We start from the raw sequence: 137432 nt of genomic DNA, 5'->3' as shown, positions 1-137432 counted from the left end.
TTTCATTTCTCGCCGATGTTCGCCTGCATTATAATAAATTGCTGTGATTTTCCAGCATCGTCCACGATCGATTTAAACCTAATTAACGGAATAGACTAAGGAACTGTGTATAAAAACCACAAAACTGTTGTTATCTATTTTAACAGTAAAGTGAACTGTACTACCCACTCCCCACCATCACACTAATAACACGTGAAAGTGATAGGGAAATCCACACAGGCAAAGGAGCGATGGTGGTAACTGTAAGCGTGCTTCCACACGCCGTGCGCAAAATCGACCATAATCGTATTGCGATCAGTAGCTCGAAAAGCGTGAATCACAACCCAAGTCTTTTCTCCACAACGATGGAGCAATAAGTCCAAACTGTGCACTTCTATTGTTGTTGTTGTTACCAGCAATTTGACGCGCGAAAGCGCAGACGCCCCTTGCAGCGCAAGATTAGAAAGATTACGAGTCATTTTATTGACTCGAAACGTGAGACTAGCTAGATGGTCCCTGCTTCCCGGCAACAGCAAATGATTTGAATTTGGGGTTTTGACTGCGATACTTTCGCAATTGCAACAAAATGTAATGAGAAGTTGGGAAATACTCGCCAAATATAAAACATGTGTTTTAGTTTGGACTCTGTCACCACCAACACTCTCTAAGCTGCACAATGCATCGTTTGTTGAAATTCAATTAGAACATGTAAGTCCTCGAGCTTTTCGTGCCCCCACCATCATATGGAGGGTGTCGGAAAAGTCATTTATTACCACCTATAATTTCGAGGTGCTTGAAGCAGTTTCAAGTGGTGCCCAAATTCTGACCGGTGCCCATGCTGCGACAATGAACCATTGTAGCAACTAGCTGGGCTGCACAAAAGGTCCGCTTCACGGCAAGTTAAGGCCAGAAAGGATGTATATTTGAATAGCGGCCGAGCGAGTTTGCTTCAGAGGGCGCAGCGCTTGTCGACGTTGAAAAGATGACATTAGCATAAGCGGGCTCGTCGCATGGTCTCGAGCATCAACATCTAGCCGTTTATACCATGGCGACTCCGGGAAGCGCACGCCTCGCTTCCTTCGAAAGTTGGAGTACGTAGTTGGTACCTCGGCCTGTTTAACTACCAACGAACGCCAGGTCGAGATTTGTTATGAAACAAAAGTCAAACAAAAGGGATTCCAAACCTTTCACTGTTGGGCTTTAATTTGTTGTTTTAATTTCCGAAAATCATCATTAGTTCTGGTTATTACTTCACCGCTCGATCGAAGAGGACTTTTTGCCGTCCACAAACCACCCATAATTGACCAAGATCAATAATGAGCAATGATATAGGGCGAAAAAACAGCGCGTTTTTGGAAAGTGTGGACTTTAACCTTGAGATCGTCAGAATCCGATCATATCACGCCTTTATGACGCGTCTTGCCGGTGTGAGCCGGTACAGAAAATCGATCAACCCTGAACAAAATGATCAACAAGGTGTGGTGTCTATTCACGGCAACAAAGCTTGTCGCTTTCATTATGTTAAATATTACCTCTTACGGGGACTTTCTCCTGTCCGGAAAATTACAGACTTATTTCGAAACACCTACGAGCTCAACATTCAATAAATTGGGCTATTGGACAACAACACACGTGATCAATCGATAAAGGTGAACGCCTGGTCCCATTGGTGTTACACGAGCGCACACATGATGCTCATGTCGGGTTTGTTTAAATGAACTGATAGGAGGGTAGTATACACGGTTAACAGTGAGCGCGGATTACGGTTTATATAAAATCCCAATTCTGATTTTCCCGAACAGCCACATTTGGAAATCCCAGTTTCTTTCGTAAATGGTCAAATATGTGTAATTGGACAACATTGATAACAACATAGATTTACGAAAGAACATTACCATTATTCAGCCGGGTTGTGTTTAGCTTCGCGAAAGTCGGGGGGAGGGGCGTCACTTTTGTGTTTTGACCTTTCGTGAGGTCTATCTTGTCTTAGATGACCTTTTATAAACTACCGCCCTGGAAGGACGTCTTTGTTATTAATGGCCTTGTAAACAAGTGCAAGAGTATAACAGACTCTTTTCTTCGGCAACAAGCGCAGTCTACACCAATGTCACTTGAAACTTTGATCGTTTCTATAAATGGAAACAGCAAAACGAAATGCCCGTGCGAACTCGTGAGGCCATTATAACGTCCGGAGTCTTTCGCCCTGTTGTAAACAACAGGCGAGCCTGGGCAAGACCGACGGTGGTCATATTGATTTGGATTTGGCAGCGCGGAAGTGGTAACACACCCTGTGCGTCCACCATGCCCTATATAATCCACTTGACAATCTCCGCTTTGATTCCCTCCTATTGTCGTGACAGGCCGAAGTTAGGTGTTGTTTTTGTGTTTGTGGGCGTTCAAGATGTAGGTGTGATGGGATTGAGACGGGTCAGGTGTTCTGTGTTTACTTTGGTAGACGGCGTTAACCGACAACTCGGTTCCTTAAGTTTACTCAGCTCGTTGCTTGGCCCGAAACACCGTCTTTTATTGCACGTTTTTTCGAAATTCACCAACACTGAATGCAATGCAAGGTGCAAAAAAAATGGTTGCAAAACGAGTGCCAACCTATCTTGCTCAGGTTAAGTTAAATTTTATACTGCAAGCTTACGACATGGCAAGGTTTAATAGCTAACACGGTAAGGTGGTACATAACAGAGTGTTTTGCATACACGTTTGGGCCCGTCGCAAGGCAGGTTACATAACCCCGTATATGTCTTTTAAACCCCACGTGCGCCAATACTGATACAATGGCACCGGCGTCATCCCAATATGCTACAGTAGGTACGTTTCCGTTCCCACAGATAGGCAGTAGCCACTCACCTATTGTACAGACTCAGACAAGCAACGTAACAGCCGGTCGACGACGCGACGATACAATCAAAGCGATGTTGCGCGATATCAGGTGTTGCGCCTCATGACAGGGTTCACCCTTTCTCGTGTATTGACGTACAAGCGTGGGAAATTGGCCACTTTCTTTGGGATCTTGTGTGACAAGCCGGTAAGCTAATGGATTACCTGGCCCGAATCAAACACCCCCGTTCCGTCGGAAATCGCGCTGGTGTAAACGATACTTTGGCTAAACGGTCGTCAGTACCTTTGCTTTCACAGCTGAGTCTTTCAAAAAGCGAAATGTGGGACGTCTTTCAATCGATGCTTGGGAATAACACGAAAAATTGTTTTGTGTGCTGTTAAAAGTGCAAAAACGAAACAGAAAATACTTAATGTGTTTACATTTTGCAAATATTTGTGTTGATAAGGATTTTTTCGTGCTGTGTATCCCACATGTTTCACTTTCGTTCTCAACCGCCGGTCCCCAACATTTGGTTTTGTCAACATTTTACAAATTTTCTGAAACTTTGTTTGGCCCGCGTTCCATTTGGTATGCATCAAGAAGACAGCAGCAAGTTTCACATAAAAGGAAATTCTTCTGACTTGAAGTGCATCTTTTTTCCTTAATAAATATTCGCTTTTTTACCTGTTCTACACATTTTCTTAGGGCTGTGAAGTTCTTTTGAATGTTTTCGGCCGGAAAGTGTAAGTAGATTAAAAACTACTAGAGTAACCCGAACCTGATTACTGGTGCGTTTATTTCTCACAGCAAAATAAACACTTGGTCATAACCAAAGTATCTAAAAGGGAGGAGCAGGGTTTTGAGGTGGCACTATCAAAACTTTCGCAAAACATTTATAGAAAATTTAAACACCCAACAATTCATCACTTTCCAAGAAAAGAGAAATGCGAGACCAACTACTGCGTTTAATAGCGTTTAGCTTTATAGAATGCCCTTCAACTTAAAAACTCCACAGGAGAGAAACCGGTTCGAACCGGTTTTGGCCGGTAGCAAGCACGCCACTTCAATGGAAGGTCGGGAGTCCTTGTGTAGCAACAAAGCAGCGGGCTCAGTTCCCGTGTGGCCCGGTTAATAATATATCACGCTGCTTTATAACCCACCCCGTCAGTTTGCCAAACAAGGGGTTTGGTGGAATATTATTAGTAACTCATTGGCGACATAAGCTTCTTGTTTTTTCTTCCCACGCCGGTAAACACTTGACCCTGAGCTAAATCAAGCGTTTTGTTGTGCTTTGGCAAACACCCATTAAAATATTAACTGCAAGGGGGGCGTTAGGTGCTTATGTGACCTTCACGTGCTGATCTTGCAAGTCATAACCGTATATGCACTGATCGTTAAGCTGTATTTACGATAACTCAGCGCGTCGTTTAAAAGTTGCGCAACATACGGGGGTGGCAACCGTTAAATTACGAACATTGTTGGCCATAAATACGTTGACAACAAGCAAAATCACTAAAAAAACAATACTATTGTTTACAAGCAAAACGTTTGCATTGCATATTTATGAAAAGCTGCATGAAAAATGCAATACGTGACACGGTGCAACTACAGGGAAGTTTCCGAGTGCTAAATTTAAACTTTAATTCAAACAAACGCCGCACGAACTTACTGTCGTTGACAGACAAGAACTCAACGTAACAGGATATGAGCAAAGCGACGAACATCATTCAGTGAAAAGAAAAAATTGCAAAAGGTGATCGTGAAAATTGAATGAATTTAAAAGTTTGTGAATGACTGCGGGCGAACAGAAAGTGTTATCAGGGCGTGTGGTCGCACACTCGTGGCGTTGTGTTTCGTTTCTCAACATTTATTGGCGATCCAATAAGCCAGAGTCGCACACGGCGTCAAATGTTAACAAAAGCGGTCGTATTTTTTCGAATCTTCCTGATGTCAAACTCCGGTTGCTTGGCAACGTCGCCCGGTGCGAAACGCAATTACGACAGACGCAATAATCCCAGATTATGTCCATATTCGTGTCGCCGTGCAAACACCACCTTGTTTAATAAAGCAGAATTCGTGTGAAACTCACGATGTCTCGCACCTGATATGACGCGTTTGACGTCATCTCGATTCTTGAAAGTGGCGCAAGTTGGCTTGATTTGATACAGCGAGTGTTCAACGCGCGTTATCTGGGCATATACCCGTGGTAAAAGCGACGGAGGTAATTTATCGCCGGGGGAAGTTTCTCGAAGGATTTTGCGGCGGGGAAATTACGACAATTCGTGGGAAAAGGTGACCTTCACTTTTGTGGTTTCGCAATGCGTTTACACCGTAAACCATTTTCAGATTCCCTCCGGGAAAGATCCCGAGCCGAGAAAATTGTTTATAACAATGAAGTTTTAACAGAAATATTACTGCACTGTGAGAATGCTTTGGTAAAGATAAAAAAAAACTACTACCAATCGAAGCAAAGAACAACATTTACCAAGTTTTCCACCAACGAAAATGTTTGCTGTGCTTAAATTTATCCATATTTTTCATGGGAATCAGTGTCCAACAAGGAGCCACAATTATATTAGGATAAGAGGTGTTTTGTTCACACCCGTGGTAATGTCGCGAACAAATTCGCCAGTCGTGACAAAGCGTTGGGCAATGGAAGCATGTGACTCCACAAAATACGTCAATGCAAACAGAGCACTATGTACTCACGGAAGGCACACTTTCCCAGAAAACGGCTTCGGTGTAAAATTTACGCTTGTCTGGCGTTGGTCCATTTGTTTAGTGACTTGTCCAATAATTTAAGTCCACCGGCTGCATTGGTAAGTCAACATGTTGCACCACGATTTAGAAACACACACATCTTTTTCCTTGTGTGGGGCGATTGCAATTTGACGCCATTTATGGAAAGCAAACGGATGAACTGAGTCTAATTAAAGATACTGTTTGATTTGGACGAACGACGACATCTGAGACCGGAAAATTTGCAGGGTGGAGTGAATCAATATGACAAAAAGCGTTCTTTGTTTAACGCGTGTAGCGCATAGTCATTTGACAGGTTTATTGATTTGATTATTACCGAAACAATATTTGCTCCGATTTTGCGGATTTATATATAGACATTTTTACTGTTTAAAGGTTGCCAGGAAAAACAGAAATACCTGCGATCTTGCGCTTGACTTGGAATAATTTGTGCAAAGTGAAAGCGAAACATTAATGTCGGCGCTTTGGACATCAGTTTCATTGATGAAACAACAGTTTCAGGCCGACGAACCACTGTAAAAGTCGTCATGTGAGGTTAAAAATGCAAAAGTTGCAGATACAAGAATGTCTACGTCCGAACGCGTCTTAACCGTATATACATTGGAAAAGCTATTACAGCAAAGGTCTGAAACAGACAAATATTATGTCAATTATAACCCGGGCGATGTTAACATAACAGAAAGTTCTGTTCAATACACACTAAATAGAGAAAAAATCATTATCGTTTTTCATTACCGAACCCATCTCCAAAATCTTGAAAAATTATGCGGTTACTGGTATAGCATTAGCCAATCGATTGCAGTACGGAGCGCTCGACCGAATGTTTGGATTGTTGCCATCCGATGCCAGTTTACGGCGGATAAGGTAAACCTTTCCGACGATAAAATCGCAGTTCAACAAACACCGAAATGAATCCTTCGATCGCCAAGCGAGCGTTTACGATGCGCCGCCTAAAGGTCACGTCGTAAATTTTGCCAGGCTTTGATGTCGCCGGAATTGCGGTAAACTGTACGACTTTCGCTATTTGGTTTGCGTTTTTACAAAGGATGGTGTTGGCTCAACTCTTGCAGTTGGCCAGGCTAGCTTGCATCGCAAAATTTCTGGTCATCCGCTCGTTAATAAAAGTTCGTTGTTCGCACAAACACGGCTTTTATCCACCCGCTTGTGATTCGATTAGCTTGTGTGCGAGGACAGTTTTTCTACATGAGTTTTTGTTTTCGCTTTTGGGTGACATTTTAAAATTCACCTTGGCATTTTTTTGCATTCACAACAGCGCACATTTTATGAAACATTAAGGGTGTCAACTGATTAGTTTGCCCACAAGAAATCCCTCACTCACCAACTGCATAATATACCTGATCGGTCAATGGTCTGCAGCTTACCGGTCACCACTGGTTCAATTGATTTCACGAAATATTAACAAGATAATAAACTTAAATTTTGTTAAAAACCTTTTTCAACGACTTTTCGCTTAGATTGGTTGACGTTTTTCATTGTGCAATAGTTGCTGCACATATTCTGATAGACTTAACATGGATGTCAAGGAGTTAACAATCTCTCCACGCACTTGGGTGGCAAAACGTCAAAACTTTTCGGTAAAATCATGAACGAAATGTGTTAAAAGCTCAGTTTGTTGCATCAACAGTAAACGACCGAATTCTCTTGCATCTTGGTCTGCCGTGGTGGTCCCAAATCCGTGTTGATTTATCGTCTGGAGGCTGTACTGTAAAAACAAAGCGGGATGGTGGCTTTGCAGGTTTTAGAGAGTACTGCAGTCGAACAGTGCTGATAACACCAAGACTGAGAGTGGGTGAATATCGTAAATGTGGGTTCAAAATTTTTTTCCGTACGTTTTAAATTGTCTGTAGAACACCTCTGTCTTTGTATCACAATTTTTTTCTGCAAGTTTTGGAAAGCATAAGGAGAAAGTATATGACGTCAAGAGTGGTCTCTGACGCAGGTTGCACGTCTATGCCATTAGTTTTACTCCCACACGGATGCTAAGTTAAGCCTCCTGATCTGTTTTACGTTCATTTGCATCAAGTGCAGATAATGTAGATCGAATTTACAGCACCTTGTGTAATCCTTGTTTGTAGTCACGTGACAACCGGAATCATCCAATCACTCTTGAAGTGAAGTCGAAATCTACTCTTGTCGAATTATCGATGCTGCACAAAAAACATACGTTCTAGTTTCTGCGGTGCCCTAATGTCCGAAGTTTGTCTTTTGCAGCTTGTTAATGCTTGTTGCTTGCATTTTGACCTGGTTTGTCAGACTTTACATATTATATATAATGAAATCCTTTAGGAATCCAGAATTATCATCGATGGGAGAAGTGCAACAGCTGATATTGTCGATGTTAAAATTATTTATCGTTGCCATCTCGATCAGAAAATGGCGTATCGCTCGTCGTGGGTTCGTCTCTGAAGAGAGGTCCAAGGGGGTCATCTAACGGAGGCGAGTTCATGTCACAAAGAAGCAGCCACCATTTCGTAACATGATACAATAAAGAATTTTGAATGAGTGTAAACTGTAAGATATGTTTATCACCATTTGATATTCAAAATGTGTGGTTTTCTTTGCACAAGTTTATATGCACAACACCACAAGCGAGTTGCGTCAGAAGAGATTGACTTAAGGTACGTCAATACCATACAGTGACATTACACCCCATGGCAAAACTTATATGTTCTGTAGCTACGTGGAGGAGATACACGTGCCCTTTTTATGCACTTTATTTAACAAGGTAACTGCCAAGCGTATGTGCAAACAACTCGGCTAACCGTAGTGACGTCGGTAACCGTTTTGTTTTGCAGCCACGAAAGTCAATTTTTGCTATGCGAACGCTTTCAAGTAACACGTGACAATCGTTCGCTAATCTGATTATGAGGCAAAGGCAGTGACGTCAGCAGGGGATCTTGTGACGGGCGCGCGCGACGCGCTTTTGTTTACAAGTGATTGCCCTCTGTACAAACATTTCCTGCTATTTTTTGCCTTTTCAACAACAATAACTAAGATTTCCCGTCACTGCAAATAAAGTAGTTTATGTTTTATGACTTGTGTAGCCCCAGAAATTAGTACAGCCAGCCCAAAATTGAGGCCGGGTACAAATCTTTTAAGCGACGTTTTTAGTTTTCATGATCGTCACAAGAAGCAACTAGGCATGTTTAACGGCAAATTATTTTGACAAAGATTGACAAAAAAATTTAACCTGCAAAAGTTTAATTGAGATATTTGCAGGTGAGGTGAGATATTTGAGCAACAGCATTGGCAGCAAGAACTACATCTCAATGCAAAATTTTGTTATGGAAAGAAGATAAAAACGATTGATAACAAATGTTTACATGCTGGCACATCATAATGAGTCCATGTTTCATTCGTTTACTTGTAAAATCCCATAATTTACCAAACAACATGATGGGTTTAAAACGTTTCAAATATTTCTCAAATTATAGCAGAAAAATTTCAGACAAAAAAGGTCTCTTAAGTGCTCTTGATGCCAAGGAGGAAATAAGTTTTATTAAAGATCGCTCGATTGAAACAACTCCCTTCAAACGTTTTACCCCATTTCCCATAGCGTCCAAAGGGGGTCAACAGGTTCCGCCTCCCGATAAATATCCCCTGAGTACTGTTGTGGACCCGCGTGCCCCCCTGGAGACGCAGATAAAACTGATGACGTTAATCCAGATCACTAGAAGAAGCATCAGGCCGATGGACGGAAGGTGTTTTTGTTTGAATGAGAGGTGTTCGAATGCGTTTTGGCCCAATTAGTCCCGAAGCCTGGTGAATCATCGTTCTATTTACCGGCAGAGTAAAGTGTGTGTATTTACGGGGGAATTTGCCAAAAAGGTCCCCAGGCGATCCGGTCGGGGCGGAGGCAAACCGACGTGACGCCTTACCGTTAAATAAACTTGTTGTTTACGTGTAAAGGGAGTCGTGAAACTTGCGACAGTTTAGGGAAAGTTTCGCTGGGGCCACAAACAGGTATTTGTCAGTTGACGCACAATAAAGAACAACATGTTGTGAACAAGTGCTTCAGCTTTAACGGTAACGTGGAATAAGCTGATTGACCACAATAACTGTGACTGAGAACGGTGACAAAGGATATATTCAATAATCGGAAAAGCTCACTTCTCACAAAAGTATACTGTGCATATTATACGGACAACTCTTTAAAAGCATCATATAAAAACAAGCATGATCTGTGCAACTTTAACTAAATTAAACAAATGCACAAGTACGGTTGGCTGAAACAAAACTACACTCATTGGTCAAGAACCTGCTGGAAAATATCAAGCAAATGACATTTCTTGTCGAACAGGTTTTCCTCTGACGCAACAAGCCTGCTTTGCTTCCTTAGCAAAGCCGCAACCTTAGGACTAAGTGACGCGTTGGTAAATAGGAGAAGTTATTTTGCGACAAACTTGGTCATCGCAGCAGCGCATGCGTATGCGGACGTTCGTAATGTCGTCAGGATTAACCCCCAGCGGTTTGCTTCGATTTTGTTACACGTATTTTCCTTCGTTGAAAGGTTGCAAATGACAAACGAGTCACTACATATGTATATTGAAAACAGCGGCCATGCTGTGTCGCTAATACGTTACTCATTCGGCACTAAATATAATACACGAGATAAAACCTGTTATATTAATATATCATATTAGTCATTTAAGCCGCCTTGTTGGGAATGATAACATCTTCTTAAGGGCATGGGAAGTTTTCTTATCTTATGTAAACTGTTGGTTTAGCGATGTCAATATTCAGTGATACAAAAAAAAACAGCTTCGAAAAGCCTTGGTTTAAACGCACGTTGTGTGTTAGTCATTCAACAAACGGTTATAAGTAAAAAAACATAAAATGTCGGAGATTATTTTTCCTCCCAAGGCAATACAAACAAACGTTGTTTTCGACGTCAATTCGACATAACGTTGGCAAATGAATCCGTACAGACCGTCACCGAGTCTAGATTAATGATGAAGGAGTGCGAAAGTTCGTAAAGAGTTTAGGTTTGTTTAAAGATTACACCACCGAGGTCGACTCAACGGCTATAACAGCACGTCGCACGTCTATTTGATTTCTGAGTGTTTTCATTTGAATAATGGCGATGGGGTTTCCAATGGTTATTCTTAGTCTCGCCGATAACAACACGCCTTGAGTGGAGTTTCGTGTGATATCATCAACACGAAGCTTGTCTCCCCGGGAAAAGACATTCGGAACCAACCGATGCTCTGTCCCGTCCGCGGGGGCAATATTTATCAAGGAACATTGGCGCCACCTTGCGTCTTTTGCTACAAATGTTGCTACGGAGTCAGACATATGTATTAGTTTTTTTCGTTGAAATTGACAAATCGGGAATGATTCGCTGTTTTTTTGCTTTTTAAATATTTCTAGATGTTTTGCGTTACCTACACAAACCTAATGGTATGATTTTCCTATTCATAAACAAATCTGAATTTTGAGTGATATAACGAGAGCAGATGAAGTAACACAAACCACGTTCAATTGTTTTAAATTATAAAGAATGGCAGAGGTTTGATATTGTGATAATTTCAGCGCCAACAAGCTCCAGATTTACGAGGTCTGATAAACAATGTATAAGAGCACATAACAAGTACATTTCCCGTAAGTCGTAAAATCACCGAACAAACAACGATCTCACTAACCCGAGCTCTCCGAGGTAAATATTGACGCTGCACAATCCCGACACCCCTGCAAACAGTACCGCCGGGGCAATTGTTTCGTCACAAACGCCCGCTCTGACGCAACCCCCGTGTCCTGGCGAACGAGTATCGGCCGCGAGCTTTCGAATAATCAAACACCCGCCTATCGAAAAGTGATCGAGCGTGTTGTTGACGCCACTTAAACGCGGTCCAGTAATTGTTGGGTAAACTTGAATTTGAATGCCACAGTCGACAAAGTATTTGAAACATCAAAGCGATGTTATGCGCAAGGACGCTTGACAAGAAGCATCAGGAATCAAACGCAAGAGCTTGTTACGTTGTTTGGCAATCGCTTATCGCGCCCCTCTCCATATCTCGTTGAATGGGATCCGTTTTTTATCTCGAAGCAAACATGACGTATATCACTTTGAGGAGGTCTGGATTTAAACCGGTTTCGGACGAACGCTCACGTGATGCGTTGCGTTACCATGGTGAAAGACTTTGTGGGCGACAAAAAGCTTGGCTGTTTTTCAGTTTGGCCGTGGCCACAAAACCCGGACGCCCAGCAAAGCTTTTCATACGATGCTGGTAACAAATCACGTGTGCAGCCATATATGGAAGTATAATGACGCATCAATGTCAGCACACCTGTTGTTGACCAGCATAAAAACTATATTATATATACGTAATATACGTTGTAAACTGAGAGTTTGATTTCTTGGAATCACCTGTATATTCTCTATGGTTGGCAGAGACTCAGTAACGGATAATCACAAAATGGTTATGAATAATCATAAGTCATCTGTCTTTATAATTGTTGTAAACTATTTATATATACATATATATGCGTAATATACGTTGTAAAGTTCAAACAAACAATCGCACTTGGAACGATAATTTAAGAAATCTATTGGAGAAAGTTAATATACGTTTTTTGGAAATTACCAAAGCGCAACCTTATCTTACTTTTTCGTAAACATCTCCAAATTGCGTCACAACATTTGCAGCAAAACATCATTAAAGGCCCTTTTTACGCCGTGGTCTGAGTAAACAAGCCAAAGCCAACCAGATTCGAACAAAGTCAGCGTGATTTAAAAGTCAAACACCGCTCGGATGTTCAGGCTTAGCCGCCCCTGGTTGACCTGAGAAGGTTGTTGAAACCGTTTCACCGGGGTGTTGCGCCATCACCCAAGGCATCACGTGTCTGTATTGCGGTTTAAAACCATAGGACTCAGCAACTTGCGCATTACGTATGAGTTTGTCTAAGACAAGAAGGCTCATGATCAACATAAGGGGAGCGGAGGGCATGAGCTGGCCAAACATGGAGTCCTTCAGCACGTGATAACAACTCAACGACCTCCGCTGCCTACGGTTTTTGTTCAAATTCAAGTTCGCGTTGACTACACAACATTGGGTTGAAGTGGCGTGGACGACTCTTACCAAAAACGCTTGTAAAAGCTTTAGTCGCGTTTGAATCCCAATATAACCGTTATGTAGAAAAGTAGTGATCGCGTGTATTATAGCGTATTAGGTAACTTCCTCATTGAAGGGGCCTGCTTTTATTTTCACTTTGATGTTTTTAAGCAAAATTTTACGTGAAAATATCACCTCCATTTCTCTTCAGTTAGTCCAACGCAAATTTGGTAAAGCTTTTTTTGCCAATCCAATAGACTTTCAAGTTCGTTGATGATAATCTCACAATACGTTGTCACGTTGTGCTTGCAAATATGGCAGCTAAACGGACACGATCCTGGAAAGTGGTTGTGCTTGAAACATGATATCTACTAAAAAACAAAATCGAACTCTAAGTAGCGCACGGTGTGGTCCATTAAAAATAAAATGACCGTATCGTGGTCGGGCGTCACCGCTTTTTTGAGCAGCATTACGCCAAAGCAAAATCCGTCCACGCCGCACAGGTGTACATTTTTAGCGCTCCGTTGAAGCGAGGGTCGCCAACTACCCTCTGTTGGCAAAACAAGGCATGTTCAAAGATTTCTGCGCCCCCTGCGGCTTGGGGTCAGGGGAAAATGCGTCACTGCAGGGATGCGTTAGGCAAATATGGTCCTGCGCATTTGGCGGTTTTGTTTTCTCAAAACGGAATGACCTGCGCTTGGTGTAGCGTGAAACGCACATGGGTTTTACGAGTGACCTTCACCTTGAGTTTAAAGTTAATACATACGTTAGGACCTTGTTTTACTGTAAAGCTGTCGCAATGGTTAATGTTGTTGCTGAAACTAAAGGACAAACAAACTTACTGCGTTATTTAATAAAGTAATATAGCGAAGTAGTCAAATAATTTTCAATCGCATACTTTTAGTTGTAATAGTCCATAATATCACTTAACTGCCATTTTAAAAGGTGACTATCCGTTTGTTGAACTTCCGTTTATAATCGATTATTTCACGCAAAACGTGATGTAACCGCCGCAATTAAACCGTTACAAGTCACCGTTCGTTTACTATCACAAGCTGTAAATAAACCAACGCAGCACTTTCGCAGTTGGCTCAACAATGACCACGCTGTGAGGTTGCGGAAGCAAGGTCAAAATCTCGTCGAGGTTAGAGACACAAACATGGCTGCAAACGCGAGTTTAAACAATGTTATATCTCGACAATCGATCAACTTCCAGCCGACAAGCAGTGTTTTTCCGTTTGCGATTTTATCGTAGCTTACACGAAGGAATCGCTGTCGAGGTAAACGCCGCACGGCCGTCAAGAGATAACATCGAGTTTTAGAGCCATGAGAACCAAGTTGATCGTCCCTTCCAAATCCGATTAGCGACGAACTGCGCTTCGTAACGGCGCCAACGGATTGCTTGTGCACTACTTCGTAATGAGCAGTTTGCAACCGGGCCGCGTGAAGTACCACTTGTCTGCCTATTGTGGCAAAAAGCCATTGGGTATTGGCTGCACACCGCTGCAGGACAAACGATTGCTGATCTGTTGTGTTACCTGATTTGCCATTGAGATCCATCGTCTTATGGATTAAGTTTGCCTTCGCCGGTTTAAGATGCAATACTATTGCTTATAGGGTATTGCTTAGGACCAAATATCTCTCAAAATACAAAGCTCAACAATTTTACAAATTACGCCTGCAGATACGTATGCTGGGCATTCTGTTTTGTTTTACATTGGTGTACTCTGTACGACCCATACAATTGGTCGTGCGATTCTGCGAGAGACATTTTGACGTTTTTCAGTCGTTTCATTAAATTGCTGTCAAATAAATCTCTGAAAATTAGATGAATGTCAACAAAGATTCGCGAGCGAAAAAGATTGGAAAGCCCTTGGGAATGTAAAAAAAAAGATTTTCTGCAGTTGAACGCCTAACATGCTCACATATGATGTAGGCCCTAAACACTAAAATTTATGAAAAGTCTACAAATGTTGATGTATCCTCACTTATTATTTATTTTAAAAACGCTTTCAAGGGTGTTAAGGTTAATGAATAAACACAAAAAATGAATCAACACTGTAAAAGCCTGTGATTAAACCATATCCGTTTTGAAAAGCGGGGAAAAAAGAGTGCCACCAGTGAGGTTTGAACTCACGACCCCTGGTTTACGAGACCAGTGCTCTACCACTGAGCTATAGCGGCAGACGCTCGAAAAGTGCCTTTCTTGATGTATTATAGCAGCCAATGCGTTACTGCGTTGACCAATCACACGTGGCTGGTATGGTTGTAAGCATTAGTTGACCTCCTTTTGTTGTAATACAGTGTCTGAGAACTAAAATCTCTGATAAGGCTTTTAAATGTCATGCGGGTTTCAATATATACGAAGTTTGCGTTGCAACTATGCGTGGAATTATTTTTCAAGGTCATGGCCGGTTTCGCGTTCGTGGAAATCGGATGCCTGTGGGCAAATCCGCACAAATACCTGCAAGTTGCCGAGTTTTTGAGTGTCGGTCAAACACACTTCGCTAATCGGATTTGCCGATCCAGTTCCGGAATATCTCGCTGGGTATGTTTTTGGTTGTATAGCGCTTAGGTTAGACGTAAATCATGATCGACATCGCAAAAACATCCACAGTGGCGACTTTACTCATCACAGAAGGCGACGCAATGCAGCAGCATCAATAACTCTTTGTGCATGTGAAGAATTATACAGTTTTACAGCATTTGCAAAAATTTGTGCCAAAAAAGCGTTTTTGTATGATGGCCTTTGTTATACTGATTGATTGTCACCTGACAACCTAAGAAGGCCGGAAGCATTTGCATTCGCAAGCTCTATCTGTTGCGGGTGGTCTAAAACCCTCGGTGACTTTGATTGATAAATACATGCTCTGTGAAAATTCGTCACTGCACAAGGCTGCATGAAATGTATGAAAGCTTTACCTGGAAAAGAACTCAGCATGGCTAATGTACAAGCACACAACAATGCGTGTATTTATAAATAGCGGGTTTTTGTTTAGTAACAAAGGAAAGGACATAGGAAGGTCACGTCAACTCGAGTTTTTCAAAGCTCGTGTTTATTTTACCACAAAGCGAGGCGAGAAGTGGGAAAATAAAACACAACCAATAGAAGGTGTTTCACATATATGGCGAGGCAAGAGGCAGCGACAGGAAATTGTGGGATGTCGACGACTGTTTATTTTCCCTTTTCTGGCCAGCGGCGCAAACGGGAAGGAAAACAAAACGGCTACCAGTCCGTGCCGTGCCAATTCCAGGCCGACAATGGTTTTCCTCGAAACAACACTGGCAATCGAGCTATGAAAACACATGCGAAAAGGAATTACGCCACGGCGGTCAAACGATACTTTGTTGATACAACAGCAATAAGGTAATCTATATTAGGACCTATAGGAGGTTATTTCGGTTTTGCTGTTGTTTGTTTTTTTGAACTAATCTGTTTACTGAAATGTACTCAAACAGCGTGCGCTCGGATAATTCCTATACAAATCCTATCATTTAATTTATGTCTTGCTGGAGTTCTCGGTCGTGTGAAGTGTTGGTTTTGAGAGGATTGTTTATAATCGCTTAGCGGGATATCGCACCGTTGGATGTCGCCGTGGAGACACTGCATTTGAAATTTTGGTGATCGTGCCTACAGGGAGCACGCACAAAGTCCAATATGTGTTAGTTAATTTAATGCTGACAATTTTTTTTATTAATGCGGTTTGGTGAGCAAAATACTTTCAGTACGATGAGTTTTGAGTCAACCGTAAGAAGATTGCATTGCACAACCACTTGGCCAGCTGCAACGTTTTAAAAAGAAGACACAAGAGTCTTTAATTTGGGAAATTTAAACAACAAAAAAAGTTTGCAGTGTGTTTGCTGAAAGCACTGCTGTGCAAAGGATTAAATGAACAATAAATTCATCCGGTATCCAATGTCGAAAAAGGACTCATTTCACCAAATACAAAAACAGGGAAATTGCGTGATTCAAAACTTCAAGTTTACACACGGGGCGAAAATCAACAAACCGTCAGCTTCAGCATTGGGACTTGAACTTCGTCGAGCGGTCGAGGTTTATTTTCTTTTAAAACTTCGAACCACGTCCCTCATTGTGACGTGGGGCCGCGCGTAAAAACAAACAAAGCAATCGAACGAAAACGCGAAGCGAAGATTCGCGCTTAGCTCTCGGCGCGTGGAAAAAAGGGCTTGCGTAACTGTTTTCCACAGTACGGAGAGCATTGTTGCCCGCGGCTGGCGATAGAAAAAGGCGACAGTTGTGTTCGTTCATAAGCACTGACAGTCGCCGAAGCAAGGCAGACTTCGAGCTAGGACTGGTGTGAATTGGATGGCTGTTAAATGTGTCAATGAAAGTACAACATTCAGAAGTAGTTTGTGTGTACAGTTTAGTACAACTGTTCAGATACAATACTTATTGTAATACTGAAATTGTGAGTGTTATTTATCAGTTGTTTATGTTTTGCCAGATACCGTTTTTGTGCAATTGATTGAAGTATCTGAAACAGCGCCTGTAAGCGCGTGGATTATCAATATCAGAACATACAGCATTCAAAGATGGCACCAGATGCTCCTTCGAGATACGGACATAACGATTTCCTTCCTACCGACGTTGTGCCTACAGAGGAAAAATGCCAGCAGCAGCCAGCAGAGAAGAGGCTAAAATGCGTTCTGGTGGGCGACGGTGCGGTTGGCAAAACTAGCCTTGTTGTCAGCTACACAACAAACGGATACCCCACCGAATATGTGCCTACGGCATTCGACAACTATTCAGGTGGGTCTTTGCCCCCAATACGGTCAATCATTTGTATGTTGTACCAGTCTTTTAAACATAACATTATGTTACAGTTCGCGTCAACGTCGACAACTCAGCAGTCAGACTTCAGATCTGCGATACTGCAGGCCAGGTAAGCATCCATAGGCCATAGAACTATCTATTGAACGTGATTAGTAGTCGCGGCGAGGTGTCAAAGTTTTGCTGCTGGATTAACCTACCTTCTATAAGGTTTGATAAGGCGGCTAGATCTGGTTATGAATTGTCAGCTGAACGCAAACCTTCAACTCGGGCAACAGCAGGGCGGAGAATAACTTGAGGGTCGTGCTGTTAATACGCGTTGCGCTTCTCCGTTGGCCGGCCATGGGTTGCGGATTTTAAGATAAGCCGATATTGAAAACTTCACCGCGGATTCGTCGCACAGTCGAATCAATAACGGATCATCTTGTGGTTCTGTTGCACTTGATCGATTTGCGCGAATGGAAAATCGCGTCCCAAACGCCCGCTGCGATCTGCTTATTGGGGAAATGCGCCTCCCGCTAAGAGCGTTCGAATTTCCGCGGCTGTAAACTGCGCCGACGGCGAGTTTGGTGTGGAATTTTTTAGCTAGTGTTGCGTTTGTTCTGATGATCCTTGATGAGATGTAAACGCGGTAAAACCGGTTAAAGGAGCACAACAAGGATCCAAAAAACTATGTTTGCCTTTCAACACTGTTTTCCGCCGACATGAGCGCAAAGGGTTCCTGTGGTCGAGAAAAGCGTTTGATCTCCACGAACTAACCGCGCCCCTTCGGCGGCTAATCACTCGCGCAAACACCCTTTGCAGAAGCAGTTAAAACGCGTCTTACCGTCGGACCCAACCTGGTGCAAAATTTGACGCGCAAGGCCTACACAATATATTTACTTGGTAAATAAGAACGGTAGTTGAACACTTCCCGCCTGGATCTGAAAATCAAACAAGCGAAACAATGGGCGAGTCAGATCAATGGAAGGCAAGATGCATTGCCGCCGTGTGTCGAGCCTTTGTCGTCTTAAGCACCCTTCGAAGCCAGGGGACTAGATCAACAAACAGGCATCCAACTAAATTTGTCAACTATATGAGTTCGTCAACACGGTGTGAGGCGAGATCGACTTGAGCCTGTGCTGCTGAGAAAACGTGACAAATTTTGTAAGGCGTTTCTTTGCGCCTTTGTCCTAATATATATATATGTGTGTGCACTTCCCGAAATACGAAGCAATGTTTTCTTTTACGGCGGCCTTCGGTTTCATCACAGGAAGGCGCCCGACTTTGTTTGTGATGTTCTAAATCGATTTCGGCCGAATGGCGATCGTTGGTTTATCTAGGGTCCGTTCGCTTTGACTCGTTTCCTATTGTCCTCCTGTGTGACGGTGTTGTTCCCCTCTCCGCTATTGTTGCGCTCGATAGCATCTCGATCTCTTCAGTACCGCCCTATAATCGAGCATCCCGCGTCGGTCGCCATTGTGGGATTTCGCGAAACTCTCGCTTTTGTGTGAGAGACGCGATTTGACCGGTGGACGGTTCAAAGACGGAGGGTGTTATTACGCCTGCAATAGGGGCTTATTAAACGAGCAAATTGTGGCGGGAATAAAAGACTCCAGCGTTTCAGGATATGCGAGGTTATATGTCAGTTAGAAGCGAGGGGTAGGTTAAAGGAAAGGCGGAAATACGTCAACCGCGACCCATAACACCTGTTGTGAGCGGGGATGAAAGCGAACGGACGGAAGTCGCCGCGGAATAAAAACTGAATTGATTCCGAAGAGACTATGACGACAGTCAGTGTCGGCGCGCTTGAACCACATCAAAGTCCCCAGACCGTCGCCCAAACACACACACTTCACCGCCGTATAAGGCTATCGCTTGAAGGGAAAGACAAGATGGGCCATCGCGTTGTAGATTACCAATAAACAAGCCTTTGCTAAACGGTGTTGCATCTGCCTGCCCTGAGCCTCAGGGTGCACAAACCTGTCAGGCATGGTTCCGCAAGTATCCTAGTTTTTGTACGCCGTGTGCCCGAAATACCTCGAGTAATGCTGGAACCAGTCGTTCAATTTAGAAGCTCGAAATCGGAGCCAGAGGAAATGCGCCCTTTTAACAACACAAAAACCACGCGTTTCGGGGGCCCTGCGCGGTCGGTCAAGCGTTTGTCTCGCAACACAACACTTCGCATTCCGCGAAGGCACACATATACATTTCGACCCGACACAAACAGCCTGCACTCAACTATCCAGTCGCGCGTGCGGCGGCATGTGTTTGACGGTCCGCAGGACCACAGATTGCGTTGTTTTAAACACTTAATGACATGTTGGTCGATGGTTAACGTGCGAAGGTCAGAGGGTTGCGTTCATCGTCAGGACCTCAGCAGATCAGGCCGCCTGCATCTTGCTAACGTGCACCAGCAAGCACTTTGCCAACCGCACTACTCGAAAATATGTTGATGTTGGTCGCTTATCGTTAACCCTGATCTCTTTTGCCTTTTTAGGACGAGTTTGACAACATGCGGCCTCTATGCTACCCGGGTACTGACGTCGTCCTCGTCTGCTTCAGCGTCATTAGGCCCACGTCGCTGGGTAATGTACGCGACAAGTGGTTGCCCGAGATAAGAAAACATCTTCCTAAAGTTCCAGTCGTACTGGTCGGAACCAAGACTGATGCACGTTCCAGTGTTGATGTGCTTGTAGATCTTGCTCGCTACAGGTAATTATCAGCTGACGACTTGTACTTTGTGACTCTGTAAACAAACAAATTTACCAAGCATTGGTTTTGATGTGTTTAACAACTACTTACATGGTCGAAATATGCCGGACAGCTGTCCTTGCAAAGAACACGCTACGAAATATGTGAATTGCATCAGTATCTGATCAAAAATGTTTTTTTCTTTAGTGAACGCCCAGTAAGCGAAGAGGAGGCACAACAATTTGCCGAAGAAGTCGGCGCGGTCAAATACGTCGAGTGCTCGTCGCTTACCCAGAAGCATCTCAAAGATGTTTTCGACACCGCCATCTTGGACGCGTTCGAATATCGCGAGCACCTAGAACGCAAATGCAAGCGATCCTGGAGAAAAAAGAGTCTTGCTAAGCGCGAGCAAACGCAATGGAAAGCGTTGGAGATGAAGAGAAAGTCGGTGGTGTGGTGGAAGAAAGCCTTCTGCTTTGCGTGAATCACAAAACACCTGATTACGTCACAAAGGAGTGACGCGTGATCACGTGGTCGAAGGACATTGGGCCAAAGAGCATTGGTGGCGGGTTGGAAGGAAGAGACTATGAGAGAATTGAGGAAGTTCGTCGAAACGTTCCGTGAGGTTCCACATTCGTTTGCGGGGTACTTTGGCGCAAAACAATCACAACCCGAACACGGGCGTCTCTTGTTATTATTGGTTTGTTGACCAAACGTGAGCTCGAAAATTATATCTATCCGAACTGGTTTCGGACTTTCACTGGCAGCACTGTGCTTTTGCCCCGAAGAATATAATATATTACTTAACGCGCATTCAACTACTATTGATGACCGTTGCCTTGAAGGTCCCACTTATTCTTTAAAATCTGTAACAACGTACTATACCCTCCCTTGGATGGTTATGACGCAGATAATCACCGTGCATAATTATCAGTTTCGTTGAATCAGTGAATATTAGTGAAGGCACGAAACGACCACGGTCTGAGTTGTTTTATTGTTCATGCTGTTGGCAATACTTTTTTTCTTTTCTCTGCGCTGCCTCTGTCCGTATTATTGTTGTTCGCCGTTTATCGCGCGTTTGTTGTTGAACCATGCAATAAAGATGGAGAAAGTAATTTCTGAGTGGACACTAGACGGACGACGGGTCATGAATAATTGCTCAGATCGCAGTGACGTTGCCGCGACGTCCAGGTGGCTCAACCGCAGTTGACCCTGAGCGTCATTAACCAGTGTTGGTTTAAGACCGGGCGCAGTTGGTTGAAACAAGCGACGCAGATGAGACGTCAAGGCATCGTAAACGCGTTTAAAGGGTCGCGAAGCTACGGCAGGAGGCTAATTACCCCGGCTGCGCTGCAGGCTGCGTCGTTCGTCAGGCTTTAATGCCACTCCGGGGCGGAGCAGCTTTCTGGGAGGTCCGCGGCGATCTGACACAATGGAACGATATCACGCCAGGCCAACGGCTCGCCATTGTAACAGTGGCCTCGTAAAATAGACGCGATAACAGGCTTATGACGAGTCGTAAATGTGGCAAAGAAAGCAGAGCAATTACGCAAAATAGTCTGTAGCTGCTGCGGGTTTGCTTTGTGATTCGTAGTTACACCTCCTTTTATACTGTAACCGGATTGTAATTACTGCTAGACTGTAAATACACCCACGATTATTGGCCATTCCGCAATAAAACTATATTACTTTGACTCAAAACTATACGGAAACATTTACGCGTTTTGTGATAATAAAACAATTACCTATAGGTAAACAATTTCGAAAACCACGCATTGCACTAGACGTCAAAATCGATAAAACATTTATTGTTAGTGTGTAATGATTATATGTAACGTTAGATTTGGAGAATCACAGTATTGGCAAAGGGGTGGTGCTTTGCAAAGCCGAATTTCCTGTTTGTGTTGGCGCAGCTTGTTGAACCTTTTCGCTGAAGAGTCAACGGAAGTTAGTGGTTGGCCAATCCTTGCAACAACATGGCTTTTCTCAAAACTTTGCATCGCCTACCGATGTGACACCACTTGTGTTGTCAAGCACCCGCGACAACGCTTCACCCTTACAACTGGCGTAAACAGCTTCACCGATAAACATATTTACCACTTACGGCATTTGTCATTCCCAATACACACGAACTGTCGTCAGTCGGTGAACACTATGTATCGAAATTGTATTGACTGATCGTCGATTGACGAACAACGTTGCAGGGGATTCCGCCAACACTACACTGGTCAAAAGGATGGTTCCTTTTCAAGTCGGCTTTTCTCTATGTATTTTCACATCGTATCGAATTGCGTTTGGCGGGTCTAGACTGCCTTGTATCGTGGTAACGCGACAAAGGTTCGACGCCCAGGTCGTTTAATGGTGACGCATTGACCAACCTTCTCCCATCGTCAGATGTGGGTCGCGTTGATGGCTCGCTGTGTCCATTAGGATTCCAATTTTCTTTCACCTTATAACTGTGTTTAGGCACCTTGTTAAAGCCTCTTTTCAGACTTCCCGTGGTATTCAACGGAAAATAGACTACAGTCAGTATTGTATTAGTGGGAAACATTCACTTTCAAACTCACTTGTGATCACCACGAACCACGAATAAACCTCAGTAGTTTTCCAAGAATAACACACACGAGGTTCCCCAAATTTGTTATTATCGAGGCGTTGGAACGACCACAGTGTTTTTATTCCTTGTATCGCACAGAATTTACCCCACAGAAGCAAATGACCCGTGATGATCAGTGAGCTGTAGACAATGCACACTGTTTCGACCTATAAGGTCTCATTAATGCAGTTGGTGGCATTTTTGGAAATAACCTGCATTTACCCACCCTGTTTCGCATGATTCGAGGCTATTTTGGAAAGAACTATTTCTGTTTGGATATCTGTTCAAAACACGTTGACTGCCCCATTTCCCCGTTCCCAATTGTGGTAAAAATCATCGCTGCGGCGAGGCTACAAAAGGAAACCTGATTGACGAACCAGAAAACAGACCAATGCTGTTGTCTGATCTGACCTTACACATTTACACATAAAATGGCAGGACCCCAGACACACAAAATAGCCCTTATTTACACAAAGCAATGGCGCGCTAGTCACAGTCACGTGATATGAAACAACACCACAGGGAAACCATACATGGAGTGACAAACCGACGTCTTGATTTCACTTATCTGACCAGTCACATACGCAATGTTAACAGTGTCAACGACCTGGGACGCTCGTCCTCCCAGGACGTTGGGTAGTAACCTCAGGCCGAGGAGAAATTGAGTCCAAAACCCTTTCCCCTTTGTTCGGTGGATGGACAAGTCATAGATCAGCGCGTCACGTCCGATATTGGCTGTCAATCGAGGGATCGGCAAAAGAAATTTGATTCGTTTTATTGCGCGTGGGAACAGGGTCAACTGAAGCGAGAGGCGACTAAGGTACACAAGCACGCGGTATAAACAGCTATTGTGCAGTTTAACTGTAATGGCGGATGGTAAACACTACAGTTTTCACAACAACAGTAAAGCGTTTAATGGAAATTTATTGGTGCTTGTTTCCTCGTGCTGTCTATGTACACTGTAATAACGATGACATGTGCCCAGTCGCACGTAATAAACTTTTCGGCCCTTTCAAATGCGAGTACTTGAAAAACACACTCGTTGATTTCAATCTTTTTTTGAGAGAGAAAAAGAGTTATTCCTTATTTGTTATGACAAGACGACGCCGCAATCACAAATGAACAACAATTGATGTTGAACCACCATCTACGTTGTGGCATCTAAGACAGGAAAATTCACTTCGCGAGTTACATGAAAATGTGATAAGCTCCAAATTTATTGACGTTGCCCGCTAGAGTAACGCGTTTATAATTGGCGCGATAAGATGGCTGCGATTCCGTTGCGCGTCAGCGGTCGACCGAATCACACAAGCTATCTCTTCCGCTCGCAAGCCGAGATTTGCGATTTACAAGCGTTGTAGACACCCCCCTAGCGCGTGTAGCCGTTAGGAAATAAAAACATGCGACCCGTGGCCCTTGCGGAGGTCGCCTGCAAACCCACAACAGACAAACCCCGGAGGCTGGGCGGAGATCAAAACACAAATGTCAGTGCAACGCCTTGCGATAAGTGACCAATCGTGGTGGCTGCGAAACAACCAGTAGAAAGTGACATGACGTCAGTCCATTTGATCACGCGATCTTTTTCGGAGGGCACTGGTAAGTGGTAACTGTTGCAATCGGCGACAACCGACTAAAAGCGATCTCGGCCTAGAGGTGGAATGTCATTCACACAAAGACTTCAGTCTCATGAAATCACCGAATTCCAAATTAGGGTCGCGCCCGGCTGAGTACAAACGAGGACGTTGGTTTCGTTTTCGGATCGGGAATGCTTCCTAAATGACGTCTTTTCAATGCCAGTTTGCATATCTAAAGAAAATTTCAAGCAAGATTTCTATACAGTCCAACAATATACAAGTACGATTTAAGTACCGACGATAGGTCATGGACGAAGGACTGCCGAACAACCTTCCGCCAAAAAAGAAACAGCAACAGCACCATAACAAATTGTGACTTTTATATATAACATTTATCTTTCATTGTAACACTGGTGCATGTGACAGGTCATGTAGTCTACGCCGTACGAGCTCGACTGTTATGTCACTACGTCACATGGGGATCAAGTTTCGCCGATGACTCCATGCACCGAAGACAGTGGCGACGTTTCGGTTGTAATTTTGTCCCACTCACCAACTTATTTTGGTAGAGCCGCATGGATGGACGACTATGACGATATTTGTATTGATCATACGCACGTTACGTCATAATAGTTGACAGGGAAGGCTGCTATTAAAGGTTATTTTGTTGCTTTGAAGTCCTAATGGACGAAAAACAATATGATGGACTGCTAAAATTGCTGTAAGTATATTTAGCTTTCTTATGCCTGTAGCCTTTGTTAAAAAATAGTTTTGAAAACAGACAGAACCGAAACCGACGCAAACCGCGTGACGTTTTTAAGCGACACACTGCAGCAGGAACAACCTTCTATTGTCATGTTGTCCTCACAGATCGGTCAGAAAAAAAATGCCCGAAATCGGTCATTCATGAGGATGAAATTTGGATCTGTAATATAGGAAGTCGATAACATCGCCTACGCAGGCGTTTAACAAACTTAACGCAAGTACAAAATAATAATAACCCTGCGCCGAAAGGTACCGAACATGTAATTGTCGGTGTACCTGTTAGCAAGGGCACGCGCATCCAATTTACCATAGAGTTAATCGCCGAAATTGGTCGCAATTGCCATCCCCTGCTTCGACCTTACGACGTCATGAAGGCTGATAGGACTCTGCCTTTTTGGTTTCAAAGTCATGTGGGTTTGGCTTTGTCGGTACTGATAACTTAGGGGATGCTTGCGGGGGCGGTTACGTCAACAGAACTGATACCCGAGTTTTCTGTAGGCGATGACTGGGTCAGCGGTTACTTCTGTTTTTGGTTGTTCAATTACTACCGCTTGTTTGGACTGAGTAACCGTTGGTGATGACGTCAAAATGTTACAATATTCATTACCGTAGGCGTACGATCAACAGCTGCAAATATCGCGACCGTTATGAGTTCAATCATTGACCTTCAGAAAATGGTCCCATTCGGATATATTTGCCTCTTGCCCGACAAATAAACAAAGTCTCAAAACCTCGGGCACTAATTTGACAAATCAAAATTAGGGGGGCGGAGGGTAATTATGGCTTTTTTTATAAAAGCAAAGCATTTGGAATTGGGAAATTTAAAACGTTATATAAAAATATAACTACTTAAAGAGTCACAGACTGCCACAGCCGCCCACTGTTTCCCAATTTACGGTACATATAATTCATATATTGGATAGTCAGAAAATCGTTGACTAAATTGGTGCAGTCGCCGAGGGACCACGCAACATCAAACACAAAATGCGCATCCTAAAAGAGAACCGCCTACATTAGATTGACAGATGTATGTAAAGAAACTTGAAGAGCCCAAACCTAATTTTGGACCTTCGACAGGTCGTTCACTATCAAGTTACGATGAGACAACCTTGAGGAGAAATGACATTACGTGAGCCACAAAGGGGCGTTTTTTCCATTTCAAGAGGTAAAAACCCTTTGTGAATAAAACATTTTTTGATAATAGAATGTAGCTATTGTTCAAGAACAAGACCAGCTTTGGGTAAAATTCCAAACTATTCAAAACATTTTTCAAGCGTGTAAAAATGACTTTAGGGGACCCTCATCAAGGACAAGACATAAATAAAAAAGACAAAGCTAGAATGGTGTTCATCATAATGCTGGTAAACGTTTCGAACTCATACAGGGTTCATCGTCAGTACTCAAATCGGGAAGGGAAACTTCTGTCATTTGTTTCCCTCTCCACCTTGACGCTTTTTGTAAGCTGCTCATTTGAGTACTGGTGATGAACCCTGTATGAGTTCGAAACATTTACCAGCATTATGATGAACAGCATTCTAGCTTTGGCTTTTTTATTTAGACTACTTAACTCCAGATACTTTGCACCCAAGGACAATTTTCACGAAATTTTCCATACTAATGAGCATATCAGTATTTCCCATTTCATTTCATATCACATATATCCTCCGTAGTACGAGCAACCAAGGTTTCGTCATTGTCGCCCGACCGCCCTATTTCCCATTACAGAATTTCTGCAGCTTTTCAAGCCACCACTTACAGTTGTCACCATGCTTTCTATCTTATCTCGAACAAACGAGTTTTGTATTGGATGACTTCATGACGCGATCGTTTGCACACAGTGGATACGACACTCACGATGATGCACAACAGTGTTCAGCTATCTGAGTTGCTTTGCCCCAATTAACCTGCTTCTATGTTCCACAATAAAAACACACCGCCTCTGATGTTGTCGGTGTTATTTAAATTCGCTGCAGATGAAATTTCGTGCAAACATGCCACGTTGTATTGTAGAGATCTTTTCGCGTTTCTGGTCGTATAAGCAGCAGCAATTTGTTGGTTACAGTTTGGCGTGTTCGGAGGCTGCGATTTTGAATCTTTAGCCTAAAGAAAGTATTATGATGCGCAATTTTAGCAGTCCATCATATTGTCTGTTTTGTCAAAGCCTCACGATGGAAGTCCTTCCGTCTGTGTGGGCCTGAAAAGAATTGTTTGAGGCGCGGCTTCCAGGTATTAACGATCTGATCACGTTTTAGTAAGACCCTTGTATAAAAACAAGCAATCACCTCAGGTCAACCGGTTTGTATCGAATGCTCGCTCGAGCGGTCAAGCAAAACAAGCCCCCTCTTTGTCCATAACGTCAACAAAAGCAATACGGCAGGAAATCCATTCACGGTAGGTGGACACCAAGGTAGAGGAATGACGGGCATTGGCATTGTACGCTTTGACCCACCACCTGGGATTTAGCGCCGGTCCATTGGTCCCGCCCGTAACTGATGGTTGGGCGTGAATAATGCAACCGGCAATTTTGTTGTTGGATCTTTTGTGTAGGAAGAAAGCAAGACGTCAAAAGCAACGTCCAATGACAGGTTACGTTTTTTGTTTAGTTTAACCGTATGATGGCGACTGTATCTTTACGGGACGCAATGATTTGGGAATGTGGAAATTGTAATAAAGAGACTTCATTGAGAAAAAAAAGCGTAGAAACGGAAACGACGAACCTACATTTAGAAAAAAACTCCACAGATAAAAGGCTATGCACGAAGCACTGCGAATGCAAACTCCTCCATGCCAATACAAGCAGTTTGAAACCCATTACTCTCATCTTGTTGTTTTCACGTGAACACCACACAAAAACGCACGTAACCAAACTAAAACAATAAGTCACAGAATCAAAGATCAAAGTGGTGCGAAATCTACCAGGATCGTGAGAATTGGGTAAATTGACGGTAATTTAACAGGTGGTGGCGTTGGATGGCAGTTGGTTGCGCCACTAAACAAACATCGCCAACGCACAATTTTCTTCACTTGTGTGAGTCGAGTAAATCTTCGCAATCGAAATTGCCCCGCATGGAAAATGGAAAGACGATCTTGAACGTCACGCTCGAGTAGGTTTGTGGTCACGCTCCGTGATTACATATGATTTACAGACGTGGAAATTGCGATAAGAAAAGTGAATGATAATGCCGATACATAAGTGGAAAGAGCGTTATAAGGATGACGGTTGCGCCACACAATGGATAATACTTCAATTCCTTTGGTCGTAGATAACTGAAACAATGGAAAACACACAGGACAACGGAAAAGTTCGGCGCATCGTCAGCATATAAAGTTTGTATAAAGTGAGTGCACTCGAGAACCCCGCTTGTTTATTTATCCCCTTGCCGGCCTTTAATAAATTACCATTCACTGCCTGGGAGGTTGCTTTATCATTGTTGTGATAAGCCGACGCTTTGTCTCAGCGGTATACATTGTATATGCGCGCACCGGAGGCCCGCTAAAATGTTTCCACTTGACTCATTTTTCGATCAGACGCAAAGTCTTTATTTGTGCGACTCCCGTGTTTTAATTTCAGTTTCAAGTGGCGATACAGGTCTTAAGTTGACATCGATTGGCGATCAATAAACGTTTTCTTGCAATCAGTCACCTGCGCGTGAGGGAAAGCACGGGTTTTGTGAACATTGTCCTCAATTTAATTTGAAACTTTTCCACGAGCTTGTTGTGATGTCAGATGAGTCCACAGCGCAATAAGGTATGGTTGTTCTACTACACATTTGCTTCATGTAAAACCATACATTAGCAATAAACGTATAGCAAATGCTGCAGTACCGACAAAGGCCATTTTCCGCGCAAGAGCGCAGACACAATGAAACGGTAGGGCAGGCTGTTGGACGACCTCTGCAGTGACCTTGTGAATGAAGGGAAGCCACGTGTTGTCCTCATCTCACTTCCTTTAAATCACGCAAAGCCTCGCCTTCCTCACAGGAGAGGCACGGGGTAAAGATGCCACATGTCACAGATCTGGCCGCAAAAAATCGCGTGTCCGACGTTGGGTTAAGTGGGCAAGGAAGGGCTGGTTCCGTAATGCAAAGGCATGCAAACTGACAGTAGCCAATTTACGCCACTGCGGGTCCCAATTACACAGTATTTAACTCCCGTATGGTCTGTGCGAGTTTCTTGGGTGTGTGCGACTGTATACAACACTTAGGCCACGGCTAAATTTGTCCAGACGTTTGATTAGTGGCCGAAATGTGCTAATTGGCGGCGACGTTGTGATCCCAGCGTGTGACCCGACGTAGAAGAAGGCTGACAATTCCGGTTGCTGTGTTGTCCAAATGCGATGAGTTGTTTTCCTTTAGTTAAAGTGATTAAAGGGCCACGGATCGTGACCGATTTTGCTTCAGTTGACAACGCATTACCCCTTCACAGGGAGTGCGGTCATGAGTCTCTCAAGGGCCGTGAGGTTACCAGCAATCACTTCGATAACATGACCTTGGAACTGGCAATTTGCCACTCCATGGCGAACTCTTCAATCAATCACTTCAGGTTGTTGCGGAGAAAAAGGATAAGAAGCAACACTGGTCTTTAGTGGAAGTGGAGGAGCGCTGCATCATCGGACAGGATGTGGTCGGCCTGATGTCGCTTGCTCAGCAATTACAAGTCTTCGCCTGGTTATTAATTGAAGGAAATGACTGGATTTTAAGTGCGTGGAAAAGACGCGGTTCGTGATGCGGCCCAGCCGATGGCTGTACGCGCAATAGTTGCTCTTTTTAAGCGCGATTTTATTTAATCTATGTGAAATTGGCCATGGTTTGAACACCACACCCTTGGAAGGTGAAAAATGTGATACACGTTCCCACAAGCGCACTCACATCAACTTAAAGTCAAATTGGATACAATACATGGTTGACAAAAACAAAGGCCGCGCATTGTAGAAAACCCATATATAATCTTCATGTTTCTTACAATGAGCATAAAAATTATTTTTGTGCGAAAACCGCGATTCCGACGTCACATATGGTTTGTTACCGATTGCTGTTGCCTATTTCGGGCAGTGATGCGACCGGCGTGCGTATGAAGGCGCGGCTTAATCTACCAGTTTGTGTGTTCCACCGAGCGTAAAGCGTTACTGCCTGTTTTTGGTGTCAACAGGACAACAAATCCGCGTAGCTTGCACATCTTGTGTGGTCCGTGATATATAAGTCTACCCGTTTGGTAAAAGTTGCCGCCATGAGGTCGGCAATTTACTGCCCTCGTTGACCTTGTAGCAGTGGAAGGATATTTATTTCTTAGAATATTGAAATACGTTGCATTTTAATTTTGCATTTGGTCTACTGAATTTATTATTCGACTTGACCAACTTTTACCACCAATACAATTTATTTTATAATAGACTTTGTTAACGGTAATAGCTTTTCATTTATCCCTTCTTTGACACGAAATTAAATTGAACTTTATTGGCCTAGAAGTTTCTTCTCCGAATGCTCTTTGATGCTGAGAGATTTGGAAAGACAGGGAGTAACCCGAAAATACAAATATGGAACTCTTGCATGAATGGAAGCCATTTTTCTACATAAAAAATAAGCAATCTTCTCGAAATTAGCTCCAGAGGTAATATATATAAACCTAGATATATTTTCCCAAAAACATCCACTTCAAAGGTTTATCACGTGGAGTAAAATTGGTGTTGTGATTTATTGACGTTCCGTTATAACTACGTTTTTGTATAAACAAGCTCGTTGGCTATTTTAAGTTCCTTTCTCCGAGCCTTGTCCTTTGTCCTCACTCGCGACAATGGCTTTGAACCAGCCCCAGACGTTACCATTTTTAGGCCCATCGTCAACTTTCAAGGCATCAAAAGTACCTTGTGTTTTTTTGCTGGGGTAATTGAGGAGGTGCGACGGCGGCAAAGATCACAAATGTGAAAAATATGGGCGCCCAATTAGGCTGCGCGCGTTCTCCATGTACCTACTCACTCTCTAGCACCAATTAAAGCATTTTAGGCTGTGAGCAGCGAAAAAACACCGACCGACGGTGAAGCAAACAGTTTCGCAAGATTTAATTTTGTTTTTCCTTTTATTTAGAAAGCAAAAAAATCTATTCTGACAAAACATAGGCGGAGAACTTAACTTTGGTCACGATATATGATTAATATGACTGGCCATTTGCCGCCCAACTTTCTTTTTACTGTTCGTTGTTTAAAACCACGCAAAAAAGGCATTTGATGGATGTTCATTGCAGTTCATGGGGCTCTTTGCCGCTTCGTCGTACACCATAAAGTCTATAAACATCGTAAAGACAAATGAGTAAATGCAGTTTCTCCCATGGTCGGCACTTAACTTAATAGCGAACAGCGTCGCTGATTTGTTACCAAAGTCACCGTGAGATAATTGTTGTTATTACAAGACATTCACTTGCGGTGACGTCGGTCGGTTATTGTGTTTTGGTTCAATTTCGGTTGTACAAAGTTGTGTGGGGAAAAAACAAACAAGGCCGATGAACTGGTTTTCGACGCACACAACCAGACAGATCGTCTGATGTTTTAGTTCAAAGCGGTTGAAGGACTTTCCCAACCGGACAATTACATCCAGATGGGTCCTCATCTAACGATTGCGCGCCGCGGGAAACATTTTGGTTCGCAGAATTACGAGCCAGCCCACGTTACACAAACGCTATTTTAAGACTGTACCAACTATTGTGGTTGTTTTTCGGACGACATATGGGCAATCCCAGTCCTGACTCCTGCCTAAGCCTCCATAATCCGCCATGGCAGGGAGCTATTTGCAATCTTCCGTATATAGGGTTAAACGGGTACTGATGGATCAGAAGGGCTTATCATATATGTCCGGGATTGACTTCTTCGCTACAATTCGATCCCGTGCAGTCACGGGAATATGAAATTGTACTGTAAACAAACAGTGTAATATTGTGCATTGGTACAGATAGATTTGCTTCGAGAAAAAGAAGAAAAAAAAATACAAAATTGGTTGAAATAACATGCTACTGCATTGATATCGTATAGTTTGCGACTACAACATTTTGGGAAAATGGTAGTTCTTCCGTGCATGCACAAGTAGTGCATAGAATTATATAAAAGAAGAAAAAATTGGAAGCAAATGATGTGGAACATAGATCGATTGCAGCAGCTGTGTTTGTGCGCATAAGTAGTGCATAATTTACGACATCCGATGAGCGTCAGCTGCACGCGGTGCTGAGGCGTTCTACCTGAACCCGTTTAAACTCGGGGATGTTGACACACCACAACGATTGGTGCTGATCAAGTCGTACGGTTGGCCTAACTTTTATCGAGCATTAAGCATTAAACCTTTAAAACAAATGTGAAACAAGTCATTCGCATGTGGCAACATGTTCTGAAGTGTGTAAATGTTATCGGTTGCGCTATATATTTGTGGGGGAGGCGCAACACAAGTTGATAATACAGAAACTTCTTGAGCCTCCGGAAAACTTCTTGTGCCGCCCGGAGACGTTTTTAGATCCAGGTATATAAAGAAAACGCTGGGGAGGCGGTGAATCTTGCACCACGAAGACGCCGCTGGATTGCCATGTGGGTGGGTCCGCGGTGGCGTGTATCTTTTGTCCATGGCACAAAGGCTAGCTGGCCTCACCGGCCGAAACACGTGCCTCACTCAGCGTAGGCCTTGTCTTTTTTCATCCAACAGAGCAAGAGCAAAATCTCCTGTTATAGGTATGATTTCTATGTTGGCGACCTGCCGCAACGTGGTGTGGATTTCTATGCGGCCATTGTGTGCGGTTTTCGGAATGCTTGGATTATGGCGAAACAAGGGGTGATTATGTAACGCGGCACGCGCGCGCAACATTGTGTTCTATTGTTTCTTCGGCGTCGATGGAGTTGTGGCAACTGCACAGGATTTGTCATACGTCTGTTCGTGAAGGGTGGTCAAGACATATCGGTGACTGGATGCCAGGCACTACCACGGTTTGTTTTTCTATGCTTGGCAACAGACGATTGGAGCGATGCTGAATAAGGCACGCTCTGTCATTTCCACGTGAGCATGTTTGGCAACATGTGTTTACCTGACAACTATTTTCTGCTGTTAAATACAATTTTTAATTCGACCCTTGGGTATGCGGTTTCTCCATGTGGACTAAAACCCAAAGTTGTAAGACATGCCAAACAACTCGAGTTAGTGTTAAAGAACCAACGACAGCTACACAAAGGTACTTTCAACTTTGGGCAAATGTGAGCCCAATAACATATTTTTTATAAAATCCTGACAAATTGCCACTGGATATCACCACTTTTCTGTAAGCGTATTTGCTGAAGCGAAAATATCTTTGGATGAAAAACCCTTGGATGGAATGGATTAGCAAAACAAACCAGGGGTTCTCTGGTGGTTAACTTTGGAAACACCTTATGTATTTCTCCAGGGCCAGCGAAGGATGAGATCCAGGAAGCAAGGGTGAAAGTGGGGGCAGAAATAATTAAACTATACACACGCATAAGGGATGAAATTGATCTCCGTAAAAAAGATGTTTATGCACTTCATGTCAAGTAATACGAGCACATAATGTTTGTCATGTGACCTATGCCAAAATTCTTCAAAAAAATAAACTTCGAAAGATTTTTCCAATTATTACAACCAGTAATGTGTTGAGGCCTTATGTACAAGCACGACGACCACACCACTCTAATCAGTTCCAACCATTTTATTTAAAACTGGTTAATTTTCACGTCAACATTACAGCGCATTTTGGCCACACCCCCTTCCCTCAGTGTCGTGGAAAGCAACAACAATGACGTAACAATAAACTGGCGGGTCGCGACCCCTCGTCATCAGTCGCGCGTGAATAATTGATCCCCCGCTGACATCACTAGCTTGGACTTGCTCTCGTCGGTAGCAGCACACAGAGGCCGATTGTTACGTAAACAAGGCGGCACAATGGAGGTGACGGAGCTCTCGAACGCTCTCATTGTTGTTCTTGGGGTTGGCACTTGCTTCTTGTTTTGGGTGCTTTCTTGTGTGAAAATTCCTAACTTTGTGACAAACAATTCGAAAAATGTTGCCATTAAAAACAATACCACGAGGCTGCGGTAGCTGGAAAATGACTATTTTATTTAGAGCTGACACGTCATTTGCTAAATAAATTATTAACAGAGAATTCTAAAATTTGTTAAACAATATCGCATAGGTAACAAATCAAAAGCTGTTTTCTTACAGTAATCAATTTTGATTATCACCTATATAGTTTGTTCAAACACGACTTAAGGGCGTCGATTTTTTATCGTGTGTCAAACATCTTGAGAAAAATAGTCGTGCGTGTCGAATAGTAAAAATGTCGTATCTGGAAACTATAACGCATGAGAACGACCAGGGTTATTTCGATTACAGGATTCTTGTACTTGCATAAGTTCAGAATACACGATGAAATAACGACAAAACAATTAAAAACCTTGCATTTTGTAGGCAACTATGTCTCTTTTAGTTCCAATTTGAACGAAAATGCCACATGTTTGGTAACAATGCCACGTGTTTGGTAACAATGCTCCATGTTTGGAAACAATGGTTAGTTTTAAGCATAATGTGTTCATTGGCTGACCGTGCTGGCAGGTTTTTGTATGGATTTTGTCCAAAAATTTATTGCGGTTGCGTTTATTTAGACACCTAAACAGACAAACTTATTTTGGGCGGGGATTCCCAACGATGATGCCATTAAGTTTTCAACACTACGTAACCGTTCAGTCAAATGCTGTTGTTTGATAGTGACTCGAAATACAAATTTCTCCCCAAATAATTGTTTGCGGTTTGAAATTAAACGACTTATACTGGCACCAACGTCTTCGAACCACTTTTGCCACCAGCATCTACGGCAAAAAATTGACAACTACTTGTTAATCGGAAAATCGTTGGCGTTCAATCTCCGAAAAAAGAAAACTATAAGATCGATGTGAATGTTGCAAGATTGGCGTGACCGATAACCTGTTATATAAAAGCATAACCTAATATAGATTGTAACACGATGCGTGTTCGCACCGCAGCAGGCTCATTTAATTAGCTTTCTATTGCGCATCAGCGGAATACTGGCGCTTTACCCTTCCGCAAAGAGGTAAGATTGGAGAGCAAGAGCACAACAGGAAGTGGCGAGGGGCGAACCGGAAAAAAGCAACTCTTCAATGGCGCGGGGAAGTTTACAGTAGCAACGCGTTCGAGTGTGTTGTGGCCGTCACACCGACGGGACCCGAGACCCTGTGACGTCAGAGACGTGTGCCGCCAATAGTCGTCCTACGTCAGTCACAACTTAAAAGAGACAATTGACGGGTTTGTGAGCAAACAAGACCCAACCATGCGTGACGGAGTAAGAAATTTACAGTGCCATGCGAGAAGTCACAGCTATTGCAATTCAAATGTCGTCCAAAAAGTTATTCTTAGTTGGTGGATTTCGGAAGTCCTTCCCCATAAAAGTGCATTGGCCGCGATGATTTTCACCTATGTATTATTTATGGAAACGTTTATTTCCAGGCTTTCTTACAAGACACGTTTATTACCAACAGATTCAACAGCCGCACAATACAGCACATACTTCAAATAACACAACAGCTAACAACAAATCGCTTGCATTGCCACAAATAATAATTTTGTGTATATTGGTGGTTGTATTGTTTCTGTAGAAAACAGTTAATTGGTTGTTGTTTGAAAAAGAAATATTGCGTTGTTTTTTGACACAAAATCCCTTGCCCAACGTTTGAAGACAATTCTTTGACACAAAAGAGATCTGCGTTTTGTTTTGCTTAAACATGTCAACCCCGTCACGTAATAACCGGAAGAGCGTGACGTTGCACCACCGGCAACCAATCAGCGCCTTCAGAGGAACGAGCGGGGGCGAAAACGGAAAAACAACATTCCGACCGTCATCTGACCGGGATAAGAAGGAGCAACGGACAATGAAGGTTCCCCTTACCGTTCGGGGTCGCCGGATTTGATCCGCCCTCCTAATTGATCCACTCGTGCGTTAAGCGTGGCGACGGATCGGCAAAACAAGGTATTGTGGAGCGGATATTTACGCTAACGGGTTGTATCCAGTCAGGTCAGGTGTATTGGTGTGCTTTTCTTTCTGTTCGGGCTATTTTGGGTGTTGAAAAGCAGGCTTGATCGATTGACAAGCAGTGGAGGGTAGGTAGGAATGATCGTACAATCGACAGGGGTTGCCCTTTCTCTTTGGAGCTAAGTGCCGGATACAATCATATACATTAAAACGAACACAATATCCTCATACAATATCTGCTTCAGCAAGAAATAAAACCGCACAATATGTTCGAAGTATCGGAAATTGATGTGAAAGTGAGTGTTTTTCATTTGTCCGAAACATCATGCTGAATTTTTTTTTAAATCGCAACACCATGAAATTTTCTTCAAATAAATCGACGTCAAATAGAGAAACTTTTTAAGAACCAATTATTTACAACATTACTTTGATTTTCATCTTCAGTGTTTTGACGTAAGTTATTAAAAAGTACTGGTCTGCTTTCTTCCAATAAATTGACATCACATTGTTCGCAAACAACTTTACAAAACAACACCTACATTTGGGTTTCGAAAGAATTTTGCAACCGATTCTAGAACTAGCTGAATTCAGCTGACTTCAATTTTTAACGGAAATTAAGCATGTCGCCGTGCCTTGCGGTGCAAAAAAACGAAATTTCGGCTAAAAACAGCTCGCGACGACACTCGAAGCTTCACGGGCGACGAAAAATAGCATCTCGAATTCGAAGGGCATCAGGTGCTTGATGCTTAACGGAATCGTCCATGGGCACAGCTTCAAGCCTCTAGGGTCTGTGGTAGTCACATTGAGGCGGATGCGATTGATATTCAGTTACACGCTGAAGGAAATCGAAGCCACGTGGCAAGTGCCCACTTGTCACTCTGCCCTGCAGTGGCATGTGTCAAGCTGTCCCGCCAAGCGCCCCCAAGTTTACCATGGTAACTCGAGAAGGGCGAGGAATTAAATTAAACGCACGGTGAGTGTTTTGTGGATGCGCGGAATGTGAGTTCGGCGAGTGGCTTTGCGCTGGCCTGCTGGGTGCAACTCATTTGACATATTTTGGTTGGAGGCAACAATCCCACGGTACAGAAATGTATTCCAGATTTTCGGATTTCGCCACTTCTCAACGATGGGAGTTTCATTTGCCCAGACAAAACCTATTTGATTCCTCCATTAGAGGGCAGCATATCACAGTCAACCGGTTGTAAAAACAGAATATCCAAGTCCCGGTGTGGAAAAAAAAATGCCGAATTTAGAGGGGTGATTGACAGCATTGGTCAAGCGCCCAACCCATATACCAAGAAGAAAACCTGATCGGGATTCGTGGCCAGGATATCCTGGGTTCAAATCCTGGTGTGGTCAAAAAAAGACTGCCCAATTTAGGCGACTGTTGTCTCAAATCTTTAGAAAACAAACTACCCGTACGTGATTGGATTTGCGGTCATGTAAAAATGTTCTTTATCGTCGGGTGGGGCAGGGACCACACCATGGCGCAAAAAAAACTTTGCGATCAATTCCAATAATAAAGCGTTCCAATCACTGAACATCACGTCAACATCGTCAAGACAAAAATGTGGATATCGGTGACGACCCATGGTGTCTCCTTGGTTTGCTTCCGTTCGCCATTGTTCCCATATAGTGTTCCCAGAGCACTAACTGTTAGCCTTTCAGGCGCGAGAGCCCGAAGCCGAGGCCGCCCGAGTCCTGACTATAGAAAGGCACAGGGGCGTGAAATTGGGTGGAAGGATGAATAAGGGTGAATAGAAAGGTGTCGACGACTTTAGGGGCGCCGAATACATGGCAAAAGGGCGGTTGCGCCAACGAGAAAGTGTAATGAGCTCACTTCAAAGGACGAAGTTATTCCAGGCCTGGTGAACAGCAATTGATTACACTGGCTCTATTGTGCATCTGGCTTTCTTTCGCGCCACGTTTATAACGTTGCTATGGCGATGTTTAATTATATCGTGAAACCGAGGGCTGAGTCTTTGTCCTAAATGTGAAAGATTTAATTAATATGAATGTCATAGAGAATGTGGTGAATTGTTTTTCCCCGAGTACGGTTTCCTGCCAATATTCTCATGGTGATGAGGCCTTAGTCAAAATACAGGTCATGGTCTTTCACTGATTTAAAAAAACGCTTCGGCGTTTTTGCTGTAACTTCTTACAGTAAATCTCATGTCAGAAAGAAACAAGGTTACAAAAAACCATAACCGAAATGCAGTGTCCATATATGGTGGAAACAGCATAATTTGGCAACAAAGAGTCATAATTTATTATTTCAATGACAACCGAACAGGTAAGCAAAAGAAAGCACACCATGCAAAAACGACAAACTGCACACTGTTTTTCATTCCGCTGCGGTAACTAATCTTGACTGGAAGGGAAACACAAGGTAGTTCACGGGGTTGTGAGACATATAGAGGCCTTGGGTTTATATATAGACCTCGGGGAAGTGCCCCTAATTACGAGTTGCGGGTGACGGAAGGCGCTCCCCGGCAAAGATCGCTTTCATCTCTACCCTAATACTTCCGGGGCTCGGAGCAGTTCAGTTGCATAAAGGGAGCGAAAATCATTAGTAAGGGCAATTTTTCAATCTTTTCGCTGGGATGGGGGAAATACTTTCACCGCGGAATGATGTTGAATAGGGACCCTCCCCTTATCTGTTTCCACAGCACTCTTTGACTGCAAGCGAAGCGGCGTTGCCTCGAATCTCGGCGCTTTATGATCCGATCGTGCGTCCATCGTCACTTCCATTACCTGCCAGCGATTAACCAGGAATTACTCGAATTAGAAACCCACGGAAACCAACGGCTTTGATTCTGCTTACATCTGTGAAGCAGATGGTCTTTTTTAGGAAATTTTGAAAAAAGATGTGTGTTTGAAATGCGCTTTTTCCAGACACACTTTAAGTTTTTTTGAAAACGTTGTTTAACTATTTTGGGCGTGCGAAAGATCTTTGATGCCGCACAGTGGTAAGTTTTTTGCAAATGAGAGAATGTTGTGGAAAAATAAATTGTGGTTTCACCCAATCGAGGCTTGAAATATGCAAAATAAATCAAAAGTGTTAGGAATTTTTGTGTTCAGTTTACATTTGGGTAGCTTTTGTAAAGTAGGATCATGCATGGTGTCTTCCCAATGACGCACAGTGTTTGAAGACACATGTGACAAAAACAAAACGTCACAAACAGTCTCGACCTTTGCCTCAAAAAAGAAAGTAACGCGAATCACCAAAACAACTCTCCGAAAGTTCCCTTCTGAATCACAGTCAATAAAACTCCGTTCTTTCCAAAACACTCCCCTTAATAAGTCAAAGTCTGGATAGTTTCACCCGTTCATCTGCACCAGCGGTCGCGAGCGCCCTGTGCCGCCCGCCGCAATAAAATTAGATCAAAGTGACGCGCGCGTGCCATGATTCGATTATTGCACCAGGCACCGTTGCCTTGAGTCACGTCCCGTTTCTTCGATAGTTTTTCTCCTAGAACTTGCCCCACCCTTCATGCCCGTGACACGTCCGCAAAGTCCGTGCCGTCCCACCCCCTCCAAAAGCAGTTCAGTATAAAACGTTTTTGGGTCAACGGAAAACATGTTACAGCATAAGAAAACGGGGAAATTTGATCCGTGCAATGTGCGCAATAATATACATGCTCACGTACACTTGATTTTGACACAAAGATTAACGACAGAAACTTGAAAGGCCATCAAACAGCAGCGATAGTGGCAATGAAAGATGAGTTTTACGGCAAACGCAGATTGGGCTTCGTTCCATGGGACACGACTTCTTCTAAAGCTAGCGAGTATCTAGCTCCAACTAGCGACTGTATTCAATATTAGCCCAAGAAGGGCGTAAACAAAAAAGGACTCCTATAAAACAGTTTCACTAGTTGTTTGGGACTTTAAATATACATTTATACTAGATTAGGTAATAAAAGCTTTCCTTCAAAAACAAGTCAGTAAAACAGCTTGGCATCCAAAAAAGTGCTTTGCTATGGTAAACGCAAATGGGTTTCAGACAAATAATGAAAATACCAAAAGATAATAATCATGAAGCAAAAGAGAGGTAAAGATAATGTGCATATAGTAAGTAAAGTTTACTGAGATTGATTGTCACAATCATCATGTGCATCAGTGGACAATTTCGACAAAATATCGTGATTAACAAGGGCCAGTAGTTCAGTTCTGGTTAGGGCCTGCTGCTCAGGATGAAGTTTCCTTTTGAACTCACCAGCAAAACCATCACTACCTGCATCCAATTTCACATCAGGATCATCAAATTCATCTTTCAAAAAACAAGATTAAAACAGTTAACAAGGTGTGTTGTAGCAATAAGAATTGATATTAGTTACATACAGTTCAAAAACGATGCAAAAACAAGAGCAAAACAAAGAAGCAACAACCAATTTTTATAGTCTTTAATGATTGTTGCAGCAAGTCTTACTTGTTGAAAATCCTTATCTAACATTCATCTAAAAATGTCTTTGCCTGTGAAACCATCAAAAACTGTTCATAAACCTTCACCGCCAAAAACCTTAGTAGTTTGGGACTAATACACACCACCTCTTTATACTTAAAAGCATATGTAATATGTGGAGTAAGTAGGTGGCTGTATACACTATACTGCTGACACAGCATTTTTCACCAAAAAGCTTAGCTGGAGACTCCAAACTGTGGATTGACACATACCTTGTCCAATCAAACTGGCATCAATATCATTTGTGTATATAGTGCACCATGTTCGAAATACGATGCTCCTGTAACTTTTGCATAATTGTACATATCTTCCATAGATTTGCCTCAAGAGACTAGACCAAAAACACTTTCTGAATAACTTACTTCTCACATCAGCATTGGGATTTCTTTCTGCAACCACTGCTGTTTTGAGGGTCTAAATCTAACAACAATACCTTAACATTGTCAACCAAAAGCACTGAAACAAAATTAAGGGTATGCACAACCCGGAATTTAAGTGGCCAAAACAGCTTGGTTAAGAGGGTAAAAGTTTTCCACAGTTTACCTGTTTCAGTTTGTTGAGGAACATTATCTGAAAGTGCTTGTTCAAAAAAAATGTTTTTTCTGGATTGTAGACTTGTGATCATTGTTTGAGCATTGACTTTGTTTTGATTTTTCTGTTGAAGTTTCTGTAATCTGAGTTCTAAACAGCCAAAGTATTTTTGACAAGATTTCAAACATCTAACCAAAAACTCACCAAGTTTTGACAAGTAATTATCAGTGTCACTTGATTGCTTCGCGTCAACGTAGGGTATGTTGGGAATGCTTTGTGGTTCTTCACCAAGACGGGTGTTCATGTCTGGTCTACAAAAAGTGTCATCAAAGTGATACACAGTTTTTTCTGCAGACAAATTTTCCGTTGTCCCCCATGGATCCATCTTGTACTTAGATTTCTACTTAAACAGCTTTATTTTTGGCAAAATAGCGTACAGTGCTGTAACCAAAACAGACGTGTACTTGCTTGAACTCTTGAACCTTACGCAAATCAATATGAAAACACACCAAAATACTACACACGACCTAACAGTGTTTCAAAAAGAAAATTGACCCCTAAGTAAATAAAATCACCGATCGGGAAAAAAACTAACTTTTGACAAACAGTCTTTATGATAGCAATTATATACGCCCCACGTGTATTTTGATTAATTCGTATCTTGTGTCATGTCATAAAAAACAATATTCCAGTTATGTGCGTATTGTATTTTAACACATTATTTATTTAGCGCATATCACAAATTAAAACTGTTTCTATATGGTTTGTCCAACCAGAGAGTACTACTTAGCAGTCTCTGGTCTAACGTTGCTTTTAATGTAATTAGATGCGACACTCAAGAAATTCTCTTGGTTAACCTATTACATTGAAAATCTTTCCAAAATGTAAAGCATTCATGCGTATTATTTACATCTAAGATTTTCTTTTCAAAACAACATTGCACGTGAGTTCAGTTTGCGAAATCGTCATGTTGGAAGGAGACGTACCTTTTGCGTGAGAAGGAATTTATCTGTATTATTTGCATTTGCAGTTTGAAGTTGTTGGCAAAGATGATTTCAGACCCAAAAAACAAGTCTGAAAATGCTGCTCGAAATGTGGAAAACTTGTACAGAAAATTAGTTGAAAACTACAACCCCACGTCAGTACAGGAAGAAACTGGCAGTGATGAGGATGTAGAATATTGCATAATATCCATGCCTCCAGATCTTCCACTTGCATCTTTGAACAAGTTGTCCTTCAAATGTGGCACAAGGAAAAAAGAATTGGAACTAAATGGAAAAAGAACAAGTTTTTTGGTTACTGGTGAAACAGAAAACCAATCAAACCAACAGGTGGTAAAGGTTACTGCAGACCGCATGATTGTAAAGCATGCCTGCCACAAATTGGACATTAGAACAGTTGTTGAATCATCTAAACCAAACCTTGACAATTATTTGCCAAGAGCTCTGCCGCCCCCAGTTCCTGGTGAAGTAAAAATCAGATTTAAACCTTTCGGCTGCCAGGAACCTCCAGAAATCAAGCCGAAAGTAAAAAAATCACTTTGCAAATCCCCTAAGAAAAAGCATAAGCGATCATTAGGTGCAAAATTTGAAGTACAGGATAATAACAGAACAACAATAACAGAAAACAGCGATCAAGATGAACCTGTGAAACAAATAAAGAAAGATGACCAAGGGAAATCTGATCAAACCAAGCCTAGTAATTCGGATTCTTTGGATACCAACAATAATGACACTGTAAACAATGACGGAATTTGTTCCACTCCAATTGCTTCACAAAAACATAAGAAGAAGAAAAGCAAAAAGAAGAAAGAAATAAAAAAAGAGCAAGGTGTTGCAGGTCTGTTGGTGGAAGGGAAGTTGGAATCAAATGCAACATGTGAAATCAAAGATGAGAACTTAGGCACGAGGAAAAGGAAAAAGGACAAGAAAATTAAAAAGGAGAAAGACCAAAACATTTTTTCTGAGGGCGACACAAAACCAGTGAAGAAAAAGAAGAAACACAAAACGATTGATGCATGAACACAACTAAAGACGCTTAACTTCATCTTTTATCCTTTTGTTTGCAATTTGGTGTATATGAAATACAACAATGGTGCGAATTGTTTGCCGCAAACTTTGCATTGATCAGGAAGCATTGCTAAACATACTCCTACCTTGAGTATAAATAGACTGGCCCATATTGCTATTAACACTGTCATGTTAAAGACGTTTCGACAAAAACTTTTGTCATCATCAGTTTGACCTTCGTCGTGTAAAACATATTTGAAGACCGCATGTGGGAGGTAAAGATCTAACTACCCGGGTAATATTGTAGTGGGATCCGTAAGCTCGATGTCAAAAACGTGTAATCTAACTTTGAATAAGATTAACAAAGGCAGAATAGTGGGATAATACCGATATAGCTTCTCCTATACCCCTATCCGTGAAGTTGAAAGTAAAATTTCAAAACTTGACTGTATTTCCTAAAATCTGTTTACATCCGATTAAGAAACAGTCAAACAAAAATTTTCAAGATCATGAAACTGTACCAGGTCCATTCATTGTTGTCTGTTGGTGTACGAACAAGTATCGTCAGGCTCATGAACTCAAGTCTTGAATAGGTAACTCGTCTTGTAAGACTTATCTTACTTCAAATGCCGACCTTGCATCTAGCGCAATTACAAGATACGCCACTCAGCTTTCTAAGAACAACAAAACTTTTCAGAGATTTTTTGTACACTCACAATTTTATCAGTTTGGAGATATAAAATATGTTTCAATATATCTCGCCTCATGATAATAGCCTTTAGCAGAGTTACCATTTTTATTGCACAGTATTTAGAAGTCAAGCTCCACCCAAATTGCGGAAATATAATTGCGAGTTATTATAAAAAAGGCCAATAGACAAAATACGTTGGAGAACGAATGTGCGCTGTCTTTTTGGTAGTGTCCCTGTTTATCGGTATGTTTTGAAACTATCTATCAGGTCGTAAATACAGACAGGTAACTGACGTTGCATTGACGTCAAAACTTTTGAGTGTGGCAGTTTTTCAAAAACAAGGCGCAAAGTCACCGTTCAGCAACGCAATCCAAACAACACAATTAAACTAAAATTTAATTCAGGTTTCACAAGACGTAAGTTCATTCAAGTGCTGATGGGACAGTCTCTTCCATTTCCGTTCATAAATCACAAATATATGCATAATCCACCTTAACTTGAAACTTGCCGCGGGTTATATGCACCACAAGATCTGGTTTTCTAAAATATAGAGCATATAGTTTGATCCAATTAAATTTAATTACCTTACAGTATTACAAACAAACTTGACCCATTGAATGATCTTAGTGGTAATATTTCATTGGTAATTTAGAATAAATTTTATTAGGAACCCCTTTATCTTTTACATATACAGTATCAAATACTACCTTCTTACAAGACCATAAATATCATCATCACAGATTTGGTGGCAAAATGACAAGTCTAAAAACTTGAGTTTGGGAAGATGTAAATCAAGACTCTTTAACCACTTTCCTTCCAGCATTGTAACACCGTACAAATTCATTTGCCTAAGATTTCTAGAAGCAAAATTTTGTTGTGCTGTAGTGATGTGTGTAGGTCACTTCTGTAAATGGATAGATACCGAGGGGATCTTGTTCAACAAGCTAATTGCCTGACCTAAAACTTACGATTCGGTAATACCTGTAATTCATGCAACCGCAAAATAACAGTTTTGTCCAAGCATATCCACCACAACTTACCCACAAGACATCACCATTTTCTCAATTGCTGTGTCTGTAACTTTGCAAGATTGCAAAGTTAGGTCTTCCAAATCTGGACAACTAAATGATAATGTATGCATGAATTAAAACTTAAGCAATTATTCAGTGTCTGTCTTTTTTTACCTTGTTGCTATGGAAATCACAGTGCTGTCTTCAATGCATGGACAATCTGCCAAGGTCAGCTGCTTTAAACTTTCAACACACTCATGTGAAAAAAAAGTTGTAAGCATGTCATTGCTGATTTTCTCTGATTTGAGTTGTTTAAAACACAACCGATGCAACCTGTATAAGACCAGTGGGGTTGCACATGATGACGTTGCATAGCAAAACAGCACATAGTGACATTACCTGGGTTTGCCCAGTGATAGGCTTCCAAAACTTTTATCAGTTAGGTGTTTGGGATATGAAATTTGAAATTTTTTTAGGTGAGGTAAGCTGTGAGCAATAGCTTTAACTGACTGATCTGTTAGTTCTTCACCATCTAGTATTAGAGTCTCAAGCATGTTTTGCCCCGACAAAAGTGATGCAATTCCACTGAAAGTACAAATGCATATGCTGGAAACAAATTGTTTGATAAAGCTTTGCCAGTAGGCTATTTAAGGTGGTCTGATAAGGCCATACTTTAATTAATTATACTTTATGTAAGTAACTACACAATGATCAATTGAAAAAGATTTTATCAAACATAATCATATATATACTTGTCTGAAAGCTTGTGGACACCATCACAGATAAGCTGTTTTAGTTTAAATGGCATTTGGGAAATATAAAAAAATCCCTGATCTGTTATCCATACACAGCATGAAATATTCAGGGTTTTGAGGTTTTGCAGAGCTTCTAAAACCCTTAGTTCATCGTCTTCAATTTGCCTGTTGATAAAGATTATGTTTAAACACTGCACGGAAAACAAAATCTTTAACACAGAAACCTACTGACAGTGTTCCAATATTAAAACCTCCAATTTGAAACAATGTCTACAAATCTCTAGTAGGACTGAAGAAGTTATGTACTTGCAGAAAGATACATCAAGATATTGTAAATTAACAAGGGAGTATAGTGTCTTTTTTTCATTTACACCCAACACGAAATCATCATAATCCCAACTGATTGTTAGTTTAAGCACAGCAGTACTCATGCAATCAAAAAGAGAACAGAAAATTTGTGCACTTGTCAGTTGGCCATCTGTTAATAGCTTTGCTGTCATTGTGTCGATTACACCATCGCCATGGATTTCAGAATTATCATCAAAATGCAGAAACTTTGTAGTCATCTGCTCTTTCATTGTACACAAATTCACGTCATGCCACAAATCTGGATCCAGTGATAGCATTCGAAAGAATTTGCAAACATTTCCAATCGTAAAAAGGATGGTTGGTTTTGGAAGGAAATTAAATATTCTCAACCATATTTCAATTGGCAACTGTGACATTGGTGCATCACTGGCTGAGTTTAGAGCAGAACTGCATTCATCCATGAAAACAAGTTACCAACCCATTAAATAAAATGGCTAGGCTACTGATGTTGCTAGAACGGCAAGGTAAATGATAGTGAGGAGGGTAAGTCAGCACTTACCCTCAAAAAGTAAAAAAAATATAATGTAACTGCTTTGGAATGCGCATTGTATCAAAGAAATACATATTGCGACTTGGTCAGCAAAAAGCGCCTATATTTTCTGTTAACAACACGCCCAAAAGATCCCAATTTAAATAAACTTTCAGACTGAACAGAGGCGCACTGGTCAGTTTTCATATCTGTGTTTTTATCAAAGTTTTGCCGATGGGGAAACCCCTCCTATAGTCTATGTCACAATGGTTAAAATACGTCACAAAACAATTGATCATGCATGAGGGTTAATGTTACGCTTGAATACGCAAAATATGCTTGATTGCATTTTAGTATTTATATTTGGATTGTTTCGTCATAAACTTGAATTACTTCACAATGCGTACTTCAGATCAACGGAGGAAAATATTCTTGATATTTATAGTTGTTGCAGGTTTCAGGTAAGGATGGAGGCGTTGCAAGCGCGAATCACAGCGAGCAGGCTGAAGATAGCAAGGAAGACGCCTGTGTTTATCAATTTACAAACCCCAGGCTATCCAACAGGGAAATGGGGCATAGTAGACCCCAACACAGAGATGATAAACTCGCCGATGCTAGACAAAGAAGCTTTGCGAGATATTTATATTTTCCCAACGAAGTCTGTGTACGGGGCAGCGGTTACCGGAGTGAAACTTTCCACATACAGACAGGCCTGCAACATACCTAAAGTAGTTGGAAAGCGAATGGTGGTGCGGCCCAGGAAAGCCAAGTGCTGTCCGACCATTCAGAGAGACCCATATGGGCCATTTAGTCGGGTTGAAAATTACGCTCTCGGCGACAGAATGCATCATGTGAAAGCATCGCCGACAAAACTAAAGCCAGCGTTTTATTGGTGTGACCAAGAAATGGATGAGAGCGCAAAATTTTGTCCTCCACAACGTGGCCCAGTGCTTTGTTCACAGTGCGCCGATGCCAAAATTGCTCAATGTGAAAGACGAGAAGAACGGAGTTCGATTCAAAACGAATCCTCGAATTTGTCTTTGGAGGAGTTAGCTGGAGGCCTGGTTTGGCATAAATGCATGTCTGTTAAACCCGAAACCACCGTTAAAAACCTGGTTAAACTTTGTCGCTTTCCGGCAATAAAATAGCCTAAAGTTTGGTGTAATTGCACAGATTTTGTTGATATTTTACGTGAAAGGGCGTGCCAGTAAAGCTTACAAGGTCGCTAATACACATGTTAACCATTTAACTAACAAAGAAAACAACGGAGATACCGTTGGTCCATGTTTTTCAGTTAAATTATGTGCAGCACCAGGTCTCCTACAAGTCGGAAAATTACAGACAAATGAGCCAAACGAGAGAATTATACCTGCATTGGAGCCTCAACGTCACCAAGCTCAATAATTTCCGCTGAAAAAACTCTCCTTGTAGCATTAAAATTATTTAAAATTTAAAAGAATTATTTAAACTATTACCATATTTTAAAAGAAGTTACTTTATGCAAGCACCACCCGATTTTATACAAAACCACAATAGACAAAATGCATGAGACACAACAGTGATACCATGGAGGGAAGAACATGCACTGATCAAAAGCAAATGAAATATAATTTTTGTTAGTCTTCATCTGAACTATCTTCTGAGTCACTTTCATATATTTCTGGAGGTCGATTGGAGTTGACTGGAATGTCAGAAAAATCATCATCGTCGTCCGTGTCATCCTCTTCGCCAGCACTACTTATAGTGTCAATGCATGTGTTTTTATTGCCCAAGTTCATTTCACCCAGTTTGTCAGATATACTCTCAGAAATATCATGTTTCCTTTTTTCAAATTGCTTTGGCCTGAAGTATATCAATCAGGTAATTTTATGTAAAATTAAAAAAAAAACATTCTCCTACCACATGTTTTCTTGCTTAATGATTTTTATGTGCTGTGGGTAAAGGATTCTCACAATTTCTCCTTTTACTTTGTTACCTTCCACAATTGGTTCAGTTAGAACAAAGTCTCCTCGCTTAATCCAAATATTTTTTCTGAATTTTGTCGGTAAGCTTGCCAGATATTTTTCACCAGATTCAGTGCATACTTCGTGCAAGTTGGAACCACAAGTACCCTGGACCTGAAAATTGAGAAAATAACAGAAACATTCAAGCTAACATTTACTTTTTCACATGTAACATATAATAAAATATAATAAACATTTCAGTAACTTAACGCAATGCAGCAGTGGCCATAACAAATCAAAGACAACATTTTTTAAACCTTTTAATTAAATTTATCCTTTTAATTTTTATTAAAACTTATACCTGTAGTACATAATTAATATGTAACGAAAAACAGCATTAGTATTTTAAGGAAAAAAAAACATATTATAAATCAAAATGAAATACCTGAACAATTGTCTGATGTGGTTCAGGTAAGTCAAAGTTCTCTAGCATTTCTTTTACAACATGTTTTCGTTTTGTAGCAGCTGACATCTTCAATGTAGGAATCAAGAAAGAAAGAATAAATAATCACCGTGTCCTCTGCTGGTTCTGCCACAGCAGAGATCGCGCAACAGACTTTCCTTACAAAGCCATAATGGGAAGTAAATCCACGTTTATAATTTAAAGGTTGTTGAGAAAATGAAGGTTTGGTTGATGTTGGATATTTTATAAAACATCATGTATCTTTTCCTGAAAATTACAGAAGTAATATTTCATGTGAAATTGCAACACAAATATATATATATGTCATGCGTAAAATGGTTTACAAAAACATAATTGTTTCAGCATAACACCCACTGTGTTTGAGTTATTACCAGTGAATAACGTTTAAAACAACAGCACTCAAAAACGTTCATCCCTGACAATGGGCTTCTTGAATTTTTACGCATGGCGGTGATATGGCAAGTTATGTTACGTCAGACGGGCCAAAAAAATGCCCTAAAACTTACAATATATCAATTAATTTGAATTCAGCCACGCTAAAACGCAGTAGTATAAAGCAACAGCACGTTTACAGAACATGTTGCAACACAGCGATGCACAAGAAGTTAAATAAACATGTGACGCATCACCTTTTTTCTCTACTATTACCATAGAAATCGCTTTATCGGTTTCCATATGTATCGTCATAAAAAACTTTTTATTTAAAAAAAAGTACCTCTAGTAACACATGACCTACTTTTTTACGAACTTTGCGTATTTGTCTGAGATAAAACACAAGGAACAATATCATTTTGTTTACTATTGTGTAAAATAGAATTTTAAGGTAACGATAGGAGCTCGGCGAAACTAAGGTTTTCCTTCCCGCCTTTTGTTAAGCTGGTATGATCTCGATGAGAGAAAGAAGAGGCGCTTGTTTCAGAGTTTTTGTTAAGAGTAACCATAATTTCCGCTATTACAATTATAGACAACGAGCCCTGGACGCTGTGGATGCGGAAGTAAAAGTTAATGGCGTCACTAAAAAATGCGTAACTGTGCTCTTTACAAGCAATGAAAGATAGCCAAACTTAATTTATCTTTGCAACAGCAGATTTTTACACGTAGCACGCTTTATTCAAACAATTGTATCATGTCTTCGACCTCACAAAAGCACAGAGATTTTGTGGCGGAGCCTATGGGAAATAAGGAAGTTACCTGCGTTTCTGGTATTGGTGAAGTTCTTGGAGGGCGTTTGAAAGACAAGGGGTTTGACTTTGTAAGATTTTTGTTTGGAGCATATTTTTTATTACTTATAAGCGTGGTATTTTGTATGGTCGACATTCATTTGAATTGGTAGTGGACGTGTGTTTTTTTCAAGACAACTGAGGTATATGTTGGTATACAACATTACCTATTGATACTATACTATGTTGTTTTTATTTAGTTGTATATATTTTTGCAAATCCTATTTTGATGAAGCTTTGTTGGTATTAGTGTCAAATTGTTACAGGCTTATGTACTACTTGGCCAATTTCTTCTACTACACAAGGATGAAGAACTCTTTGTGGATTGGATAAAGGAAGAGATTAAAGCTAACAAAAAGCAGGCCAACGACTCTTACGTGTGCCTCAGAGATTGGTGTGACGCCTTTTTGTAAAAATTTTAATTAGGTTAACTTTCTTTGCTGCATAAAGTGGGTTTTTATTCGTGGCACATCACACCTTTTACCATCCAAGACTTTCACCCGACTCTTCAGTGCCGCTCAGCATATTTGTTACAACTTGTAATTATGTTATAGTTTGGTGTTTGACAATTGCTGTTTGAAAAAAATCTTTTGGGGGATAAACGTAGTAATTTTTGAATTCTTTCTAAATAAAAAGCAGGCCATGTTTTTGTTTGAAATATTCTTTACTAAAATCAATTAAAAAGAAATTGGTATATAATGGCTATGCACCTTCTTTGAATGGCAATTATACTTTTTACTCCATTTCTGTATTTGTTCTTAAATCCAGTAAATCAATATTGCCATCAAATACTTACAAAGTTATCTCTTCAACAAACAAACAAAATTTTCTATGACTCATGACAAATTCAGTACAAATACAGGTTTGGATAGAGAACAAATACAAAATCTCACAGCAGTAAATATTCGTTTTTGTATATGGCCAAAGTTGATTGCAGTCAAAATTTCAGTTGGCAAGAATCTGAAAAGGCAAATTACAATTAAACAACCTACAATAAAGCTATGTCAAGTTTTGCATTAAACTATTCTTTTACGTATATTTATTCTTAAGCATTTATTGTCAGGCAAGTTTTCATATTTTATTCTCCGGCATTTATCATTGGTTTCCAGTAACAGTTAATTAAATGCCAAATTGTGTATAATTCGGTTCAATTCTGAATCAAATTGGGTCATAGGCATCTCCAAAAACTTCAAAAGGGAGGTGGCCAGTATTTTGGAGGAAACCCCATACTTTTCCAGACATTTTATACACATCTTGAATGAGTTATAGACCATTGTTTCTCAACCAAAGAGCTGAGGACTATGGTATAGTGTTAATATGTTTGTCACCAAAACAATGGACACACTAACAAGAAGCCACAAATTTTTTAACAAGGGAAATCTGGTCAACTTAAAAAAAGGTTGAGAAACACATTAGGTCCATTTAAATAAAATCTGTTGCTACACAACAGATAAATTTATGTAAAAAGAAATTTCTGAAGCTTTTTTAATTGAAATACGAAAAAAAGGTCCTTTCGTATTTCAATTAAAAAAGCTTCAGAAATTTCTTTTTACATAAATTTATCTGTTGTGTAGCAACAGATTTTATTTGTCTATTATCATTTCATAATTTTGAGCAGACAATCACAAAAATTAATGTTATATACGCAAAGAAAAAAAAGCTTTCAAATAATAATTGTAGGACAAATCCACTTACGGTGAATGGAATAATGTCTTTTTTCCCTGTGTGTTGGGGCTTCAATCTTCCATTGGCAACGAGGTTCTGCAATCATGTTTCTATTTGGACTGAATACAGTGCTTTCGAAATTCTCCTAATTACAAAAAAAAATAAGTCCCATATTTGTGTTGGGCACAATAGAAATCGTTCACTTTACTTTGGTAACCATAATGTTATACATATGTTTTTGTCATGATATGCACGGCTAACATAAATAAATCAACACGCTGCATGTCAAGTTTTAGGTGCACAAATAGATCAAATGCATATTTTAAAAACCTAGTTGAATTATTATTAGGCTACATCCTATGATATTGTAGTTTTCTCTTCTACACATTGTATCTCCAGCATAAAAAGACATTTTTAAAAAAAATTAGCAAAATGTGAAAATGCCATTGTTTGGAATATTTTTAGTACATTTTACTTTAAATACACTTAACACCTAACACATGTTTTCGCTGGCCATTAGTGAAATTAAATGGACCTAATGCTATTCAATTTACTATAAAAATCAAAACTTTTATTGTACCATAAAATGTTTGCGTTCCGTTCTGCACCAAGACTGCGACTTGCATAGTTCCACAGTGCACCAGGACTCCCTTGCGTTTCCCACGTCCTCCAATGTAGTAGTCATGACCTTTTCTTTCTTCGCGTTTTTAGGTCAAACGCTCCCTTATGGACGCTAGAATCGCAAACTTAACCGATTACCGACCAACTAGCAAAATTGGGAATCCGTTGCTAAGTAACAGGGTTCTCCTTATTTTTTGGGCGACACAAGTCACCCGCTACTTTTTACAAACAATTTTTGCTAATTTTAAAATATGTGATTGTATCATGCAAATACACAACAAATTTTGTGATTTTTTTGCCTGCTCGTGATAATAAGCACTCTTTTCTTGGATAGACTTGTAATTTTTAAATAAAACAACATTAGCGTACTCTAGTAAAGATAACAAGATATTTAAATGCAAAGGAATTGTTGGTTGCGAAAAGTTTCATGTACCAATAATTTTGAAGTTGCGTTTGTAAGGAATTGTCAAAATAAACCATGCTTATTTTGTTGTCAAACAGGTGATTTCCCCGTGTGCATTTCCCGCGTTGTTGGTAGTTCCATTGTTTCGCCATAATAGTATTGATTGTTTTGCAATAACAAATCCCACGTGGTGAATGCAAATATGTTGCGGCGGCCTAGAGGAAAGAAAAGAAAGATGTTGAGCAGAGGTCAATTTTCTGGCGGATTTTCGCATGCGGGATTGCCACAATGGAGTGGGGACGTTGACGAGAACACTGTTCCTGACACCAGACACACTTTCACGCAAATCTCCAGAGTGGTAATTTCACAAATGCTTTTTATAGTGTTACCCAAGTGCCTCTGTTCGTGGAACACTACAAGATTAGTTAAGTTGACAAGGAACCATCAAAACGTGAAATTGTGTTTTTTTGTTTTAATTCTCATGCGTTTGTTGTTCTCATGAACTAGTGCATAAATTTTTGCTAAAGTTAATTAAAAAATTAGTAACTCCGGCAACCTTATTTATTTTGTGATGAAATGTACCTGGAACCTACTTTGGGAATCGCTGCTTTAGGATAACCATATAAGTGCCCAAACACATGTATTGTGACAGTGGTTTTTAACTTTTTTTGTTTTATTTACCCCTTTAGCCGACATTCAAAGCTCTTGACCCCTCACCAAAAAGTCAGTTTGCAAATGCTATGCGAAAATAAGATGAGAAACTACACTCTAACCTTTGTTTAGAAATGTTTTAAACTTTTATGAAGATGTGCAATTACATTTTGAACAAAATCCCCCCAACAATGGCTGCAGCCCGCATAACATTTTTTAGCTCTTTCTTTTACTTAATTGTATTTTAGGTGCCGACTCAGAATTCTGTGGATGACATTAATTCAAGCACTCTGTTAGGTGGTGAGTGTTTTGGGTTTCTGAACACATCAATCGTCGGTGTTCGTTATTACTCAGGCATGGTAAGTTTTAATTCATAAGTTAAAAAGGAATACCTAAGACTTCACATTGTAAAATTAAATTACTTTGTTAGGTCAGCAATCGTGAATTGGTCAGTTTGCAAAGAGAACCAAACAATGTGTATGATTGCAACGCGGTCCGTGTAAACAATGCCCTGGGTCAACAGGTCGGACATATCAAGAAAGAGCTTGCAAAAGCCATGGCTCCTTTAATGGACAATGCACTTACTAGAGTAGAAGGGTAGGATCATTTACACAAATTCTATGATATCATTAACAAAAATATTGCTTTGTACATAAGATTCATATCATGAATATAAATTTGTACCACACCTTATTAAAATTTACATTACCGTATTTTACGGCACAATTTAAATCCTTTTTTTTCTTCATAAATGCGCCTAATGTAAGCAAGTCACCATAGTACAATGAGCAAAAGAAAAAATGAGCCTAGTGAATATCACAGTTGCTAGTTGCTTTTACCGTAGTTTATGGTGCGCCTAATGTATGGATCAAGTAGTGCTTTATTGCCTACACTCAAAACTAGTACCGATACTATTATTATATAAATAAACCACCGTCTTACACAATAAACTACGGTAAAAGCAACTAGCAACTGTGATATTCACTAGGCTCATTTTTTCTTTTGCTCATTGTACTATGGTGACTTGCTTACACTTATTATGTAACAAGTAAACTTTTATTTCTCTTGCTCCTCATAATTGTATTATGCGAATACTGCTTATATATACAGCTTTATACGGTAACCCATACTCCTTAAAATACGTTGCGTTCTATAGCCCGGTGCGCCTTATGTATGAACAAAAAACTAATCAAAGCAATTTATTGACAGTGCGCCTTATAATCGGGTGCGCTTTATGGTCCGTAAAATACAGTATTCAAAATAAACCATCCAATTGCTTTCATTTTGTTTTGCTTTTGCACTTTAGGATATTTCATATTATGGATATAAATTGGCATCTTTTGATATAAATTTGTGCCACACCTTTTTAAAAAATTTATATTTTCAAGACACTGAATTCCAATTATTTTGAGATTTTGTGCTAGGTTGGTTCCAAGAGGCTCCAATAATGTTTACACTATTCCAATCATTCTGTCATTCTGGGGCGAAATAGAAAATCAAGACTCTGTTCGCCAAGCCATAAAAAAGCAAGGATTCAATTTAAATGTAGAGTTGCCTACAGGAAAAGGTTTACCATTCATATCTTTTGAATAAGTTCCATTTCTCTCAACATATAAATGTTAATGTTAACTTCCTTTTAATTATTTTTAAAGGTTACGGAACTGGTTTCAATTCTAGTTTTTACCCACAACCACTCAGTCGCTCGTCTGTGTTGACATCATCGCAGGTTGGAATATATAAAAAATAGTTTGATTTTTGTTAATTTTTGTGTTACTGAAGGTTAAAAGTGAGTTGGATAATTTGTTTGAAAATCTCAAAGAAATTGACCAAACTACAGAGGTGGACCAAAACAAGGTATGATTTCTATGCATATCAACAAGCAAAAAGTATGTGGATTGGCAAATCTATTCCTAAATTTTGTTCTGTCGCCAGGCTGTAACAACACCACTCTTCAGACATCAACGCCAAGCATTATGTTGGATGATACGTAGAGAGCTTGGCAGTGATTTGCCCCCATTTTGGGAACAAGTCACCTTACCAGGTGGGTTGTGATGTGTTTGTCAATTTTTTTAAATTAGTCTGTAGCAGGTGTTTCTAATCAATCACAAATCACTTCAATCAATCAAAATTTCATTTACCAGTAGCCTTCATTCACATATTAGTATGTATATATGTTTATATACATTGTTCACTAGTGTCATTGACTCTGGCAAGTTGTTGTAGCAAGTTTTTGTCATTTTTAGTTGTGAAGAATGGTTACTTATTTTTCTGCTACAACCATAAAACCTTAAGATATATTTATATGGCGTTCTATTGTGATAATAAACCACATAATGTTAGAAGTGTGATTCAAACCCATCACACTAATCAGGCGACATAACCCAATGTGGCAATATTCCTTGCAGATGGAAAACGTGCATTTAAAAACACCGTGACCAATTTCCACACAGTCGTGGAACCAGGAAAATTAAAGGGAGGAATACTGGCTGATGACATGGGTTTGGTATGGTTGCTATGTTAACACTTTGGCCAGGCATACTCAAACATGTGTTTTTAGGGAAAGACCCTTGTGGTGATTTCATTGATAGTAGGAAATTGCTCTGGAAATAAACCTATGTTTCAACCTGTTGATGAGGATGATTGTCAAATGGATTTCCACAGGTATGATTGTTGTTTCAAAACTTTCATGCAATTTTATATCTGAAAAAAACTATCTAGATGTGTTTATATCCTTACTTATGCCACACCCTTCACTTTTCTGGAAAACAATTTGAACCAATAAATTATTTTTGTGTGCTATAGTTCAGAAGTGAAGGCCACCAATAATTTGTCTCTTCCACAAAAAGTTGGGATTGGTGACAATGGAATTCCTGTTATTGATCTCACTGAAGGTACTTTGCACTCCAGAAATTGTAATTGTTATTTATTAGTTAAAAGGATAACTTGTTTTACATATTGTGTGATTTGTAAGCAAAACAAGCTGTGTTACACATCTAGATGAACCTCTAACAAATGCAAATGGACAAAAGAACAGATCTAAACGTCATAGAAATGTGCAAGATCGCCCAAAAAGGTTTGTAAAAAAAAAAGAATTGTAACAAAGAGCGAACACAAGAGCAGTGGCGGATCTAGGGGGGGTGTTTAGGTGACAGAACACCCCCCTCAGCATTTTGGCACATTGTTTTGTGGGGTGTGAAAGTGCGATTAATTTCATGACACGAGATAGATATATTGTCTGATGCTGATCAAATTTCAGGTCAAGTAGAAGATTTAACTGTAATATTTTAATGTCATTCAGTACTATGATTTGTTAGTGAGTTTATAGCACAAAGCAACTTCCTAACAGCCCAATAAATATAGTGTTTATTTTCAACCATTTTTCTTATTAGGGCAACAAAGAGGCCTTCAAGATATATCAATGAAGTGGTTGATTACGAAATTCCAGAGAACACACAACTGAAAAAAGGTGCAATTTTTACCATTTAATCTTTGTGTGGCTCTTTATATTCTGCTTCAACCATTTTCATGTTTTAGAATTTCCGCCGAAAAGAAACTTGCTTCACTTCCAAAAAAGTGAGTAGGAAATATTACTTTCTGTAATAAGCTCTATTCTTAATTGCAACTCCAAATATTTTTAGTTTCCGAAGAGAAGAAACCTACATTGATCATATGTCCCTTGTCTGTCATTTCAAACTGGGAGGTGCAGTTTGTGTTGTTTTAAATTTAAACCGCATGTTACAGATAGGCTAATGTTTCTCAGACTTTTCCTAAATTACTTAAGAGCTTGTGAAAAATTATAACCAATTTATTTTGCAGTTCTTTAGACTTCAGTGTAAAGAACTTCTGTATTGTAGGGTCAAATTAAAGAACACCTTCATGATTCAGTAAACATCAGTGTTCTGGTGTATCACTGCATGTCGAAATTATCAAAGACCAAGCAGAAGCTGCTTGACCAAGATGTGGTCATCACTACGTACCAGACCCTGGCCCAAGAATTCAAGGTTAGCATCGTTTGTATTTTACCTATTTATTCTTGTTGTGAATTGCAGTTTTTTAGTTTTTCCTGAGTTTAATTTCTGTGCCGAGCAATTAAGGAATATCCAGAGGGGTATGTTTATGTACATCCTAAACTCCAATTCGTTTGTGTGCAGAAAAGCAGCAGCCGAGGAAGGTTGCTCGCCACCGATTGGCTGAGAATTGTGCTCGACGAAGGTCACGTGATCCGCAACCCGTCGGCCTTGCAAACCAAAGCTTGTCGCAGTTTGAAGGCGGAAAGAAAGTGGGTGCTTTCAGGTATGGCCATATGTCGTCCTCGTGGCGAAGAAATAGTAAGCAATATGTCGTCGCCCTTGCCATGGAAAGTAGTTTGCTTTTAGTTAAGGTTGGTGTCGTTGTTGTTGTAGGAACTCCAATACAAAACTCAATCAAGGATTTGTGGACCATCGTATCGTTCCTCGGTTTGGAACCATTCACTGAGAGATCTTGGTGGCAAAGGACGATTGAGCGGCCCCTGAGAAACGGAGAAGCAGATGCGATCAAGTATGTGTTGTTGTTTGTCAATGCAGAGAATCTATGCGAAGCGAAGCTCTCACAGATTCGTCGTTCTCCTCGCATACGTCCCTGGACGCGAGTCCCAATGAGAGCGGACGCCTTTTCTTGGCGTCAAACAACGGCGAAAGCCCACAGCAAATAAAAATGTGCAAGTCCAAACCACTGTTGACTTCAAGCATTAGCAATGGATCTATTTAAAAAAAACTAAATATGAGAAAGTTCGGACACAATATCCGCAAGTCATCTATAATTATTATTTTATGTAGTGTTACGTTACGGTTGTTTTCTGCTTTTTTCCATACCTTGTGAAAGTTTCAACGTTTTTTTTGTGTACAGGCGAGTGCAAGGTCTCCTGGGCGCCATTTGCATGCGCCGCACAAAACACCAAAAGTTAAATGGAAAACCGATTGTGGACCTCCCCACCAAGGAAGTAGTGCTGACGAAGTTGGAAATGTCCCTGGAAGAGAGAGTGATCTACAACAAGATGGACGCCGAAACCAAAAAGGCGATAAAAAAGTAACAAACAAACTATTAAGCATGTGGAACAATAATATCGGATTTAGTTACAATAATAACGATCCAGAGCGCTGGCAACAAATATGTTGGCCTACAGAAGTTCATGTTTGGACATGGCAAATCGCCCCAGTTGGCCTGTAACTGTTTTTAATCCTTTTAGCAGAAATTTTTGCCATCTGTATACGAAAAGTAAAATGCCGTTGTAATTCAAATGCTTCTGGAATTTTTAATATTCGATAAATCTCATAACGTAGAAATACAACTCTTAGGTCATTTTCCTGTTATAACTTCTAGTATACGTTTCAATATAGCATGATAGACGATGGGAGTGTGATGACGCGTTACGCTGAGGTGCTGGTGGTTTTGTTGAGGTTGCGGCAGATCTGCTGCCATTTGAGTCTGGCAAAGGACGCCATCGATCAACTAAACACTGGTGAGAAACACGACTTTGCTTCAAAAACACACATGTTGAAAACGAGAGTAGTTTTTGCTGTTGGTGGTATTTTGGAAGACAACGACAAATTTGAATAGAAATGTTGGATGAATAACTGTGTCCGAAATTGCCGACAAAGAGTGATTGACGATCAGCGTCACTGTGATCTTTTATTTTCAAATCCCGCAAAAAGATTAATTTTGCAATAATGGCATCGTAGGTCTAATTTTCAAGAAAGAATGAAAACAAGCAAAAGTACAGATAAATGGATAAATGTACAGATATAGGTTGCTATCAAACAGGCCGTTTACATGCACACTTCGCACAGCAGGTTCCGCGGTGCCGGTTACGGAAGCAAAGGAACTCATCTCCAAACTGATCATGCTCCTTGGATCCGGATCAGTAGAAGAATGCTGCGTTTGTCTCGATTCGCTCTCTTCTCCCGTTATCACGAGATGTGCCCACATCTTTTGCAAGCCCTGCATCTTCGAAGTTATCCATAATTCAGAGGTAGTTACCTATAATGTTACTGCCTATTTTAACGGTGGGTAAGCTCAATTATTCCATGAACTGGTCTGAAAACTAACGATGCTTTCTAACCAGCATGCAACCATATCAAAACAAGGTCAATTTTGTAAGGTCAATTACATTCAAAAAAACATTTTATTTTAAATATTTTTTTTGAAAATATGCTAATTTAGTGGCTATTTTTTGTGTGCTTCCGTTAAAAGTACGGTACCGTTACCCCTCGTACATTTGCACTGAATACGATGACAGCAGTTTTTTTTCCTTTTGTGTGAACAAATTTGCAGGACTCGGCGAAGTGTCCGCTCTGTCGGGGGGACGTAAAGGAAAATGAGCTGATGGAAGTGCCACCAGAAACCAACGAGGACGCTGGGGTCAAAGGTGATGAAGCGACGGTGCCGAGTTCAAAGGTCGGGCAATCGTTTGACTTCCTTCAAATTTTAATTCCCAACGCATATTTATTCGTGCAGATTCGGGCTTTGATGAGCGAACTTGTGTTTCTCAAAGAGAAGGAACCGGGAGTCCGAAGTCTTGTCGTTTCCCAGTTCACTTCATTCCTCCAGATCATCGCAAAGCATTTAAGGTTGGCATTTACGTCGCTTCAAAACTTCCCTCAGTTTAGTGTTTGACGGCACATTTGTACAAAGTATCAAATTAAATGCCAATTTATCAAAATATCAGCTCCGTGTACTTATATGGCAGGAGTTTAAAACCTCTTTCAGCTTTTTGTGTGATGGCACTCGGTATTAAATTTGTACAAAATATCAAATTTATTACCATTGTATCAAAATAACGCAATGGTTTCATGTAATTTACGGAGCGGAGTAACAAGAGTCATGAGTTCAATCCTTCGCGGGAGCAGGACTTCTAGTATATCTTGCTCTGACTTGTCATGGGTTAAAGTGGGTTTGATGTATGAAAGAATAATATATATACATTCAAATAACCCAGTAAGCGACAAAACAGCAGTTTTTTATTAAACTTACTATTGGGCTAGTTTTTGGTATCAATGGAAAACAGATTTAGTTACGAAGTACTCGTTAATCCCAACCCCAAACAACTGGAAACCTCGCAATCTAACACAAACTTCTGGAAACGGATTTCTTCCCATATATTTTATCACTCTTATTTTTGGATTGCGTTAATCCGGATATCCGGCTAAACTGCTGGCATTACGTGACGAAACTATTCAGTGCGAATCAATGAGATCTGACTGTATGTGTGTTCAGGGCTAAAGGTTTGACGTACGTGTACTTCCACGGTGGACTGACAAGCTCCCAAAGACAAGAGGCGCTCGAAACGTTTCAACGAGGAGCCGTTTCGATCATGCTTCTTTCTTTAAAGGTAGCACATTTTTTGCCAACTCTTTGTTGGTTTGGCAACATGTAGAGCAGACCAGGAAACTTTTCATTATTTCAGTCCAGTTACTTTATCCTGCAAGACACAAATATGACGCGGTAATTTGTATAATGTTTCAGTGAAAAGTTACCAAAAGTCAATAAATTGCAAGAACCATTTATTATTGTGTAGCATTCGTTAATACAGCATTAAAATAACATGTTCTATCCAGTCTGGTGGAGTTGGATTAAACCTGACTGCGGCCTCCCGTGTGTTCCTGATGGAGCCAGCGTGGAACCCTGCAGCGGAGGAACAATGCTTTGATCGTGTCCACCGACTGGGTCAGACCAAACAGGTACGTTTTAGGAAATCTAACTGCATGCTTTGTCTTTGCTTTGCAATGAACGTCTGTTGATATTATCCCGCCCCGACTGCACATTACAGTAATCTTTTACGCACAGAAACATGTTTAAACATTACTTTAGCACTTAAAATATTGCGCAGTCCAAATCAAAGTCATAATAATGCTTGACCCAAGGAAAAAATTTGCGAAATCAATATTAGTAAACACTATTTAAGGTTAGTTTTTTTAAGGCGAAATATATTCTTTTGATAACATCTTTAGAGCTGTCTGCCTCATTGGTTTCTACAGTTTTACTCAGTAACTGTCAGTAAACACGTATGAAAAATGTGCGGGGTTGTTGCGTGCGTTCCTGCCAAAATCTGCTTGTGTTGAACTAATATAACGTTTATGTTATTTATATGAGTGCAGGTGAAAGGATATTGTAATATAATGTGTTGGATAAAATGTTTACACCAAATACGTCACGAATATCTGAGAATATTTCGACGAGAACTGGCCCGTTTATGTTGGTTGAAAACCTGATAATGCGTTAAACTAAAAAAACGATTATGACCAGTGAAGTTACTTTTGTTGATGCTAATTAGGTTAAAATCGTGAAGTATGTGTGTGCGAATTCGGTGGAAGAGCGCATCACCAATACACAGAGTGCAAAGCGAAACCTTGCTGAAAAGTCCTTGTTGAGATTGACCAAGCACGAAGAGAGGCAACAGAAAAGAATGGAAGATCTTCGAATGCTAATGAACATTTAACCTACCTGCCTTTTTTACATTTTTCGTTCTGGTAGAAGTGGTACAACTGCCGTGGCTTTTATTTCGTTCTTCTTGCAAATTGCCTTCTTGCTGCCAATTGATGTGTTTCAAAAGTGGTTTTCGTTTTCAGAGAATGTGGATTTTCATTCTTTACCTCAGCACAATGCGTGGCCATTCCTATTCAATAATACAATGTTTCTTTCATGGAAAAGTATTCATTTAAAGTAGCCAGAAAGTGTGCTTTAAAAGAAGCGACACGCTCCAAAGCCGATATTCAGTGGTAAATGGCTACTTGATGCCAAATACAGTGGTAAGAAATATAAAATACATAATGTACACTACATGAATGATTGCAGCCACACATGTAAATTGCAGGTGCAGTTTCGGCGGATACAACGCCCAGTCAATCCGTGGTGATAAACTATTCCTGCTTGCATAGGCCGAATATTGTTTTAGAGGGTCCGTAATGTATGATTTTGACTATCGTCCATCACCAAACACCCGACCTCAAAAAATGAAAGGACGCTGACTGTTTGGCATAAGGTTTGATGTGCTTGCACACTCGCAAACCCCACATCAAGCAAAAACAAGCAAGTTTCAGTCTGACGCCTAGCTGGCTGTCGATCCCGGCATCATTGGTCAGTTCTTGGACCCAAGTTCGGTCCGAAATCAAAATGTAGATACATTTGTAAGACCAAAAGTTATGTTAATTTGTGGAAAGAGTCGCAAATATATGTAAGGGCGACATCAAACACGAGACAGAAACAATAAGTTAATTGCTGGGATTACGCGACAAAGGAGACTAAAAAGAAGCAGCGCAAGTTGAACGACATGACGCAAGCGAGATAAAGCGAATGCGTGACGGGTGTTAATGCAAGAGTAAAAGGCGATTACGAAAGAGTAACTTTAAACAAAATATTACAAGATTTAGAGTTATAACAAGACGAATTTTCAACAAGATCTTGGATGTTTTTTCGTTTAGGCATTTTGTATTTTCAAAAAACTACCCTAAACAATTATTTAATGCGTAAATTTATTTGGGCATTTAAACGTTTGTGACGTAACACTATAGACACGCTTGGTTGGACACGATGTTTTGAAACGGGAAATTTAAACACTTGACCGTTCAACAGAAAATGCTTTTGGTTGCTATGTTAGTTTGAAGAAGTCACAAACGCCATTTACGTTTGTAACAGTAGCGTTGATGTGTGACAAAATACAGGTGGCAGTGAGACTTGCACCGATTTTATTTGAGGAAAGTGTTTGGGGTGGAATTGTAAAGCAGATAAGATAACGCTTGCATTTGATTTGCTTAACTACATTCTGAATGAAAAGTATTTAACAGTTGCAGTTTGTCGACCTGGAAAATGTACGCATTAGAAGTGGTTTATTAAGCCTTTTGGGAAACTATGCACGACAATGCAAACTTACCTAACAAATGCATAAAAAAGGTTTTTATTTTGCAGACTAACCCATTGTTTGTAAAATGCCGTCAAAACTCAGTGACTATGATATTCTGTATCAAATTGGTTCAGGTTCCTACGGCAAATGTCTTAAAGTGCGACGACGCAGTGACAGCAAGGTGTTGGTGTGGAAAGATATGGACTATGGCTCCATGACGGAACCAGAAAAGCAGCAGCTTGTCTCCGAAGTTAATTTGCTTCGAGAACTAAAGCACCGCTTTATAGTTCGCTATCATGACCGTATCATCGACAGATCAAAAAGCAGGCTCTACCTGATCATGGAATACTGCGCTGGTGGTGACTTGGCCAGTCTTATAACCAAGTTTCGAAAGGAAAGACGGTTTATGGAAGAGGAATTTATTATCAAAGTAAGAAGCTAAAATACTCTCAATATTTATAATAAGATATGTATACGATCAAAAAACAAAAATTTTGGCATTATAAAGACAAATGAATGTGATCAAAACTCTGAATTTGCTTGCAGGCATTTTTGTTATACCCTGTTTACTAAGTCATGAGAACCTCTATTTCTAAAATTGACCCTATTTTATTTAGATATTTGTTCAACTCATCATAGCATTGCAAGCATGTCATGGTCAGCGACAAAAAAGTGGCAACCAAGGAAAGGTTTTGCACAGGGACTTGAAACCAGCCAATGTGTTTCTTGATGAGAATCACAGTGTTAAGCTTGGTGACTTCGGTCTTGCTCGTGTGCTTCACCACGACACAAGTTTTGCAAAAACTTTTGTTGGCACACCTTACTATATGTCACCAGAGCAAATGAGCAAGGCTCACTACAATGAAAAGTCAGACCTGTGGTCTCTTGGTTGCTTGGTGTACGAGCTGTGTGCACTTGTCCCTCCATTCACTGCACCCAATCAGAGGTTGCTTGCTGTGAAAATCAAGGAAGGGAGGTTTAGAAGAATTCCTTCAAAGTACTCGGATGAGTTGCATGTGAGTACTTGTAATTTTCTACTTGTTTGCACTGAATCAGGTTTGATTTATCACACCATATCATAAAAATAGTAAAATTACAATTGGACACCAAAAATATGATGCTACCATTTGAATTTGCAGCCAAAAAGTTTAGTCGGCTGTGGGTATGTATTTTATATTGGAGTGTTGTTTTTGTAGAACTGCATAGCATCGATGTTAAGACTGACATCAACTGCTCGGCCATCTCTAGAAGAATTGCTTCAGCTTCCTTTACTGAAAACCACTGCAGCTGAATACAGCGACTATTCAACACCCCACCTTCCTGTTGCAAAACCAGTAACACCACCTGCTGAACCACAAGATAGGGTTCTGCAAGCAGTAGGTTTGTACAAACCCCTGTGATTTTGAAGCTAAAATATACAGTCTTTAATATTTTTCCTTTTTATATTGCAGAAATGAAGCTTGCTGAAAGAAGAATTTCCTCCAGTTCCACATCTAGTGGAGAAATAAGGTGTGTAGAAATATTGTTATGTTTTTGAATATTAAGATCACATTGCCATGCAATGTCTCATGGGGTAATTGGAACCTCTTTAATGTCAGACGAAGTGTGTAATTGTCCCTGTGGTGTAAATCGAAGCAAAATTCTTGTATGTTAACTGCTCAGAATGCGTTCATTTCAGTTATTATGTTTTAAAAATAGTTTGTGTTAATTGCTACCATAAAAGACATCCATGCATGACAACAAGACCAGAAAATAAAGGAACTAATAAACTCATATTTGCAGGATGTCTCCCGATGCTGCATTGAAAGCAAGGGAAGTCGTCCTTGATGATAAGAGCAGAGAACTGGAGAGACGAGAACGCGATTTGAAACGCAAAGAGCGACTTCTTGATGATAGAGAAAAGGCAGCTGAGGAGAAAATGAAGACAGCCGAATCGCTCATCCGACAGTACAGAGAACTGAGATCTGACCAAAAGCTCATCTCTGGAGCTGTAAAACACACGTAAGACACAGAAGTTTTTTTTGTCGTTTGAAAAAAAGGGAATAGCCAAAGGTTTTAATTTTTTGTTTGAGAAAAAATCTGACCAGTTTACAAACGTTTCTGTTGACACCGTGGTCATTAGAAGCGCACGTTTTCGTTTTTAAAACGAGTTATTATGCAAAAAAAACTTGACATTACGGTATGTACCTTGCAGATATGGTCATGATGTGTTGGGTCAGAAAAAGCAAGTCCACTTCTCAGGCGAATTGAAGGAAAACGATCCGGCGTACTTCGGGCTTGACAACTATCGTTACCCTCTCGCCAAAAAAGACAATTACGTGGGAAAGAACGTGGATTACCGAAAAAAGCTCAGGGACCTCAAATTGAACGAAGAGCAAAATAAAAAGTATGGCAGGGTTCCAAAATTCGATTCTGACGTCAAAGTTCGCCACATTTTGGGTATGAGGTGAAATGTCTGAAGGGTCAAAGCCGAAGCACCTCCTTCCCTCGAGCACTGTTTTGAATTACTGAGATTTACGCACAGATAGGCATTCGGTTACAGGCTTGTACATAACTTTTTCTTGGTCTGTTGTGATTCTTGCACACTTGTACAAAACTTTTGTTGTACTTTTGCCTTGCGGCGATTTTTTTTGTATTATGTCGGGAAACTTATCAAAATATGTTGATAGTAGTTGAACATTTTTCTAGCACTGTGCAGGTGCTGACAATGCGTGTTAACGTTTAAGCAATGTACATTACTACGGTAGATTATGCTACATGTATTATTAGCACACTCTCTTTACATGCTTCTAAATACTATTGGCCTTACGCCGCGTTTTGTAAGCGGCAAGCTTAAAAAAATGCTGTAGAATTTTTACTCCTAACTAACTTTTACCAACTGCAGTATTCCCAGTGACGCCTCAAGTGCAACGACGGCCTGATGCTGGTGTAGACACGTTATATTACAGTAGCTTTTTCTTCACATAAATTATTTCAAGCCCGTTTTTTCGCATTTCACCCTTGTCTTTTAATTTGAACTTGTACATTGTGAAGTTTGTTGAATAAATGCCTGTAGGCATACGGTAAGGAGTGCGGTTTCTGTGCGAGAAAGGACTGGACACTGCACACAAATTCAAGGTGTCCTCGCATGTCTGCAATGCAACTACAACTGGCCACAGGATGTTTACTTCTCTTGACCAAACGCCGTCTGTCATGGCAAAAACAACTGTAATGTATAATTTTTTAGGGAAACGCTCAGAACAGATTGGCGGGACTCGGAGAAGGGGAAATCCCACTGTACAGGAGAATTTTGTACAGAAATGAAACTCGACGCGTCGACGAGACAGAATGGCACTAAAATGGAACAAATAAAAAGGTGCTGTACATATCTGGGCTCCACGCGTTCACTTCTAGAAGAGAGTTTTAAATCGACTCGAGTCGATTGTTTTGAAAGTACCGTAACCAAATTATACAACGCGCCAGAAGTCGAGATTTTGAAAATCAGGTCTTGGAGAGGCGCGTTGTTCCGTTGAGTTGCTTGTGCGATCCAAGGTACGAAACAGTGTTCAAGTGGAGTCGAAATACAACATAACATAAGTGCACTAAAACGTCACTACTACTGTAAGTCTTATGTGTGGATGGCAGACGTTACTCGTGTTCGGCCGAATTAATCGCGTGTATAAAAAGCAATGCGTTAAAAGTTCAACACCTTGGCTGCACGCGCTTTGCCTTGAAGAAGGGCGTGAAAACGGAAACATGATGTAAGGACTTTGTTTGTTTTGAGGACACAATTAATAACCACCAAAGCCGTTATGTAGATTTTCGGTATAGCAACGTATTGGCCGGGTTGGTGCAGTGCTGAATGCGTCGCCGTAAGGCAGAGACGGTCAAAAAAACTCGGAACATGACAGGGAGAAAAGGCTAAAACGCGGCGGTTGTACACAAAAGCAAACGCAGGAACACTGGAACTTGAGAAAGGGAGTAAAGGAAGCAGTGCAGCTCATACGAGGGTGTGTTACTTATCGTGTCTTCAAGGGAAACTTGGTTCGGGAATAATAAAAACAAACAAAGGAAAAATGCGAGAAAAACTGGAACTTTACACAGAGGGTGTCTGAAGGCACGGAGAACTTGATTCGCGGTTGATTCACGAGACGGTGATCACGCTATGGGCGCCACAGTAACACGTGGCCTTGTACTAACGGTTTCTTGAAGGTCGTCGTATCCCGCCAGACAATTGCACCTATCCGACCATTAGTCCGTACCATTTGTTCGCCTTCCTTATCCATGCAACGTTCAGTTCACATTGAAATGTGCGGGCTTCGGATCATGCTGTGGAGAAGCTGATTTCCGGGTACTGAAGGCACGATGAAGTTCGGGCGCTGAATGCTGACGTGGGGCATCTGCATTTGCCGGGACGATTCTTCGCGTCTGCGGGCGGCTTCCTCTTCACGTTGTCGCCTCTTTTCCTGTGCTTGCTTCCCGTGGGTCTTCATATGAGCGTTGCGACTTTTCACCTGAACGAGGTTACGAAAATATTACTCAAAGTAGCGTTTTTTTTAATTTGTTACGACTAAATATTAGCACGTACAACAAAACTTGGATTAATCGGGATTCGATCCGTCTGGATTAGGCGAATTTCCGGACGGATTGACCGAGTTCTACTGTATTTCTACTGCGTTTCTCGCATTCTGTGTGCCATTAGATTTAAAGATAATTGTTTCCAGCAAACAAGACAATTTTTTCCGACGAATCGAAACCCGATTAACCAAATCCTGCTTTACTTAAATTTTACACCATTCGGCTGAAAACCACATAATTAGTAATCTATACATAGAGTAAATTGTACCTTGCCAAATGATTTGCCGCAGACGGGACAAGTGAACACTTGGGTGGGTTGATCGTCGGCAGATGTGGTGGAAGCTGGAGATCCAGCAGGTGAGGGTGTCCCGATACCGAGATGATGCTGAACTCGCGCTGGTTTAAACAGTAGGTAAAGTTAATTAGGCGAATATTGGATGCTTGGGACACAAATGGAGCTAAGTTGGCCAGAATACCTAAAACTACTACTTTTTTTTATTTAAAATTATTTTGTCACTACTATTAAAAAGCCCATTCTTGTGACCGTAATTTTACAGACGAAGACGTTTCGGCGATTTTCAAATGTAACAGCTCAGAAAAAAAATGGTCATTTTTGTGTGTTGGGGATTAACAAAACAACAACAGAGCAAAGCAAATACCTTTGTGCGTTTTCAGCGGTTTCGGAATCGGTTGGTGAGGGTTTGAATGTTGTTGAGGAAGTGGTTCGAGTGGGAGGTGTGACGTCAGCTGATGCGGTTGGTTTTCGACACGTTGACGTTGGGTGGAGGACACACCGGATGGGTGGTACAGTTCATTCTGCGGCGAATCATTTTGTTTTAAACAGAAATACGTGTTATGTTTGGAAAACATGGAAACTACGGGTATTTCCACGCGACATTCCCCGTATTTTAGCAGAACTGACTTGATGTTTCGAAAGAATAGTTTTCAGCAAAAAGTCCGTGGCACTCGACTTCCAAATCAACAAAAAACTATTACGTACAACGCTCAGCAGATTTTATCACATGTTTGAATACCATTTAAACGTCACCAGTCCCAGATTACATACAGCAGACAAAGCACGTATTTTTGTTTGACTGCATGAGTGAGCCTGCAGATCTTTTACTTTAAACGGTTCCTGCAGCTTGACATATGCTGAGGGTAAATGAATTTCGTCTCCAAAGTTTGTACAAAAGTCGTTTCCGAGCACCGAATAATAGGCAACGTGATTTATTTGCTCGCGCGCAGGGCCCTTGAGAGAAAAAAAGGGCCGGTGCAAGACCCTTTTTCGAGATCACGTGAGATTATTAGGGGGCTCCTGTGAGGAGAAATTAGTTTCAAAACATACAATGATATTCATTCATGGGGCTCCAAGCTTCGTATGGGCGCCACACAGTCTGTACCCCCCTCTCTTGTGGCGCCTGCCCACGCCAACAAAAATAGTGAAAACAAAATTCTCCAAGAAAACCACATTCTAAAGTCGGTGTCGGCAACTTATTGCCCGCAAATCTTCACAAATTGCAGTGGCTGAATGTCTCACCAAGTGTTGTTATATTTTAGTACAAAAAAGTCAATCCGAATAAAATGCTTCTTATTGAAAAGGTTTAACAACATTATAAACAATAAAGTGAACGATCCTGACGGTGAAAAATATAGTTCGGCCAGCTGATGCAAGGCCGAGTTTGGAATCGGTCCGCGGCCAGGGTGCGCTCGCCGACCCATGAATTAAAGGTTTCAAAAAAAGCACCTGTTTATTTAAAGCATCCTCATCTGATGATGACGACGTTCCCGACTCAACCTTCATCGCTTTTCGAACATCCAGTGGGTTTCCAGCCAATAAGGACATCACATCTTCTCCGTTGTCGGCATGGAAACGTTTAGGACGCTGAATTCGCCTACGGTGTCGCTTGGTGATGTGGTAATACCGCTCCACACATTCCGAAGCACTTCGGGTTTTTACCTGGTAAGTTTACATTAACTGCTTAGTGGGGATTTCGAGGTTTCACCAATAGATAGTAAATAAAGTAACGCATCTTAACCAGAAAGCACAGACCAGGTTACAGTTTACTGTAAACCCCAAGTTTTTTGTTTAGTCAAGAAATATTTTTTAGAGCAAAGGATGAATATTTTCGTCACATTTGTAGTATACAATACAAGTGTTTGAAATAAAAAGTTACCTTTAGTTCAAATAATACCATTAAACGCCCTTTACATTTGAACAGCATCGTTAAAACAAAAGTAGCAGCGTTACTTGGGTATTTCGACCTCAGGGTATTAAGACGAGTGTGAAGGAAGCACCAAAATACACATATGGTAACATTTTAACGCACAAAGAAGTTTGCACCGCAAACGACTGTTTTGGACACGAACCTTCTTGGATATGATGAAGAAATCCTTCCTGTGTTCCAACATTCCGGCCTCGAATAATTTGACCTCTTGTGGCGTCCAAGATTTTCCCGAGCCAAGGTAGACTCGTGTGGCGTCTGCATAGTTGGGTTCCACCGGTTTGCGGAAAACCAGCTGACGAACAGCAGTCTGAAATGGGAAGATTTGGATTTCGTAACTTGCTTGCAGGCATCTTTACACGCAAATAGTGATAACTTCGCTGCTATGAGCATATACAACAGCACGAGAACAGAAGAGATTGGTTTAAAACCCATAAACTAGACAAATATTGCCCTGCGTTGCAGCCACGCATTCAAATTTTGAAAAAAAAGGTTATGGGGCAGCTATTCAACCATGTAAAATTGGTGCGCCATAACCCTGATGAAGTCTGGCTAATAACAGACGAAAGGTTGGTAAAATGCAATCCACACTATTTTGTGCCAGAGGGGCAGTCTTTTTTTCTGGAAAAGGAGGACGAAGTTTAACTTACTAGAATGTTGCCCTTGCTTCTTGCAAGGCAGTCCAGGGCATATTCCTTATTGGAGCCACCATAGGGTACAGCAGCAGAGCATGAAAGCTCCATGAATTTCTCCACTGGAATAGGAAATTGCAACATTGCACGAAAAATATAACTCAACACTTAGCAACAAAATCTAGTTGGCCTAAAATTGGCAAAAGTCCAGTGGTTTAGAATTGGCAGTTGTCTGCTTCTCTCACATGGCTTAAAAATGAAAATTTACACCTAGGTGGCATAGGGTATTACTTTTCATAGTATTGCTAATGTTCAAGAGAAACTAAAGTGGAAAAACCAACATACTAAGGTCTGTTGCTTTCTCATTGGAAGCAGAGGCAGGTGACACGTGCCACACAAGATCTGCCTGGTGCCTTTCACGAATTGCATATTTTCTTGGGCCTGGAATAAACATTTCCATTAAATTTATGTAACTGCACAGAAACAGATACAATGTACTTACGAACATCAGGAATTTCAGCTTGAAACCTTGATCCAATATTAATTTTTCTGCAAATTAACAGGAGTTGAATTATGTCAGCATACAAAACCAAACTTTATGGGCCAAGAATTATGTCTATATTCTGCTCAGGAATATATTATGCCATTTAGACAAATCAAAAATTTTCACAGGCAAATACACTTGGTATTGGACAATAAACATGGTAACTTGTTAAACAACCAGTTTGTGTTGCTTGCAGCAATTTATTTTATGGTGCCTTTTGAAAGAACAAACAATAGAATTCTAATCAGTATAAAAAACTTCAAGCAGACAATACAGTTAGCTACCAGTTTAATTACATAACAAACAACCCACATTGCAACAGCCAACCAAAGGCATAGACAGTACTACTTACGGATCACTCGATCTCACAAGCTCCTCATCCTCAACAACATCCTGGTTTTCATCCACCTCGATGATGGTTGGAATATTCTGACTGTCACTGCTGACTGAAAATCAGAAAACACATAATATGAGGCAAGTGCAAGTCTTAGCAGTCGGTACAAAGAGTCCTAAAAAGTGCCTAAACGAATCTTAGTCGGTAAAATGAAGTCTTTGTCTTAGAACATATTATAATATAAGGCAGTCCCAGGGGAAAAGGGCCTCGATTTAAGGGATAGGCTGAATATTGGTTCACATTATGCACAATTTTCTGTACATCATTACTGAATGTAAAATTCTTCTTACTTTGTCGGAAAAGTTTAGCAGATGGTGTGTTTGGAGTAGTGCAATACAATCCAGATCCCGCTCGGAGTGGACTGATCATGGGTGGCGGGGTGTAGGGGGGAATCTTGTCCACCACTCCATTGTAACTGGAGTTGCTGTCACCACTGGGTCTGAAATAAAACAAAGCACATAAGATTCATGTTCCGTTTCTCAGTAATTTGAAGATGTACATCACATCCATACCCCAACCCCCTACCTATTTTCCTTTAGTTTTAATACCCACATTCCTATTCTTTGACATTCAAAGCGTTTTGAAGTTGTAAAACATGCAAACATCATAAATTTAAAGTAAGTCGCGTTGTTACGTCCGCAGCCTTTCACCATTGTGGAGAAAGCATTAAAACACACTTTACAACAGCGAGTGCTCAATGCAATTGCACTTTTCCACGAAACGTCTTTTAGTCATCGATAGGAACATATCGAGACAAGAAAGAAAGATGGAACGTTGTCATTGGTTCGTTTATGCGATGCGTTTTTAATAAATTTTGCAGGTGGTCGTAAAATTACAAAGTCTGTATTTTCGCTTTGGCGAAATGAATCTATTCCTATGCCGTTATTCGTCCGCTAGTGTTTGCTTCGTACAATAACTTCTAGCATCAATCCCAACGACTATGCGCGATCCTCAACATCGTTCCTTAACTTTCGAGTTTAACACAATAAAAGTTAGATTTCTCGGTCAATATTTGAATTCGGTGCGATCAGTTTTACCACTTGCTATGATATGCGTTTTTCCCAATGGGTCTAAATATACAAACGCATGATAATGAGCGTAATTGTTTCGCAACCTAACCAATAGCATTTCGGACACTTGGATTGTATTTACGTCACGATATCTTACCTCCGTCTGTGGTGAAGATGGCTGTGGTAAGAATACGTCGGTGGGTGTGGAACGTAGGCGTTAACACTTGATGGTATCACCAAAGGTGGCGGCTTGCGACGCACCCTGACATCCGACCTCAGAAGATTATTCGGCTTCTTTGCACTATTATTCGCATGCCTCAGTAGGTCGTGCTTGTTGTGTCCGTAACCAGGTACATTTCCACCTTTCAACAGCCTACAGTCCGCTGAATGGCGTCTTCTTCGTATCCTGCGCTGCACCGGCTTCGGCTCGGCCCAAACTTCTGGCGCCGCAGACGTTTTGGTGCCCGTCTCCTTTTTCTGGGGAGCCGGCGCGATCGGAGCCGGCAAGTTTTCGGAACCTAGAGGTTTGACTCCACTTACGTCAATGGTGTGATCAACTGGTTGTAAGTTGTTGCCAGTCTTGCTCGGTCTGAGCTTGACCGCTGGAACAGAACTATGGAGCATCTGTTTCAAAATGCTGTTGTCGGCTGATTTTACCAGATGTGAGCCTTCGCTGTGGTGCCTCTGGCGGAACGGGCGCCCGCTGGAACTCGAAAACATGGAACCGCACGACGGCGTGCCACCCATCATTGAGTTGGGCAGAATTTTACTGGGGTTGGCAACGTTTACAGCTTCACGCATGATTGGATCGTGGTCATCGTAAGAGGTCATAAGGATGTTTTCATGCCATGTAACTGTAGGTTCTTGGTTCAACGAAGGCCTCTGGTTAATAGGGTTGGATTCATATTCGCCATACCGACTTTGCAAGCGTCGATGAGCTGTGGTGACGGGCAGAATGAAAGGATCGTGCCCTGTTCGTATCGGCGAAGTCTTCGTTTCCGAGTACATGGAGTTCTGTTGTGCAATAGCGGGGTCACCAGAACGGACGGAGGAGTTAGACCAGTCTAGATCCGAGCCAACAACAGGGTCGCCACTCTGGTTGTGCATTTCCGCCGGCGGGTGGAAAGCCTGTTGGGCAAAACTGGAATCTATTGACAAGTCCGGCAGTTGGTCCCGATTGGCGGCGGCAACGGCAATTGAAGCTAACTGTGAGAGCGAGTTGTTCTCTATGTGATGTTGCTCGTAGTTTACCGGGTAACTTTCCTCCTGTATTGGCGGATACTGCATCGGTTTCTCCACCACCTGCTGCTCGGGTGTGTACGCCTGGGGGTTGACAGGTAGGTCCTGTTGCATGCTGGCCGGATCCTGGCTGCCGACATAGGACATATCATGCGGCAGAAGCGGCGGCATTTGTTGGATTGTGTTTTGCATTGATATCGGAAAAGGCGCTTGCATTTGTGCCGCGTACAACTGTGGATAATTCAACGCCTGTTGTTCCATCTTGCCTTTAATCATTGCATCACTGCCCGCTTGTGCGAAATTTGCAGCCACCATTTGGGACGGTTGGATCACCATACTCGGCCCCACAACGTATGGCGGTTGCACCTGAGGCTGGTATAGATAGTCCGAATGTGGAGGTTCGGTTTTCAAGTATGAAGCAGCCGATGCCATGGTTAACAACCCGTTGTGAGCGCGACCCGCCATTTGTTGGTTTATAGTGGGCTGGCCGTACTGTTGGGACAGCAAAGGAGCCATGCCCTCTAGTGCAGAATGGCTACTGCCCACAGGTAACAACGTTGGTGGGTTACGCACCATGTCCGTGAACTCCGTAGGATTTGTATGGGGAACTTGGTGGGTCTGAAGGGCGGGGACTTTGCTGGAGTCAGTCGAGGGTGTCTTGGCATGTCGATCTTCTTTATTCTAAATATTTGAACAATAAAATTTATTTGAAAATTACACAGTTCCATATTGTACATTTAGTGAGAGAGATAGCTGAGCCACTGTGTGGTATGCAACGGTAGGGTTGGCTGGTTACACTATGTAAATGGGGAGGACCAAGACATTTCATAGTTTTCATTATAATATACAAAAATCAAAGGAGTTTTACGACATTTGTACTGTTTACAGTTTAAAACTTTGGTAAAAATTCCACATTAAAACATAACCATAAACACTCTCTCCAGTAGCTGTAATTAGGCACACAGTAGTAGTTTATTCAAAAATTGTTTGGACACCTTTAGCTTTGAAGGGTGTATATGTACCTTTTTATCTGAGGAGCTATGAACCCTCATGTGACCATTCAATGCTGGAGTGCTTCTAAATGAATGACCACATAAACCACATGTCAAGCTGCCGTCTGAATTTCTTCTTCCACTGCTACTGCTCCCACTACTGCTTTTCCTATCCCGTGAAGAAGGCACCTGAGTGTGAAATAAAGAATAAAATTCCACCTCATGTATTATTTTTAAAATCTGCAACAAACATTTTTCAATCTTTGTTCTGAAAAAAAGGACCCAAGAGGTACAAACAATGCAAAATAAAACACAAACCTTCGCTGGTGTAACTGCTTTCGATCTAGTTGGCTCAACTGGTACTATGCCACTGCTTGGTGGCACATAGAAGTTGTTTGTTGCATTCACTGAGTTGGGAACCACAGCGTATGATAAGTCCCCTGCTGCTAGTGACACAACAGGACTCCCTTGCCTGCAAAGATATCATGTACAAATTGAGAAATGAAAAAGGTTTTTGAGCAATACTATTTTTACTGTTTACTAGACAAATGGTTCACTAATTTTGTAGGGTCACAGCACACTTGGATTATCTTGGATTCATTTACCAAACACCATTTTTTAAGTCAGTTTCAAATACAGCTACAATCAAACAAGACTACAACAATACTACATCTTTAATGTGCACTAGCATTTAATGCGAAATGTGGACTTGTTTACATGAATACATAAGGTAATGCTACACTGATTGTTCAGCAATAAAACCCCCCTCATTCGCATCTTTCAGTCCAAACAAAGTATGTAATTGGTTTTGAGAAGGAATATGCCCATAAAAGTAATAACTGCAGTGCTGGTGGTAACATAAACGCACAGGTATGCAATACACTCATATTCATGATTTTACATACCTTTCATTTGATAATTGTCAACAATTACAATAAGTAAGTAGTTCAGCATAGAAAATAGTGTGTTTATGATAGTTACTGTTTGAAATCATACAGGACACCAGCTAACTATAATACAAAGTCTAATAATATACACACTTAATACCTTCCAAGAGCTGCGTGCTGACCATGCAGTGGATAAATCAACAATCCTTGTGAGTTTACAGCACCAGGGGCAAAGGGCAAAACCATACCTTGTCCGGGCAATGTTACTCCTGCAGGCACATAATTCTGCAATGGCTGTGCCACAGATGCACTAGGACTTTGTGGTTCTGGCTTAATGCCCATGTTTCCAACCATTGTCTCAGTTGTGACATCTGTTGGCAGCCGCACATCTTGGCCAATTTGCGAAAAGTGCTGTTGGACTGGAATGGTAGGCCTGAGGAGGTGTTGAAAAGACTGTGGGCTGTTGTATGGCTGGTCATATGCAGGAGGTGGGGTGTTACGGATCACATACTGCTCATGGATTAGACGAGGAATAGCAGAACACACAGCTGGTGAGGCACGATGGACTTTTACTATGTTCTCCATTAATTTTGAACTACTTTCAGAGGACTTTTCACTTTGCTCGAGTAGCTCTCGAAGAGCCAGAGCTGCTTCTTTATCACGCTCATTTAAAGGAGCCTCATCATCAGCTTGCTCATTAGTCTGATCAGCAGCTACGGCCTCCCCAGAAAAGAATCTAGCACGCTGCTGATGACCTAGATGTTCTGGATGGTCAAGGGGACTCTTTAGCTCTGGCTCTGGAGGTGCTCTACCCTTGGCCACAGGAATAGAGAAAGTTGCCTTTTTGATTTCGTTAAGTTTTGGCGTATTTCTTGGTGAATCAGAGGTGGGGAAAGGAGGGATAGGACTTCCATGGGATGCAAAGGCAATATCACTGTTCATGTTGTTAGGCATTTTGTGCGACGACTGCACATGAACAAGATCTGGCATAGCACGATCTGTGACAGCCCAACCACCTGATGTTGCAGAGACGTTAACATTCGTGGGTAACTTCCTTGAATGAACCTGTGCCAAGGTACCCGAAGGGCCAGCTATCAGCGCTGGAGGCACAATCATCGGTTTTACTTCAGGTTTAGGAAAGTAATTGCCCTTGCCTTGGTGCCTTGCACTTTGAGACTCTTCGTCTTGCCGCATCTTCGCTTTTAGTGCAAGCTGTTGCAGGGCATCGCTGCTGCTGCCCTGCCTATATCCCTCGCCTTGCATTCTTTGCTGTTCCTCGAGCAACTGCTCCTGTTGCTGTTGAGCGCTATATGCGAGTAACTGCATGTTGTAATGGTCAGCTGGGGGTGATATGAGCTGTGGAGGGGTTGATTTTGCCTTTCTAGCAGCGTCAATCTACATAGACAATGGGTTGGTTACACAAAGCCACACACCAACACATACAACAACTAGGTAAAAACAGTATTTCTCTGAAAGAATGGAGAAAGAGCACACTTCAGTGATGATTTAGCACTAAACATATGTGTGTTGATGTAGTGTGTTTTTATTTCCTACTACTTTCCCTTTCACATTTTTTATCAGGGATTTTGTTGAATTTAACAAAATAAAATGTTTCACAAAATACATTTCTATGTAGATACACAATCTTACCTCCAACTTTGGTACAGTGCTGCAAAAACAAAAAAATCCAGTTTGAATTCTGTAATATCATAACCAGTACCCATTGGTAATTTCACTAATGCATACTGCTGCATTGACGAAGCATATTTGTATAGACAAGACATGCAGATACATGGAAATGTAAAGCTTAACAACATACTTTGGCCGTCGATCAGATGCACTGCCACCATTCCACACAGGATTTGAATTGAGGCCTTGAGTTTTGTTAGGATCTGTCTGGGCTTTGTTGTGTGTCATCAGCGTAAGGTGTGACGGAGGTTTGGGGGAATTCCTCGCCCCGTGACCACTAAAGCAATAAATAAAAAGTTTTTGCACTTGGAATAAAATGAAACAAAGATATAGAAGGAAGTTGTACTAATGCTGCCACTTGTATTAAGTCTGCTATTTTAAATGTAAGTTAATCATGGGAGTAAGATTTAGACACATTTCAAATGAATGTGTGATTTGTGACGAGTATGTATTGAATAACTTAATAATCTGTTCTTCTGGCAAAGATAAAACGTAACTTTATTCACCGACGTTTCGCCTGTTATTCAACAAGGCTTCCTCAAGGTAATTGTTATGCAATATGCCTGGCAGCAACAAAAACATTATATTAAGTATGTATTGAGCGTTAACTGAAAAGTTGTTTATTGTCCAATGTAAACTTTTACCTAGAAGCTATGGGAGCCTATGCCTTGAGACAGGTCAACTGAAATTGTTAAGAACGCATAAAGTATAATTACACCATGTTGCATTTCAAGAGCCGCCTAATTTTCACATTAAGTATTGCAAATTGTTCTGTTGCTTTTGTTTTTTTCTAGAAATAAGACTCTAATAACACAAAATTTTAATTAACAAAATAACAACAAACTTCGCAATTTATCTACTCATCATGTATAGTGTTCAAACTCCTGCCATGTGCCACTAAAACTGAAACTGATGGTGCCGCACCCCGGTTAGTATTTCAGGGGGTATGGCACACTCTCTCACTTGATGCCCATGTACATAACTATGTTTTTATGGCTACATGCTGCACCCATTTCCAACAGCTATCAAACCCCTTTAAACTAAAGAAACAAATTCAGAAATTCTGACCAGCTTGGTGAAAAATGATTATGAGAAATATGCATCCACATGGCATAAAAGCATGACAAAGACATCATTTTTTAGTAATGAAAAATGCAGCAATCACCACTCTTAATAGGTTACAATTTAAATTGCCTCAAGGCAAATGCTTGACCAAAATGGGCTTTATGCAAAAATGAACCCATTTACTCCAACAGTACATCATAATTTTCTCCGAACTTGTTTACAGTATGACATTTGTGCTGGGCATATTTAAAATCAAATTTGCATTAATAAGTGGCTTGCAGGTTGACAAAAAGTCAAATAATTTGCCGAGGAAATTGGGTGCTACTAAATTCTGCACAATTGCAATTGACTTACGTTAGTCTGCCCTCCACCCATTCTGTTTTCACAAGATGTGCTGGCACTAAAAAAGACAAATATTAACAATTAGACCGGCAATATGCAAAAGATTAATTGTTTTAAGTGCAGAAATCAACAAAGTAATGCAGAAAATCAATGCAACGAGCTGGTTTGATGTCATCAGGAAGTGATTAAAAAGTTACATGGCACTTATCAGACAACTTGGGAGGAATTACACGGTGTCAACAAAGAAGTACATGTGGACTACACTTTATGCAGGCTATCAGTTGTCTACCATGCCACATTGAATACAGCAATTATCACAAAAATGCAGCTTACTAGTTCTTGGCTTGCTGCCATCTGCTTTATTGTTGTTGTTAAAAGAATTCTGTTTGCTACCATCTAGCATGATGTGTGAAGGATCTGGCGAAAGTTCTGTGGAGATTAGGATACATACAATTAATTTGATTTATTGCCAATGCGGGAAATTATTTTTCTTGTAGACTTATCGCACTGCAAATAAAGGGTAATTTACACAGTGAAAGTATAAAACATTCAACTATACACTACCAAACATTAACCGTTGCTAAATTTTATGATTGCATATGTATACACCAAACAACTAAACTAGCAAGAATGCTTGTTGGTGGTAAATGATTTTATTTCCAAAATTGGAAAGTTTGCATTTATAATTTAATGAAGTTTTTATGATATACAATGCTTGGTTTTCTTGCGTAGAAAGTGTCCAAGGTAAATACATTAATTTAAACATACAAGTTTGTAAAAATTTAAAATGGCACATTTGCAGCATCATGCACAATTTGCATTTTTCACCCCCACTGCTTGCCATATATTTCGTATATAATTTATATACAATGCAAACAAAATTTCCTTTCAAGAGTAACAAAATGACTATCTCATACACAAATATAAGTTTCATTTAAATATCGATTTAGCTTGATAAATGGTCAAAAACACTAACTGCATCAAACCAACAAGCTGCAATACAAAGAGTCAAAAAAAAATCTCAAATTTACCCGGCATGTAAGAGTCACTGTGTCCTTCAAACAGTTGGTAGTTATCTTGGTCACCAGCATCTTCAGGAAACCCCCCGTCCACTTCCATTGTAGACTGATTTAATCCATCTGGGGTGACACTGTTTGGTGTGTTAGGTCCTGCACCGTCTAAAATGATAGAGAGCATAACACTTGATAAATGCCATATGTAAAGCCAAGCATTGCTACTTTTACTTTACTTGCTATATTACTTTGCAACATAATCCAATAAATTAAAACATGTTTTGTGATATATTTTCGCACTGCAAACGCAAGGACATTGAGCATTATTAATCATAATCATTGAAATGCATTTACTATTGCATTGTTTTTCTGCTACAATGAAGGCAAACAATTACATATCCTGTATAACAGCTGTACAACGGTGATGACATCTTAATATTGCAACATATCACACAAACAAAATAAAGATAATATCGAAAAGTGGGTTTTGAATACTAGTATATTACAAAACAGATTTTTACAAACACACTGACCAAATAAATGAGACAAACTTGGGTCCTTGTTGGACAAAAGCGGATTCTTTTTCTCACGCTTAATCACATCCATATTCTCCCTTGGGTATTCCTCCATGGTTAACAGTTGTCCCTAAGAGACGGGGGCTTCTTTTGTATTTCCCACAGTTCAAAATTACATTCCAAGTTGATCTAAAGCATTCAACCCCAGCTTGAGTGTGATTTCAGTGAGCAATTGAACAAAGAAAGGCATTTTTCACGCCCTGATCTATGCAAATGATGCAACAGTTAGGATATGCAAATTTCAACAACAAAACATATACATTATAAACTCCTTGGACAGATATATCAGTACTTAACCGATTTTTTTTCCTGTTGCAATGGTAAGTCAGATAGGCCGACAACAAGTGCAATAACAGTACATGCATACACTCTCTACAGCAGCTTAGATGCAGCTTGTCCTTGAACACAGCTAAATGCTAACCTGATAGCTATACATATTTTATTTATCTATGCATTTTCCTTTTGTAATATAGCTTGAACTAAACCGAAGATACCAATATTTATATTTGTTTGGATACATTTTCAATGATGTTCCATATACTCATATACACTGCCACAACGACTACAACTTAATGCCTGACAGCCATAGTGATTTTTAAACGATTGTAAACTGAACACAACAGATCAACCAAAAAAGTTGTTTAAGCGACAATTTACTTGAAAACCTAAACAATATATTTTCTTAACTACACTGCAAGACTTCCCTTAAGAATTTGTTGCTAAAAAGGCTCAAGCTAGTGCATCGAAATCATCACACGGAACCACACCGCACGGCATCGCCGTCAGCTCAGTCGAGCGACCATTTGCAAATCACGACCTGCTTGTCTGCTCCTAAGTTGGTAACTTTGCTTATGCAATCATCTATTAAGCCTCGTTTGTCTGCAACCTGAAAATTACCAGCTGCCACGTGAAGGCAAAATGGTTCCGTTGGACAAAAAAATCTCCACCCATCGAATTAAACCGTGACGTTGCCTCACAAAGCGCTAATTCTCCCCATGCTGTTTGTTGTGCAGAGCTGCGCTCGCATAACCCGAAAATTGACGTCATTTGACTGTGATGTCACATAACTACGGGTGCCCGAAGAGGTTGTCAACGCACCACGTGCTTATTAATGCAGTGATTCCCCCAAATTTGGCATTGTTTATTCCCCGACATCATCTAATAATTTACTTGTAAATATTTAAGGATTTTTTGGCTCATTTGATTGCTGATATGTTAAGTTTTGAAGAAAATTTGATCTTGCTTTGTCGACATTGCAGACCACGGGAAAGGCGTTTGCATACATGCTGCAAAGTTGTCCCAAATATGTCGGAAATAGAAGATATTTTTGCGTTTTGTATTTTTACTGTTATTATAACCACTGGAGGTTATTTTTACCTGTGAAAAAGCATATTTATTTCCAAAAGCGTTTGTATGTTAAACATCACGTAGGCCTATTTGTGTGGTACCAGGTATAAGCTATGCTGGAAAAAGTATAGGTTCATCAGAGACGCAACATAAAACTAAAGCGACTTCTCGATTAATTCTATTGCAGTAGACTACTGCAACTAACAATATGCATTATATTTAAATGTATCTTACACCAACCGCGAATACCTTATTACTGGATAACTGGTATCCTGCAATCGCGGATGTATTATTTCCTCGTTTTAATTGATTCTCGTTAACGAACTGTGTATGTGGTCGTATCGAGAAAACAGACCACGTGACCTTCCTGAAAGGCGAGATTTGTGGGTTTCGGGCAAAACAGCGGATCATCCCCCAAAAATTCGAACATAAAAATTACCAAACCTTGCGAAAACATTATTCCTCTGCTCGGGGTATTTAGACCAGTAACCGAAACTGAATGCGGTGGCCAATTCATTTTATATACGTGGGCATAACCAGGATACACTACAGCACAAGATTGACATGCTTCGAACCAACTAACTTACAACAGGCTGAAAAAATTAAGACCACATTATGATTGAAACCTAATCTGTTGCTAAGCAACATGCAAATTTGACACCATCAGTATTTATTCAATGAAATGGCGGCGACCCCCAAACATAATCCATCATCATTTCCTTCTCCTGGGCTTAGAGTCATTGCGTCGGGGTTTCCCTTTTGCGCCTCTATGATTCTTTTTCGTCCCAAACTTCTGTCGCTTCCTGGAAATTGCCTCCTTCATTTCCTGCTTTCGTTCCCAGTCGAGTTGCTTGAAGCTTGCCCGGTCTTTGTTGCTCACGGCCGAGCTTGAAATGGTGTCGAACCTGCATATGGGCATGCTGTTATGATGTTGTATCCACGGTTTTAAATGTAACACTCGAAAACTTTTAGAAAACACATCTTGCAGTTGTTAAGTGCCAAATATGCGCATTTTAAGTTTTATATATCAGCGATTTTCAAACTCTTTTCTTTAAAATCACCAATCAGTCCTGGTATAAATGCAATGAAGTATTTAAATTACCAAACCTGATTATCTGCCATCCACGCAACGACAAGAGCAACCCTAATTAAGAATCCCTGTATGCACGATTTAAGCAGTTACGTGATATGCCGTACGGAACGGCTTTTTACTAGTGATGTTCCCAGTTCCAAATTATCCGACCCGGCCGGATCCGGACAGTTATCAATCAAATCCGGCCGGATAATTTGGATCCGGCAGTTTGTTAACACCGATTCGTGTATTTTATCGGTATGGCAAAAATGTTTGATTGCCAAACAGAATGCTATGTTAAGGTTAGCTTATCATGAGTGGAACAAATAAACGTGGGCGTTTATTGATATGGTACATCACGTCACGAAAAACCTTAAAAACAAACATCCGAATAATCGAAAGTCGGCGAGTATCACAGACTGGGTCCCAAAAACGAGTAATTAGCGAAATGTTTGTCCGTTTTTAGGACAAAAATGCTTTCGCAACTATCCGGTAAAATTAAGTGTATTATCCGGCCGGGTCCGGGTATTGAAAATTGGTCAATATCCGGCCGGGTCCGGGTACCCGGAACCGGCGCAAGACATCACACTAAGTCCAAGCAGAGAAAACCGGTACAGTCTGTACTGCATCTATTTAAATCTTCAGACAATTTAGTGTTAAGGTGGACATTTAAGGCCGTATGACCAGGGTTGTCAGATTTTTTTCACAAAAACAGCCAAATGTTTCGTTTCAACAAAAGCGCCAATTTTTGCGAAAACAACTCGCCTAAACGCAAGGTCCCACAAAAAAGCACAACACCCAAGTCAACGCGCCCAATTGGGCGGAAAATGCGCCAACTGACAACACTGCCGTAGACTTACTTGTTTCGAGAATGTTCTTCCAACATCATGCTGAACTCGTCAGCATCCGCCTCCTCTTTCTTCGACGAAGGTTGTTTGCTCATCTTTGTCGTTTTTCTTTGCGAGTCTGCAGATTATTTTAAGGCTGTAGCGGTAATTGTGTGTAGTTGTGGCAACATTGACGTATATTATTTTATGTGTGATATTAGTAATTTCTACAATCTGCGCAACTACCCCGACCCAGGGTCCTTGAGGGCAAAAAAATCCCGTTGCCTGGACCTTTTTTTTAGATCACATAAAACTATAGGTAGCCAGCCTTAACGATAGAAAGTCCGTTAGTTTTGAAGACCCTTGCTTTCATGGCCCCCTAGACTGGCGTGGGCCCCGGTGCGCCGCAATAACTGTACCCCCCTCTCGTGGGGCCTGCCCCGACCCTGTATTGCGTCATCACACCCCCATCAATACAAAAAACGTCACAACTTTCTTTGTACCGTTTTCGAATTCAAATGAGTCTTCTCCCAACAAATCCTCTTCATCTTCCTCCAATTGGAAACCGTAATCTTCCTCTTCCATGTCAAACTCCTCGTCATCTGTTGAAACAGAGGAAAGCCCCATATCGACACAAAGCATGATGCGAATATTTTAGACATATAAAATTCACAAAATTTTGGTGCAATTTTGGTTTTGCAATTCTTACGTGGCAACATTTATTACTGGTGGTTTTGGAAAAACGTTTCTCACACTTTTAGGAGTTTTTAAAGGATTTCTTTCAAAAGAATAAAAAGTAGGATTTTACCAAGACCGTCTTCGTTTAAGTCACTTTCGTCACTTTCGAGTCCGGCATCGTCGGCTGACCGCTTGCCTCCCGCCCTGAAACAAAGAAAATATTTAAGTGAAATTATGGTCGCCTGGACGGTCAGAAGTGAAATAATAAAACCAAAACCCATAAAAATCCTATTTTGTTTACAGACACTGACGATGCTTTTAAGCGAAATATATTAGTCAAGAGAAGTTACCCTCGGAAGCATATCTATCCATAAAAAAACAAAAAAATATAATGTTCCATAACAAGCCACGTCATAACCGAAAATTGTCATGAACACCGACAAAACCAAGAAGATTGTCGGGTCACGTGACAAAAGAAGCACACAAATCGTTACTTGTTTTTGTAAACGTGATCGGCGAAGTTGAGTTGAGCGTCGAGTTGCTTTTGACCTTCAGTGCTGTTCATAAACCGTTCGAATTCGTCGTCGCTCACACTTTCAACATCGTCTACGTCATCCACGTCGTTAGATTTCGATGTTTCGTAATTTCGCGGTCGCAAACCAGCTTGACTCGAGAAGTATCTGGGGTATGAGGAACATTGTAATGGGATAGAAATCATACGAAGTTACTGTAGGATAAGTTCAGTATATTGGATGGGGCACAATCCCAGGCCAATTTATGTCAGTCACCCAGACCAATTTTTAGAGCCCAAATTTTTACGGTGTCTCGTTGATGACCCTTTTACACGCATATGTGTGTACTGTTTCGACCATACAAATATAATATAGGTGTAGACAAAGCTGGGTTTTTTTTGTGTCAATTTTTTTAGAAATGTCACAAAAAATAAAAGCCATTTCGGACACAATGTCCCAAAGGAAATTGGCTGGTAGATTATTCAAGTTGCTTACATTTTTGCGAACAAAAGTATTATACCGTAAATGACCAAAATAAATTGAATATGTCCTAAATTTTTGCTGGCATTTCAGTCATTTGACAGAAATATTTTAGTGAAAAAAAAACCCCAGAGACAAAGCCCCTTTTTCGGCTCTCTGTTACTTGACACATATTTTAGTATGAACTTACTTATGGAAAAATACTTCCTCTGGCGCGGGATTTTGTTTCCGCAGAAACTCGATGCTGTTGACTGGTGCGGACGTGTTGAAAGTTGCGTGACGTTTTCGTCTGTGAATGGAAAGCATCTTGACTGGCTGACCACTCTTCGATCGCTTCACCTCTTTAGCCTTCGGGTTGCGGTACACGAACCTGTCTAAAAACCTAAAATCAAGAAACACTAAAATGAGTAAAATACAACAATTCGATCATCGTTTGCAATCACAAACCAATCGTTAAAAAATAAATTAGGACAACAGAATGTTAAAACCAATGTTTTTTTAGAAATGAGGGCTATCATAAGAATAAGAATCTCTAAATTCTACTCTTACACAACAAATTTATGTTTACGTCAAACAATTATTGACCGAAATGACATTGAAATTATACATTTGGACCCGGCTTGGCAAAATTGTGATGGGTCTTAAGAACGTTCAGCCTAATGTATCTGGTGCCATAAACGTTGGCATAGCAACATGAAAAATTACTTAATAAGAGTGTAGTCATCGAGGGGGTCTCCAGTTTGTTGTGTGGCATTCGACGTTTGTTCCAATAAATCCTTTGAAAATAGCGAAACTGTAGGATGAAAATGCCGCAGAAATGGGTGGATTTCCCATAAAGAAGTCTTTTCGGCTGCTGCGAACTGTGGGTTGCGATGCAGGGGGTCGTAGATACCCTCACCAAAACGCATCCCTTCGCGATGTTTGTGAGTCCACGAAACAGCTTTACTAGATTTGTCATTTCCCATTTCAGCGTTGCTGGAAATCACACCAAAATTATGTTTTCAAACAGAAGAAATGCAAACAAATAAAAAGTAGGAAATAATCGTTGATTATGGTCTGGGAAAATGTTGGGTGACAAAAAGCTTACTAAAAATTTGACAAAATACAAGTTCAAATCCACATGACAATTGTACTCTAACAATTGTACTCTAAGGTCAGAAACCAATTATGTCGTGCTTTGTTGCAAGCAAAGCTGTTGGTGCTACTAGATCACATGACACTAGAACTATTTTTTGTGTATAAAAATACGTCTAAAGTTCAATTCTTACATCATAGTTAATTAAGATTATTTTTTGTGGATCATGTCAGTTTAACATAGCAAGTTGCGAATCCAATGTGTGAGTCAGGCCAGCCTTTGTTTTAGTGGATTCTTACCTCTCCTCTGCATCAGAGTCAGCCTTCACATCAGTAAAGTGTTCCTCCTCATCATCATCACTCTTCTCATCCTCCTTTACAGCATCAGACACCTCTGGATTCATTTCTGCATCAGAGGCGGAAGTCTTCCCAAAGATGCAAAATGCCAATGAAGGTTTTGATGTGGAAATCTCACGAATTAGCACAAGAACAGCGGCAGTAAATGATGATTTTTGCAAAGTACAGATTTGGAATAATCGCTTGATGAATGCCTGCACCCTAGGCTCACATGGATCTGCTTTCAAGGATCTGTACAAAGTAGGTGTTTTGATTAGATGCATCATTTTTGCATCACTGAAAAGGTTCATTCAAAATACACAAAATTGGGAATTAAGGTCTCTGAAATACTGTTTTTTTTTTATTTTTTTGTGTAATGAACCAATCAGTTAACCTTTCATTGACTTGCAGGCTAATTAATAAAATATTGCAGAAACAACATCGTGTCAGAAAGCACTGATGGACCCAAAAACAATTATTTATAATCCCAATCACCTGTACAGAAGGTTGAGGTACATTGGATGGCGGTGGGTGCTGACTGTTAACTCGGGATGAAAGAGACTCCCATATAGAGCATTGTAATATCGATCTGAAACTTCATTCCGTGAACTAAACACCTTAAAATTGAAGAAAGCCCTGTTTTATTTTTATTTCTTGCCTTTCTATTTTAAGGTAAAATTATTTCACATAAGCAACAGAGAAAATCAATTTTTATCATTTTTATCAGCTAAAATATGTTTTTACCTGGAATAGTAAAACTAATGCTTGGACCATTGTGCTGAGCCCAGCAACATGAACAGTTCGGAAAAGAACATCGAGTTCTTCCACTATATCCTGATCCGCAAGGTCAGCATATGGAAATGCCCGATTAACACCTAAAAATTAAATTAATTGCTAACTTTTTTCAAAGAACAACAAATTCTTCAACAAAAGTTGTTGTAGTGGCATTGATAAAGCATTTTTCAGTATGACATATTATATGACCCCTCACCCCCGTGGTTCTTAACCACAGGTATGTCATGTGGAAGCTGAGTGCTTGATAACATTTATACAAGTGAGCGCATGAAACGGTTTGTGGCTTCAAAGGGGTGCAGACAAGGAAAAAGGTTAAGAACTGCTGTCTTACCTGTTAACAGAGCACTGAGCATTTTGTTGTTGCTGCTTTGGGTTTTGATGCAAGATTTAAAGAAGTTCATGTAGATTTGAATTAGTTTCTTTGCCACATCTTTTCTGCAATGAAGAAAACATTGTGTGGAAATTTGTCATTTTAAGGGGTCTGCACCGCTACTGATTCCATAAGTAACAAAACAGCAAAAGGGTTAGGGTAAAATTACAGTAAAATGAATTATAACTTTTATGAAAAAGGTAAAAAAAACTCTTCAGTTACTTTTGTACAGTAACATATTCAATCTTTCAAAATCTACACAACAAAACTATAATAACATGTTTTTGGTCAAACAAATATACTATTAGAACACATGCATTTAAATCCATATTTTGTATTCTTCCAAAAGCTACCTTTCATGACTTAAGATTTGTGAAGAGAGGAAGCAGACACAGTAATACTGGGCACGGGCTGCCAGGTTTGGTCTGAGTAATAGATCCCGAACTTCACGGACAATAATGCCCTGCATCAGGGGATGAGCTGACACAATTAAGTTGAGCATATGCAAGGCTTTTGAGGCAATTTTGTACCTGCAAAACAAAAACAAGCAACTAAAACTCTCTGTGTCAAATCTATAAGTTTTAAGATAGTTTTGCTAGTCACATTGGGGCATGAGTGTTGTACAATCATTCACAAGTTATCTAGAACAATGATTTATAAGAAGATGAATAGTTCATTTGAATGTAAATAAAATCATGGGCACATTGGATGGATAGTGAACTCAGTTGAAACTGTCACAGAAAATGAAAGTCAGCAACCAGTTGTTTAGATGCAAGAAAATTTACCACCAAAGTTCAGCATTAGCTTTGATACCAGTAAACAACTAGTGCTTTGTTTGCACAAATTAGGCAGAAGTTGTACAGTACAGTTGTACGATGAAGGGTGTCGAACTTAAGTGCAGAAATCAAGACTTAAACATATATCTTACTTTGGATCTCCCAACTTATTGACAAGTAAGGTCAAGAGAGCCTGTTCCTGTTCTGGTTTGTTGAGAAGCATGTTCAGTGCCACTGACATAGCTGCAACAAGTTATGTGTGTGTTGTTTATGAATGTTTACCTTTTGTAAGAAACAGACAAGACATGACTACACTTGCATGAATTCTATTGGAATTATACAAAAATAACTTTGATGGTCTTGCAGGTTGTATGGTTATTATAATCAAATTAATTAATAAATTTATTTGACCAGGTATCTGTAAATTCACAGATACGCTGTATATCTGTGTTGTGTTAGTAATGGTAGGAGTAGGTTTGTAACTTTTTTGTCCTGTCAATAAAAAAGAGTAACTTATGTCCTATCACAAAATTTTTAAACCTTTTGTTTTGGAAGCCTCCAAGGCATCTCTTGCCATCACACCCAAGTGATCCACAAATGATTTGAAAAAATGCTTTAACTTATCTTCGTAAATCCAGACTATAAGTTTCTTTTGACAGGGTTCAATCGACCACTTACTTGACCCAGTCTACAACCCAGGTAAAAAACATATGAAAAAAATAACATAATGCAAAATCAAAGTAACCTTACAGTTAGCTCCTGGGCAATCCCTGCTAGTGGTTGTTGATGGAAAAACTTGAGTCTTCTGTTTTCCGGCAACAAGTCACCCAACATAAGATCTCTGATGGCTTCCAAACCTGAGCATACAATCAAATTAAGCATTTGTATTCTTCTGAAGTAATCAAGCCAAAAAAAGGATAGCACAAGAATTACAGTAAACTAATTTTAACCTGATATTGCCTCTCTCCTGCCTTTTTTCTTCATCATTGTAAGCAACTGATCAAGGGAATGAAACTTGTGCAGCTGATCCTCCTGTACCATCAGTGATAGCGCAGAAACACGATCAGACAAGGTTCCTAAAAAACTGTTCATTACACCAACTGGAAAGTTTTACAATAATAACAACAAAATCAACAGGTTGTGAAAAAATAAAAGTCTTTTATGAAACCCGACCTGCAGTTGCAACCGTCTTCATCCAGGCAGCATTCCCTGTCCCCTGGTCCTTTGCTTTGTTTGACTTTTTGGCCTGATGGAGAGAAACTTCATTTTCAAGCAAGTTCTCTGCATAGGTCTTGAGTTCAGAGCCATCAAAGTTTTTGGTAACTTCCACAGATGAAACATCGTCCTTGATTAAATCATGCCAAGGACCTGGATCTTTAAACAGTATTTTTGTTGGTAGTGGGACAGAGATTTTCTCAGCTTTGAGTTTGATTTCTGTCTCTGGTTTCTGTTCTTCTTGGCATTCGGAAGAGCTGCTCACAGCATTATCTTGGAGAGGCTAAAACAAAGTGATTAAATATTGACTGTGACTGTTTATAAATAAGTTAGCATTCTGACCTTTTTTGACTTATTTTTCTTCTTCTTTTTGCCATCTTCCTCTTTATTTTTGGGAGCCTTTTCAATTTCCTTTTTGGCCTTCGTTTTCTTTTTAACCTTCTTAAATCCAAGTTCTTTCACCAAATCATCAAATTCAGATTCCTGGCAAAAGTTTTAGTAAATAGAGTCATCCGATTGTTGTTAGTTATACGATATTTAAGGGCAAATCATAAAATTTACCTTGAATGTTTCCTTCTTCGTGGACAGTGACTTCTTGCTATTTGTTTCCAGGTTTTTTAGCATTTCATAATCTTCTTTTGTGCCCCCCAGGGCGATAACCTCATCGAGATCTAAAACGTTTGACGACATACTACTTTGTTACTTTCCACTTCAAAGAATCCAAATCATTTTTGTCAGTTTTCTGTTTTGTAACGCACGTGTCTCATGTCCTGGTCGAGAGGAGAGAAACCAAGAAAAAGGCATTTGCAAAAGAAAAAAGTTTCTCTTGCAAAGATTGTTCAACCGGAACAGAGTAAATAAACGTTAGCAACATGTGACATGTGACAGAAAACGCTTGGACCATTGACCCTGCTTTTGTTTTATCGTGGTGCTGTGTGTTTATGCAATGCGGGTAGAACAACAATGGAAAAAACTATAGTAAATTGCACATTTGATGCGCCGCCGAACATCACGACCCTATTTTCAGGTAGGTCTGTTAAAATGCTGTTTACCTCTTGACAAATGTGTGTTGAATAAAATTAATTTTTTGAGTACTGATGGTGATTGATGAACCCTGTGTGAGTTCGAAACATTTACCAGCATTATGATGAACAGCATTCTAGCTTTGGCTTTTTTATTTAGACTACTTAACTCCAGATACTTTGCACCCAAAATTAATTTTTGCCTGATTTTAGAGATCACCAAGCGGCAAACTGTTCTTCTTAGCATATGTGCTACATTTTTGTTGGCAACTACAGTCCTTTATGTCATTGAAAGTGTGCTACTTGTCCGTCGACAAGGATCCCAAACCTATGTCCGTCATTTGATATTTATTCAAGTGAGTTGCTTCAAAATGTAAATATATGTTTCAAAATTGGATATTTTGCTGATTTTATTTTAGGGAACTTATGTAGCCTATTCACTGATGTCCTTTCTTGCATTGGTGTCCCCGCTGTCGAGTCTTTTGTGTGAATTTGTCTTTGCAATGTAAGTATACAGTGTACTTGCCAAGGTGTAGTATCGACTTTACACCACTGTTGTTTTAAAAGAAACAATTTTCTTTAAATGTTTTGCAGCTATTTCTCATTTACTCTGAAGGAGTTGGTCGACCTCATGCTCCACATATTGGACAATTCAAATAAAGGCTTTGAAGAACCAGAAAGTGATGCACCCATGGCAACTGTATCTCTTGCTGCACCACCATTGGCCTGTTGCTTCTTTTGCATATGTCCCCATGTTAAAGTAAATGAGTAAGTAATGTCATTAAGGCATGTTGGCTCATGATTGGTAAAAGTTTTCCTTTTGTATTTCAGAAAGTTTTTCACGGTCACAAAGATTGGTGTTTACCAGGCTGTCCTTATTAGACCAGCATTGACATTTGTTGAAGCCATTCTTTGGACAAATGGTTACTATGGTGTAAAACAGGTTGGTGTTGTTAATTAATGATCCAGCAATCACTTAACTACATAAAATCTATAGAAAGACTTTGGTATAACCATGTTGGAAGTTTTCAATGTTGTTGCTGTACTAGTTGCGATGTACTTCATGAAGCTACTCTACAACAGTCACACAGAGGTACTCAAGCCTCACCACATCACTGTAAAATTCTACTGCATTCAGGTAATTTTACAGGTTGGACAAAACCAATACGTTACATTCACCTGCATGTTACCTTTTTCATTGTCCATGATAGTTTACTTTGATTTACTTTAAATTAACAAAAAATTCTAATATCTGTCAGTTACATTCAAACCATGGTGGTATTTTTCTGTTGCTCTAGGATGATTTTTTGCAATTAAGATTACAGAACTAAAACAAGTCTGTTTAAACAGATGGTAATGGTGATTGTGAGTATTCAACAAGGCATATTTCACCTATTGGTACAAAAAGGAGTCATTCCATGTCATGACCCGTTCAACTCCAGAGTTCGAGGATCAGGTACATATTTATTGGTTTACTTAAACAAATGATGAACAAACACATTGGTTCAATCATGCAATTTTTTTTTATTCCATGCAAGGTTGTCTCACTTCGGCCTAAATTTTCTGAGTGTAAAAATCATTTCTCTGTAATGTATTTTACGATAGGAAACAAAAGTTTTTTTACTTGTAGACATCCATCATGTATTGGTGCTACCTGAAATGCTGCTGCTTTTAATTGTGTCTGGAATAATCTGCCGTAAACGGACACCATCTATACAACTTGTGAAGGATACAACACCTTTGTTAGTGGATGAACCATACTTTGAATGACTTGTTATTTCTCCTGTTCCCTTTTGTGGACTGTTAAGTGTTGAGCTTATTCTTGCTGTGAACTGCCTAATTTCACCCAGGGTTAAACCCATTCACTGTGTAATATTAATTTTATTTTTAGTTCAAATCGTCGTTGCAGCACTTTCTAGCATTTTATTTGTCGATATTTTAAATTTTTCTTTTCATCATAATTATTGGAGTGCAATAATAAATAAAAAAAATGTGCAATTCACAGTACAGTTAGGTAAAGGTTGAAAGGTAACGGAATTTGTATGGGTTAATTCTGTTCTTGTTAACTATTGCAATTGTGTGTAATAAAATGTTAGGTAAAGCAGCATTGAGGTTATCAAAGATTAATGATATGAAATCGCCTTAGTGAACCAAGATTAAAATAACAAATAAAGGTAACAGCATTTAAGTCGCAATTAACAATGTTGAAGGTAAATATTACATACATGATTTAGGGCAAGGAATAATCAAATAGTTAGCAAATATGTGTAAATTCCATCTTTTTGTAGCTACTAGTACATTTCCCTGCTACTGTTGCTGCTTGCATCAAGGACAGATTGAGCAGACTTTTGGGCAAGAAGAGCAAGTTTTTTTCGTAAAACAGTTACCAGTCGCTCCAACCTTCAAAACACGTTTAGAATTTAGGACTGATTTTTAGATATACCAAGTTTCTGCCAAGTTTAATTCTCAATTTAAAAGCATTTAAGTCACCATTGTTGTACTTTGTTGCAAACAAAATCAACAAAAACAATGTTTTCTTCGGTTCAAATCCAGCCTTCTTAATTATGTTTTTTGTTCATGTATGGGCCAACCTTATAAATAAAAAAGATCTACTCAAATATTATAAATTGCATAAATAAACAAACCTGTCATTTTTCTCACGTAACCTGCTTGCCTCAGTTTCGTGTCGCCGTGCATTACTTTCCTGAACACTATTATGCTCATGAGCAACTCTGAGGGCTTGGGCAAGTCTTGTTGCATCATCTTGGTCAGAATTCATGTTTGCCAAACGCCCACTTTCGACCAATGTTTTGTGAAGGCTTTATCAAAAAGAATGCTTGTTTATTGTCAACAAATAATTACAATAAAATTTGGTTTATTTTATCTTTAACAAAATAGTTAGATGCTTTTGGAGAAATTTGTACCTATAATATACTCTTAGAGTTTCCATTTCTTCTTTGGCTGCTGCTAGCTTTGCAAGAACCCCATCCCTTTCATCTTCCACCTTGTGCAGGTCATCCTGCATTTACAAAGTGTGTGGTTTTATTGCTGGAAATAAATGACCATAACTTTGGCTAATGAAAGAGTTACATCATTCCTGCTTTCAACACAATTATACTAGCTAATATAAATATCATCTTTACCTTCAGTTTCTGATTTTCCTCTAGTTGACAAGATTTCTCATCTTTAGCTCTTTTTTCTTTTAAAATCTTCAGTTCCCTTCGCAAGTTGCGACACTAAACAAAAAAGAAATTGCCAACAAAAAACAATAGAAATCGGTTCGTACTTTTAAAAGGTGCCAACAGTCTTTATTTAGCAATATCCAAGACTAACAATGAAAACGATAGGGCTCCAAACAGCATGTTATTTTATTGTAACAAAAAATATGATTAACAATAAAGTGGTAAGCTGCTGTAATATTGCCTACTAATATTACCATGTATTGAGCATTGTCTCGTTCCCTAATAACCGCTTTCATTTCCTCACAAGTAATTCTTTGTCTTTCTTTCTTCATGGTTGCAATCCGGGACAAAATGTCACGACTGTACTTTTCAGCAGCACGACCACTTTCCGCTTCACAGACTGCATTTAAGAGAACTTGCATACTCTGCAAAAAGACATGTCAAACATTACAAAACATACCCCAATCCTGAGAACAGACAGGTTTGCCCATATTGTGGAAAGCATAGACATATTTTATTTATTTAAAAAGTTGCCACTAGAAAGATCATCAACATAATGAATACAATCATAAAAAATGTACCTTCTCTCTGGGAGATGTGTTGTTGTTTTCGTCATGACACGAAAGTCTGAAGAACAAAAATTAAAGCAACTACTTTCTTTGATATAAAAAGGAAGTTTACCTTGCATCTCTTGCATAAGCCTTGGCTCTTAATATTGCTTCATCTCTCTCTTGTGTGGCAAGTTTTAGTCTTGCAAGTACAGCAGCTTCCCTCTCCTTCTGTGCAATATATATTTCTTCAACCAGGCCTAAACAATAGAAGGTGGTTGGTTGAAACCTTTACAAAAAGTTTTGACTTCAGTAACATAATCTTGCTAATCAGTACTGGGAACCATTCCTATACTATTTCAATCGTTGTGACGATTTTCACCTTAAATACTTTATACCAGAAGCACAGAAACATTTATTTCCAGGTTAAAATCTGTCAGCTTTTGCTTTGAAAAGTAGATACAGGCTACATTCACATACTTGCAACATGACTTGTGTCTGCTTCTTTCCACTTTGCTTCATTAAGTTCCTGTTCAATTTTCCTGGCTTCAATTTCATTCTTTAGATATGACACCTGTTCTTCAAGCTGAAGATATCAAAAAAAAAAACAGTTTTATACAACAAAAACAAAGCAGTGATGAGACCAAACAGGTCAAAACTGTGTGTTCACTTATGGCTCTTTGCGCATAAAAAAACAATATATATTCACATGTATATATATTGAACAAAAAATAATCTTAAAAATATACATATATATATGAAAAAACATTTTTTTATAAAACAAAGTTTACATGCTCAAGGTAAGCAGCAAAAAACGTAACTCACATCTCTTGTTTTTTTTTTCTCCGCATTCAAGCTGCTCACCAGTTTGGCAATAGTAAAAACTGTGTGGGATTGTGATCCATCAGACAGCTCATCATCATCTGTTGCACAGGGATCTTTAACAAGATGATCCTAAAACCATATCAAATGTTAGACATTCCACCAAAAAGTTTTACAGTTTGCAAGCATTCCTACATGCAGTGAACGGCGATTTTGAGGTAAAACTGCCTCTACCATATGAAAGTCTACAGTGCTGGTTTCTTCCTGTGATGCAGCAAACTCTGTTGGCCTGAAAGAAAAATATATAATTTATATAAATCCAGTTGCAGCATTAAATTCCAGGCACTGCCTTCCCGATAAAATCATTGCACTATAATCCCATGAGAACTAATGATATTTGCATGGTTTGATACCCTGGCAGTGATATTTAAAAAGTAATGTAACAAAATGTCAAAAGTGCAACAATTTTTAAAAAATTCACAAACATTTAAATTTACTTGGAATCTAGACTCCAAATTCCACAAGATGCATCATTGCTTTTGACAGACCCATTTGTTCGTCGACTCATCAGAGATCTTTTTGATCGGTTAGCATCTTTCTTAGACTGAGAAGCTTCCAAACTTTGCTTTGGGGTGCTACTCCTGCTTTCAAATCCAACAAGCTTTTGTCTGAAAGCAGCTTCATGCATGGTTATAGCTTGCTGGTGTGCCACATCATTTTTCTTGTCGGTTTGTTTCATGCTGTTGCTTGCATTTGACACTTCACTTTTGTCACTGTTGAAACAATGAACATTGTTATCGTCAGGAAATCTGTGGCTTATTTATTGTCTTTACAAGTTAATATACAAATGGCAATACACTACACACGTGCTTTATATAACATTGTATATATAAGAATTGTTAATACAGAGTTTACTAGGTAACATTGTTCAAAAACAGGCAACAAAAAACAACAAAAGCATTAATATTCGTCCCACAAACCTGCGTTCTAAATCTTGCTCTGCTTCAAATAACTGTTCCGTGATGCCAATGACGGCTGTCTTCGCCTCAGTAAGTAGCTGTTTTGACTGCTTATCAAAGTCGTCAATTGAGGCCATCCTAAAGCTGTATTTACCTCACAAATAATAATTTAACAGACCTCACTAACTTCCCTAACAACAAACAAATCCGTAAGCAGCTTCAACGCGGATTCGCTTGATTGCTTTCCACTAGGTGTCACACTTCTTATTCCAGTTTCTTTTTTGAACGCTAGATGTCACCGAAGAACTATGTTCTGAAAAATTTGTAACGCTTATTTTTATGTCTGTCGGAACTTTTAATTCCTCATTTACAACACAGACTGCACCAAAAAGGAAACTTTTCTTGCTTAAAAGAAACGGATATCACATTTTTACTTGATCATGTTGCACCTGTTGAAAATTTAAAAAAAAATTTTTTAAATTAAAAATTTTAATCATTTTTGTTTAGACAAACGCGTGCGCACAACTGCATCAAGATGTTTCAAAATGAAAATGAAATGTGAATTTAGATCAGTTCATTACTAGCATATTTTCCATGGAAACTCTACCAAAATGGTTCTTTGGTAAAAACGGTAATTACCGTAAAAACAGACAAAAATGCAACAACTAAAGAATTCGGTTTACAGTTTTGGAAATTTGGATAGTCGCAGGCAACACTGTCAAAAAAATTTTTTTATGTAAGAAGATCTTTAGCCATGCCAATACAAAAAGAAAGGCAGTATCATAATTAATTTTATGTTCCTCGCTGGTCAGTTGCAGAGTTCCAACAGGTGGAAAATTCTGCTCCAGATAAACAAAATCCTTTCCCAACGACAATAAGCGCCCAAAAGTCGAGCGTCCAGGTGTTCCTCCGCACCTGGAAGTTATATTCCCGGACGAGATGCAAACAAAGCGAATGCAGATAACTCAGAGCGACGCGAGCACGAATCCTTTCGATCCATCTTTGATAAGAACGTTCGTTCTGTTCCTTCGGTCTTTTGTGTACGACCCACAAAGTGCTAATGCATCACTGGGGGCGGAGCAGGATATAGCGATCGGAACTGACCGATAGTGACGTTTTCGCGCCCGCCTCTTTACCCATAAAGGCGCGCACTTGGGTACACAAATTATGTCATCTGTCTACGCCAGCACTCGTCCCAATTTGTTTTTGTATTCGTGAGACTTTGCGGTGTATGATTATTAGTCGCGTTAAAAAGAAGTCAAACTCTGCCCCCAGTGTGTTTTGAAAATTTAATAATTTAGTGCAAAATACCTGGAGCGTATATACTGTTAAATATAGAAGCCAAAGCTAAGATGCTGTTAAATGACTTAAAAATTTCCCCAAAAAATTATGATATTGTTTAGAAATGGACGGTTTGTGTTTTAGTTGCAACCATTAAAGTGTCTATTGCATTTGATGCCGTCCATTGCTTTGTGATCCATTAAAAAATGCATTTCCATAAAAACTTACCTTTATTTCAGTTTTCGATGAGACTCCCTAAAAGTGATTAAATCATCTAAAATTTGTCGAGTTTTAATTTTAAAATTTTCCATATTAAAAGCTCGTAAAAACGATGAAAACTTTGTTACACCCAGCAGTAAAAGAAAGTGCATATTCCAATTGTTAAACTACCAGTTTTTTATTAAGTTTTATTATCGCTAAATAGTGCAAAAGTTTTTGAAACACTTCAACTTAGTAATGTCGTTTCGCGAAAATTCTCGTTGTTAAGTTTGGCACAAGTCTCAACACCCAATTTTTTTGTGATATCAAGTAACTGCTGTTCGTCATTTACTTTAGCAATTTACCTTTTGCACTGCACGTTCATGCATCTGTTTATGGAGATTTGGCAAGGGTTTGGTGCAGTACCACAACAGTTAAGACACGTTGAGCCGCTCAACACGTCGTGCTATGAATCACCACCATCACCTGGACTTACAGTGGAAGAGACCCGACGCAATCTAGTTCAAAGTTCGAAAGCGTGAGACAGAAACAGCCCTGAGTCAAACACCAAAGGACGGAAATGCGTCGTCGATCAAGCAGGGGGGTGGCACGTCAAAGCGTTCGCCGCATTCCACATCACCCCCCAGTAGCCCCACTATCAACAGACCCACAAAATGAGGCGAAGGCCTAACGAGAACTTAAGGAATTTTCTCCTAGGCTTCGTTTGTGTTGGGGTCAGATCGAAGGGCCGCAGCGCGCACCTGTGCCGGGCAGTACCCCGCCACCCTAGAGGAGTGACTTTATCGCGCCGTTCCATCTTCTCCTCGTGTCTGATGGATCCCGAGCGCGCGGCGATCTCTTTCGGGGGGGTAATCCGTTTCCCGGTCGATGGGGCGCGGGGTGAAAAGTTCACCCCATCGCGCTCGCAGAAAGTCGTGGAACAATTTTAATGGGGGTGCAGAAAGCGCGCTTGCGCGTAAGAGCCGAGTTACACTATCTGCAGCAAGACCTTGAGGATCTTTCACAGTGTTGTGAGGGATCAGCCACAAGCAATTACCTGGGAGAGAGCCGTGTTTATGCTTTCCATACATACTCGGCTATGAGTTATGTAAAACCCGCAGCTTTAAGCACTGCACCTTTACCACTAGATGTGATGCATGAATGATCTCAGGTCAAAAACGTGCGCGCGCCGGAGGGCGACGCCTTTTAAATTAAAATACTAATTGTTTATACACTTCTATGTTCTTTGTGTTGGGTGTGATACCGTCCACAAGAACAGTGAATAAATTTCATGAAATTCATTGCTTTACACAAGTTTTGTACACAAAGCTTTCAATGGAGCCCAGAATTAAAAAAATACAATGACTTCTGTATCAAATTGTATCGGAAGTTTTATAACAATCTCCTTTGTCACTTGACCGCTGTTTTCTGGGTTATTGGCGCTTATTAAGACACTAATTTATTTTAATATTTATAAAGTTTAAAAATTTTTTTAACAAACATGCATAACGGTATGGAGAAGACGAGCACCCCCGGGCGTGTCTTGGGTCAAAGGCCGAAGCATGACTTTTCCGGCCCTCCAAGGAATGTGCGAACAAACACGTAACGACCTTCGACACTGGAAAGAAACGTGGCGACGCCGCGCATTATTTTGACCCACAGTGCGGTCGTCTATCAGCGACCATTATTGCCTCGTTGGGTTCGCCCCGAGTCATAACGAGGTATTAAAAGTTGGCGTAAACAACCGGCGTGTTGAATCAACAGGGAGGTTTAACGGCATGCGCAGTTTCGCGCTTTCTGAAAAGGTAAAGTTCAACGTCGGGTTGTTTGCTTTGCTATCGTGCCTTGGAAATGTGTGAATTCGGGGGATTTGGAAGCGTCCCCTGCGGGTGCTGATAGATGCACACCCCGACAACAGGGAATATGAGGTTACGCGAGTAAGGATTCACCCATTGACGAAACCACTTCACTTACGCCTTTGACGGAATCTCTGTGCATACATGCAGGCAGCGTGTTTAAGTGCCGCTGCAAAGGATTGTAATCTCTTGATTAATTTAACGTGAAAAGGGACCGCTCGCGCGACTTAAAACGCCGTGCCTTGTTTCGGGAAGCCTATTAGCGCCGAACGCCTATCGCGGTTTCGAATGAAAATCGGCGATTTAACGCTTTGCCTTCGTTTTGTAGACAGGTTTAATCCCGACAGGAATGCCAACAAAATAAAGCTGCTGGTTGTATGACGCATCGCCAGATGCTGCTGCGGAGGCATTGCCGTTTAGAAACTGCTTAACCTGTACCCCTAAACACGGCGTCCTTTACTCATTTGTTCGCTCCTGCGCCCGGAAGCCCCTCTTTTTCTCTACAAAGTTCGGAGAGATAATGTTTTAGGCAAGACCATTGACTGGTGGTGTGTCAAATGGGGATCGGCACTCGTAGCTTTTGGGTGAGGGTCAGCTGTCCAGCGGAGGTAAGTCATTGGCTAAGAGGGTGATGGGGTGTTGGGATCCTTTTACAAGGGGGGCGTGAGGTCTCAAGTACCGCATACTGACCGGAAAATGAAGACAAGGCCTGTGCGTTGGGTTCCACGAGTTGGCTTTACGCATTCTCACGTCACATGAAAGGGGCCGCTCGCAGTTGTGGTCAAAAGGTGTGTGGAAGAACGCGATGGTAGGCGGAAGATGAATGCGCGACCCCTAACATGCGATAAGGAAGAAGCGTTTGCTTTGCAATCGAGATTGCACACGATTTCGAAGCACTAGTTTCTTGTTTTGAGATAAAAGAGTGACTTTGTGCTTGTACATTTTGAGATGTATCTTCTTTTTTTGCCAATAAATCATGCGTTTTAAGGCAAAGAGCAATCTTTTCTGCAATATTATTACGTCGTGTTTTATTATCTTACCGTCGTCTATAGTTTATGTAGACAAAAACTCATACACAGGAGGGTAAATTTTCGCAAAAAAAAAATCACATGTGAATAAATTTGCCATAATATTGTGAAAATTCTAAAAAAATCGCAACAAAATATCAACTTTACATGAGACAGTTTGTTTAGCAAGCAAACTTTTCAGAGTTTCTCATAAAAATTGCTATTAAACTCAAGAGCTAATTGAGGTAGTAAAACATATATCTCACTGACACACTGACCACCAGCAGAGACTTGGACCAATGAGGTCCACATATACATTACTTCACATCAATTGCCCACCCTTCTACAAGTTTGTTTCGCAAGCACGTTCGGCCTTGGCAGGATGATTGCCCGATATTACAACGAGACGGATGACTAAGCCATCATTTCGTTGTTTACAATGTTCGGCTTGGTTGCACAGGTACTGACAGGCTGTGGTACGAAATGGTGGCCGCAGCAGCGCTAAAACGTTTTTGTTCTGCTGATTCGGAGATGTATGACCCGGGTTCTGCTTTAAATTGATACCGAGGGCTTGCCGCTTGTCTTGCTTTCTCTGAACTTGCAGTTATTGCAGATTAGAACTGTGCACTTACTGACTGACAATGAATAATGTTCGAATATGTATGTACGATTATGACGTCATGACGACCCAATCCGATAAATGCACAATGTGGTTATGCTGGTAATTTTGGAAGCCCTGGTCTTGGAAATCTGAAGCCCATTGTTAAATTTAAAACATTTTTATGACATGCGGTGTAGGTGTTGCGCTGCGAAGGGAAAATTGTTTCCGCCATTTTGTTTTTGCATGTCGTGACAAGTTTGAAAGTTACATTGTGTGCGAGAAAGTATGTACTCGACGGAGTAGTTACTTGTTTTGATCATTGTGTGTTTCTATATGTATGTGTTGTTTCTTTTTTAAACAAATTTTATTGGGTTGTAAGTAACGATTTTGACAATATTATTCTGGACTATAGTTTTAAAACGCGTTTCCGTTTTGGAACACAAACATTCACAAATAATACCGAAAAAGAAACAACCTCTAACCGATCATCAGAATACAAGTAAACGCAATGCAGACTATCATGTTTGTTTCCAAAACCTCCACAAGTCGCCTTTGTCAGACTGCAGGTGTGCTTCTCCCACCCACAGTCTTTCATCTAAACGAGGGGCTTGGCTCACCCGAGTTGCACTGGGTAGGGATTCGCGGCCCCCAACAACGCCTGAAATCCCTCTAAAAGCAAACGTCATCCGATATGGGAATTAGATATGCCTGCGTGATGATAGCTGCCTGACTAAAAACCACAGGAAACGTGTAGAAATTTATAGTTGTTGCTTAATGGAGAAATGAGACATTTTAAGCCGTATTATCCAGCATAAAAACCGCTAGCAAAGTGTGAGGTTAAAAGGCCAGGTGCCATATAATACGAACCCGTTTTTAGCCCAACACCATCCTTGCCAAAAATGTCTCCAGTTTCAGATGTAACGAAAACTACAACGAACAAGATTTATTTGCACAGGAAAATAGATGCACACATCTTGATGGTTTGCTAATTAATTTCTAATATGTTTTGAATTTAGGGTAAATCTGTACACGTTTGATTAAATGCCGAAAATAAATTGCTACTGTGTTTATTTTTTTTGGTTTGAACACATAGTTATTAACTCCAATTCCACATAAAATGATTTGCAAATAACCGAAACGTGCTGCAGGACAATCGAGAAAAAATTATGTGTTCAACAAACCTCAAGTGAAAGATTGTGTCATATTCCATCTGCTGCCGAGCACAAAAAACGCGCGTTGTTTCTCGCATTCATCCGAGCGCGCAAACGTACGTGCCTTATTCATCAATAAGCGCATCTGCGCCAGCGACAACATCTCGTTTTTTGGCCCGAAGACGCCGTCGTGATCCCTGGGACCATGGAAACCGACTGTAAAATTCAACATAGACCTTGCTTGTTGACTTTAGGAGACAAAGCATCTAAATTACCGCGGCGTTGAATTGTGTTGTCAGAGTCTGTTTTCTGGCATATTTTGATTAGCTTTGGGTGACTTTCTTTGGGCTCGTTGTGTCTTGTTTTAATTAAAACTATATATAAGGTTTTTCAATGTAAGTCATGCTCACGATCATACACTGATAAGCATGCTGTCCATATTTTAGGTATGTTGGACTCCCTGTTTATATGGCAGCACTAAACAATCCCTAAATTTTTATTTTATTCGCAGGGGTTATAATCCGAACGCACCTTTTACGTACACTTAGAACTCAAAAGTGTTGAAATTGCTAAACAAAATGCCAAGTGGTTTTGCGAAATTATAGGCAGATCAAAAGAAACAAAAATTACAAAGTGCCACATCTATTTTATTTCGTTGTTTAAAAAACAATTTAAACAAAGTTGGTATAAAAAGCTATACAGCCACCAAAACACTTCTTCCAAATTTTAACGCTGTCCCAGTTTTGAGTGTTTTGTCTGAAACGAAGTTCACAATCTAACCTTTAACGTTGTTACCGTCCGAAGTGGACCCACCGCAAATCGCTCCGGTCCTTTGGACACTCAGGACAGATCAGAGCGCGCCGCTATTTGCCATGGGGCATCGAATCGCCAGAGCAAACAGCGGCGGTCACGCAAACATATCATGGGAGAGCGAGTGCTGTTATCTAGAACGCCCGGATTTTACGCCTAATGCCTGAAAATTGCCTTCCCTTTCAGCCAATGCCTGCGCTTTTATGATAAGATCATGTTTCAAGGACGTTTTTTGTTCCTCTCACCTGGCGGGTAGTTTGTTGACTGCGCGGAAAGCCCTTGGCCTTGATTTCTGCGTCTATATGAAAGGGCAGGTTTTGTGGTAACGCATGTGCTGTATAGTCATGGCAGAATGTACGAGCTATGAGAAGGGATCAATTTATTTATCTACATTATATTTACACATATGTAAGGAGTAAGTTCACTTTTTGTGGAAATTACGAAAATTATCTGATTGGTGTTTGAGGAAAGGCGCCGAATTCAAAATGGCGTCGGATTCAGGTTGAACAAACTGCGGACTTTTTTCGAAACTGGTGAGTTGCTATTTTTCCTTTTTATGCTGTGAAAAAAGTGTAACATCAATACAAGTTTTGCAAATCTCATACAGGAGCTAAACAACCGTTTAAACTCTCTTAAATCGTTCAAGGTATTTTTAAGCATGATACCTTTGCCCGAGACATTAACTAATTACGACAACTGCTATACCATACACTATAAATCGATAATTGGTTGCTTATATAAGTAGGCTTACTAGGGATCACAGCCTTCAGTCTTGATCGAGGTATATCGTTTGTATATTTTTAAAAATATCGTTTATTTATTTTTTAACTCATTTTTAGCACCAATGAATGTTTCAGGACAAGTAAGACTAATGCAACGCAATTATCGACAACGGCTATGGGGCAAAACATAAAAGATAGCAGTTTGATTATTGTTAGCTCGTTACGGCTTTATAATTATAGTGGCAAATAGGACGCTTGTGTTTTCGTAACACAAAGTTCAACGTTTTTTAGTTCCATTGTCTTCCCAAAAGTAACCCAAGCTGTGGAATGTTTTCACCGTCATCTGCCAAACCCTTACGAATTCTGTAAAAAGCCTCTCTGTATTCAACCTACGGCTTGTCAACATTGCAAAAGTTCAACAGCATGAAATTGCATGCCGCAAAGTTAACAAGTCATTCATCTTCAGCCCAGTTTTTTGTCAGAACCACCAGGTTATTCAATTTGTGTGTTTTCTGCTCTGGGCAGGGACGGTTGTGCATTAAGCTACGAGTGGGCTGGGTTGTTTTGGCAGAAACGTGAAGATGTGATTGATAATGTCTGCTAAATGAAAGTCGATGATTTATCTTTGGATAGTTTCTAAACAACTATGTTATGCAGTGCATCATATGGTTTTACTCTTTACTTAGTTGTAGATGGTCACCATATGTTTCGACAATGATACATTGACAAAGATTAAATTCAGGGTATTCAAATTATATTCAGATTATATCCTATACAAAATAAAAGAACTTTTTATTATAGCACAACTTAGCATTACAAAACAACTGATGTAAAAATTTAAAAGTAATTTTCTAACTCTATATGTTCTATTATTTATATGATCACATTTTTACATATTCTAAATTAAAACTGACAGAAATAAAATTATTATTTCGACGTTTGCAGGATTGTTGTACAATATTTTCATGTGAGGACACATAATATGGGGTCACGCACCGGGCAAAAAAATGGAAATAAAAAAGAAAGGTGAGTTTTAAACAATATAAATAGGTAGAAATATATAAGCAGTCTTGGAAGCACATACTCTTTAACGATACTCAGTTGTTTTTAGTAAATATTTGAAGACATTTCATGGCTACAGTGCAACGCATAAATAAATTCCAAAGCGTGCCAAAAAGCAACGTAAGGTAAACACAAAATGGCGCTTAGTTCCATTACACAAGAGCGCATATTCCATATTTCACTGGGACTGTCGTGGATTTTTAAGGCTGCTTGTTGCATCGCAATGAACAGTTTAATCAGAGATATAACAGCACGGAATATCAACAGCTACGTTACCCCATTGTTGAATTAAATCGCTTTTAATGCATGACATTCCCAGGTATATCTATAAATTCCTGTAGGAATAAATAAACTGTGTGATTTGTCATAAATGCCAAGGCGGTGGTTCTTTAAACTTTTTCCTCAGTCACCCCTTAGATATCGCCGACCAGTTTTCGCACTGCTTTTAATTTGGATGCATGCAGTATATCGCGTGACCAAAACAAAACTTTCTGCCCCGCTCCGCCTGTCTATAGTCAAGATATTGATATCCTACACGAGTAAATGCAGTTTTAAAGTTTTTTGCAACTTTTTTTTTCATTTTATTGGTTTATGAGCACGATAGACGAAATAATAAAAATGAGTAAAATTATTTCTGTTTTGATTGTTTTCAGCATAAATTTGGGAAAATATTTTTTCATATTTTTGTTTCAAAACTTACCTTTATTTGAATTCCATTCTGTCAGCAATCTGTGTACAGGTAACCAGCAATCACATTTGTGGGAATTCAAACTACCGTTACGGTGACCGACAACATCTAACTGTGTTTCATCACTATGTTCCAACACCATTCTTTATGTGACCAAAACATAGAAAGTCGGTGAAAATGAAAATAGTATCGTTATGGAGCGAAAAAGTCATGTCGAATTCACCCACGAAGCAAAGAATTTTGAACACGTTAAAATATTTTTGGGGGCCGTGTATCGTAATGAGAAACGTAGCATACGAGCGCCGACGTTAGTTTGGTCAAAACAATTTAAAATTTTATTTTTTGTTTTTATTTTCAGGAGTTTTTGTCCATAGTTTTGCGTTGGAGAACTGGAGACCGTAGTTTATGAACGGGACATGGGACCCTGCAAACTTATTGAGCTGTTTCGCCGGAAGCCTCCGTTAGCGACTACACAACGTAAGTTTACAACATGACAAATAATTAAAATTCTTGATCCATTCCAACATATATTAGGTTAATCACAATTGCCATAAATAAATGTTTTCTTGCTTCAAATAATCTCTTCTAGTTTATTAGCAAAAACTTGTTTGTCCGTTCACAACCAGTAGACAAAGAGGCACAAGACGTTCGACCGTTATAAATTTGATAACTTTATCCTCGCGACAGCACAGCTTAAATCGAGCGTATAATAAATCTTGTTACAATTTGTGTTAAACAACAAACTGTAGAACACGATTTGATTCGATGGGTAGGAAATATTTTCTTTTATTGCTCGCACGGGCCTTGTTCAAGCACCGAATAAAGAGCACGTTTTGCGTCACCCAATACATTAACTATCGCATTATGTAACTTGCGCGTTGTTTTGTAACAAGCAGTATTGGCTTACCCCAAATGGACCTAAATTGTCGTTTGTCTTTGTCGTGGACTATGTCGGAGTTACGCCTGTTTAAAATAGTTGGGTAGTTTTGCTTTACAGACGACTAAAGTGATCTTGCATAAAAGCAAATAATCGTAACTTGGTAAAATATTAAAAATTTTGGCTACAAAATCATGTTGCTGTTGTAGAAACTTTACTGTCAACTTACCGTTGCGGATTGTCGTGTATTTATCGCAAAATCAATGTTAATTTTATTCATTTCTCCTTTAAACGAATAAAACGTTATAGGCAGACATATAGGAGTACGGTGACGATTAAATATACTTTTTTTCCCAAATACGTTTCACTCTTTTGCTGGAAATGAAAATAATGTTGAAAAGCTTTACACGGGAGGCTGCGGTGCTGGGAGTGGAGATAAGCGTGTCATTTTTTTTTATTCTTTCTTCGCGGTGATTCCTATATCAGCGAACAATATGGCTGAATAAGATTACAACACGAAACGCAGTTGCTGCGCACGTGCACAAAATCTTGCAGTAATAAACTTGTCCAACAAATATTAACTCTAGGAAGCCCAAAGGAATTGCTGATGGGCGATAAACATAACTTTACATACTCCGGAGAAAAAAGGGGAAACACACCGCCTTCGAAAGACATTGAAACTTGAAGCGTTATTAAACGCTTGTGTTTATGTTTTAAAAGAGTGATCGTTGTTTACAATTTTCGTTGTTTACAATGGCGTCTGAAATCGGATAGTCTTTTGCCAAAATTGAGCGATCCGTTGGGTTGCGCCAACGAGTCCAGCTATTGATGTGATTGTGAAAAGAAAGCGACGGAATGGCGATCGTTGCCAAAAATCATTAAAGGTATTTTTAGGATTATCAACTTGCTATAACGCCAACAATTGCGTTTGTTGAAGGTTTTGCGAATTTAACTTAAAATTTAAAAATAAATAAATTGGCTCCATTTCTGCGAAGGATTTTGTTGCTTTCACTTCTTATTTTTTTAAATGAAAAATGTGTTGCGGTTTAAATGATCAAGAGGCGAAAATAACAATGCCAATTAAAGGTAACAATTTGGATGCGGTTTTTACTAAGTGTACAGAAGATTACTTGGTGCAAAAACTTGCAAATAACTCCATGATTATTTATATCTATTAATTGTTTTGTAAGAGTAAATAAATTTACAAACATGGGTTGTGCGGCATAAAATGTATAAACAATAAACTAGAACAAATAACTGCTGTAGCGCATGTAAAGCAGTATTTTTTAACAAAAGCTCATTTCCCCTTTTTTGTATGTCGATTTTTTGTTGATTCCGTCTTTTCGAAATATTTCAACGGTTTTGGATCCATTTAGCTGATATATGGTTTCAAAATATTAGCTTTAAAAAAAAATATGTAAGCATTATTTAAAAAGGCACAATTCCCTTTACAACTTTTCCTTTTTTATTGCACGCCACTTTCAGTCCACTTGTTTGAGCAAAATGCGATAAAAAAGTTTTAACAGACGTTCTTATTCCTTTGTTTATTTCGAGGCAACAATTCAATTGCAAAGGGGAAAAAGTATTCTATTGCGTTTATCTGGCATAAATATGGCGTAGATTCTCGATTGGTTGTATAATATGCGGTAAAGTCGTCGATATCTTTTTTCCACTGTGATAACAACATCCGCTTTGATTTTCCCCTTTCCAGTTCTATTAACTGCGCTTTCTATCGCAGAGTAAACCCAGCGCGGCAGGATGAAAAATGACGGTCGTCGAAAAGCGTTGAATGAGATGTACGCCAAGATATTAGTAACCTAAAATCGCGCTATTCAGTCCGGAGTTCGGGCTTTCCTTCCATTTTCCCCTCCCCGATCTGTCACCAACCGAGACCACGTCATCAAAAATCTTCACACCGACTCGTGAATCTCGCTGCGGGCAGATCCCGGTCGATCGCATCACACACACACAGCGGGTTCGACGAATTTAGGCGGATCGCTCCCCCTCAATCGAGTCCTCTTTATTCCTCACCGACAGGGGCGCACTGCCCACTTCTCTCCTTGCCGTCATTATCGCAGCTGAAGGCGGCGCAAAAAGGGATCGGACAAATATTTGCAGAGGCGCCGGAGAGCGCATTCCAAACTCCGGGCCATAGAGCGAGAGCGAAAGCAGCTTGATTCACTGCCCTTTGCTCTTCCACTTAACACGAAGCTTCCACTCTTATGGTGCTGTGCGCTCTCTCTTCCCGCTGCCAAGTGGACGCCGCAAAGCCTTCGGTTTCATTTTCAAGCCAATATCTCTGGTCCGTTCGCTGGGCCTCCAATAAACGCGCCGCAAAATGACCGCGCATCCATAATTTATAGTCTTTTTTATTGAGACAGATGCTGGGCACTGATTTCATGTCGACTTTGCAAACATGGCAATATTTCCTCGACATAAATATGTATTGAATCTTCGGCAAATCAACGTGCTGTTAATATCATTTTTTTCCGTCAAGTTTGTCCTATCTCTATTTAGTAAAAAACTGTTTCCTCGACTTAAAGTGTTGACGTTGTGCGTGCTGCAAGAAGTACAAAAATATTTGAATTTTTTTAACGTTTTTAACACCTGTAAAATAATTTCTTTAGAAACTGTGTAAAATATGTTTTATATTTTCCATTGTTTTGTTTTTCCAAAGGCAACGTTTACATGCAACCCTCTCAAAGGTTAAATAACTTGTATTCGTGCTTCTGGTTTGTATGTTTAAATAGTTATTTGATTAACTATGCAAGTAAGTTTACATTTTTGCATGCCATTTTTTTAGCCCTTTGTTATTTGTCCATTTCGATTATTAATTTTTTTAGCGCAGTGTTTTCTAATAAATATTTTTATGTAGATTTGTTTAGAGTGTTTTATGCTGTGTTTTCATTCCAAAAATCACCCCAGGCACGTTTCAATAAACAAGTAAAAATGCATATTTGTTGTATTACCACTGAAACGTGTAGAAAATATCAACACGGCGGATGCGCGCCATCAGCCCAAAATCTACCAGCCTTCGTGAAGCAAAGGCGACGGCTGATTATTTGCATAAAGAATGCTCAATACTCGTTAATTCAACACCTCAATAGCACAGCAAACAATTCAAGCATTGAAAAGTTGTTTGCAGTCTCCAGGCTCCAACCGCCCCCCTCTTCATCAAGCTAACCCGCGAAGCGATGGCCTGAATGCGGGTTTCAACGGGTGTGCGATCCGGCTCAAGCTTTGTGCATATAGACACAAGACCCAAAGGCTGTTTGCTTGGCGAGGCCGAGTACCCGTTGATACAATATTGACAGACCGGGGTATTGGGTCCGCTTCGACGCTTTTTATGAATGGCGATCGTTCGATGCGCGTGCAGCCCCATTACAAGAAAATTACACCCTATTGACTGTGCATACTTTTTTATTTAACCACTTGCCTGTATTGACCCGTTACCCAGCGACTTTTAGCATCAACCTCCATTTGCATAAAAAATAATGTTCTCAGTCATACTGAAGGAAAAAATAGTTTCGCGAAGATAAGCTATAATAGTTCATTTATATTTTTGAATTTCTTTCATAAATTTGATGCGTTTTATGGACAAAGCAATGCTGTCGAACCCTCAAGGTCATGGTAGTCCCTCAAAAAAAACAATATGGCGGCAACATACTGAAAGGTGGTTTGATTGCCAACTACGCAATGGGGGATCAAATATTTTATTGCAAAAAAAACGAAACAAAAAACAGCTCAACACATTTACAAATAATTACGCAGCAAACAGCGACAGAAAAACAAAACCTTTTGGGATTGCTTCAACCTCAAGTAGAATTGAAAGCAGTAAGTACAACAACGCAGCAGTCACTTCTATGCGGTAACAATGGAACATGAACTTAAAGAATGAAAAGCAAAGAACAGCATGCGTGATACAAACGTTCGTTTGTTATCTGGAGGTAAAGCAAAATGTTGCGTTTGGCCACCTTATACTCACACAAAATGCACAATACAATACTCCTAGTCGATGGACGTCTTTTTAGCGATATGTGAAGAGGTTTGGCAAGGCAGCAAACGAAGGGTAGACAAGAAAAACAATACATTGAAAGTGAAGAACAAGTTAATTCTCGTCTTCTGGGCGTTGGTATACGCTTTGAGAAACCACACTGTAGGTTCTACAGCAAGTTTACTACACCGACCCAATATTACAACATAATGAATATGGTAAAGCAACCACTGGAAAATCTAAAAAACACGAATCGGTTTTGTAGAAAAAACTTTTAGCAAAAGAAATAATACAAACAATCGTCTTATTAAGCTTGCAAGCTCGGTTTAAAAAATTCGGTGTGGGTTAGTAAATGACCTAAAGTTTGAGTATATTATTGAAGTGCTTGTACACAACCAACCAGCGCTGCTGTTTCGTTAATGCATGCATGTGGTGTGTAATTTGATCAGACAAACATCACAAAACATCTAGAAAGTTCTTCTCCGCGAACGTTTGCTTTTTAAGGCCCTCGTCAAATCGTGGGGCAACCTCGCTCGTCCAACGGGTGCGGCATATATCATGACGTCTGAAACTACGTCATCATCTCGAGTAGTGTTCGCGATAGTGGTTGGCGGACTTGTGGTGAGGCCATCTGCAGTGGGCCAGATAGTATCTTCTGGATCCATGTGATGAATGAAAGGACCTGGGGTCGGCGTCGCTTTCGCTGCAGTGACGTCCGACGCGACACGACGAACGCGGCATTCTGAAACAAATCGACAGTAATTGCATTTGTCAAATGAAAAATAAAAAAAATATTGCGTTTCTTAACAGATAAAAACTTTAGTTCATTAATTTGAAGATTAGATTATCAGAAACCAATTTGGTCATACTTTGTGAGATGGCAGAAGTGGATCCATCACCAAAAACTTGCACATATATTTTGAAAATAAATAGCTATATGACCCGAACACACAAGTTTGATAAAGCGTTACGGTTAGTGACGGTAAAAAGCGCCAATGTGTAATAAAAATGCATTGACACCGTTTTGTTTGATTAGGAAACTGAATACGTGCTTTGTGCTCATGCTCGGAAAGTTGCAATTTTTAATTCAAGGTTTTCTACAGGTAAATTGTAAAAATATTTATTTAGGATGAAAACAAACACTTGTTACCGAAGTAATGATAATCCAAATGCGAAAACACATTACCGCATTAACCCGAACATGGAGCACTTGACTCTACATCATACAGTGATGTCGACAGTGCAGCGCGGTGCCTGTTTGTCAATCCATCAACGTCAGGTGGAGGATTGTTCGAAAACAAACGTGACCTTGAATTCAGTAAAACTTTTTGGCTCGCGGAACGTCAACACACATGCCAGACAGTTTAATGAAGTTGCGGGCCTGGCGAAACACCCGTGCCAAATCCACAAAGTTTCCTTCACGTAGTCGGTATCGTTTTCAACGCAACCCGGTGGTGCGATACAACATCGTGACTTCGTGGTCTCAAATGTGTATCGGTAGCTGCTGTTTGGGGGACCACAAAACTGCCAATATGATCCCTATACGTTGGCAAATGTTTTTACTGTGCCAAGACACGGGCAGCGGGTGTATTTCGACAGCGACCTTTTGCCTTTCGAAAACATACGCTATTGCGGTTTCTCGGCGTTTGGTACCGGAGATGTGGAGAAGAAATTTAGAGTGGGGTTCATTATGGATAACAAAATTGCATAATTATGTATGTACGCGCAAATTTGTTGCAAAAAGCTGTTAACCAACGATATACACCAATGGCTGTTCAGCAGCAAAGTATACAAAAAATTCGTCGATTAAAAGTCTTTGCAACCCCTGTGATCAGATTTTTTTTGTATTGCCGCCATTTTATCGGGTATGGCTACATCGCCGCGCCGCAAACCGCTGTTCAAATTCCCGCAGACATAACGAAAAAGATTTTCAAGTAAAAGTAAACAATATTTTTGGCAAAAGAGGAAATTAAATCAACTGAACCTTACATGATTACATGTGAAGGAAAACTCACGTTTTTATTGGGCACTTTTCGCTGAACATTTACCACACTGAAGTCGAAAACCTTGTATTAACGCTGAGTGAAAGTCCTGGACAGACTGCTGGGAATAAGATGAAAAGGAAGGACAATGTTTGCCCGAGTAAACAAGCCGCTTTATGTCATTATTTACCGAGGGTCACACCTCACGCGAAATCTTCGTAGCGCCGTTTTTCAATTGTTGACCCGTAGCGAAACAAGCAAGTCTACTATTGTGTAAGCAAAACAAATCCGAACAAACCGTACGCTTGGGCGGCTCGCTATGCTGCGCTGGAATCGCTTCTTTAATTTACCCATGAGGGTCACCACCACCAATTTGCTTTACAGCAATTTCCGTGAGGACCTACAGGACTTTTAGCAGTTATTTTGATACAAATTAGCGTTTAAGTACAACGCCAGTTGCTGAACTCGGTGGGTGTAAAAATACGAAAACCTTTGTTAAGTCGTTTTGTAGACTGGTTCCTTAGTTTTGCTAAAATCCCTCTACTGAGCATTGTCGTTACTACCAGTGACACCAATTTATTACGATAGGAAGTCAATAATTTGAAACTTTCAAAAGTTTAGACTGAAGTCAACTGGTTTTATTATACACACATTGAAAAAATTGAGTTCGCCTGAGCTGGCATCCTCAGTTTCGTATTCAATTAAAATTCAAACAATTGTTTTGAGGTACGTTCATTTGAATGTAAAGCAAAGCTTGCACCATATTGGAAAGAAGATTGTATGAAGGGCAATATGACATTGAGTTTGCATTCGAATTTTTTAGGCTGGTAGAAATTAAATTGGGACATCTTTCAGTGAAACTTGATTCAAAAACCTTGGACATTTTTCTTGCAGGTTTTCAGCCTGAAACCGCGTCGTCAATCTTTATTAAACAAAAAATAACTGAAAAACTACCAAGCGCGGCTTTGCCTTGCAACAAAACTCTTAACTCTCATTACTCAACAAAATCCCCATCCAATTAACTCGTAATCCATTACATAATGTTGATCCGTAAACTCCCGCGGCCAATTCACAGTTTTCCATTCACCTGCGCCGATCAATTGAATTGCGCACGCGGCCGACGTTCGCAACCAAAAGGTTTCAATTACCTTTTATTTGGGCAGGCAGTTTGCTTTGACAAAGATACCTCGCGCGCACAATCAACATTATCATAAGCAACACTTGTTGCGCAGCAGACACACAATGCGTTACCACTTAGGGGCCCGTGTTGTAATCAGCACGGCGAGTAGCGAAAGGGACCCACACGCGTAAAGTGTGTTGGGAACTGAATGCGGTGAAAAGAGCTGAGTTGATGGACTCGCTTGGTCGTCTATTGGACGCGGGAATCAGTTTTCTTTGTGCCTCGCTTTGTGGTGGCAAAAACCTTTAAACGATCACCAAAAGGAAACCAGTCCGGGGATTTCGCAAAGCCGAATCAATCACAGAGACCTTTTTATGATCGTGATAATTTCTTTGAAATCTTTCGCTATGTTTCTCTTCAATAAGTAACTCCCATGAAATGAAAAACAACAGGATATTTGGATTGAAATGGAATCATTTTATCTCACGGCAATGATATAAGACCACGTGTAAATTAACGTCAGCGAAAGCTGTAACCCTTTTTCTTCACAGTTTTGAAGAGCGCAAAAACGCAAAACCGTCGTCGCATTCAAACGAAAAGTGTTTAGTTAGTTTGTTAGTATTTGAGAAACCAATCTTAAAATCCGTAGCCCAAGCCAGAAAGCCTAACTGCACTGGCGTTTTATCATCCCTAAATTACTCGACCAGTCCAGCTGTCGTTAAGCCAGAACAGCCTTCAAGTGCACTGTAAGCTCATTAGTTGAAAAAGAAACCTTGACCTGCCACTTACACCACTCACCCACCACCCTTCGAAAGACAGTTAACTGCAGCAGGTGGAAGAGAAATCGCGACGCGTGAATTTTAGATTGTCCTCGGCGAACGTTAGGGGAGTGAGAGCCCCAACAAGCTGCTGGACATTCCCATGTCGACCCGTGTGGCCACTCGGGTCAGAAAATCGGGTTTCATTTAACCATGGGCGGGCGACGCGCGCGTTATAGCTCCAGTCGAAATCTCACGGCGATTGCGTTTTCGGGTTCCTATGCTGGGGAGTGATTCAGATTGAGCCGATCGTCACTTGGGCCGATTTGTATCGATCCACGACGAAGAGTCATTCCAAAGGAGAAACCAGCCGGCGGGCGTAGCTCTATGTATCTGTTGCATACAAGCGTGCCGTTGTATTTACGGTGCAAAAAGCATACGATGACAAATATAAGCCAAGCGGATAAGATTGTGGAATTTTAACGAGCACTCAAGTTTGTTTCTCTTTAGGTTTGCGTGGAAAAGAAACCAAGGGCTGAAATTTAATACACAATAATAAATTTGGTTTCATTTTTTTACACGCTTGTTATTTGCACGACATAGAGAAGCTTCGGCATATGCGGCAAGTAAAGTTTGGGCTATTTTAAAAACGCACCAAAAAACGCCGTTGTTCTTTAAAACCCGACCCGGAGCCCAAACTTCGTAAGCATGGAGAGGCAAATAAAAAACAATAAACATGAAAACATGTGTTGGTAAAAATAGCAACAAGCGTTTAAGTGTCACCATTGACTGACAGCCTGACAAATGGCTTTTAACCGCACTCTGTTGAACACTTGGTCCATCATAGGCTTCGTTTTTGCTCTTTTCTCGCTTGAGGTTAATCTCTCCAACCGCAAAGCAAATTGCAAGGTCGTAGTTTTGCCGCAGAAGCCTGTGAAACCGACTTTGTGGAAAGCCAGAACGTGTTTTTACGCAATTACAAGATTCCCAATCGCCGGCAAGACTGTGATGGATATTCGGTATCAACAAAACCAGTTCGACTCAGGTTGTCAGGGCAATTAGCAGGCGCAGTCGTGCGTGTCATTGAGCAAGACGTCACGGTGTTCTGGCGAGGGTAAGCGGTGGTCGAGAATTAATTCGATGAAGGAAAGCCACCCAGCGAGATATTCGATGCCAACTTCAAAGAAAGGGGTTCGTGGTTTTGTTTTGAAACCACAGGCATTTTCTCAACAAGCAAATTTTTCCAGGGCCTTAAAACAGACGTAAATAGAAAACTTAAGAAGCCGGATAAATTTGCCAAAAAAGACCGCCGTTGCATGAATAGTATGAGCATAAGCACCGGCACCAATTTTGTTAACCCGCACAGTTGCATGCACCAATTATCATATTATCTGGCTATAAACTCTTCCTTCGTCGACCTTCAACCGGTGTTTGTAATTCAATTGCACGAAGTTACAGCACGCGGATATGCAGTTTGGCGGGACTCCTTTAGCATTACGCCCCGTGCCCCCAAAATATCATACAACCGTCGTAAACTTGCGGTTTTCGGGGTGTGGTTAATCGCCCTCCAATTATAGGGAAGTGGTCGGAGAGATTTATCGCAAGATTGCACCCAAGCCTGAGCTACGTTGTCACGGGGGCAGCTACCGTTCCAGGACGCCCACTTTGACCTATACACTAATTGTCCATCCCCTACTGGAGAGCATAGATAGTATGACCGCGTGTCCGGACAAGGTCGACTCAAGGTCAACTCGGGTACCGTGAGAAGGTGAAACGAGAAGCCGTGTTTTAGTACAACTTGTTCGCATGTCACATTGGTGATTAATCGACGTTGAGTTGCTGACGGTTTGTTTTGTTTTTTGATACGTACACATGTTACAAAATTTCGCCTTTGACACAAGAAACACGTTGATGTGCGTCGATGAAATATGTTCAAATGTCTGCGTAATGGCCTTAGTTGACAGAACTTAAATATTAAAAATTTAAAACGTTTTTACTAATCCTCTGATAGAATTGAAAAGTCCTTGAATGATTCTTGTACTTTTACCAGATATGAACAAGTCGACAACTCAAGGCAACAACGCCGCCTGAGCACACACACAAGGACATCAACAAGAAACAGATTGCCGTGTAATATCAAAGCGCAGACCGCTGGCCAGTTTTCCAAATAACCAAGAGATTACCATTTCTTGGCATCATCAAAACACACAACACGGCGACGACAACTGCACTGAGGTGCTTACCCGTTTAAGTGGCAGTCGAGGGGCGTCCACAGGGCTCAGCGCTGGTGCCACCAGCAGAGAAGCTGGAGCGCAGTGCTGGAGTGAAAGTGCTTGTGTAGTGGAGAGTATGTTAGAACGAACGAAAGCTCTGCGCATTGAAGTGCTTCACATAAGCGGCAGGGGCACTTGTTGTACATCTCTCTCTGAAAGGACACCATCGCTACGGCTTTGCGCGTAAGCCAAACTGGGATAAGGGCACAGTTGTAAGTCGTGGTTTCAAGTTGGCGGAAGACCTTCTGTACACAGCAGTAAAATTTTGATGTCCATCTCATTTGGAATCTTTTTATTCATATGCCTGGCGATGATAACAATCTATCGATTTTATAGGGAAGATTTTACGAAATGGTCGACGCCAAGGCCTCCGCACACCTTACGAAATGCAAACTAGCGGAAACAAAAGTCACAAAAATTTAGCTCGGCGTTTCTGTGAAAATCTTACGAATCCCCATTGAGGACAATGAAAACCACAACAAAGTCAAAGATAAAGTACAAGGCTTTCTGAGCCAGGCCATACGAAGAACGAGCATCGTTCAACAAAAGATCAAAAAGACGCCTCGCTCAAAAAATAAACGATTTAGTCCTATGGCTAACATCCTGACGTCAAAAGGCACGTGCGATCGTCCAAATTATTAATTAAACCCCGGTCGAAATGCCATCCAAACAAGTGGCGACAAAGGGACCAAATGTTGACCGTCGCGTAACCCCTGCGCCAGTGTTTGCCCGGGCTCCGCGAGCGATAATAGAAATCTAACGAGTGACGACGTGGTGGTCCATACCGCGCTCTGTGGACACAGACCCACTTTATCTGGCTGATATCTCGCCACAATACGACGTATTTGTGTCGCACAATACTCCGGTTTGTGTGGCGCGCGGATGGCCCGTCGGATTACGGCCGTACGAACGTGATGCAATCGCGAGGACGTTTTATGATGCGAAGAGCCGTACTTTGAAAGCTGGCGTTAGCCGGGTGCGAACCCTAAGTGCCCGCTAGCGCACGTGCGCTTGATGTGTGTTGTCTTTGCTATTCAAACAAACAAGCAAACAATAGAGTCCCACACCTTTCCTGTTAGCCAGTTCGCGATGTAACGTCGCGCCGTATCGTTGATCGCACTCATACTGCAATACGCCAGGTTTATTTAAGCCCGTGTTGCGGATTTTATTTTGGGAAAAGGGGATGTGGGTGGACGGCCGATAAATGATATCTGATCTCATGAAACACTGTTACAAGATTTCCTGAAACACGAGCAAAGATGTACAGCAAGATTGGAAACTGCACAAAGTTTTTTGTGTTCCACCAGTCGGCAATGCAAAACCTCTCAATGACCAGGAGTCGTGACCGTTGCAGGTGTTAAACCAATAACAACAACACGGCCCAGGCAGCAAGTATCCACTAAGTAGAAACCCCATCTGGCAGCCGGTTTCAAGAGCCGAGAGCCAACTTCCACTTAATCTACGTAAACGCGTTCGTAACACAATCACTCGAGTCTCGCGCGCTTGTTGTTTTTGCCGTTCGCGTCGCGCCCTTGTCACAGCGTCCAGCGATGGTCAGTAGGAGTGTAGCCACACTGTTTTCACCCCAAACATGGGTCAGTCTTTCAAGCGCGTAATCGGACCATTACCGGCGATGGACCATAAACAGCCGGGCGTTGGGCAGTGCTTTAATCCCTTCACCCTTTCCACTAACAGTTTATTTTTTAAAACCCATGCCTCAGGTTCCACGGGCCATCCACGAGCGCTGACAAATCTCTACCGGATATTAGAATAATGAAGATGTAAAAAACGGCTACGCCCAAACCATTCACAGCAGCCCAATTGTTATCCAACGCTGTTGACAGAGGCCGTAATGGCTGGACGCAAAAGAGGCAACAGCGCGAGACTAAGGGTGAGTGAAACGTGGAAATGGGTGCGTTTTCAACTGTTACCGAGTTCCTTGGCGAGTTAGACCACTATGATTAATTGGGCGCTTAACATTTTTAGTGCAGGTGATAACACTTCTTCTCATTTAATGCGCGCTCTGCCACCTGTCGCTTGGTTACGCTGCCTTGCAATAGCACCGAGTGGATTTTAGAGGCACGAACGCATCAACGACTTCGACTGGAGCATTTATGGGCGTTCTAGCGTCACAGTTTGGTTATCGATCACTTCAATTTTCTGACCTGCTGAACGCATGAATGCTAAGAACTCGGCACATCGCCAGAACCCCAAAGCCGCTTGCCACCCGGGTGCCAAATTAGAGGCAAAAAATGGAGGACTGAGACTGGACCCAAGAAATTCGAGGGTATCAAATAACCACACATCTGGCCGACGAAAAATCCTATTTGAGTAAGCCACAACACTGAGATTGAATCTGAAACGAAAATTAAAACACCTAAAAGGCAAGCTCTCCATCTAAACGTTTGCTGGGCTTATATGGCTTGCAATGAATCGTCAGGCCATGCCTTTCAGTTATTCAAAACAAGTTGAGAAAACCAAAGAAAGCTGACATCACCTTGAGTTCCCAGCCCAATTTTTTTCTACCTTTTGAGGATGAAATTTTAATCATTCCACAAAACATGTGAACACTTACTTTTCAATAAAGTGGAATTTCTGTTATGCTTTTGTACTAGATTCATAAAATCAAACTTCATTTTTATGATGCAAACAATAAAAATTGCCTCAGCAATTCTTGCTAATAAATTCTTATGAACTTTCATGTTCGTCAACAATTAAAAGCAAGTCACTGCTGTACAGCTGCAGGCTGCCTTGCGAGCCAGTGCTGGTTGTGGGCTGGCCTGGTTTAACAGCAGTCTACCGTGAAGTAAACTTGAACAAGGCCGACAATACGACGAATAACAAAATGGCGGGCGCAGTGAACTTCAGGGTTTAAACATTTGATTGCACAAAAGCATGTAAATGAGCTGTGGTTTTAGCATCGCGTGATGCAGAGAATTGATTTTTCCAATTAAGAACAGTTTTATGCGTAAGCTGATTTGCGCAAGATAGCAAATATACCCAAGAATCTGCCAAACTCAAAGCTGTGACAACAACAAAAATATTGGCCTAAGCTTTAATAGCTGTAACTGGCTTTAAACAAACAAACTTGTAACTAAGCTGCTACGACATATCATAAAAAACAATCTGGTTGCAACTCATAAAAACGCAACCACGCGGCCGATTAAGTAAATTACTTGTAAAAATCAGCTCTATAAATTTCGCCATGAATATATAGGCTGGTAATTGGTTAACATTCGTGCACACATATCAGTGAAGTTTAGTTTTGTCGAATAGATTTGCATTTCGTGTTTGTGAGTCACAATGCTCTTATTGTAAAGACTTCTGTTACGTTTAGTGTTTTAATCTTTCATATTAATAAGAATGAAACAGGCATGTAACAAGATTCGACGTGTTGGAAAAATTTATTGCTCGTACGCAAAAAATAAGCACAGTTTCAATGCATTTGTTATGTACAACTGCCACAATATCGATCAGCGACAGGATCGGAATTACAAAGAAGCACAAGATTAGAGCAAAACAAATATCGAAAACGCATTAGTATATATAGCACATGCAAGTACATTGCACCTGCGACCAAAAAAGCAACTCGACAGCAAGCATTAGTGACAGTGAATAATTGTTTGTGGGGCAATGTATGTAACTTTTAAGTTTACTTGGGGGTATATTGCAACCGTTGGCAGGGGAAGTGGACTTTAGCAACCATTGACCGAGATAACAAGTTTGTTGTGAAACAACATAATACAACCGTGGGTATTTGGTCCCTTTGGTGACATTTTACATAGCAACAGAGGAAATAAATAATCGCCACACAAAATAGGAAACTCTTTGAAACTCGCCAGCTCAACGAATAAATTGGCGCAGTTGTTATTAAGAGGTTAGAAGCGTAAAATGAAAACCTTCATGCATTTGCACCCAGGACGGCATGCGTAACGCTGAGCGAGCAAATGAAACGGCGAAGCGATGTCAAAACACTCGGTTTAGTGGATGCATTAGTTTGCTGGTACGCACCCTTGGTAGTAGCTCGACGAATCTTGTTGGTGATCGCCGTGCTCGAGGCTACCGGAATGCAGCGGAAGGGAGCCCTGGTGCTGGTCTTGCAATTGCAGAGAATTGTAGTGCAGAGCCGGTGAGTAATGTGTGAGCGACGAACTTGACGTGGGCGATGGAGTGGACACCGATGTTGACGAAGTCGCCGAGTTCACCGGCGATTGTGCGTTGGTGCACTGTTGCTGGGACGGCATTGAATCGTTGACCGTCGACGGAACGATGCCAGCTGCTCCAAAACCATTCATTCCGGAATTGTAGTAGTGCATGGCCTCTTGGTAAGCGCGCAACTCTTTCGAGTTCGCGTAATGTTGCTGCTGTTGTTGCTGGTGGGGGTGGTGCTGTTCAGCCACATTCATGAGGCTACTAATGGAAAACGGGTGGGGAGCAAAGGAGTGTGCGGCTGCAACTGCTGCGAATGGGTGTTGCTGAACTGCAGCGGCGTAGGCAGTGGCTTGGGCGTAATGTGAGTAGAAATCATGGGACTCCTGCTGGTGTTGATGTCCACCCGATGACTCGATATGGTTTGGTTGTTGAACGTCGACGCTTTGTGCGCGTGCTGCAAGGTGGTGGCCATCGGCCTTGTCGGTCACCGATGCCATATTGTGGAGGTTGCCGACGGATTCAGAGTTGACAGGCGACTTCGGGTCCCCGGATTGGGGGCTGATTTGTTGGGAAACCTGCTGCATTGTTAACAGGTTGTCGGAGTGGTCGCCGCCGATATGGGAGGGGTAGGCCACGGCACCTTGGTGCTGCTGAGGGGCTTGAAGGCGTTCGTGTGTTGCTATGACATTGCTGGCAGTGGTGTGTGGGTGGCTCATGCATCCGTGACTGTAGTGCGTCGACGTCACAGCGTTGCTGGAATCAATTTCGGGTGACTTGATGCTGGAGTCAGAATCGGCGTATCCAACGTGGTTGCCAGGTGGGCTGCTACTTGCCGAACCTGGGTTCGATGGTGGTGGACTTGCGCTGTCATTCTGAAGTTGCTCCAACGACTGCTGAAGATCATTGCCTCCGCCGCCTTTAGCTTTCTTGTCGCTCTTGAAGCGCTTCTGGCGTCGCAAGTAGCAACCATTTTCAAACATGTTGCCAGCGTCGGGGTGCAGTGACCAGTAGGAACCCTTGCCCGGTTTGTCTGCAGATCGTGGCACTTTGACGAAGCAATCGTTGAAGGAGAGACTGTGGCGAATCGAGTTTTGCCAACGCTGCTGGTTTTGGCGGTAAAAAGGAAATAAATCCATGATCCAGTTGTAGATTTCGCTAAGCGTCATCATTTTGCTTGACGATGATTGCAAAGCCATAGTGATGAGCGAAATGTAGCTGTAAGGGGGCTTGGCATGCGTATAGTTGCGTCGATAAGCTTTCTCGGTTCGGCGGATTGACATAAGCGCCATATTGGGAGTGATGCCAACGCCCGGTCCCATGCCGGCATATGGCGATCCCATTCCCGGGGAACCGACGGCTGCAGCCGCGGCGGCCGCCATTTGCATGCTATGTGTCGCGGAATGTCCAGCATTCATACCATAGCCTTGGTTGACATGGTTGTTGAATCCAACCTGGTTGCCGATGGAAATTGAATTCATGGAGTTGACGTAGGGCGCCTGCATGCCATTGGGAATGTTGGCGATGTTTCCTCCGTAAGACTGTTGGAAGGGTTGGTATTTAGACGGGGGTGACGACAACATCATTTTGAATCGCTGTGGCTTTGAGCTGAAGCAATGTACGTCACTTTAACAGATGGTCAATGAGCTTTTTTCGAAAGAAGCTTGTCGCAAGTTTTTCTCAGTGTAGAAATTAAGATCACAAGGTATAATTGCGTCTGAAAAAAGTGAAATTGTCATTTTAGTACACTTACATATAATTTTACTTAAAACCAATAATAACATTGCAACAAAATGGTGGATCTGAGTCGGTTACAATCCAGAACAAAAATACTGTGAAGGAAATCGACGCGTATACCCCAAACAAATCTAGAACAACAGCAAATATCACGCTCAACTGGCAATTCGACTCGCTGTGCTTATTTCTATCCTGTAGAGCTGAAAATCCCACTCCAATAACCTGTTAACCCCGACTATAAACCTGACCCGATCTGAGCTTGATTTTAATATCGTGCAGGCGCGACCTAAACCAACCAAATATTTGACTTGCGAATTTTTTTATGCTCCTACTTCTCGGGTCAGCGGTAAACGTTTACTGTTACACGGCCCTGGGTTGAATGAATTCGAGTCGCGCCCTAACGACTGTTATACGCAGCGCAACAGCGCCGCCACTCAGCGTAATTTTCGTTTTTTGCGATTATGAAATTAAAGCCGGAATATCTTCCAAAAACTAACCGATTTATTTGATAGAGTTGTTATCTTTATGCAAGTCACTGTTATATACTTTTAGTTTCCAAAATTAAAATTAAATAAGTTTGTTATCCTCTTTCGTACATTTGCAAGCGTTGTTGCGCTATTTTAAAACTGAAAACTAGATCAAGTCCTTTGACGCAAGATTTTAAATGTTAATTTCCATACATACAAGTAGCTGAAATGCTCGAACTATTTTTATCCTGCGATGTCGCAACTGCCACACCATTACATGACTACTGCATGTGTTCGAAGACTGCAATGATCCCAAGTCGTCATCCTGGGTGCTTATATTTGCTTCCAAGCACCATTGCTCTGTCCACTCCCTTTTTTTTCCCTTTCTGATCAAGGCCGACCTTTTCTCGCGCCCGGCTAGGTCCGGCACTGACCAGCGGTCGGGAGCTTTAGAAACGCCTCTATTGGCGGCCGTCTGGCCTTGAAGCGTGACGCCTTGATCACGTGCTGAAGTCAACATCGCCTATGATAAGCGCGCGTAGCATCATGATACGGAGGTCGCACTTTTTGGGATTTCTAAAATTGTCATGGAAAGGTTCTAATGCAAACACAAGGACGATGTCGCACGTTGCAATCCACTTCCATATCGTTCCACCTTAACTTTGCAGTTTGATTTTAAGAATTCTAAACAGTTCGCGCAAACAGAACAATTTCTCCTTGCAAAAACACTAACAATTAAAATCGAAATTGAATTTCTACAAACAAACGCAATGATGCAATTCCTGCATATAAAAACAGTGATTTTTAGCTTATATGATTGAAACGCACATTGAATATAATAAAATATGTAAAAAAGAGACCAAGTGTTTCAAAGTCTTCTGCAATTGACAATAGCAAAAATGTCATGATTGCGACTAGCTTAAACATAATGTTGTTTACTGATTACTCGTCAACTTCGAAATGTTTGAAGCAGAACGCCTTGGCAAATATTAATCACTTGTTTGTAAATGAGTTCAATTTATGTTTTTGTTTGGGAAAATTGATGGGTTTATTTTGTCAAGCTATATCAATATGTAATCAGTGGTTTTGAAAATTTACTTGCAGGAATAACATACATAAATTCCTATAAGATATGGGCAGTTTGTTAAGATCGGACAATTGTGGCTCGATGTAGGTAGTGAAGTTTTCAACATTTCACGAAATATGACGTAACATGAACAAATATTTGCATAGACTGGAAGCACTGACGGAAGACAGGTACGAGGTCACACCTTGTTGATTTCGCATCCTCCAGGAAGCCTGAAATATAGGGAAAGTCACACTACGGGAGAGGAGAAACTATTTCGTGAAGATGTTTACTTTCACGCGCAAAAAAACTTTCAAACGGAAACTCCAGGTGAGTTGTTTGACTTTGAGGAATGAATATTTCCCAAAAACTTGGCGAGCCACTAGCTTTCGTAAATCAACTTGACAGTCGGAAATATAAGCTTCGAGCTCACAGTCAAAAAAGTTATAACATATTGTATTGCGCACAATAAATATCGAAGAATAAAAGTGTGTATATTTCATAATGTTTCAGGAAAAGTCAAATTAGTCGGGAATCTTAGATTAAAGAGGTCTTTGAATTGGGCCCGTATCTCCATCAAGGGACGGAGCGCACCACATTATCATTCGATATCGGCTAAGGAGAGAAAATTAAAAGGTTCTAAACTGTGTAGTGCTGCCACCCGCTGAGTTAGAAGCCCTTTTGGCGGACTGTTCTAATTCTCATATTTTTATCAAGTTCAAAGGCATTTCGATTGGTTTTGTATTTGCACTGAATCCACGTTCGCGACGAATGATTCGCTTGTTTACCCATTAGGATATTTGGACTCGGAGAATAGATATGCATTTGATGAAATGTACAGTAATAGTCGCTGAACAAACTCATTTAAATATTTACTTAAAAACAAAAAAATTGTTTCTTGCAAATAATAATAATCTTTAATAAAAAACATTATTAGAGAGCTGCAAAAACATTATTGATGTAAGAAAAATATTGTTCATTTCCTTCGAGTTTGTATTGAAACTTTTAGAGAATGAAGTTTTATGTGAAACTGTGTTGTCTATGAAAACGCTGTTTAAGGGTTTGCGTCTTCGCAAAAATTAATTAGACCAAACCCAAGTCTCGCCTCGCAGCAACGTGCAGTCGGCGAGGCGCTGTGAGCATTTTGCGGCATCGAACAACTAAAACCCACACGCTGTTTGCACAGGAGATCGAGACACGATTGCGTCCGTGGACCCTTCCACACCAGCACGAGAGAATAGCACCAAACAGCAATACCAGGGTCGCCACTTTTGATGGCCTCCATAAAAAGAACTTCGTCGCTGCGTACTCGGGCGATTGAACGCGCCGAGAACTTGACTCCACACTAGGTCACCGCAAAGCGCATGTTTGTTTTAAGTATTTGGCCCGGACAAAATGCGTGCTGGTGTCCAGACACAGTTTCCAGAGACGTTGATGTTCACATGCCTTTTCCGCCTGTGAATGGATTGCAAAAGAGCCCAATTTTATGTCCTGTTGAAGATATACATGTATACGCAACGCATATCTTTGACATTTTTGTGATTGTAAATGTTTTTTACGGATAGCTGGTGCCCAAAAGTACCACACTGGCCTAAAAATGTACGCCATGCACGACAATCGCCTTGTTCTTATGAGATACTATACCCATTGTGACGTAACAGCACGCTGCAGACAAAGCGAGGCACCTGGTTAATGCCAGTAATCACAAGATTTGCGTGAATTAGTCTATTTTAACCGTATTTAATGCCGTGTTTGTTTTGCACATCGGCATTGATTAAAAGCAAACAGGAGCTTAGGCCAGATGACAAAAGGGGTCGGATGGATTGACCTGATCGTGAAGATACCCAAATACTCGCGCTAGCCGCGTTGTTTTCAAAACAACAGCTAATGGCCTGTAACAGTTTAAACGAACGCTCTTGCCAACGTTTCCTGCTGGAAAATGGCGAATGCTGCAAACTTAGAATAATGGGCTCTGATTTGTAAATGGTGCTGAAATTCACTTGGAATTTTATACCTATCTGTAGTTGCGTTTTTATGTGTTTCCGAACAAACATAAATAACCATACAGCATTCCAAAAATTCATGTGATTTAAAATGTTTGACTATTGTGCACATCAACATAGGAAATTCGTTAAAACCAGTCATAAACTATACCAACAGGGCAGCAAAGTGCACGAAGTGTCAGCGGCACTTCAAGCTGGTCAAACAAATTCGTTTCTTTCAGGCCCGACATGAACTGCGACCATGGCCTTTGAAGCAGAGCGCCGGACGCGACAAACAAAAGCGCCAAGCGACGTTACATTTTGTTTGTTTCCGAAGCAGGTTTGCGGAAAGTGTGACACCTGGTACACTCCCATTGTCCTTCTTGCTGCGGAAGAGCAACCCGCTAAGCCAAATACACAACACGGATGCAATCGTCACGTAGAAATTCAATGACACGCCGCGGTGACGTTTCCGTATTTTCGTGTGAATAGCCATGTTTTTCTTTAGTAGAGAAGCTATATGGTTACACTTTCAACATTAAACTTCTCATATAATGTGCTGCAAAACGTTTTTTTTAGAGAATTTCAAGTGTAATGACAGATAGTTTTCCGTTGTGAAAAGATTAGCCTAAATATGAATTCCACAAACCGATTGCCTAATAATGTTTAGTGACAGCAAAATGACTTTGTTTCTATTCCAACATGATTTTTTGTGTTTGAATACAAAATGACAACTCACCAGTTTCAAAAAATATATCGACATGATGCTTCCAAAACAAGAAAAAATTAAACATATACATATTTGAATGTTATTAGTAATAAATATTACTGTTATGGTTCACAGATTTCGTTACTTAACATTTGGTCGATGATGCCTGTAAACCTCGAAAATACAAACAAAATTCTCAAGTCAAGAGCGGTTTAGTCGACGATAAAGCATTTGGGTCAAGACTTGTTTGACTTCTATGACGTCAGAGGATTCCGACAGTCAATGAAAAACAAAACTTGTTTGCATTTACAGTGTACTCCACAGTTTAGAATGAAGACTGTTCTGTGCGCCAAAACGCAGCTAAGTTTTTACAGCCATAAACGCCATTTTGTAAATCGAGATACAGAATACACAATGAGTGCCTTTTTCCAGATCTGTGAGCTGCCGAACGAAGGCAGTTGTATTCAACAGTTTTGAATCAAGTAATCGTTTCCGAACAAGAACTATAAATTATTCAACAAATTTACAATGTCCCTCTGGGAAAAAGCTTATTTTGTTTGGTCGTCACCTCACGCTGGGTATCAAAATGTAAGTGAGAAAAGAGATTCGTGTTTTTAGTAAGTTTGCAAACTGTGATTGCATTAAATATTTTAAAATGGAATGCAGTTACTACATCTTAAAAATTATTCTTTATATATGGCACCAAAAAAATTCCAAGAATGTAAATTATATAACCTACACAGTTCTTGCGAATTTAATATATTCTTTAATTCAACTAAAAAAGATAGTTAATTCGCTTGTTTTTTTTTCTTTTGTACTAGTTTTGAACACAAACAACTTAATCCTTTTAATCCTTTATACATAATCATACAATAGTACTGGTGAAATAAAGACAAAATATTCTTGGTTCTAACACGCTTAAAAATCCACCAAAACAATCCAAATTAAAACAAAAATCACGACAAATGCGATACCTGCGTGAGCGCGTTGCAAGATTGCTACATATTTGTAAGACGTGCGCATGACATCACTGGATTCGAACCAGCTTTGAACTGAGAATTCGTCGAAGCCTTACTAATATTGTGTTTGACCAACTGCTGTACGCGGACCGCCGACGAAGCAACGTAAATGCACCCCCTATACCCCCAAACCATCGGTCCTTACCCCAGACACGAAATTAAGCCAACCAGGTGAACTACCAGGTTGCAGGACCAAAGTGAATCTCGTCACTCTTCGTCTGGGGCCCTTTTGTCCCCGGGTAAGGGGCGCAATGAGGTGAGAACGAGACCGCCGCTGTGTCAACACGACCGTCGAAGGAGGCCTGATACTTCAATGATTTCCATGCGGCATGCACTTGAGGCACTGGGTTCTTGTGCCCTCCCAGGTAGAGATGCCTTGCCGTTAAGTAGGCGATTTTTTAATTCGGCAGCATTGGTACCAGGTGACCATAATGGAAATAGTTTCCCCGCGAAGAACCGTTTTTAATAGTAAGTACGGTGACGATATTTTGTTGCATAGTCTTTGCTTGTGTCGGTATAGGCTACATGCGGTAAACGAGTTGATTTTAGCTCATGCATTTGATTCTATCTTTATGCATTTCTTTCTCTAAAGAAATATACACGCTGAGGCCGATAGGAAGTATACGATAATATCCAAATTATAAGTTGTGGCTTGATAGTACAGGATATGGCTTCTACATCTCTTAAAAATGGAATACATGATCTTTTAAAAAATATTTTAAATACAGACCGATCGAATGTGATGATTATGATTTGCAAATTTTTCTTATGATAAACACAGGACAACAATAATTGTGCCGACAAGACAGACGAACACACCATACTTTAATAAAGTTTATTGCGATCGAATATGCGATTGTAAAACATTATTTTAAAATTAAAAACATTTAATCCCACCAAACCAAAGGAAAGCAAAACAAGAGCTATTTTATTACAGAAAACAAAAATATTTTTGCATAGAGTTTCAAATTTATATTACATATCTAAGAAATTAATCTATGTCACTGATTTTCGTATAAACAGTTTCAAGTGGAAAGCAAGCCTTTTTTTCGGCATACGTATGGATATTTTTAGTCAAGTACGAAACACACACAAATGTGCACCAAACCACAAAATAATCAAACTATGTATTGATGTTTTCAAATGCAAAATCCAACATAATTGAATAATAGAAGATTTTAGGTAATTAGAATTGACAATTATGGAACAGTATAACTTAATTAATGACACCGTTCCGACAATAACAAGATGCAAGGGGCCATCTACCTAGCTGAAGCACATTGATAAAACACGTCCATTCGGAAGCGATTCATCTCGATAGCGCCACCCAGCGTTTAATCGAAACTGAACAAAGGGGGTTTTCATTCAATCAACGAATGCCGGTATTTCGCTGGTATAGCGTCCAAGAGTCCTTTACCCTCCAACCACGACTTGCTATAAAGGCGGGTGAAGTACCTTTGGCCAGTGTCGCAAAGACACGTGACCACCGTGTGTCCGGGACCGAGGTCACGTGCTACCTGGACGGCCGCTGATACGTTGAGGCCTGATGACGCTCCGACGTAAAAGCCCTCCTCGTGGAGAAGGCGGAAAGTCTGGAGAAAATTCGCAGGTTTACGATTTGTTCGCATCCCTTCAACATAATACTTTCCCCCCAAAAAAAATTGTTTAGTTTCTGTAACCGTTTTTTTTTCAGTCTGTACCTCATTCCACCTGTTTTAAGCCAACAAAACGCAAATTGAACCATATCCTTGACAAAATCCGATTTTACACAAAGACTGCCGAAAAAATTATGTTATCAAATCTTTACCAGCCATAGAGTTAGAAGCAGAATCTAATGACGTTAACTTTAGTGTGGATAGTGCCGAAATCACAGAACAAAACCTTACCATTTCAACAGCATCTCTGTCCTGCACGCACATAGCGCCATCTATCGGTGCGCCCTGCATGTTTGAGGTGACTCTTCCTTGTCCAATTCCTTCCGTTATGGACGAACCTTCTGATCTTTCGATGCGACCGTTCGTGTACCAGTTGTACAAAACACTTCCCTACGAGGTTGGATAAGAACGTTATCACAGGTATATGCTTTTATTGTGCTTGGCACTGTCTCATAAAGTCAAGTTTCTTTTGCATTCTTCTGGATGCAAATCGTTTTTTTTTGAGCTGGGAATAACACAGACTTTAAGAACGATTCAATTGAAAGTGCCTACCTTGCGTGTTTTTTGTAGTTTTTAGAGGTTAAAAAAAACATGGACTTAACGAACAAAGTGCTTCCGAAAATCTAAATACACAATGGTTGTCAAGAATTACACGGTCATGTCTACCGATCAAACGAACTACTACGTCCCCAAAGCGTCATTTGATTTAACGAGGAATCTGACAGTCGAGTGCAGATTACTCAGCCAACCACAAAGCCGTGCCGTAAAAACAACTTTCCCGCCCAAATGACTCACGTCACCCAGAAGCAAACGACCCCATAACAGAACGACCTGACAAAGTAGAATCTTGTCGAGATGGAACGGACGCTTTTGATCTGTACAGGAGCAATAGGGTGTGGTGCAAGGTGCCGCAACAGGGCATGGGGTAGGGGCAGTGCAGGTGCCAGGGGTTACACCTAGTGGCTACTTACGGGTGTCAATCACACCAGGGGTCAGTACATATTGAAGTGGCCACCCAAGGAGAAAATCCACTGTAAACAACTGAGGTTTTTTACTTTTGAGGTTAACGCAATTCTCGCCTTGAACTGCTGAAAATTGTTACATTTAATATGTTGCCTACTGGTTACGGATACGGATTGAGCTGGAATTTTGCTATCGCATCCTAAATATAACGTGCGTAAATAACAATTTAAACAATTGGGAACGATTTTAGCGTACGAATGGCGACACTAAATACAATTATAATGTAATATTTCTGTTGCTGCCAGGCATATTGTAAAATTATAACGCTACTGCAAAAATAGAAAGGAAGCGTGTGATTTTTCAAGAGTACGGAAATTTATGACGTTACTAAATGTTTCGATTCGGTCGAATATTGACTACTTGTATTCGAAATCGGCTGAATCCGAATATTTTCTGTGTTGGCGTATCGCTACTACTGGCACGCATGTATATTACAAACACGACCAATACTTGATGAAGTTATATATACTATGTATAATATTGGTGTATTTAAATATCTATATATTAATAATATTTCTTCCAAGAATTACTTCAAGTTTTCCCGTTGCCGCTTCAACTTACCTGAGGATCAGCGACGATCGTTTTAACGTTTGGGTTCTTTGTTTTCAAAAATGTCGAAACTCCTGCGTGTTAAAAGATACTGATATATTTTGTGGAAAGGCAAGAAAACACAAAGTTTGTGGATCCATTATCATAACGCGATGTTGAAACGCATAGAGCAACGCATGGTAGATTCGTACGTTTATAAACAAGTTATTGAACGCGAATGTAGTCGTCAAAAGATAAATGTCCAATTCCACAACATTTTAGTCAAGACCAGGGGCGTATCCAGGAATTTTTAAAGGGGGGGTTCAATTTTTTTAGGGAAATTTCCCGATTTTCAGGTATAAAGTAAGGTTAATTGTGGGCGAGAATCGCAAAATACGAACGCCGGTGTTCGCGCCAATCGTCATATAAACGTTGGCTTTCTGGCTTGCGCAATTGTGTAACGCTATGGGACACTCGATGCGAGGTTTTGCCGTAGTGCTTGCGCCGTAGTGCTTGCGCCGTAGTTTTATTACTACTGCTTTCAACGTTTAACAACTAAACTAATTGACTTTCACGCAAGTAAACCGCTTGCCATTACAACGTGCAACGTGGCCACTGAGAAACGACGTTTCGTTCGAGGAATGACGAAAAATGACACTTGTTTCGTGTCATTGCAACATGTTTGGTAACAATGGCGAATGCAAGCATGATGCGGTTTTTAGGTCAACGTTAGAGAAAATTTCTGGTTTGCACGCGGATTTTGACAAAAAAATGCAGTGGCGTTTGTTTAGTTATCAAAAAAGAACAAAATATTTCACAAAAGGGGGGTTCACAAAAAAACCCACCAGCCATAGTTCCGCCCGTTCCTGTTCCAAAGGTCACAGCATCGACTTTTCCATCTAAATAGGAATAATATTAGGTGTTAATAATACAAAAGCTCATATTCATTTAACTTTTGAGATGTTTTTAAGCAGACAAAAATTATACAAGTGGCATCATACCAGTCTGCTTCCAAATTTCAGGCCCTGTTGTTTCAATGTGTGCCCTTCTGTTGGCCGTGTTGTCAAACTGGTTGGTCCATACAGCATTGGACAAGGACTCTGCATATCTACGTGCCTACAGAGACCAAAATAGTAAGTTCAGGGATGCTATATGATCAAAAGTGAAAACCTGGTGGTTGTAGTTTTCAGGATTGTCAAAAGGGACAGCAGGCACAGGTCTCACATCAGCTCCAAGCACAGACAGCAGTTCAACTTTTTCCTGCAATTCAACATAAAACTGAAAATACAAGAGTGTGGATGCACCCTTTTTAAACAGAAAAGTGGAAGATTAACTTCCCAAAGTGAAGTGGTCACTTGCTGTGTGCACGCATAATTTGTTTGTCAAACAGATAACAATGTGGGGCCAAGGGTTAAATAAGGCAGCAGATGAATAATCCTTGGCTAGTAAAGATGACTGGCAGAATTTTGAATTTTTAAGAAAACACAAAATGGGAAATTAGATAATAAATACACAAAATCAATCAATATAATACCACACAAATTACCCCAAAATTTAGCAGTTACCCCAGAACTTAATAGTTACCCCAAACTACCCTGGATTGTGTATTGGGCATATAAATGATGCACTTGTAGCCAAGAGCATTGCAGATATGGGCAAGTCCAATGCCTGTGTTGCCAGCAGTGCCTTCAACAATGGTACCACCCTCACTAATGAGGTTTTTCTCTTGAGCATCTTTGATGAGATACATGGCAGCCCTGTCTTTTACCGATCCACCAGGGTTCATGAATTCAGCTTTCACCAAAATGTTGCACCCTAAAACAACAAGAAAAATTGCACACTATTATTAAAAAATAAGAAAAAATTTTCTTTATCAGAAATGTTTAATTTGCACTTAAGCTAAACCTTTAAACAAATGCATGTTTGTTCAAAATGGTTCTAAATATGTTTTTTAAACTATACATTATTTATTTTTTGTGTCAATATTATGTAAAATTAGGGCTATTTGACGCAACAAAAATTGCAAAACATTTGCTGATGTTGCAAAGCTGCAACCAAGGTTTTACAGCAGCTAGCCTCAAGAGCTTGTGAAAAACACATATTGTAGCCACAGCCATAACTTAAAAACCTGTTTCTTTGCTGACTCCTTCTAGTTTAATCATTGGCGTGCTGTGAACAAAAAAATACATGTTGTTAATGTCAAGGAAACATGTGGTTGTAGTTGTAGATAGGTAGTTCACATACTTGCCCACTGTCCCATAGAATCCATCAAGAATCGACTGTAAAAACAAAACATTAGTTTGCTGACTTAGGTTTTGGATAACAACACCAAAATATGCATAAAGTCAACCAGGTTTTACCAAAACACAACACACATGTAATGATAGTACACTTACCGTAGATGCAGAGTAGCATCTTTTAAAGCTCAACGACAGTGTTTCGGCATTGTTAAAGGATCGGAGCGATAAATGCAGTAATCTGAACATGTTTCCAGTTAACAAGTCCTGCGCAGTGAAGCCCCGGTGGCACTTTTAACTTTAAAACTGTGGGACCAGAAACCGCACAATAATGATGATCTCAGCAGTTCCATCGGTAATGAAGCATGACGAGTTAAATACAACAAGTCGTTGTTTATTTTCAATTAAAGTTCTTTAGTTTTTAATTGCAACGTTTTTCTCTTCTTTTTATGAAAAAAAAACGCTAAAGTTCTTTTTGCAAAAAATAATATAGGCCCAACATTATTTTTGTTGCCAGAATTTGACTTCAGCTTCATGTCCGTCGTGCTTGAGTAGCTACAATACAATTCATTTTGTGCATTTTTAAGTCAAAAAACAACGATGAAAGTTAACGAAATGGACGAAAATGAGATTTTTCCATTTCCACCGTTAAACAGCGAACAACCAAGTATCATCAATACTTTACTTTATAATGGATCCAAATTTAAGGGACACCAAAGGAGTCAAGGAAATTACTATGATGTTGAGGTAATTACTTGGCTGTCTTATATGATTGGAATTTTTATTTACTGTTTGGGGAGTGCTCCATGTTCATTTATAACAGTGTAAGCTGTGTGTCTTGTAAAGCTCAAAGACTTTTTCACCATGTCATCATATAGGCTATTTCTTTGCCAAAAAAACAGTTTTTGAATCAATTAGAAACAAAATAACCAACCAAAGTACATTGCAACAATTTGCCTTTACCATCAATCTTTAATGTTTATTTCTGTATAGGTTACATTGCAACATGTTGACTTGGATAACTCGTATGTCTGCGGATACCTAAAAATTATTAATCTTACTGAAGAATTTCCAACAATGACGACATTTTTTGATGGTGAGATAATAAGTGAAAGGTATCCATTCCTGACAAGAAAGTGGGATACAGATGAACTTGTTGATATTAAGCACTGGAAAAAGTTTGCATCGTTTTGTCAATTTTCAAAGACTTTCAACACAGATGAGTTTGATTATGCTGATCTGAGAAACAGTGACTATGTTTTCATGAGATGGAAGGTGATATAAAGTTGTTCAATTTTTACTCGATTATTATTTGTGTTTTCCATATTTTTTTGTCCACTGTGCCCTGTAATGTTATTTAAGTCGACAAGGAAAACCCAAAACTACATAAATTTTGCTCAAACACTTAACATACAGCCGGTTTTGCTATTTAAGCAGATAATACTTAAAAAAACCTTCACATTTTGTTGTAAAACCCACTTTGAGAAACCATTATCCTGTCCAAATGCAAACCTCAAGAAGAGATGTTAACCTATGCATCAGGATTAGCTGTGTGACAAATCATGATAATGTGCATTACACACCTACTGCTGTAGAAATAAACCAGCAGCTTTGTAATTTGTTAAATTTGTGTCACATCAATTATTTTTTCACATTGTGTTTCTTATTAATATTCAGAATTGTGATTTTAGGAGCATTTTCTTGTTCCCAATCACAAAATTGAAAACATCAATGGAGCCTCTTTCGCTGGGTTCTACTACATTTGCTTTCAGAAGTCCACTGCAACCATTGAAGGATATTATTATTATAGGACTTCTGAAATGTTCCAGTCTCTTACTTTAAGACATGCTCCTGAATCAACAATTTCTGTTTATCAATTTAGGTAGCTGCCAATTAAAAATGTGTTGTTTTTGGCCTATCAGACAAGTTTATTGAAGTGCAACATTGATACAAATGCAACATTATTTTTAAACAAAATTAAGCTACTGTGTGTAATGTGCCCAATATAATCAAGCATGTTATATGATTGTTGTTTGGTTTGTAAATTTCCATGCCACAACCTGTAAAAATTTAATATCATTTTGTTTCAAAGGTTGAATTTTTTTTATTGTTGTATTAATTGCAGTGAAACAAAGATTAGGACTGTACGATGTATTTCCAGCACTTGACCAACGTTTCACTAACTTATTTTATTTGTGATGCTATTCATAAGGACCTGCATGTTGACTCCAGGCAAATACCCAATGTACTTTTGGATTTTGTTCGTATGCATTAATAAAACATAAACTTAAAACAGTATTTTTGAAGGCAAAATAGGAAGTTGTCCTATTCTGTTAACAAATAATTGTGGCAAATTCGGATATAGGTCCAATTTAAAATGTATGGGATAGTTTTGTCCACCAGATGGGGATAGATACACGACCTGCAAGAAGTGAAGGATGGCATTGTTGTAATTGTGCATTTCCAAGTATGTTGTTTCGCAGACCGATCCCAATGTATTCAAAAGCAAACAGAAAACACTGGTCCACAAAAAAAAACAGGAAACGTTTAAAACCCCTCAAAAACTGTAGTGGGCTTGTGTTATAAATCGCTTGTGCTAATGATCAAAGCGATCCAAATCAATCCATTCATTTTAATCTCACTTTGGATTATTTTGCATTACATTTACTGAAAGCACAATAAAATTCTGTTGTTTTATTCAACGGTTTCGATGGCATTTACATTTACTGCTTTCACTTGCCTTGAATACAATTGTTCTGTCTTGAAATAAATGTTATCCTCTTCAGGCGCGTAAGCGGTTTCAATTGCCGAGCGTTCAAGCGTGAAAATAGGTTGAGTTGTGGAGGGCGCGGCGTTACCGGTTTATTTCGGAACTTTGGTTGTGTGCGACTTCGTGCGCGTGGGTGCTGCCTGCCGACTTAAATGCTAAACCCATATCCTTAATAGCTGTGGCAGTCGCGTAGTTTAGACCTCTTCCGCGTCTGTGATCGGTTGACCCGGCTTTGAAGTAAAGTTATTTAGAAAGAAGAGAACCTGCAGGCATGGTTCGTTTGCGACGAAAAGTTTGTCCGACCAAGGTTTTTCTGTGACTGTGTTTTGTTAAATAATTTGTGTAGCATTTGTGGGTACTTCTAATATGTGTTGGTGTTTGTTAGATAAATGTGGTTTGATGTTTTTAGTTTTACTTTTTTATAACTGCATTATATAGCAGAAGAAATGTTTGTTTGATATGCCTTATAATTCACATTACAAATTGTCAAAGGGTTTTGAAATGAACTGCATCCTAAATTATTCTTTTTTCGTGCATGTTTTCCACCCTTAAATATGTCGAGAAATTGTAGGACAACAATGTGAAAAGGATAGATTATTTATTCAAGCTCAACTTTCTGTGATTATAAGGTTGTTGCATTGCCATGTTGGTTTGTTAATCTATTATAATTGTTGTAAATCCACTATTTGATGGCATAAGTTCATTTGATAAGCACAAATAAAATTTGGAGAAGCTTACTAAGCGAATATGTAAAATCTAAGACCAAGCGTGAGCACTTACATGACAATACTTTCATTATTTTCCCACTGCAAGGCTGTTACAAATTCTGGCAATCTTAAACATGTGGATCAATAGCAATCTGGTTTCGAGGGAATGTCTGGGTTCAGGAATTGGAAAAACCCATGCTTAATTTTTTGTCGGTAGTTTCCACAACTGCTTTCTGTCTTCACATGTCAGTGATTTTGCCTTTTTTTGTTTGGTATGTCATCTATTCTGGTTAATATGTTTATTCATTCTAAATTATTGCTACCTTTTGAATGCTTTTTGTTTACAACCAAACAGGAAATTATTTACCAGGTTGTCTTATCAGTGGGTGGGAAAAAGAACAAACAAATTACAAGATAAGTGGGGCACTGTGCTATGTGCTGTACTTTGAATGATTAGTTCAAAAAAAGTAGAAAAAAGCCTTGAAACACTTTTTTCACCCGCACATGTTTGACCTGTAGATGGCATTTGGTTTGTCACATGTATGTTTGCATTGTGGGAGTGGCAATAGCTTTTGTGTTGTATGTCTGTGGTTTGAGTTCCAT

At 40.3% G+C, this 137432-nt stretch overlaps 17 protein-coding genes, 1 long non-coding RNA gene and 1 other non-coding gene across 21 annotated transcripts; 9 read left to right on the top strand and 10 right to left on the bottom strand.

Annotated features, from left to right (window-relative positions):
* Positions 1–14754: 14754 nt before the first annotated feature.
* Trnat-cgu (transfer RNA threonine (anticodon CGU)) lies at positions 14755–14826 on the bottom strand. The gene has a single exon. It is a non-coding gene; the product is annotated as a tRNA-Thr (tRNA).
* A 2251-nt stretch (positions 14827–17077) lies between these two features.
* On the top strand, positions 17078–21222 carry LOC145888365 (cdc42 homolog). Its single transcript, XM_082979097.1, has 4 exons — positions 17078–17413; positions 17488–17546; positions 19914–20128; positions 20315–21222. The coding sequence occupies exons 1-4, from the start codon at positions 17197–17199 to the stop codon at positions 20589–20591; spliced, it is 768 nt and encodes a 255-aa protein (XP_082835223.1). The 5' UTR covers positions 17078–17196; the 3' UTR covers positions 20592–21222.
* An 18410-nt stretch (positions 21223–39632) lies between these two features.
* On the bottom strand, positions 39633–41526 carry LOC145889603 (uncharacterized). The gene is made up of 3 exons (XM_082980584.1): positions 41262–41526; positions 41070–41207; positions 39633–40334 (listed from the first exon to the last, which is right to left on the bottom strand). Exons 1-3 carry the CDS (start codon positions 41440–41442, stop codon positions 40147–40149), a joined length of 507 nt encoding a protein of 168 aa, XP_082836710.1. The 5' UTR covers positions 41443–41526; the 3' UTR covers positions 39633–40146.
* A 491-nt stretch (positions 41527–42017) lies between these two features.
* LOC145889618 (uncharacterized) lies at positions 42018–43203 on the top strand. Its single transcript, XM_082980602.1, has one exon. It carries the CDS (start codon positions 42107–42109, stop codon positions 43076–43078), a length of 972 nt encoding a protein of 323 aa, XP_082836728.1. The 5' UTR covers positions 42018–42106; the 3' UTR covers positions 43079–43203.
* Positions 43204–43971: 768 nt separating this feature from the next.
* On the bottom strand, positions 43972–46337 carry LOC145889448 (F-box and leucine-rich repeat protein 13-like). 2 transcript variants are annotated; one of them, XM_082980403.1, is made up of 7 exons: positions 45751–46337; positions 45520–45687; positions 45167–45352; positions 44942–45100; positions 44798–44878; positions 44465–44614; positions 43972–44297 (listed from the first exon to the last, which is right to left on the bottom strand). In XM_082980403.1, the coding sequence occupies exons 1-7, from the start codon at positions 46290–46292 to the stop codon at positions 44219–44221; spliced, it is 1365 nt and encodes a 454-aa protein (XP_082836529.1). In that variant the 5' UTR covers positions 46293–46337; the 3' UTR covers positions 43972–44218. The 2 variants fall into 2 exon arrangements, with proteins under 2 accessions (XP_082836529.1, XP_082836530.1); XM_082980404.1 differs by lacking the exon at positions 43972–44297 and having other exon boundaries at positions 44576–44738.
* A 358-nt stretch (positions 46338–46695) lies between these two features.
* On the top strand, positions 46696–47508 carry LOC145889988 (uncharacterized). Its single transcript, XM_082981034.1, has one exon. The coding sequence runs from the start codon at positions 46696–46698 to the stop codon at positions 47506–47508; it is 813 nt and encodes a 270-aa protein (XP_082837160.1).
* A 42-nt stretch (positions 47509–47550) lies between these two features.
* LOC145889430 (putative RNA-binding protein EIF1AD) lies at positions 47551–49029 on the bottom strand. The gene is made up of 3 exons (XM_082980386.1): positions 48749–49029; positions 48260–48477; positions 47551–48202 (listed from the first exon to the last, which is right to left on the bottom strand). Exons 1-3 carry the CDS (start codon positions 48833–48835, stop codon positions 47977–47979), a joined length of 531 nt encoding a protein of 176 aa, XP_082836512.1. The 5' UTR covers positions 48836–49029; the 3' UTR covers positions 47551–47976.
* Positions 49030–49875: 846 nt separating this feature from the next.
* On the top strand, positions 49876–50654 carry LOC145888820 (barrier-to-autointegration factor A-like). The gene is made up of 2 exons (XM_082979683.1): positions 49876–50039; positions 50274–50654. The coding sequence occupies exons 1-2, from the start codon at positions 49914–49916 to the stop codon at positions 50418–50420; spliced, it is 273 nt and encodes a 90-aa protein (XP_082835809.1). The 5' UTR covers positions 49876–49913; the 3' UTR covers positions 50421–50654.
* A 143-nt stretch (positions 50655–50797) lies between these two features.
* LOC145888821 (protein SPATA45 homolog) lies at positions 50798–52524 on the bottom strand. The gene is made up of 3 exons (XM_082979684.1): positions 52253–52524; positions 51703–51817; positions 50798–50967 (listed from the first exon to the last, which is right to left on the bottom strand). The coding sequence occupies exons 1-3, from the start codon at positions 52355–52357 to the stop codon at positions 50945–50947; spliced, it is 243 nt and encodes an 80-aa protein (XP_082835810.1). The 5' UTR covers positions 52358–52524; the 3' UTR covers positions 50798–50944.
* A 295-nt stretch (positions 52525–52819) lies between these two features.
* Positions 52820–61976, top strand: LOC145889068 (DNA-dependent ATPase/E3 ubiquitin-protein ligase HLTF-like). Of its 2 annotated transcripts, none has more exons than XM_082979952.1 (25): positions 52820–53054; positions 53596–53706; positions 53778–53944; positions 54772–54914; positions 55000–55073; positions 55127–55201; positions 55280–55388; positions 55753–55850; positions 55905–56008; positions 56150–56238; positions 56345–56420; positions 56737–56813; positions 56882–56920; positions 56986–57047; positions 57202–57348; positions 57499–57640; positions 57751–57886; positions 58235–58414; positions 58726–58847; positions 59179–59357; positions 59660–59782; positions 59843–59955; positions 60602–60716; positions 60943–61065; positions 61659–61976. In XM_082979952.1, exons 1-25 carry the CDS (start codon positions 52899–52901, stop codon positions 61821–61823), a joined length of 2925 nt encoding a protein of 974 aa, XP_082836078.1. In that variant the 5' UTR covers positions 52820–52898; the 3' UTR covers positions 61824–61976. The 2 variants fall into 2 exon arrangements, with proteins under 2 accessions (XP_082836078.1, XP_082836077.1); XM_082979951.1 differs by having other exon boundaries at positions 59176–59357.
* Positions 61977–63293: 1317 nt separating this feature from the next.
* On the top strand, positions 63294–66260 carry LOC145888397 (serine/threonine-protein kinase Nek2-like). Its single transcript, XM_082979135.1, has 6 exons — positions 63294–63654; positions 63842–64240; positions 64421–64604; positions 64676–64733; positions 65007–65225; positions 65419–66260. Exons 1-6 carry the CDS (start codon positions 63310–63312, stop codon positions 65672–65674), a joined length of 1461 nt encoding a protein of 486 aa, XP_082835261.1. The 5' UTR covers positions 63294–63309; the 3' UTR covers positions 65675–66260.
* A 109-nt stretch (positions 66261–66369) lies between these two features.
* Positions 66370–80653, bottom strand: LOC145888396 (uncharacterized). The gene is made up of 20 exons (XM_082979134.1): positions 80344–80653; positions 79829–79975; positions 79131–79226; positions 78810–78855; positions 77521–77667; positions 77352–77370; positions 75862–77096; positions 75133–75286; positions 74845–75003; positions 72741–74503; positions 71864–72012; positions 71532–71625; positions 71138–71184; positions 70981–71076; positions 70654–70757; positions 70149–70313; positions 69526–69738; positions 68441–68597; positions 68050–68177; positions 66370–67717 (listed from the first exon to the last, which is right to left on the bottom strand). The coding sequence occupies exons 1-20, from the start codon at positions 80438–80440 to the stop codon at positions 67502–67504; spliced, it is 5232 nt and encodes a 1743-aa protein (XP_082835260.1). The 5' UTR covers positions 80441–80653; the 3' UTR covers positions 66370–67501.
* Positions 80654–82264: 1611 nt separating this feature from the next.
* Positions 82265–90626, bottom strand: LOC145888468 (CCAAT/enhancer-binding protein zeta-like). Its single transcript, XM_082979220.1, has 19 exons — positions 90429–90626; positions 90210–90350; positions 89826–90150; positions 89603–89728; positions 89403–89509; positions 89193–89340; positions 88805–88895; positions 88230–88406; positions 87838–87941; positions 87456–87586; positions 87207–87328; positions 86676–86963; positions 86007–86276; positions 85492–85683; positions 84804–84989; positions 84440–84513; positions 84135–84233; positions 83665–83770; positions 82265–82637 (listed from the first exon to the last, which is right to left on the bottom strand). Exons 1-19 carry the CDS (start codon positions 90555–90557, stop codon positions 82445–82447), a joined length of 3009 nt encoding a protein of 1002 aa, XP_082835346.1. The 5' UTR covers positions 90558–90626; the 3' UTR covers positions 82265–82444.
* Positions 90627–90772: 146 nt separating this feature from the next.
* LOC145888472 (organic solute transporter subunit alpha-like) lies at positions 90773–92740 on the top strand. Its single transcript, XM_082979226.1, has 8 exons — positions 90773–90894; positions 91103–91245; positions 91309–91394; positions 91484–91657; positions 91721–91832; positions 91887–92027; positions 92240–92345; positions 92520–92740. The coding sequence occupies exons 1-8, from the start codon at positions 90831–90833 to the stop codon at positions 92657–92659; spliced, it is 966 nt and encodes a 321-aa protein (XP_082835352.1). The 5' UTR covers positions 90773–90830; the 3' UTR covers positions 92660–92740.
* Positions 92741–92792: 52 nt separating this feature from the next.
* LOC145888471 (mirror-image polydactyly gene 1 protein-like) lies at positions 92793–96587 on the bottom strand. Its single transcript, XM_082979225.1, has 12 exons — positions 96422–96587; positions 95939–96214; positions 95637–95730; positions 95445–95573; positions 95100–95205; positions 94753–94879; positions 94653–94698; positions 94326–94496; positions 94033–94125; positions 93814–93908; positions 93535–93708; positions 92793–93289 (listed from the first exon to the last, which is right to left on the bottom strand). The coding sequence occupies exons 1-12, from the start codon at positions 96535–96537 to the stop codon at positions 93181–93183; spliced, it is 1536 nt and encodes a 511-aa protein (XP_082835351.1). The 5' UTR covers positions 96538–96587; the 3' UTR covers positions 92793–93180.
* A 6982-nt stretch (positions 96588–103569) lies between these two features.
* Positions 103570–109570, top strand: LOC145888714 (uncharacterized). Its single transcript, XR_014399460.1, has 4 exons — positions 103570–103837; positions 104972–105052; positions 105828–106253; positions 108392–109570. It is a non-coding gene; the product is annotated as an uncharacterized LOC145888714 (long non-coding RNA).
* Positions 109571–110458: 888 nt separating this feature from the next.
* LOC145888496 (uncharacterized) lies at positions 110459–122642 on the bottom strand. The gene is made up of 2 exons (XM_082979250.1): positions 120792–122642; positions 110459–111389 (listed from the first exon to the last, which is right to left on the bottom strand). The coding sequence occupies exons 1-2, from the start codon at positions 122513–122515 to the stop codon at positions 111227–111229; spliced, it is 1887 nt and encodes a 628-aa protein (XP_082835376.1). The 5' UTR covers positions 122516–122642; the 3' UTR covers positions 110459–111226.
* Positions 122643–128746: 6104 nt separating this feature from the next.
* On the bottom strand, positions 128747–133655 carry LOC145889111 (uncharacterized). Its single transcript, XM_082979995.1, has 10 exons — positions 133512–133655; positions 133360–133394; positions 133244–133284; positions 132710–132930; positions 132286–132375; positions 132117–132231; positions 131961–132014; positions 131149–131210; positions 129796–129954; positions 128747–129501 (listed from the first exon to the last, which is right to left on the bottom strand). The coding sequence occupies exons 1-10, from the start codon at positions 133599–133601 to the stop codon at positions 129271–129273; spliced, it is 1098 nt and encodes a 365-aa protein (XP_082836121.1). The 5' UTR covers positions 133602–133655; the 3' UTR covers positions 128747–129270.
* A 227-nt stretch (positions 133656–133882) lies between these two features.
* Positions 133883–135626, top strand: LOC145889370 (glucose-induced degradation protein 4 homolog). Its single transcript, XM_082980317.1, has 3 exons — positions 133883–134099; positions 134346–134627; positions 135044–135626. Exons 1-3 carry the CDS (start codon positions 133953–133955, stop codon positions 135236–135238), a joined length of 624 nt encoding a protein of 207 aa, XP_082836443.1. The 5' UTR covers positions 133883–133952; the 3' UTR covers positions 135239–135626.
* Positions 135627–137432: the final 1806 nt, after the last annotated feature.

The sequence above is a fragment of the Ascidia mentula genome, chromosome 2 (genome assembly GCF_947561715.1).
Source record: "Ascidia mentula chromosome 2, kaAscMent1.1, whole genome shotgun sequence".
Lineage (NCBI taxonomy): Eukaryota > Metazoa > Chordata > Ascidiacea > Phlebobranchia > Ascidiidae > Ascidia > Ascidia mentula.
The sequence above is the reverse complement of the archived record's forward strand: the minus strand, read 5'-3'. Positions and strand labels throughout refer to the sequence as shown.

Bases quoted from the DNA above. Each gene is read 5' to 3' on its own strand.
- LOC145888365 (XM_082979097.1), top strand. From the start codon at position 17,197: ATGGCACCAGATGCTCCTTCGAGATACGGACATAACGATTTCCTTCCT. The intron at 17,414-17,487 runs GTGGGTCTTTGC...ATTATGTTACAG, and splicing joins GGCATTCGACAACTATTCAG to TTCGCGTCAACGTCGACAAC. The intron at 17,547-19,913 runs GTAAGCATCCAT...TTGCCTTTTTAG, and splicing joins TCTGCGATACTGCAGGCCAG to GACGAGTTTGACAACATGCG.
- LOC145889603 (XM_082980584.1), bottom strand. From the start codon at position 41,442: ATGGATCCATGGGGGACAACGGAAAATTTGTCTGCAGAAAAAACTGTG. The intron at 41,208-41,261 runs GTGAGTTTTTGG...TTGGCTGTTTAG, and splicing joins TAATTACTTGTCAAAACTTG to AACTCAGATTACAGAAACTT. The intron at 40,335-41,069 runs GTAAACTGTGGA...GTTTTTTGAAAG, and splicing joins TCCTCAACAAACTGAAACAG to ATGAATTTGATGATCCTGAT.
- LOC145889618 (XM_082980602.1), top strand. From the start codon at position 42,107: ATGATTTCAGACCCAAAAAACAAGTCTGAAAATGCTGCTCGAAATGTG.
- LOC145889448 (XM_082980403.1), bottom strand. From the start codon at position 46,292: ATGGATGAATGCAGTTCTGCTCTAAACTCAGCCAGTGATGCACCAATG. The intron at 45,688-45,750 runs GTAGGTTTCTGT...CTTTATCAACAG, and splicing joins TTAATATTGGAACACTGTCA to GCAAATTGAAGACGATGAAC. The intron at 45,101-45,166 runs GTAATGTCACTA...GGTCTTATACAG, and splicing joins CTATCACTGGGCAAACCCAG to GTTGCATCGGTTGTGTTTTA.
- LOC145889988 (XM_082981034.1), top strand. From the start codon at position 46,696: ATGCTTGATTGCATTTTAGTATTTATATTTGGATTGTTTCGTCATAAA.
- LOC145889430 (XM_082980386.1), bottom strand. From the start codon at position 48,835: ATGTCAGCTGCTACAAAACGAAAACATGTTGTAAAAGAAATGCTAGAG. The intron at 48,478-48,748 runs GTATTTCATTTT...CTCAATTTTCAG, and splicing joins CACATCAGACAATTGTTCAG to GTCCAGGGTACTTGTGGTTC. The intron at 48,203-48,259 runs GTAGGAGAATGT...GATATACTTCAG, and splicing joins ATTAAGCAAGAAAACATGTG to GCCAAAGCAATTTGAAAAAA.
- LOC145888820 (XM_082979683.1), top strand. From the start codon at position 49,914: ATGTCTTCGACCTCACAAAAGCACAGAGATTTTGTGGCGGAGCCTATG. The intron at 50,040-50,273 runs GTAAGATTTTTG...AAATTGTTACAG, and splicing joins AAGACAAGGGGTTTGACTTT to GCTTATGTACTACTTGGCCA.
- LOC145888821 (XM_082979684.1), bottom strand. From the start codon at position 52,357: ATGACTACTACATTGGAGGACGTGGGAAACGCAAGGGAGTCCTGGTGC. The intron at 51,818-52,252 runs GTACAATAAAAG...TTTTGTAATTAG, and splicing joins CGGAACGCAAACATTTTATG to GAGAATTTCGAAAGCACTGT. The intron at 50,968-51,702 runs GTAAGTGGATTT...TTGCCTTTTCAG, and splicing joins AAGACATTATTCCATTCACC to ATTCTTGCCAACTGAAATTT.
- LOC145889068 (XM_082979951.1), top strand. From the start codon at position 52,899: ATGTTGCGGCGGCCTAGAGGAAAGAAAAGAAAGATGTTGAGCAGAGGT. The intron at 55,074-55,126 runs GTTGGAATATAT...GTGTTACTGAAG, and splicing joins CTGTGTTGACATCATCGCAG to GTTAAAAGTGAGTTGGATAA. The intron at 56,239-56,344 runs GTACTTTGCACT...TTACACATCTAG, and splicing joins TGTTATTGATCTCACTGAAG to ATGAACCTCTAACAAATGCA.
- LOC145888397 (XM_082979135.1), top strand. From the start codon at position 63,310: ATGCCGTCAAAACTCAGTGACTATGATATTCTGTATCAAATTGGTTCA. The intron at 63,655-63,841 runs GTAAGAAGCTAA...TATTTTATTTAG, and splicing joins AAGAGGAATTTATTATCAAA to ATATTTGTTCAACTCATCAT. The intron at 64,734-65,006 runs GTGTGTAGAAAT...TCATATTTGCAG, and splicing joins ACATCTAGTGGAGAAATAAG to GATGTCTCCCGATGCTGCAT.
- LOC145888396 (XM_082979134.1), bottom strand. From the start codon at position 80,440: ATGGAGGAATACCCAAGGGAGAATATGGATGTGATTAAGCGTGAGAAA. The intron at 71,077-71,137 runs GTAAGTACATTG...TGTTTATTCCAG, and splicing joins AGCTGAAATTCCTGATGTTC to GCCCAAGAAAATATGCAATT. The intron at 70,758-70,980 runs GTATGTTGGTTT...TTCCTATTCCAG, and splicing joins TGAGAAAGCAACAGACCTTA to TGGAGAAATTCATGGAGCTT.
- LOC145888468 (XM_082979220.1), bottom strand. From the start codon at position 90,557: ATGTCGTCAAACGTTTTAGATCTCGATGAGGTTATCGCCCTGGGGGGC. The intron at 89,510-89,602 runs GTTAAAATTAGT...TTGTATGCTCAG, and splicing joins CAGGAGAGAGGCAATATCAG to GTTTGGAAGCCATCAGAGAT. The intron at 87,329-87,455 runs GTAAAAACATAT...TTCAATTTTAAG, and splicing joins CATTAGTTTTACTATTCCAG to GTGTTTAGTTCACGGAATGA.
- LOC145888472 (XM_082979226.1), top strand. From the start codon at position 90,831: ATGGAAAAAACTATAGTAAATTGCACATTTGATGCGCCGCCGAACATC. The intron at 91,658-91,720 runs GTAAGTAATGTC...TTTGTATTTCAG, and splicing joins CCCCATGTTAAAGTAAATGA to AAAGTTTTTCACGGTCACAA. The intron at 92,346-92,519 runs GTACATATTTAT...TTTTACTTGTAG, and splicing joins CTCCAGAGTTCGAGGATCAG to ACATCCATCATGTATTGGTG.
- LOC145888471 (XM_082979225.1), bottom strand. From the start codon at position 96,537: ATGGCCTCAATTGACGACTTTGATAAGCAGTCAAAACAGCTACTTACT. The intron at 94,126-94,325 runs GTAATATTAGTA...TTTTTTGTTTAG, and splicing joins GAGACAATGCTCAATACATG to TGTCGCAACTTGCGAAGGGA. The intron at 93,709-93,813 runs GTACAAATTTCT...TTTTTGATAAAG, and splicing joins ACTCTAAGAGTATATTATAG to CCTTCACAAAACATTGGTCG.
- LOC145888496 (XM_082979250.1), bottom strand. From the start codon at position 122,515: ATGATGTTGTCGTCACCCCCGTCTAAATACCAACCCTTCCAACAGTCT. The intron at 111,390-120,791 runs GTGCGTACCAGC...GATTTGTTTCAG, and splicing joins TCGTCGAGCTACTACCAAGG to AATGCCGCGTTCGTCGTGTC.
- LOC145889111 (XM_082979995.1), bottom strand. From the start codon at position 133,601: ATGTTCAGATTACTGCATTTATCGCTCCGATCCTTTAACAATGCCGAA. The intron at 132,931-133,243 runs GTTTTTAAGTTA...TTGTTGTTTTAG, and splicing joins AGGAGTCAGCAAAGAAACAG to GGTGCAACATTTTGGTGAAA. The intron at 132,015-132,116 runs GTATGATGCCAC...ATTCCTATTTAG, and splicing joins TGAAATTTGGAAGCAGACTG to ATGGAAAAGTCGATGCTGTG.
- LOC145889370 (XM_082980317.1), top strand. From the start codon at position 133,953: ATGAAAGTTAACGAAATGGACGAAAATGAGATTTTTCCATTTCCACCG. The intron at 134,100-134,345 runs GTAATTACTTGG...ATTTCTGTATAG, and splicing joins GAAATTACTATGATGTTGAG to GTTACATTGCAACATGTTGA. The intron at 134,628-135,043 runs GTGATATAAAGT...TTGTGATTTTAG, and splicing joins ATGTTTTCATGAGATGGAAG to GAGCATTTTCTTGTTCCCAA.